The sequence below is a fragment of the Macaca fascicularis genome, chromosome X, assembly GCF_037993035.2.
Source record: "Macaca fascicularis isolate 582-1 chromosome X, T2T-MFA8v1.1".
Taxonomy (NCBI): domain Eukaryota; kingdom Metazoa; phylum Chordata; class Mammalia; order Primates; family Cercopithecidae; genus Macaca; species Macaca fascicularis.
The window spans coordinates 46,927,325-47,071,503 of NC_088395.1; the positions used below are offsets into that span (position 1 = coordinate 46,927,325).

The 144,179-nt window shown below is 40.9% G+C and overlaps 2 protein-coding genes across 5 annotated transcripts in view; both read left to right on the top strand.

Annotated features, from left to right (window-relative positions):
• Window positions 1–17,882: 17,882 nt before the first annotated feature.
• On the top strand, window positions 17,883–62,201 carry RP2 (RP2 activator of ARL3 GTPase). The gene is made up of 5 exons (XM_005593388.4): window positions 17,883–18,157; window positions 33,595–34,260; window positions 40,510–40,624; window positions 57,724–57,809; window positions 59,559–62,201. Exons 1-5 carry the CDS (start codon window positions 18,056–18,058, stop codon window positions 59,640–59,642), a joined length of 1,053 nt encoding a protein of 350 aa, XP_005593445.1. The 5' UTR covers window positions 17,883–18,055; the 3' UTR covers window positions 59,643–62,201.
• Window positions 62,202–93,062: 30,861 nt separating this feature from the next.
• JADE3 (jade family PHD finger 3) overlaps window positions 93,063–144,179 on the top strand; it is a 154,058-nt gene continuing 102,941 nt past the window's right edge. The window contains exons 1-2 of one of the 4 annotated variants that reach the window (XM_065538569.1): window positions 93,063–93,151; window positions 105,747–105,834. The gene's annotated coding sequence lies outside the window, so the exon portion shown is untranslated. Of the gene's footprint in view, window positions 93,152–93,231; window positions 93,531–105,746; window positions 105,835–144,179 lie in introns of those variants that run through there. The other 3 variants (XM_005593390.5, XM_045384239.2, XM_005593391.3) reach the window with 3 other exon arrangements.

Consider the following 144,179-nt stretch of genomic DNA (forward strand, 5'->3'; position numbering starts at 1 on the left):
GCCTGAGCCAGAGGAGAGCCCACTACCCTGAAGGGTGAGTCCCAGTCCAGACAGCATTCACCAAGAGTTGACTGAAGAGCCCTTGGGCCTTAAGGAAGCATCAGTGTAGCTTGGCAGCACTCCCTCTGGGCTTGTGATGATGGTGGCCATGAGGTGAGCCTCCTCTGCCTGTGGAAAGGGGAGAAAAGAGTGGGAAGGACTTTGTCTTGCAGTTTGAGTGCCAGCTCAGCCACAGTACGCTAAAACACCAGGTAGATTTCTAAGGTTTTTGACTCCAGTCCCTGGCTCCCAGATAGCACCTATGGACCTACCCAGGGCCTGGGGGAACTTACTGCCCAGAAGGAAAGGACACACGCCTGGCTGGCTTTGCCACCTGCTGATTGTAGAGCCTCAGGGCCTTGAGTGAACATAGATGGTAACCAGGTGGTGGTTACAGAGGGCCTTGGGCAAGACCCAGTGTTGTGCCAGCTTCAGGTCTGACCCAGAACAATCCCAGTGATGGTGGCCACAGGGGTGCTTGTGTCGCCCCACCCCCAGCTCCAAGCAGCTCAGAACAGAGAGAGAGAGAGACTCTATTTGTGAAAAGATAAAAGTCTCTGCCTGGAAATCCAGATAAATCTTCCAGATCTTATCTAAGAACATCAAGGGAATACCTCTATGAGTCTGCAAGAACCACAGCATTTTTGGGCTGGGGGCATATCTCCTAACGCAGACACGGCTTAGATCACAACACCCAAGTCCTTTCAAATACCTGGACAGCCTTCCCAAGAAGGACAGGTAGAAACAAGCCCAGACTGCAAAGACTGTAATAAACACCTAATGTTTCAATGCCCAGACACAGACAAACATCCACAAACATCAGGACCATCCAGGAAAACATGACCTCACCAAATGAATGAAATAAGGAACCAGGGACCAATTCTAAGGAAACTCAGAGACTCAAGATAACACAGAGTAGGAATTCAGAATTCTACCAGATAAGTTTAACAAAGATATTGAAATAATTTAAAAGAATCAAGTAGAAATTCTGGAGCTGAAAAATTCAATTGGCATATTGAAGAATGCATCAGAGTCTTTTAATAGCAGAATTGATCAAACAGAAGAAAGAATTAGTGAACTTGAAGACAGGCTGTATGAAAATACACAGTCAGAGGAGACAAAAGAAAAAAGAATGAAAAACAAAGATTCACACCTACAAGATCTAGAAAATAGCCTCAAAAGGGCAAATCTAAGAGCTACTAGCCTTAAAGAGGAGGTAGAGAAAGAGATAGGGGTAGAGAATTTACCCAAAGGGATAATAACAGATAACATCCCAAACCTAGAGAAAGATATCAATATCCAAGTACAAGAAGGTTATAGAACACCAAGCAGATTTAACCCAAAGAAGACTACACCAAGGCATTTAATAATCAGACTCCCAAAGGTCAAGGATAAAGGACCGTAAAGGCAACAGGAAAAAAGAAACAACATACAATGGAGCTCCAATACATCTGGAAGCAGACTTTTCAGTGGAAACCTTACAGGCCAGGAGAGAGTGACATGATATATTTAAAGTGCTGAGGGAAAAAAAAAAACTTTTACTCTAGAATAGTATATCTGGTGAAAATATTCTTCAAACATGAAGGAGAAATAAAAACTTTCCCAGACAAACAAAAGCTGAGGGATTTTTATCAATGCCAGACCTGTCCTACGAGAAAAGCTAAAGGGAGTGTTTTGATCAAGAACAAAAGGAGATTAGTGAGAAATAAGATCTCATCTTAAGGTAAAAATCACTGGTAATATTTAATAGTAAGTACACAGAAAAACACTATAACACTGTAACTGTGATATGTAAACTACTCTTATCCTAAGTAGAAAGACTAGAATGATGAACCAATCAAAAATAATAACTACAATAACTTTTCAAGACATAGACAGTATAATAGACATAAATAGAAACAACAAAAAGTTAAAAAATGAGGGGATGAAGTTGAACTGTAGAGTTTTTGTTAGTTTTCTTTTTGCTTGTTTGTTTATGCAAACAGTGTTGCTGTTATCAGGTTAAAATCATGGGTTATAAGATAGTATTTACAACCCTCATGGTAACCTCAAACCGAAAAACATGCAATGAATACGTAAAAAATAAAAAGCAGGAAACTGAATAATACCACCAAAGAAACTCACTTTCACTAAAAAGAAGAAAGAAAGGAAGGAAGGAAGGAAAGAGAAGGACACAAAACAGCTAGAAAACAAATAACAAAATGGCAGGAGTAAATCCTTACTTATCAAAAATAACATTGAATGTAAAGGACAAAACTATCCAATCAAAGGACATAGAGTGGCTGAATGTATTAAAAAACAAGACTCAATGATCTGTTGCCTACAAGAAACATGCTTCACCTATAAAGACACACATAGACTAAAAATAAAGGAATGGGAAAATATACTCCATGCCAATGGAAACAAAAAAAGAGCAGGAGTTGCTGTACTTCTATCAGACAAAATACATATCAAGACAAAACTTATAAGAAGAGAAAAAGATCACTATATAATGATAAAGGGGCCAATTCAGCAAGAGGATATAATAATTTTAAATATATATGCATCCAACAAAAAATCGTTAGAATAAGACCTCGCATTTGCTAGCACAACAGGGTGACTATAGTAAAAAAATCATTTTTTTGTCTTTTGAGATGGAGTCGCTCTTGTTGCTCAGGCTGGAGTGCAATGGCGTGATCTCAGCTCACTGCAACCTCCACCTCCTAGGTTCAAGTGATTCTCCTGCATCAGCTTCCCAAGTAGCTGGGATTACAGGCACACACCACCACACCCGGCTAACTTTTGTATTTTTAGTAGAGACAGGGTTTCACCATATTGGTCAGGCTGGTCTTGAGCTCCTGACTTCAGGTGATCCACCTGCCTCAGCCTCCCAAAGTGCTGGGATTACAGGCATGAGCCACTGCGCCCAGCCAGGAATAAACATTTTTAAAGCTCTTTCTACATATTGCCAATTTGCTTTCCTGAAAGGTGGTACCTACTTGCTCCCTGACTCTTGCCAACACTTTGTTAATTTTAGTCTTCACATTTTCATTACTAGTGCGATTACATATATTAAATATTTTAAGTATTTAATAGTTCTTTGCATTTCCATGATTGTCAATTGCTTGTTCATGTCATTTGCCTATTTATTTGCTGCTCTTTTTAATCAAATCCCACCAATATAAAAACATTAAAGGACTGTGAGTGAAGGTAGGTTTGGGGGAAGAAAATAAGGGTGCTCTGGTTCTGAAAATTGGAGGACACACTCTGATTTGCCCCAGGAAAACTTTTCCACACTCTCTCTTCCCGCAAGTTCTTGGCCTTTCTACCCACCTGGAGAGCAGGGGAAATGTATGTCAAGCACAAGGCAAGTCTAGGCCTGACAGACTCTACCAGCAAAGAAACAACAAGCACTTTTTAGATTCAGACAGTTTATTACTTACAAAGACAGTGAAAGGAAGGGTAGCCAAGGGTGCCAGCTCCCCATGGCCTTGGAGCAGGGCAACACTAAAACAAAGGGCCAAATGACTACAACACAAGTGATATGACACCCTGTCACTGAGGGGCCCATTCCAGACTGCAGTGAAGTGATTTTATGACCTGCAGCTGTGCCCTAAGCGGGTGAGGCAGAAAGCTTCTTCATCAAAATCCAGAAGGCTGTAAGAAACTATGTTGGTCAGGCACAGTGGCTCATGCCTGTAATCACAGCACTTTGGGAGGCCAAGGCAGGTGGATCACTTGAGGCCAGGAGTTCAAGACCAGCCTGGCCAACATGGCAAAACCCTGTCTCTAGTAAAAATTAAAAAATTCGCCAGGCATAGTGGCGGGTGCCTATGATCCCAGCTACTCAGGAGACTGAGGCACGAGAATCACTTGAACCCAGGAGGCAGAGGCTGCAGTGAGCCAAGATCTCACCACTGTGCTCCAGCCTGGGCGACAGAGTGAGACTCTGTCTCAAAAAACAACAAAAAAAAAAAAAAGAAAAAAGAAAAAAAAACTCAAACAAAAAAAGAAACTACCTGATGACAGCCTTCCAGGCTGATATCTTCCAGGGAAGATAGGGAGGTAAGTGGGAAATGGCTTTGTTGTAGCTCCTCACAAGCCTCCTGTCCCCTAGTGTTCCAGAAAGATCACAAGGTGTTCTGCCAAGACTTTGATTCAGCTGTGTCCTACGTGGATACATGCAAGGTTATCAGAACACCGTGGTGGAGCCACTGCTGCATACGATGCTGGTAAAGAGTCTTGGAATTCTGTTATTTTATTTTGAGACAGGGTATCACTCTGTCACTCAGGCTGGAGTGCAGTGATGTGATCACTGCTCACTGCAGCCTCGACGTCCTGTGCTCAAGCAATCCTCCCACCTCAGCTTCCTGAGTAGCTGGGACCACGGGTGCACGCCACCATGCCTGGCTAATTCAGTTTTTTATTATTTGTAGAGACAGGGGCTCCCTATGTTGCCCAGACTGATCTTAAACTCCTGGGTTCAGGTGATCCTTTGGCCTCAGCCTCCCAAAGTGCTGGGATTACAGGCGTGAACCACTGTGCCCAGCCTGGAATTCTGTTTGGACCTTTTTTCAATTTAGGGAGTTTTGAGAAAACTTCATTTCTTTCTTTCATTTTTTCTTTTTTTCTTTTTCTTGAGACAGGGTCTCTCTCTGTTGCCCATGCTGGAGTGCAGTGGCACGATCTTGGCTCACTGCAGTCTCTGCCTCCTGGGTTCAAGCCATTCTTCTGCCTCAGCCTCCAGAATAGCTGGGATTACAGGTGTACACCACCACACCAGGCTAATCTCTGTTTTGTTTGTTTGTTAGTTTTGAGATGGAGTTTCGCTCTGTCACCCAGGCTGGAGTGCAATGGCTCTATCTTGGCTCACTGCAACCTCTGCCTCCCAGGCTCAAGCAATTCTCCTACCTCAGCCTTCTGAGTAGCTGGGATTACAGGCACCCACCACCATGCCCAGCTAATGTTTGTATTTTTAGTAGAGACGGGTTTTCACCATGTTGGCCAGCCAGATTTTGAACTCCTGACCTCAAGTGATGCACCCGCCTCGGACTCCCAAAGTGCTAGGATTACAGGTGTGAGCTACCATGCCCGGCCTGTACTTTATTTTTTATTAGAGACGGGGTTTCACCATGTTGGCCAGGCTGGTCTCAAAATCCTGAGCTCAGGTGATCTGCCTGCCTCGGCTTCCCAAAGTGCTGGAATTATAGGTGTGAATCCCCGTGCCCGGCCTGATTTTTTTAATATGGTGAGAGATAAGGGTCTAGTTTCATTCTTCTGCATATGCATATCCAATTTTCCCAGCACCATTTATTGAAGAGGCTGTCTTTTCCCCAATGTATGTTTTTGACACCTTTGTCAAAGATGACTTGGCTGTAAATGCATAGATTTATCTCTGGGTTCTCTATTCTGTTCTATTGGTCTATGTGTCTGTTTTTATGCCAGTGCCATACTGTTTTGGTTTCTATAGCTTTGTAGGAAATTTGGATGTCAGGTAGTGTGATATCTCCAGCTTTGTTCTTTTTGCTTAATGTCACTTTGGTTATTTTGGATCTTTTGTGGCTTCGTACGAATTTGGGGATTTTTTTCCTATTTTTGTGAAAAATGTCTTTGGTATTTTCATAGGGATCGCACTGAATCTGTAGATTGTTTTGGGTAGTACGATCATTTCACAATATTAATTCTTTCAATCCATGAATATGGGATGTTTTTCCATGTTTTGGTGTCCTCTTCAATTTCTCTCATCAGTGTTTTGTAGTTTTCATTGTATAGATCTTTCTCTGCTTTGGTTAAATTTATTCCTAGGTATTATTTTTTTGTAGCTATGGTAAATGAGATTGCTTTCTTAGCTCTTTTTCAAATAGTTCATTATTGGTGTATAAAAATGCTACTGATTTTGTATGTTGATTTCATATCCTGCAACTTTACTGAATTTGAATTTGCTCCCTGTTTTTTTTTTTTGTTTTGTTTTTGTTTTTTGTTTGTTTGTTTTTGAGACAGGGTCTCACTCTGTCACTCAGGCTGGAATGCAATGGTGCCATCTTCTCGGCTCACTGCAACCTCTGCATCCTGGGCTCAAATGATCCTCCTTCCTTAGCCTCCCAAGTAGCTGGGACTACAGGCATGTGCCACCATGTCTGGCTAATTTTTGCATTTTTTTTGTAGAGACACGGTTTTGCCATGTTGCCCAGGCTGGTCTTGAACTCCTGGACTCAAGTGATCCAGGCGTCTCAGCCTCCCAAAGTGCTGGGATTACAAGCATCAGCCACTGCACGTGACCTTAAATTTGTTCTAAGAATCAGTTCCAAGCTTTTTTTTTGGTGGAGTCTTTAGGTTTTTCTGTATATAAGATCATGTCATCTGCAAAGAGGGACAATATGATTTTCCTTTTTCCAATTTGAATTCCCTTTATTTCTTTCTCTTGCCAAACTTTTTAAGAGTTTGACCAAATTTGTGCCTCTGGTCATCTGAATGCCTGATTGTGTAGTTGTCTCTGCTTATTACTAACAAGTCAGTACAGGTTACATTAGGAATTATGTTTTATGTACATCTGGTCCCATTAGTTAATTTTTTGATGCTGCTCCTTGTGGAGCAGGGCTACCCCATAGGCAGTGTGCCCAGAGTAGTATTAATAGCTAATTTTTTATTGGTTTTCATGAGCTTGCACCTATTGGTTTCTCTGTTCCCATTGAGGTTTTTAATAAGTTGTGGCAGATTGGCAGCACTGCTAGGAGAATATGGTCTTCTTAGTCCTTTGTCTATATAATGTGCTGTCATGTAGACATTTGAAGCCAATCGGTGTATGAAAAACAGGTAGCCTTTGTGAATTTAGATCCTGACTCTTCAAGAGATAATATTCTGTATACCTCTGGACAGGCAATTTTATAACATAGTTTTTGAAATGTAAACTTGAGAGCCCTTTGCTTGTATGGGTCCTATACATACCCCAGGAAAGGCCCTGGAAATTTTACATTAGTAATCAGTGTTATTTTTCTTCAGAGGAGCCAATCCACATTGTATAGACTTTAGAGCCTACAAATCCTGAAATTCTCCCTGGCTTAGAGTGAATTATTATTTATTAGGTGCCATTCTGAGCATTGTGATAATTAGGGAATGTATGAAAGAAGTAATAAAGGCTGGGCACGGTGGCTCATGCCTGTAATCCCAGCACTTTTGGAGGCCGAGGCGGGTGGATCACCTGAGGTCAGGAGTTCGAGACCAGCCTGACCAACATGGAGAAACCCCATCTCTACTAAAAATACAAAATTAGCCAGGCGTGGTGGCGCATGCCTGTAATCCCAGTTACTCGGGAGGCTGAGGCAGGAGAATCGCTTGAACCTGGGAGGCGGAGGTTGCGGTGAGCTGAGATCAAGCCATTGTGCTCCAGCCTGGGCAACAAGAGTGAAACTCAGTCTAAAAAGGAAAAAAAAAAAAAAAGAAAAGGAAGAAAGAAAAGAAAGAAAGAGAGAGAGAGAGAGAGAGAGAGAGAGAGAAAAGAAAGAAAGAGATAAAGAGATGTCTTCCTTCCTAATTCACTTTCTTATCCTGAATGTAAGAAATCTAAGAACATACTGTGCAGCTGGGTGTTTGTGGTGGGGGAGGTGAGGAAGTGGAAATTATACCAAGCCTAGCAGAGCATCTCTGAAGGAAGATTTTATCTAGAATTACCCCTAACTTTTCTTCACTTTGTTCAAAACCAGGGGAGAGGAAGAGTGAAAAGTAGGAAAGAGATCCTACTCTTATAAATCCAGGGACTGTTGGGACTGCTTAGGTATTGGCCATCTATATGATATTAACCATTTTCTTCTGTAAGATTTAGGAAATGTTATTCTTTTACTGACACTTTTTTCTTGTGGCATCAGTTATCTTGCCCAAATCTTTTTTCACTACTTCAAAATTATTTTTAAAATATATAAATGTTGATGAGTAGCAATTATGTGAGTTGGGATCTTCTAAATGTCAGACTGACAGTCTGGCAAACATAAGAAGAGGAAACTAGGCTGGGCGTGGTGGCTCACGCCTGTAATCCCAGCACTTTGGGAGGCCGAGGCGGATTGATCACCTGAGGTCGGAAGTTGGAGACTAGCCTGGCCAACATGGCAAAACCCCATCGCTACTAAAAAGACAAAAATTAGCCAGGCATGGTGGTGGGCGCCCACAATTCCAGCTACTCAGGAGGCTGAGGCAGGAGAATGGCTTGAACTCGGGAAGCGGAGGTTGCAGTGAGCTGAGATTGCACCACTGCACTCCAGTCTGGGTGACAGAGCCAGACTCCGTTAAAAAAGAAGAAGGAGGAGGAGGAGGAGGAGGAGGAGAAGGAGGAGGGGGAGGAGGAAACTAGCGCTAGTGCTATATCTCTTATTTAGCTTGGATGAAATGGGAAGTAGTTCTAATAAAATCCCAAGGATGAAAACAGATTTTCTAACATACTCTAATTAACTCTGTAGTTTTAATTTGCTCAGAGTTTGTCCCTTTCCTGAAAAGCATTAAAAGGAATGCTTAGAACATGGGAAAACTGGGCTGGGCACAGTGGCTCACACCTGTAATCCCAGCACTTTGGAAGGCCAAGGCAGGCGGATCACTTGAGATCAGGAGTTCGAGACCAGCGTGGCCAACGTGGTGAAACTCTGTCTCTACTAAAAATACAAAAGAAAATTAGCCAGGCGTCGTGGTGGGCGCCTGTAATCCTAGATATTCTGGAGGCTGAGGAGGAAGAATCGCTTGAACCCAGGAGGTGGAGGTTGCAGTGAGCTGAGATTGCACCACTGTACTCCAGCCTGGGCAAAAGAGTGAGACTATCTCAGAAAAAAAAAAGAAAGAAAGAGAGAGGGAGGGAGGGAGGGAGGAAGGAAGGAAGAGAGAGAGAGAGAAGGAGGAAAGAAAGGAAGGAGAGAAAGAAAGAAAGAAGGAAAGAAAGAAAGAGAGAAAGAAAGGAAGAAAAGAAAATGGGAATTCTGCTAGGACAAGAAAAAAAAAGATATTTGTAAGTCCAGAAACTATCTTTTTTTTTTTTTTTTTCTGAGATGGAGCCTCGTTCTGTCATCCGGTCTGGAGTGCTGTGATGCGATCTCAGCCCAGTGTAACCTCTGCCTCCTGGGTTCAAGCGATTCTCCTGCCTCAGCCTCCCGAGTAGTTGGAACTACAGGCACGTGCCACCATGCCCAGCTAATTTTTGTATTTTTAGTAGAGACGAGGTTTCACCATGTTGGCCAGGATGGTGTCGATCTCCTGACCTCGTGAACCGCCTGCCTCGGCCTCCCAAAGTGCTGGGATTGCAGGCGTGAGCCACCGCATCCGGCTGAAACTATCTTTTAAAAATAGTCTCCATTGGGTAGGCCAGATGCGGTGGCTCATGCCTGTTATCCCAGCACTTTGGGAGGCCGAGGGAGGTGGATCTTGCTTGAGCTCAGGAGTTCAAGACCAACCTGGGCAACACGGTGAAAAACGGTCTCTACTAAAAATAAAAAATTAGCCGGGCGTGGTGACGCACGCCTGTAATACCACCTACTTGGGAGACTGAGGCACAAGAATTGCTTGAACCCAGGAATCAGAGGCTGCAGTGAACTGAGATGATTCCACTGCACTCCAGCCTGGGTGGGACTCTGTCTTACAAAAAAAAAAAAAAAAAAAAAAAATCCAGGTGCGGTGGGTCACGTCTGTAATTCCAGCATTTTGGGACGCCGAAGCGGGCGGATCACGAGGTCAAGAGATCGAGACCATCCTGGCCAACATGGTGAAACCCCGTCTCTACTAAAAATACAGAAATTAGCTGGGCATGATGGCGGGTGCCTGTAGTCTCAGCTACCAGGGAGGCTGAGACAGGAGAATCACTTGAACCTGGGAGACAGAGATTGCAGTGAGGCGAGATCGGGCCACTGCACTCCAGCCTGGTGACAGAGCAAGGCTCTGTCTCAAAAAAAAAAAAAAAAAAAAGTCTCCATTGGAACTGCTTTGATGTAAAAAGTTACTAGAATTTATAATTTTCTGCTGCTAAGACCATTTACTTCTGAGAATCCTTTCTTGACTCTTCTATCCTCCCCACCCGTTTGAGTTAGAAGTCTGTTTCCCCTGTTTTTCCTCTTTTGTACTAACTTCCAACTCTCTGTTATATCTTTACTATAAAATTGTACTGTGATCATTTACTTTCTGGACTATATTTTCCGCTAAACTGACAGTCTGATGCTTTTTCATTTCATTACCTAGCACAGTGCCTAGCACACTGGGATATTCATGAACTTTTTAAATAAGAATGAATGATAGTGTTGTCAGACAGCCCAGTATGATATCACAGTTTATGAGTTGACATGTACACGGGAGGGTAGAGTCACTGATTAGTAATAGAAAGAAGAAGGAAAAAACACACAGAATTCAATAAATGTTACAGTCACGTACTCAGAAAGCTGACTAGGAAGTCAGATCATTGACGGACAAATATTTTTTACTTTGCCTAAATTAAGACTTTTACCAACAACAGTGAATAAGATACCTCATGGTAAGAAAAAAATATATAGTCTTTATAAATGGATTATACACAATTTTCAATGCTTTTAAAAATAATTGGAACTGGTCAATAAGATAGTGAAAGAAAATTGATAAGAATTATTTAAAAGTTAAGTATGAGAGGATCACTTGAGACCAGGAGTTTGAGACCAACCTGGGCAACACAGCGAGACCCTGTCTCTAGAAAAAAAAAAATTAAAAATAATTAGCCCCTGTTTCTAAAAAATTTAACGAATAATTAGCTGGGCATAGTGTTGCACACATGTAGTTTCAGTTACTTGGGAGGTTGAGTTGGGAAGATCGCTTGAGTCCAGGAGTTAAGAAAGTGCAGTGATCTCAAGACCCCATCTCCAAAAAAACACAAACAAACAAACAAAAAGTAAAGAAAAAAAATAAAGAGGGAGAAGAAATGTTGACTCAAAAACTTAAGAAAAGGGGGCCAAGCGTGGTGGATCACGCCTGTAATCCCAGCACTTTGAGAGGCTGAGACAGGATTGCTGAGCCCAGGAGTTTGAGACCACCCTGGGCAACATAGTGTGCCCCGTCTCCACGAAAAATTTGAAAAATTAGCCAGGTGTAGCCAGGCACTGTGGCTCATGCTGTAATCCCAGCACTTTGGGAGGCCAAGGTGGGTGGATTGCTTGAGTCCAGGAGTTCAAGACCAGCCTGGGCAATATGGCGAAACCCCATCTCTACAAAAAGTACAAAAATTAGTCTGGCGTGGTGGCACGTGCCTGTAGTCCCAACTACTTGGGAGGCTGAGGTTGGAGGATCATTTGAGTCCAGGAGACAGAGGTTGCAGCTAGCCAAGATTGTGCCACTGCACTCTAGCCTGGGCAACAAAGTGAGACCCTGTCTCAAAAAAGAAAAAAAAAATTAACCAGGTGGGGTGGCAGGCACTTATGGTTTTAGCTACTCAGGAGGCTGAGATGGGAGGATCGCTTAAGCCCAGGAGGTCGAGGCTGCAGTAAGCCATGATTGCACCACTGCACTTTAGCCTGGGTGACAGAGTGAGACCCTGTTTAAAAAAAATAAAAATAAAAAATAAAAAACTTATGAAAAGGGGGAAAAAGTGATCTGCCTATATATGTTTTTAAACCTTCCAATCCTCTTCATCAGTATATGAATTGAACAGATTTGACTCTTGCCATGGAGACTAGCCACAGAGATGACACCTCAAAGATCTGCACCTTCCAATATCCATGTCCCTTGTTTTGTCTCCTCCGTTAGTGAGTCAGGGCCAGCCCTGTGTGACCAATGGAATCCAGCGAAGTGATGTTGTATGGCTTCTGAGGCTACACCATAAGAAGCCTTACAGCTTCCGCGGTGGTCTCATGGAACACTCACTCTTGGAGCCCTGAGTACAATATATGGAGTTCAACTACCCTAAAGCCACCTTGCAGGAGAGACTGGGTGGAGAGCCTCTGAGATTTCGTGTAGAATGATTCTTGACCAGCACCCCAGCCATTTGAGTTATCCCAGCTGAGGCTCCAGATGTACTGTGGAACAGAACTGAGTTGTCCCCACCAAGCCCTGCCTAAAATGCAGGTTCATGAGTAAAAGAAACATTAAGTAATTGGTGCTTTAAGCGTTCACGTTTCACGTGGTTTGTTATGCAGCAATAGACAACTGAAACAGTCCTCCTTCATTTGATGTGAAGTATTTCCTTAGGTGAGTGCAGAGTGAGCAATGGTATGTCAGGTCAACTCAAACATAGTGAATTTTCCAGCCATCATTGCTGGGGTAATTGACTTTATTCATGCTGTAGAGATACACTGCTTCAGGACTGTCTTTTTGTTGTTGTTGTCGTTTTTGAGATGGGGTCTCACTCTGTCACCCAGGCTGGAGTGCAGTGGCGCGATCTCGGCTCATTACATCCTCTGCCTCCCGGGTTCAAGCAATTCTCCCACCTCAGCCTCCCGAGTAGCTGGGATCACAGGGGTGTGCCACCACGCCTGGCTAATTTTTGTAGTTTTAGTAGAGATGGGGTTTCACCATGTTGGCCAGGCTGGTCTCGAACTCCTGACCTCAGGTGATCCACCTGCCTTGGCCTCCCAAGGTGCTGGGATTACAGGCGTGAGCCACCGCACCCGGCTGGGATTGTCTTCTGAGAAGTAACTGTATCACTTCTGTGGTCAAGACTCAGGGGACCCAGAGCCATCTCTGGAGCTTGTGGCCAGGTGTATACCCACAACTCAACATTTTAATATAGATGAATATATACATTAAGCTGAACATGAAGGGCAGCCTTCTATAGAAAAGAAATCACAAGAATATAAATAGCAGGAGGAGTACCGGCAGAAGAAGCAACCAACTTCTGCCTGAACTCTGCAGAGTTGGTGTTCCCTTTTCAGGACCTGTTTCCCACCCATATTTGTAACATCCGTGTTTGGAATTCATCCCTGCAGCTGCAGCAATGGGACCAGGGGTGCACACCAACCTAGAGTCAATCTGTTATTGACTGGCCAGCGATGTATATGATTATCTCCCTTGAGAGTCTGAGACTGTAGAATGCCCTTGTACAGAAAGGCCATGAGGAATCAGGGTGGGATAGCTGTCGTCAGCCACGTAAATGCTGATGAGTAAGTAGAGAGCTGGTTTGCAAAAATAAGTAGTGATGAGAATTCATGGGGGCAGGTGAAAAAGAGAGGGGACAGAAAAGAAAGAAAGAATAAGAGAAAAAAAAGGATGAGATATTCAGAGTGAACAGGCAACCTACAGAATGGGAGAAAATTTTTGCAATCTACTCATCTGACAAAGGGCTAATATCCAGAACCTACAAAGAACTCAAACAAATTTACAAGAAAAAAACAAACAACCCCATCAAAAAGTGGGCAAAGGATATGAACAGACATTTCTCAAAAGAAGACATTCATACAGCCAACAGACACATGAAAAAATGCTCATCATCACTGGCCATCAGAGAAATGCAAATCAAAACCACAATGAGATACCATCTCACACCAGTTAGAATGGCGATCATTAAAAAGTCAGGAAACAACAGGTGCTGGAGAGGATGTGGAGAAATAGGAACACTTTTACACTGTTGGTGGGATTGTAAACTAGTTCAACCATTATGGAAAACAGTATGGCGATTCCTCAAGGATCTAGAACTAGATGTACCATATGACCCAGCCATCCCATTACTGGGTATATACCCAAAGGATTATAAATTATGCTGCTATAAAGACACATGCACACGTATGTTTATTGCAGCACTATTCACAATAGCAAAGACTTGGAATCAACCCAAATGTCCATCAGTGACAGATTGGATTAAGAAAATGTGGCACATATACACCATGGAATACTATGCAGCCATCAAAAAGGATGAGTTTGTGTCCTTTGTAGGGACATGGATGCAGCTGGAAACCATCATTCTTAGCAAACTATCACAAGAACAGAAAACCAAACACCGCATGTTCTCACTCATAGGTGGGAACTGAACAATGAGATCACTTGGACTCAGGAAGGGGAACATCACACACAGGGGCCTGTCATGGGGAGCGGGGGAGGGGGGAGGGATTGTATTGGGAGTTATACCTGATGTAAATGACGAGTTGATGGGTGCAGCACACCAACATGGCACAAGTATACATATGTAACAAACCTGCACGTTATGCACATGTACCCTACAACTTAAAGTATAATAATAATAAATAAATTAAAAAAAAAAAAGAAAAAAAAAAGGATGAGATAGCGCTAGTACTAGCTCTGTTCATTAGCTTTCTAGTCCCCAGTTCTTAATATTTAATTTAATTTTCTTTTTGTAATTTTGTTTTTGGTCAAGAGTGATGGTAGGATGGGAATGAACAGAAAAGGAACTTAATCTTCACTTTTAAGGGTCCCTGAAAAGATCACTGTTGGATATAGGTTTTATTGTAGGTTTGAGTTTTTCTCATTAATGAATACTTCAAAACAGTGAGAGTTTCAGAGGTTATTTCTCTAAAGTTAGTTTTGTTATATTGTTTGTTCATTAAGAGGAATAGCATCACTGTGAGACAGAGCTCCCATAGGCCTCAGAAGGCCAAGGCAGATACTTCTTTATTTCAGATGAATTAGAGAGGAACAAACTTAAGGCAGGAGGAGGCACTGGAAAACACAGGCTCTGGGTTTTTCCAATCCCTGCTCAGCCACTCTCATCGTGACCACAGATTCATCCCTTCACCTCTCTGGATCTCTGCTTCCTCTGCTACACTACGTGGTGGTCATAGTTATATATTTATATCTGGTCACAGATATTTTATAATCATAGACCTTAGATTATAAATATAATCATAGATTATAAAATATCGAATGAAGGTCTTATCCAAAAACATATTCACATAAAACTTTCATCTCACTCTGAAGGAGAAAAAGTGTGCACTGGGTAAAGACTCTATTGCCTAAGATCTGACACTTAAATTTGCAGTAATTTCTAATACTTAATCACATGTACTTTTCTTCCCGATTGTGCAAAAAAGGACGGGAAGTAAAAAGGGGAACATTCTTTATGTTTAAATTAAGTCGGACTGGCACAGTGGCTCAAGCCTGTATTCCCAACACTTTGGGAGGCAGAGGTGGGTGGATCACCTAAGGTCAGGAGATTGAGACCAGCCTGACCAACAGGGTGAAACCCCGTCTCTACTAAAAATACAAAAATTAGCCGGGTGTGGTTGCGTGTGCCTGTAGCCCCAGCTACTCGGGAGCCTGAGGCAGGAGACTTGCTTGCACCTGGGAGGTGGAGGTTGCAGTGAGCGGAGATCACGCCATTACACTCCAACCTGGGTGACAGAGCCAGACTCCATCTCAAAAAAAAAAAAAAAAAAAAAAAAGTCAAAGGCTCATTTAGGATACAAACTAGATGTGAATAAGTATGGGAAATTTAAATGATAACCAAATTTGAACCTGAAGTGATAAGCATTTGATGTCCTACTGAGATGTCAAAATACTGTTTCTCAGAGAAACTGACTTACCTTTCTTTTCTATTACATAGGCAATGCATGTGTATTGCAGTAAAATTTGATCCAAGTATAGCAAATGTTAATATTTAGTGTATATATTTTTAAATATATTCTGACAAACCCTATGCTATTTGCTTAGAACAGATCTGATTTTTCATATGCAATGCTTATGTCCTCAATGAGGCTATAAACTCCATGAGGAGAACCCCTTTACCATAAATCCACATGCCTCCCACCCCCACAGTTCGGTCACTTTCTTTGGGAAGGGATGGGGGAAAGTTTATAAATGCTTCCTTCAGTAACACCCATGCATTCATTCATTCATTCATTTGACAAACTTTGTATTGAGCACCTAGTATGGACTTGGGCCAGGTGCAGGGGATTCAAAGGTACATCCCTCCCCCCAGTTTTCCTCACCCCTGTTTTTTTTTTTTTTGTTTGTTTTGTTTTGTTTTGTTTGAGATGGAGTCTTGCTCTGTAGCCCAGGCTGGAGTGCAGTGGCATGATCTCGGCTCCCTGCAACCTCCGCCTCCTGGGTTCAAGCTATTCTCCTGCCTCAGCCTTCCGAGTAGATGGGACTACAGGCGCCCGCCACCACGCCTGGCTAATTTTTGTATTTTTAGTAGAGATGGGGTTTCACCATATTGGCCAGGTTGGTTTCGAACTCTTGACCTTGTGATCCGCCTGCCTCGGCCTCCCAAAGTGCTGGGATTACAGGCGTGAGCCACCGTGCCCGGCCCCTAACCTGATTTTTTTTTTTTTTTTTTTTTTTTTTTTTTGAGACAGAGTCTCCCTCTGTCACCCAGGCTGGAGTGCAGCGGCGCCATTTTGACTCACTGCAACCTCCACCTCTGGGTTCAAGCAATTCTCCTGCCTCAGTCTCCCGGAGTAGCTGGGACTACAGGCGCGCGCCACCATGCCCGGCTGATTTTTGTATTTTTGGTAGAGACGGGGTTTCACCAGATGGGGTTTCACCATGTTGGGCAGGATGGTCTCGGTCTCCTGACCTCGTGATCCTACCGCCTTGGCCTCCCAAAGTGCTGGGATTACAGCCGTGAGCCACCACGCCCGGCCCTACATCCCCTTTATGACACACCTTTTAGGCCAGGTGCGGTGGCTCACGCCTGTAATTCCAGCACTTTGGGAGGCCGAGGCGGGCGGATCACCTGAGATCAGAAGTTCAAGACCAGCCTGGACAACATGGTGAAACCCCGTCGCTACTAAAAATACAAAAATTAGCCAGGCGTGGTGGCGGGCGCCTGTAGTTTATCTACTCGGAAGGCTGAGGCAGGAGAATCACTTGAACCAGGGAGGTGGAGGTTGCAGTGAGCCGAGATGGCGCCACTACACTCCAGCCTGGGCGACAAGAGCAAAAACTCCGTTAAAAAAAAAAAAAAAAAAAAAAAAAGACATACCTTTTTGATCTCAGGAAAGTCACAGTTCAAATAGGGAAACAATACACAATTAACTATTTTACTATGTACTTGTGCAATTTTAGAGTCATATGTGAAAGCCTTAAGAAAACACAGAAGAAGCCTGGGTGCGGTGGCTCCTGCCTGTAATCCCAGCACTTTGAGAGGCTGAGGCAGGATGATCGCTTGGGCCCAGGAGTTCAAGACCAGCCTGGGCGACATAGCAAGACCCCATTTCTACGAAAGTAAAAAAAAGAAACAAAAAAACAGGTGGGCATGGTGGTGCTTACTTACAGTTCTAGATACTCAGGAGGGAGGCTGAGGCAGGAGGATCGCTTGAGCCCAGGAAGACAAGGTTGCAAGGTTGCAGTGAGTTATGATTGTGCCACCGCAGCCTGAGTGACATAATGAGACCCTGTGAATGAATGAAAGAAAGAAAGAAAGAAAGAAAGAAAGAAAGAAAGAAAGAAAGAAAGAAAGAGCGAGCACAGAAGAGGATTGTGAGGTTATGGGGTACAATTCTTGAGGGGGTGACCCTGGCCAGGCGATGAGAGGGCGGTAGGAAGGGTGATGAGGGGAGAAGAGGATTTAGTAATACAAATTTCAGGGTCTTCTTGTGTCAGCGGGAATTTCTGTTCCCTCACAACTTTCCTCACACGATAAACTAATGTTCAACTGGAGACCTCTCCCGCGCCTTGAATTTGCAAATTTATGAATCAGAGGCAAAAAAACCCGAATGCCGAGCTCGGCCTCCCACCAGCTAGAGAGCCCACCAAGTCCCAGGAGGGGCGGGGCCGAGGGCGGGCCGGGTCAGGCTGTGGGCGGGGTTGCCCGTGCTTGCGCCAGAGCCGGCCCGCCCCGCCGCTAGGGGCTGTCGCAGGAGCCAGGCGTGGATTGGTGTGTGAGTACGTAGGCCTCTCTTCATAGGCCGCGCAGGATTGCTCGAGAGACTTTGATTGGCTCAACAGGCGTTGAGCGTTAATTGGTTGCGCTGGGTCGTCAGGGCGACGAAAAAGGGGAAGGGGTGCTGGGCCTGGCGGGCAAACTAAGGCTGCGGACTCTTGGGCGGTTCCGCGGGGCGTAGTCCGGAGAGCTGCGGGGCCGGGGTGCCCAGGGTTCACGCCACACTCTAGGAGGTGCCTGAGCGAGTGAGCTGGCCAGCGAACTCCGCGGGCTGGGACCATGGGCTGCTTCTTCTCCAAGAGACGGAAGGCTGACAAGGAGTCGCGGCCCGAGAACGAGGAGGAGCGGCCAAAGCAGTACAGCTGGGATCAGCGCGAGAAGGTAATGAAAGTCGTGTAGCCGCTGTCTCAGCCTCCCTGAGCCGCACCGCCGGGGTCTCTTACGACCCGGGACCGCTGAGTGGGCCGACCCAACAGCTGCCGCACTGTCTTGAACGCGAATAGCTGAAGTCGGGGTGCACGACTTTTTTGGGGGAGCGGGGGCGTGAAGTACAGCGCTAGAGAGGGCGCCCAGAGGGCTGTGGAGCTCCGGAAGGAGCCTTAGGAGTTTGTTGTCCTGGTAGACAGACTCCCCCGGGAGCTTTCTCTGGCTCCGAACCCTGCCTTGCTCTGACTTCCTGTCGGAGATGATCGATTCGAGAGAGGGAAAGAACCGAGAACGCCCTGAATCTCAAATCACCTCGTTTCACCCACCGGCAGCGTCAAGCGGGGTTTTGTCCAGTCGTCGAGTTACGTGTATGGGACTGATTCTCATCTCTTCCGGGGCTTAATGTTCTGTGGCTCTTTTCTCTTTTGTCTGCCCTCCCCGGCAAATCTCTTTGGTGCCTCATGATATATTTCACTGCTGAATTTTCTCAATTACCAAGTGGACTGTTTAATGTACAGCTTTACTGTCCCTCCTCTTCCAGTTATCCGAAAGAAATAATGAATATCGCATCAGTCTTGGAATGTGTATTAAGACTGTAAGGTGAAAATAAGCGGCATAAACCGGGCAGTATTTTACTGCTGGTTTAAATGAATGAAAACTCCCTTATTTTTATTTTTGTATATAGCCAGAAACCAAAAAACTTTGAAAACCTCCATTAGTCTTACACAAAACACACTCGGTCATACATTTCATAATAGTTCCTCTTTCTACATAGTTCTCTATTTGTGCTTACTGAACTACTTTGATGGACTTATCAATTATTTCTCCCAAACAAAATGAGAGATTTTTCAAATGAGTATTATAAACAGTTAACTCCTTGCTTAAGGCAACATGTCTTTACCCAAGAATACTTTATAATAAGTGTATTAACGTTTTGGAATCACAGACCTTTCTGCGTGATTTCCAAACCCCAGCAGAACGTATTCAGGTAAGCGCTGGTCTCTAAGAGTCAGAGTTAAGAAATTAAAAGCTTTTTTGCAGCTTTTCTTAGCCCCGTCTTTCTGCCCCTACTTCTCATACACACCCTTCTTGGGTCACATGGTACATTTATTCTCTCTTAGTCATACTCGATAGTAGCATTTTATAATGTAGGGGAAGAATGTACTATGCTTTCTATTTCACAAGAAGATTGCACCTGCCATTTAAAGTTATTTGATGGGCGATTTTTAAAAGATAACATTTTCCTCAGCCTTTGGATTTCTAACAATGTTCTCTTAGCTTGAACTGTCTGCCATAGAGAAGGTTGTGTATTTCATTTTTATTTTAGTTTTTTCTTTTGAACTCAGGCTAAATCTAAACGAAATAAAATGCCTTTATGTTTTATTTATAGTAGTCTTGGCTGCCTATGACTCATTGTTTCACAATAAATTGTTTTACAGTTAGCGTTTATTAACATAATATTCAGGTTAGTTGGGATTTCTCATGTTAATCCTTCTTTTAAATAAGTGTGTGTGTCTTGTGGTTTTTTTTCTTCTTTTGCCCATTGGCTAAGTAAATGCATTGAGAAATACAATATTGGACACCAACGTCTAAGCTTTTTCCCCACAAATGAGTGTGTAGTAAACTTTCAATTATAGAAACTGTTTTGAGCTTACAGAGAACATTTTTTTTTGAGAACACTACTAAGTTCTGTAGTTGCAGAGATGTAAGAGATGTTATTGGATATATAAAATAAGCTCATGCTTCTGAGTGTATAATAAAAGTTAAAATCTTGATCAACTCAGCCAATCAAAATGAGAATTTCTAACCAAATGAGCATTATATTCTGAAAAACAAAACAAAACAAAACCCTGTTTTAAAATCTTTTGGACTGTTAAAGAGAATTACCAGCTTACATTTTGAGACAATGCAGATACCACATTTCCCAACATAGCTTTATCTTTTTGCATTTTTTTTCTTTTGAAATTACTAAGAATTCTTTCTAAGGTGCCTCATTTATGATAGCTTGTTAAATTTTATACAATTTAAAATATTTTTTTCTAGGGCCAGGCATGGTGACTCATGCCTGTAATCCCAGGACTTTGGGAGGCCGAGGCTGGTGGCTCTCTTGAGCCCAGGAGTTCCAGACCAGCCTGGGCAATATGGCGAAACCTCATTCCTACTAAAAGTACAAAAATTAGTAGGGCATAGTGGCACACACCTGTAGTCCCAGCTACTCAGGAGGCTGAGGTGGGAGGATCACCTGAGCCCGAGACTTAGGGGCTGCAGTGAGCCATGATCAGGCCACTGCCCTCCAGCCTGGGCAACAGAGTGAGACCCTGTTTCCAAAAATAAATAAATTAATTAAATATTTTTTCCTAGTTCCTTGCCTCCCATGAGGTTAATTTGGGCTAGTGTGCAAATGTTCTGTATTAGTCCAATGATACATTTACTGAGCATGGCCTTGCTTGCTCCTAGAAGATTTCAGTTGTACCTTAAAAGGAACAGAATGCAAATACAGCCCAGAGAACATAAATGAGATATGATGCATGCATATTAATAGACATGGTTTATATTAAAAGTTAAGGCTTCTGGAATGTGGTTATGGATTATAGCATATACAGTTTTAAAGTTATATCAGACAATTACCATTCAACTTGTAAGACTTTTACATGTAAAAACAAAATGGGTTGCCTGAAAATTTTCCTTGCAACTTGGCAAAGGGTATTTACATTTTTCCTTAGGTTGTGTAATCATAGTATCTTTTTTAAATTTTTTCTTTTTGAGACAGAGTCTGGCTCTGTCATCGCCCGGGTTGGAATGCAGTGGCACGATCTCAGCTCACTGTAACCTCCGCCTCCTGGGTTCAAGCGATTCTCCAGCCTCAGCCTCCCAAGTAGCTGGAATTACGGGTGCACACCACCACACCTGGCTAATTTTTGTATATTTTTAGTAGAGACAGGGTTTCACCACGTTGGCCAGGCTAGTCTTGAACTCCTGATCTCAGGTGATCCGCCTGCCTCAGCCTCCCAAAGTACTGGGATTATAGGCGTGAGCCACCGCTCCCAGCCCGGAGTATCTTTATTGAAGGGCACCCCTTGGGTTTTGGGGTTTGAGTTGTGTAATTGGGTCAGTCTTAGGGGACTGAAGCTGGGAGAAATTGTCTCAATTAGAAGGAATGTCTGGGGACTAAGCATTGTCATAGCAACTGACATACTGTAGTCAACAGTGTAAGAAGCTCATTTTCTATTGCTGCTGACTTTGAAAAAGAAAAAAAGTTTACAATTCTTACACTGATGTGATGAGAAATATTTTTGGATTGTAAGACTTGTGTTTTAATTATTTCAGAAGGGATGTTTTTATCCTTATCTGTATGCTGCCACCCATAGATAGGCAAATTATTCAGTATATATGTACTCAAACACCAAGTAAGACTCAAAATTATAAGATTTATCCCTGCCCTGCAAGAGTTTACTGGCTTTCTGGAGTTAAAACAGGAAACTTTTAAGTACACATGAGGTGAGGAAGAGTGATACGGAAAAGTAGTTTTCATCTTCCAGTTATTCATGCCCATACTCTTCCTCCTAGATAATAGAAATGAGGATTAACTCTCTAAACAATTATGGCTTAAGTATGAAAATTGCGATTTGAGTAAGGACAGCACATGTTGTGTCTGTTATGTTTCTCTCATACTCAACAGAAATAATACTAAACAAAAATCTTATATCAGAAATTCAAATATCTATTGTGTAACTTTGGGTAAAGCAGCCAACTTGTGCACTTCAGGTTCCTCAGCTATATAGTAGGACAATGCTAAAGATTTCTCTACTGTTTAGTAAGGTAAAGGCCTGTCCTGAAGAAGAGGTTTAGAGAGTAATGGTCACCTCTGAGGAAAGAACTTAAACCAGAGCTTGGGCATGACAGAACTGGTTTTAACATAAGGCAGATCATAATTCCCAGAGTTGGTCATCAGTGGAAGGGGTGGCTTTGCTGAGGACGTGATCTCCATGTTTGTCAAAACTGTTGGACAGTTAGGGTGGTAATCTGCTAGAAAGAAGTGTCTGCACTAAGTAGGAGGAGGCTAGATACTGTTTTTAGCCTTCTTTTAAGTATGAAAAGTATTCTAGTTACCCATTGCTGTGTACCAAACCACCCTAAAACTTAATAGTTTAAAATAATGGCAGATATTTTGTTCACAACTCTTTAATTTGCGTAAGGTTAAGCAGGGTTGACTCTGCTCAATGTGGCATCAACCGTGACAACTTTCAAGATGGCTTGACCACATAGCTGGCTGGCAAGTTGATGCTGGCTTTGGGCTGGGAGCTCAGCTGGGGGCTCTCCACGTATCCCTGGCTTCCTCACAGCGTGATGGCAGGGTTCCAAGGGCAAGCATCCTAAGAGAGACTGGCAGAAGCTGCATGGTTTTTTCTAACTAGCTTCTTAAGTGAATTCTTAAGTCACTTAATTTGACTTAATTTGGATGTGGCAGGAGTAATGCTGAGGCAGTCACAAATGCCCACCCAGTTCCAACAGGAGGTGACCTCTTAATGGGAGGAGCGTCAAAGAATTTGCCAGTAGGTCTTAAATCCTCTACATAAAAGTTGTTTAAAGGATATAACTAGTTCTTTATTAATTTTAAAAATAGCTTTTTAGAGATATAATTCATATGCCATACAATTCACCCATTTAAAGTATATAATTCATTCTGTCTAACTGTATATATATTGAGATGGAGTCTCGCTCTGTTGCCCAGGCTGGAATGCAGTAGTATGATCTCTGCTCACTGCAACCTCCCCCTCCTGGGTTCAAGAGGCTCCTGCCTCAGCCTCCTAAGTAGCTGGGATTACAGGCGCCCGCCACCACACGCAGCTAGTTTTTGTATTTTTTAGTAGAGATGGGCTTTCACCATGTTGGCCAGGCTGGTCTCGAACTCCTGGCTGCAGGCAATCTGCCCGCCTCGACCTCCCAAAGTGCTGGGATTACAGGCATGAGCCACCGTGCCTGTCTGTCTGTGTTTTTGTACTCATTAACCCACCACTCTTCATCTTCTCCTCCTCACTACCCACCACAGCCAACTGTTGTTGATAATAATTTATTGTATATTTCAAAATAGCTAGAAGAGAAAATGTGGAATGTTCCCAACACAAAGACATGATAACTGTTTGAGGTAATGGATATCTTAGTTACCCATATTTGATCATTACATTGTTGTATGCTTGTATGAAAATATCACATGTACCCCATAAATGCATACTACTATTATTATATATCCATAAAAGTTTAAAATAAATTTAGTTTAAAAATAAAGTATATAATTCAGTATTTTTTAGTAAGTTCACAGGCTTATCACCATGGTCTAATTTTAGAACATTTTCATCCCTGGAAAAAGAAACCCTGTACCCATTAGTAGTCGTTGCCCATTCTCGTCTCCCCCAGCCCCTGGAAACCACAAACTTATTTTCTGTCTCTATAGGTGTTCCTATTTTGGACATTTCACTTCAGTGGAGCCACAATATTTAGCCTTTTGTGACTGGCATCTTTCACTTAGCATGTTTTTGAAGTTTGTCCATATTGTAACATATCAAGACTTTATTCTATTGTATTGATATACCACATTTTATTTATCTGTTCATCAGCTGATGGACATTTGGGTTGTTTCTACTTTTTGTCTATTATGGATAATGGTGTTATGAACATTTGTATACAAGTTTTTGTCTGGACATGTTTTCATTTCTCTTGTGTACACATCTAGGTTTGGAATTGCTGGGTCATATGGTGACTCTATGTTTAACTTTTTTTTTTTTTTTTTTTTTTTTTTTGAGGTGGAGTCTCTCTCTGTTGCCCAGGCTGGAGTGCAGTGGCATGATCTCAGCGCACTGCAAGCTCCGCCTTCCCGGTTCACACCATTCTCCTGCCTCAGCCTCCCCAGCACCTGGGACTACAGGTGCACGCCGCCACGCCTGGCTAATTTTTTGTATTTTTAGTAGAGATGGGGTTTCACCATGTTAGCCAGGATGGTCTCGATCTCCTGACCTCGTGATCTGCCCGCCTCGGCCTCCCAAAGTGCTGGGATTACAGGTGTGAGCCACTGTGCCCGGCCTATGTTTAACTTTTTGAGGAACTGCTAAACTGTGTTTTAGAGTGCCTGCACCATTTATATTTCCACCAGCAATGTGTGAGTGTTCAGTTTCTTCACCCATATAAAATTTTGATAAAGGTAAAAAGCATAGAGAGCGAAAAGTATATGGGGCTGAAATTTTAATTTATATTCTGAACCTAACAACACCTCACTGGTAAAGTAATTTAGCTTTTAGCCCTCAGTTTCCTAAGATCCCTTCCAGTTCTCGAATTCTTTGAGCAGGTCATGACGGGAGGTAAGCATTGCTAGAAACATCCAGGCAAATCTGGATGAACAAAGGGAATGTGATAGGATGTAAAAATAGATTCAGATTAGATTAGATGATATGGGGAATCTTTTCAATCCTAAAATTTCATAATTCTATTTTGTTGTTATATATTTCACAACATGGTAAGCTAATATAAATGTAGTACTTCAGTTTCTCGAATCATCAATAGTATATAAACTCAAGATACTGGGTAGTTTTTGTATTTTTAATAGAGACGGGGTTTCGCCATGTTGGCCAGGCTGGTCTCGAACTCCTGGTCTCATCTGATCCTCCCACCTCCGCCTCCCAAAGTGCTGGGATTAAAAGCAAGAGCCACTGCACCCAGCCTCAGAATTTTTTAGAGAAGTAGAAGTTTTAAAAATGAAGCATCAAAAAAGAAAAGGAATCAGAAAGCTGAAATAGCAAGGTTGTGGTTAAGATCATTAGATACATAGGATATGAGTTGAATTTTTCATAGCCCCTTTTATTAAAACAATCATTTAAAAATATATTTTTGACCCTGGTACTCTACAAAGCTTAGTACATTTTTCACTTATATAAATTCCAAATAGGCTAAAAGCCTACTGACAATATTGACAGTAGCAATGATGATGTAGGTGTCACTTGGGTTAAGTCACAGGAAAACTCAAACCATAGTGTCACAGAGGCTACCCTTTAGCTTTCATGCCCAGAACACAATTTAATAGCAAAGAGAATGGATCTGTCTTCTGGGAGGTGTGTATATTGACTAAGATCATAAGTTTTATATTATTATTGAGAGAAACAATTTGTCCTGTTCATTTTCTTATTGTGTTTCAAAGTCATTGAGATTAAGAATTTCTATTTCAGCACTATTAGTTCTATAATTATGTGGCATTAATGTTTTCATTTGTGAAATAACCTCTCAGCTACATAGCTATCTAGCCCTGAAGCTGACTTAACAATGTTTAAATTTTAAGTATTTGTTTTAATTGAAGTGTAACTAACATACAGTGAAATTTACCCTTGTTAAGTGTACAGTTCTATGAGTTTTGACAATACAGTTGTGGAGCTATCGCCAATCAAGATATAAAATAGTTCCATTGCCCCCAAAAGTTCTTCCTTTGTATAGTCAGTTTGCTCCTTTGTAGTCAGCCCCACTCCCAGCTCCTGATAAGTTTCCTATCCCTGTAGTTTTGTCTTTTTGAGAATGTCATATACATGGAATCATATAATACATAATCTTTTGAGTTGGGCTTCTTTCACTTAGCAGAATGCATTTGAGATTTATCCATGTTGTTGCATGTATCAGGAGTTCCTTTTTTGAGATGGGGTCTCACTGTGTCACCCAGAATGGAATGCAGTGGCACAATCTCAGCTCACTGCAACCTCAGCCTCTGGGGCTCAAGGGATCCCCCATCTCAGCCTCCCAAGTAGTGGAGACAACAGGCGAGTGCCACCGTACTCAGCTAATTTTTTGTATCTTTTTGGTAGAGATGGGGTTTCAGCACGTTGCCCAGGCTGGTCTTGAACTCCTGAGCTCAGGTGATCCACCTGCCTTGGCCTCCCAATGTGCTGGAATTACAGGCATGAGCCATCATGCCCAGCCAGGGGTTCCTTTTTAATTGCTGAGTAGTATTCCATTGTATGGATATATCACAGTTTGTTTATCCATTCATCAGTTAAAGGACATTTGGGTTGTTTCCAATTTTGGTAATTATGAATAAAGCTATCATAAATATTTGTGTACTGGTTTCTGAGTGAACATAAGTTTTCATTTCACTTGGGTAAATACCCATGAGTGGGATTTCACTTGGGTAAATACCCATGATCATATGGAAATTGTTTATTAAACTTTACAAAAAACTGCCAGGTCAGTGGCTCACACCTCTAATTGCAGCACTTTGGGAGGTAAAGGCAGGAGGATTGCTTGAGGCCAGGAGTTCAAGACCAGCCTGGGCAACATGGTGAGACCCCATCTCTGCAAAATGGATAAACATAGCCAGGCATAGTGGCATATGCCTATAGTCCCAGCTACTTGGGAGGCTGAGACAGGAGGATTGCTTGAGCCCAGGAGTTTGAAGCTGCAGTGAGCTCAGATTGCACCACTGCACTCCATTGTGGGCCACAGAGCAAGATCCTCTCTCTATTAAAAAAAATTAATTAAAAATTTAACAAATAAACTGTCAAACTATTTTTCAAAGTGGCTATGCCATTTTGCCTACCAGCAGTATATGAGAGATACAGTTGCTCCACATCCTCACATCACTTGCTTGATATTGTCAGGTTAATTTGTTTTTAAGAGACAGGGTCTGCTCAGTCTCCCAGGTTGGAGTACAGTGGCATGATCATGGCTCATTGCAGCCTGGACCTCTTGGGCTCCAGCAATCTTCCCACTTCAGCCTCCTAAGTAGCTCGGACTACACTACATGTGTCTGCCACCACACTCAGCTAATATTTTTATTTTTTGTAGAGACAAGGTCTTGCTATGTTGCTCAAGGTGGTCTGAAACTCCTGGCTTCAAGCGATCTTCCCACCTTGCCCTCCCAAAGTGCTAGCATTATAGCTGTGAGCTACTGCACCTTTCCTAGCTTTTAAAAAAAAAAGTTTAGCCATTCTTATATGTGTGTAGTGATGTTTCATTGTAGTTTAACTTGCATTTCCCTAATGACTTGTATTTCCCTAAATGTTGAGCATTTTTCATGTACTTATTTGCCATCCATATATCTCTGGTAAAGTGTTTATTCAAATCATTTGCCCATTTTTTTTATTGGGTTATTTGTTTTCTTATTATTGAGTTTTTCAGAGCTCTTTATATATCCTGGATACAAGTCCCATGTTATATGTATGTTTTGCAAATACTTTTTTCCCAGTTAATAACTTGTCTTCTCTTAAGAGTGTCTTTTGAAGAGCAAACATTTTCAATTTGGGTAAAAGTTCAATTTCCACTCACTTTTTCTTTTGTGGATTGTGTTTTTGTTTTTACATCTAGGAATTTTTTTTCTTTTTCTGAGACAGTCGTGCTTTGTCGCCAGGCTGGAGTACAGTGGCGTGATCTCGGCTCACTGCACTATCTATATATACACATATGTATGTATATATACACACACATACATATATGTATATACATGCATACATATATATACACATATATACATATGTACACATATACACATATGTATATACGTATATATGTGTATATACACACATAGTGTGATCTATATAGAGATATATATGTAAAGAGAGATATGCCTGTTTATGAACTCTCTATGCATTGATTTGTGCATCTAGTAAGCAATTGTTTTTGTCTGAATATGGTTGAATATGAAGAAGCCGCCAAGAGAATGTATTTAGGAGCCAGAATGTCTATGCCTGAGACTAAGATCAAGCACTGACTCACAGTGTGTCCTTGGACAAATTATGTAGTCTCCGTGTGCCTCAGTTTTCTCAAGTATAAAACAGGGATAATTACAATACACAGCCCTTATAGGGGTTTTTATGGATTGAGTGAATGATTATAGAGCACTTAGTATGGTGCCTGGTACACTATAGTGCTTCTTATACTCCTGAATCTTTTTACTTCTATTGGGACTGGATTTTCATTGGAATTAACAAATCCCATTATTTTATCTCACATTATCATTATGGGAATTTAACTGTGGAGATGAATTTTAATGAAAAATTTGTATTGCTTCTTAGATAATAAGATGTTCATTTTTGTTTTCTGTTGGGAAAATAATGCTTAACTTGGTTTAATAGATGTAGGACATTAAATTGATATCAGATGAATTACAACTCTTGAAATTTTTCTTTGATTTTTTTTTTTTGAGACAGAATTTGGCTCTTGTCTTCCAGGCTGGAGTGCAGTGGTGCGATCTCAGCTCACTGCAACCTCCGCCTCCTGGGTTCAAGTGATTCTCCTGCCTCAGCCTCCCAAGTAGCTGGGATTACAGGCGCCCACCACCACGCCCAGCTAATTTTTGTATTTTTAGTAGAGACGGGGTTTCACCATGTTGGCCAGGCTGGTCTCGAACTCCTGACCTCAGGCAATCCACCCACCTCGGCCTCTCAAAGTGCTGGGATTACAGGCGTGAGCCACCATGCCTGACCACTTTCCTTGATTTTTTAAAGCATATTCGTAACCTTTTAAGGATTGTAGTAAGAAATATGGTCTAGGCCACGCATGGTGGCGCACGCCTGTAATTCCAGCACTTTGGGAGGCTGAGGTAGGCAGATCGCTTGAGTCCAGGAGTTCGAGACCAGCCTGGACAACATGGCGAAACCCCATCTCTACAGAAAATACAAAAATAAGTTATGCGTGGTGGTGTGCACTTGTAGTCCCCACTACTCAGGAGACTGAGGCAGGGAGAATTGCTTGAACGGTGGAGGTCGAGGCTGCAGTGAGCTGTGAGTGGGCCACTGCACTCCAACCTGGGCGACAGAGTGAGACCCTATGTCAGAAAAAAAAAATACAGTCTAAACTAAACTCACTTCATAAATGGCTCTTAGGAAAAAAAAATTTAAAACATGACCTTTCCGTGTTTGTGATTGTAGACACTTTATTTCAGAACTAGTAACCTGCAAAATTACGATGGATTTCAGTTTCAGTTGTTTATTATTACTTTTTTTTTTTTAAGTGTCAGGGTCTTGCTTTGTCACCCAGGCTGGAGTGCAGTGGCACGATCATGGCTCACTGCAGCTTTGAACTCCTGGGCACAAGCAGTCCTCCTGCCTCAGCCTTCTGAGTAGCTAGGACTACAGGTGCACACCACCATGCCCAGCTAAGGGTTTTTTTTTCCTCTTCCACCAACTCACTTCAAATAATCTGCTAAGTTTTAAAAAACTTTTTTAGAGCTGGGGGTTGTCACTGTGTTGCCCAGGCCAGTCTCAAACTCCTGGCCTCACTAGGCCACTGGCCCACTCTCAAGTAGCTGGGATTACAGATGTGAGCCACTGTGTCTAGCTTTGTTTTGAAAAACTTTCAGGAATTGTTGAGAAAGTACAGCAACATAAATCTTAAATTTCTCCTTGGAAGGCTGTGCTGACAATCCAAATAATTTTATACTACAGAACTATTTAGCTATAAAATCTTTAGCTATCAGATTAATTTCTCCCTATGAGCTAAGAAAACTGGAGTGTCCAGAGAAAATACTTAGGATAGTAAATTACATTTAACTCCTCAGCATTGGCAGCTGTTATGGACTGAATGTTTGTCAAATTCATATCTTGAAGCCCTGCCCCCCTACACATGGCTGTATTTGGAGATGGGACCTCTAAGGAAGTAATTAAGGTTAAGTGAGGTCATAAAGGTAGAGTGCTGATCTGATAGGATTAGTGTCCTTATAAGAAGATTCAGTTAGCTTACACTTGCTCCCTCCCTCTCCTTCACACAGAGGACAGGTCTGGTGATGACATAGCAAGAGGATGGCTTTTGCAGTCTGAGCAGACTAAAACAGGATGCCATAACAAAATACCACAGACTGGTGGCTTAAATAACAGAAGTTTATTTCTCACAGCTCTGGAGCCTGGAAAGTCCAAGATCAAGGTGCCAGCAGATTCAGTGTCTGGTGAGGGCTCTCTTCCTGGCTTACAGACAGCTGCCTTCTTGCTGTGTCCTCACATGGCCTTTCCTCTGTGATTCATCCTTCTGCCTTACCTCCTACAGCCATTGAATTATCAGTCTGCTGATTCTCTTTCCTCAGTATTTCTCAAATTCATCCCATCATCTTCTTCCCTACTAACTACAGCTCTGGTTCCAGCCCTTTCTGTATGACTACAATAGTCTCTCAGATCAATCCATGTTCCACATGTCCTTATCTCATCAGAGTAATTATCCTGACATGTAAATTTTGCTTATTTAAATCTTTCTCTGGTTCCCTCTTGTCTGTGGATAACGTCTAAGCTTTATAATCCGGTTTCTGCCTACCTCTGTAGCTTCATCTACTAGCATTCTGATAGCATGTGTAACACCAAACTACTTTCAGTTTTCCTCCCACTCCCTGAAGAATTTTACTTTGTTCCTTCTGTTACTTTTACCTGGCATGGGAAGGGAGGGTCCTTTATTCCTATCCCTTTTACCTGATGAGCTCTAGCTTATCCATTCTCACGTTTTGCAGAACTTCTACCCCACTTCTCTTCCCCGCCCCAGAGGTCCCTTCTCTGTCCCCTCCAGAATATTCTCAGCATCTCTCATTACATGGTCAAGTTGTTTTTAGTTTAGTTTAGGTGAATGTTTACTTCTTTTATGGAAAGAGCTGGTCATATTCATTTTAGTGAGTAAAACAATGTCTGGCTCATACTGGGTATTCAAATATTTGTAGAGTGACTGAACATCCAGAAAGTTAAGGTAACATTTTCAAGATCAGGTTGATTATAGGGGACAAAATTGGGACTGGAAAACGAGTACCTCTTTTATTGCCTCATACTGCAGACCAGTACTCCTCCTAGTACAGCATGTAAAACTGGCTAAGTACAATACCTATTGTGCAATTACTAAGTCAATTTAAGCTCGTTTGCTAATTATTAAGATGATTAAATTTTGCTTTGTAAATCAAATTTTTACATATTGTATATATGGGAGCCTATGGGGTGCATGAATAGTTTTGCATGAAATTTATATAGTCACAAACAGTTATAACAGTTGAAGTAGATAAGAAAGTCACATGGAATAAACAAAAATAGGCTTTTAGTGACCATATTTTGATAGGTCAGTTAAAATTAAAAAATCAATGTGACATTTTCCAGGCATACTGTTTAAAAGATTATATGGGCTGGGCTCGGTGGCTCACGCCTGTAATCCCAGCACTTTGGGAGGCTGAGGCGGGCAGATGACCCAAGGTCAGGGATTTAAGACCAGACCAGCTAACATGGTGAAACCCCATCTCTACTAAAAATACAAAATTAGCTGGTCATGGTTGCGCACGCCTGTAATCCCAGCTACTTGGGAGGCTGAGGCAGCAGAATCGCTTGAATCGCTTGAATTCAGTTAGCTTGCACTTGCTAACTGAATTAAGGAGGTGGAGGTTGCAGTGAGCCAAGATCGCGCCATTGTACTCCAGCCTGGGTGACAAGAGTGAAACTCCATCTCAAAAAAAAAAAAAGAAAGAAAGAAAAAGGCCGGGCACGGTGGCTCACGCCTGTAATCCCAGCACTTTGGGAGGCGGAGGCAGGTGGATCACGAGGTCGGGAGATCGAGACCATCCTGGCTAACATGGTGAAACCCCATCTCTACTAAAAATACAAAAACAGGGGCCAGGCGCAGTGGCTCACGCCTGTAATCCTAGCATTTTGGGAGGCTGAGGCGGGCGGATCTCGAGGTCAGGAGATTGAGAGCATCCTGGCTAACATGGTGAAACCCGGTCTCTACTAAAAAATACAAAAAATGAGCCGGGCGTGGTGGCGGGTGCCTGTAGTCCCAGCTACTCGGGAGACTGAGACAGGAGAGAGCCGAGTTCGCGCCACTGTACTCCAGCCTGGGCAACAGGGTGAGACTCCGTCTCAGACAGAAAAAAATATATATAAAAACAAAATTAGCCGGGCATGGTGGCAGGCGCCTGTGGTCCCAGCTACTCAGGAGGCTGAGGCTGGAGAATGGCGTGAACCCGGGAGGTGGAGCTTGCGGTGAGCCAAGATTGCGCCATTGCATTCCAGCCTGGGCGACAGAGCGAGACTCTGTCTCAAAAAAATAAAATAAATAAATAAAAATAAAAATGAAGGAAGGAAGGAAAGAAAGAATGAAAGAAAAGATTGAGGCCGGGCGCAGTGGCTCAAGCCTGTAATCCCAGCACTTTGGGAGGCCGAGGCGGGTGGATCACGAGGTCAGGAGATCGAGACTATCCTGGCTAACATGGTGAAACCCCGTCTCTACTAAAAATACAAAAAACTAGCCGGGCGTGGTGGCGGGCGCCTGTAGTCTCAGCTACTTGGGAGGCTGAGGCGGGAGAATGGCGTGAACCCGGGAGGCGGAGCTTGCAGTGAGCCGAGATCACGCCACTGCACTCCAGCCTGGGAGACACAGCGAGACTCCGTCTCAAAAAAAAAAAAAAAAAAAAAAAAAAAAAGAAAGAAAGAAAAGATTGAGCTATAGTTTGGAAGATCTAAGGATAGAAATGGCCAAATTTGAAAAATTGCATTGTAGCTTAATAAATGCTTGAATCAAATTTGCTTGCATTTACATATTGTGATTCTTGTGCCTTCAGGTTCTTCTGTTTTCTATAGCATATTGCAGAAATCAGTTGGGGTTTAGAAACTGAGACCCATACATTGATTTGAAAAAGGATAGAGAAATATATTTCAGTCTGGGTACATTCCCATTTTCAGAATTTTATTTTATTATTTTTTATTTTTTATTTTTTTGAGAGAGAGAAAGTCTCACTCTGTCCCCCAGGCTGGAGTGCAGTGGTGCGATCTCGGCTCACTGCAGCCTCCACCTCCAAGGCTCAAGCTATTCTTCTGCCTCAGCTTCCTGAGTAGCTGGGATTACAGACGTGTGCCACCACGCCTGGGTAATTTTTTTATTTTTAATAGAGACGGGGTTTCGCCATGTTGGCCAGGCTGGTCTCGAACTCCTGGTCTCATCTGATCCTCCCACCTCGGCCTCCCAAAGTGCTGGGATTAAAAGCAAGAGCCACTGCACCCAGCCTCAGAATTTTTTGGAGAAGTAGAAGTTTTAAAAATGAAGCATCAAAAAAGAAAAGGTATCAGAAAGCTGAAATAGCAAGGTTGTGTCACTTGGGTTAAGTCACGGGAAAACTCAAACCATAGTGTCACAGAGGCTACCCTTTAGCTTTCATGCCCAGAACACAATTTAATAGCAAAGAGAATGGATCTGTCTTCTGGGAGGTGTGTATATTGACTAAGATCATAAGTTTTATATTATTATTGAGAGAAACAATTTGTCCTGTTCATTTCCTTATTGTGTTTCAAAGTCATTGAGATTAAGAATTTCTATTTCAGCACTAAGAACTGTGCCTGGCAGCCAATAGGCATTTAGTTGATATTTGTTGAATAATGTTAATAATACTCAAGGTCTGTGTTTTGTTCCTGCAGGTTGATCCAAAAGACTACATGTTCAGTGGACTGAAGGATGAAACAGTAGGTCGCTTACCTGGGACAGTAGCAGGACAACAGTTTCTCATTCAAGACTGTGAGAACTGTAACATCTATATTTTTGATCACTCTGCTACAATTACCATTGATGACTGTACTAACTGCATAATTTTTCTGGGACCCGTGAAAGGCAGCGTGTTTTTCCGGAATTGCAGAGATTGCAAGTGCACATTAGCCTGCCAACAATTTCGTGTGCGAGATTGTAGAAAGCTGGAAGTCTTTTTGTGTTGTGCCACTCAACCCATCATTGAGTCTTCCTCAAATATCAAATTTGGCTGTTTTCAATGGTACTATCCTGAATTAGCTTTCCAGTTCAAAGATGCAGGGCTAAGTATCTTCAACAATACATGGAGTAACATTCATGACTTTACACCTGTGTCAGGAGAACTCAACTGGAGCCTTCTTCCAGAAGATGCTGTGGTTCAGGACTATGTTCCTATACCTACTACTGAAGAGCTCAAAGCTGTTCGTGTTTCCACAGAAGCCAATAGAAGCATTGTTCCAATATCCCGGGGTCAGAGACAGAAGAGCAGCGATGAATCATGCTTAGTGGTTTTATTTGCTGGTGATTATACTATTGCAAATGCCAGGAAGCTAATTGATGAGGTAAGGACAAAGAGAAGAGAAATAGTCATACACCTAGATTTAAAAATGGACCACTATGGAGTACTTCCATTCTTTTCAAATTGGCTATTGGAAATACAGGCAACCCTCAAGTTATAATCCTTTGCCACCACCCCCTCCCCCAATAGATTCGTCTGTAAGTAGATTGCTGGGGCCTCAAAATACTTTCTCAAAGAAACTTTAAAAATATATATATAATTCAATTCAGTAAGCATTAAGCATTTGTTTGTAAGTAGACTGCTTGGGCCTCAAAATACTTTCCCAAAGAAACTTTAAAAAAAAAATTCAATTCAGTAAGCATTAAGCACCTATTATGTGCTAGTTACTGTTATATTTCACTGATGATAGGATGTCTATTTGTTTTCCATGGTTTTGCTTATCTGGAATGCATCTTATAATTGATAGCAACTCAGAAATGATGAACTACAGTATATGCTGGAGATGAAGATACATAGACAAAATTCTCTGCCCTTAAAGAGTTTTCATTATACTAGATGATTTCCAGAGAAGCTCACAAAAGTAGTACTGCTTAGTAAAGCATGACATTTTATAATTATTTAGTGGGGAAATTTCTTTGGAGTTCTAATTGGTTAGGGGGTAAGAAAATGCAATGTGTGTGTGTGTGTGTGTGTGTGTGTGTGTGTGTGTGTGTGTGTGTGTGTGTGAGAGAGAGAGAGAGAGAGAGAGAGAGAGAGAGAGAGAGAGAGAGAGAGAGAGACGGGGTCTCGCTCTGTCGCCAGGCTGGAGTGCAGTGGTGCGATCTCGGCTCACTGCAACCTCTGCCTCCCGAGTTCAAGCAGTTCTCCTGCCTCAGCCTCCCAAGTAGCTGGGACTACAGGTGTGCACCACCACGCCCAGCTAATTTTTTTTGTATTGTTAGTAGAGACAGGGTTTCACCATGTTGGCCAGGATGATCTCGATTTCTTGACCTCGTGATCTGCCTGCCTCAGCCTCCCAAAGTGCTAGGATTACAGGCATGAGCCACCACGCCCAGCCAAAAATACATTTAGGAATACAACTTTTGGACCCTGTTGTGACTGTGACAGCAACCTCCACATTATGTTCCTTATTTTCCTTTATTGCCATAGAAGGGAGCTTGATGCAGAAGAGTGAGATGGAAGCTAGGTTGGCAAAACTCATAGGCTTATGAACAGTGGGTCTTGGTGAGCTCATGAGTAGAGAAGGGTTTTTGGGGTTGCAGCTTCTGCTTGAAAAATAATTGGAGATACAGAGGTTAGGGGCTCCAGAAGCAGCAGTTCCTTAGTTGATGGGTGCTCCAGTGGGAAGACAGCAGTAGGATGTATTGATTATGCATTAATCAGGTACCTTCAAGAGGAATCTGTTTGAATTTAAAAACCAAACTGACAGAAATGGAGAAGTGAATGGAAAACCCATCAAGTCTCTTTTTTTTTTTTTAAGACAGAGTCTCACTTTGTCTCCCAGACTGGAGTATAGTGGCGCCATATCAGCTCACTGCAACCTCTGCCTCCTGGGTTTAAGCGATTCTCCTGCCTCAGCCTCCCGAGTAGCTGGGATTACAGATGCCCGCCACCATGCCTGCTAATTTTTGTATTTTTAGTAGAGACAGGGTTTTGCCATGTTGGTTAGGCTGGTCTCTAATTCCTGACCTCAAGCAATCTACTCACCTCGGCCTCCCAAAGTGCTGGGATTATAGGTGAGAGCCACCATGCTTGGCTGGAAAACTCATCAAGTCTCTTTTTGAGTGGATTTTTTTTAAAGTTGGAACATATCAAAAGGAATGATTTTAGGAAAATATTAAAAATGAATACCTCTCAATAGCTATACATTCCACAATGTAGAAAATCCATGTAGAAATGTCTGAAATCTACAAAGTATATCTGAGGTATAGTTTTTAAACCAACAGAAGTCAAAGTATAATTTTAAAACTTCTAGATTTTCTTTTTTGCTTATGCCTATGTGATAAAAACATTCTATGAATCTGGTAAGATATAGAAAAATGTGCTTCTGGCTTTTGAGCTATCTGATCACATGTTAATCCAACATCTGAGAGGTAAATGCTTTCATTATGCTGTATGGTGATTTTTTTTTAAAAAACTACATACAATTTTCAAAATATGTAATTATTTAGGTTAAACTCCTTTTTCGTAGGTAATGAGGAGTGGACATAAAGAATATTTAGCATGCTTAAAGAGAAAAGCCATCTAGGCCAGGCGCGGTGGCTCAAGCCTGTAATCCCAGCACTTTGGGAGGCCGAGACAGGCGGATCACGAGGTCGGGAGATCGAGACCATCCTGGCTAACACGGTGAAACCCCGTCTCTACTAAAAAATACAAAAAACTAGCCGGGCGAGGTGGCGGGCGCCTGTAGTCCCAGCTACTCGGGAGGCTGAGGCAGGAGAATGGCGGGAACCCGGGAGGCGGAGCTTGCAGTGAGCTGAGATCCGGCCACAGCACTCCAGCCTGGGCGACAGAGCGAGACTCCGCCTCAAAAAAAAAAAAAAAAAAAAAGAGAAAAGCCATCAAAACAGTGTTTCTTCATGAGTCATCAAATGTTCTTAACCTTTTAACCTTTGGTATCTGGTATGTGAAATGGGAGTGTTGTGTGCCCTTGAAAAGAATATGACCAGGAAGAATGATGTTCTTTAGATATCCCCTGGAATACAATATAAACAATAATCCCACAGCGATAATAATAACTAACACTTACATAGTGTTTACTATATGCCAGGCACTATGGAAAGGAATTTAAATGAATTAACTCAATACTCAAAACAACTCTATGAAATAAGTGCTATTATTCCCCATTTTACAGATATGAAAAATAGACCAAAAGAGGGTAAGTACCTTGCAAAAGATCATTCAGCTGGTAAACAGCAGAGCCATGATTCCAGTCCAGGCAGTCTAGCTGTGTAGGCCACACCTTAACCCTTAAATATGATGCTGTTATGCTGCCTCAGTGGTAAAGGCAAGTTGCTGAATGCCTGGTGGAGCAGGAATGTGACTGAAAGCATGTGGACTCTAGGGCCTTCCAGTCTAGGGACTATTTGGCTATAGTTATCTTATTCTGAAAGTACAGAATTAAGGAATGAAGAGAACAAACAAAAAATAAAATACCAAGTACATGTGAAGAGGGTATCAAAACATGCTGAAAGACAAAAGACTTACATATTATATTGAGAGATTACATTTTTAAAAAATGAAATGAGTTCACAGGGAAATATGTATAGAAGCTAGTGAATCTTGAGATGAAAAAAATAAAACTTGAGTCTTTCTCATGTCATAACACAAGTGTCTTAGGACAGCTTAGACTGAAACTATGATTGCTAACTCTATATTTGTTAAACCCCAGGAGGATCACAGAATTTTGTTTCACATTGTTTTAATGCATTAAATACTTTTTTTTTTTTTTTTTTTTGCAATAGGAAGTATACAATTTGAGAGAGGGTAGGAAGTCTAAAAAGGCTGGGTAAAGCAGAAAGTACACTCCATAGGAAGCCAAGAGAAGTTACTAGACTTTGGTTTTCTCACGTAAAAATCAGATTCCAGCCAGGCGTGGTGGCTCTCGCCTGTAATCCCAGCACTTTGGGAGGCCGAGGCGGGTGGATCATGAGATCAGGAGTTCAAGACCAGCCTGGCCAAGATGGCGAAACCCCGTCTCTACTAAAAATACAAAAATTATCCAGGCGTGGTGGTGGACACTTGTAATCCCAGCTACTCGGGAGGCTGTGGCAGGGAATTGCTTGAACCCACGAGGCAGAGGTTGCAGTAAGCCAAGATCACACCACTGCACTCCAGCCTGGGCGAGAGAGCAAGACTCTGTCTCAAACACAAACAAACAATAAAAATCACATTCCTCGACTTTTCTTACCTACATCACAGATATGTACAGGATAAAGTAGAATAAAATAGTTTGAATTGTTTGGGAGTATTTCATCATCTGAAATTGAAGTTGGGTAGTTACCACTATTTTTAAGTCTTTAAAAGTAGAAGAATTTTCATGAAAAGGAGTCTCTCCAAATATCTGTGGGGAAATATTAAAGTATAGTTTATTATTTAGGTAACATTATTTTGAAGTAATCATCATAATCATATCAGTTTGTGTTTATAAAATGAGATATGATAAGCACTCTAGAAAATAAGAGAGGTAGAATTGTTTCTGATATTTTTATTTTACAGTCATCTGGCAGTGATGTCCATGTAATTCTCTACAATTTTTAAATGTATGTTTCTTTTTTTGGAGGCAGCATTGAATGAGGGTATTTCAAGATTCTGAAATAGGATTTGAGTTTGATAAAATTTGATGGAATGGTATGGAATAATGTAGCCATAGGATGAAATACTATTAGCCATTAAAACTGATTTTATGTAGAAAATGTCACAATCAAGTAAGTGAAAATCTGTAGAATATTATGTAAGTAACTGATTCTTTTAAGTAGGTAAATCTGGAAAGTTATAGATACTTAAATGTTAACAGTCGTTTTATTAAGAGGTTTTTTTTTTTTTTTTTGTAGTTCTGTGGATTTAACAATGAGCATATATTATTTCTGTAATGGGAGAAAAAGAAAACTGGGAGGGTATGCCTGTATGGCAGTAGCATCTTTTAGTTGTAGCACCCTGGTTGATATTTCTTCATTTCTATTTTTTATTTTTCAAATGTTCTGTGTTGAGAATATATGTTACTTTTAATTATTAAAAACCTAACAAGCTTTGCTAAAAATTAAGTGGTTGGAATAACTACTTTTTTTTTTTTAGAGACAAGGTTTTGCTCTGTTGTCCAGGCTGGAGTGCAGTGGTGAGATCATAGCTCAGTGTAGCCTCTAACTCCTGGGCTTAAGGGATCCTCCCACCTCAGCCTCCTGAGTAGCTAGGACTACCGGCACACACCACCACACCTGGCTAATTTTTAAAAATTTTTTATAAAGATGGGGTCTTGCTGTGTTTCCCAGGCTGGTCTCAAACTCCTAGTCTCAAGCAATCCTCCCAACTTGGCCTCTCAGAGTGCTCGGAATGCAGGTGTGAGCCATGATGCTGGGCTGACTTTGCATTTTTAAAAACTACTTTCATAATTACTTTAAAAATTAATATGTCCTCATTGTGGAGAATTATAGAAATAAGAAAGAGTAAAATAAGTTTAAAATCAATACATAATTGTGCCATACCTTGAATAATCTTTTTAGGAATAATTTTTAAATTTATTTAGTCTGTAATCGGATTAACTAGGTTTGAATCACAGCTCTGTCACTTAATTGTTAAATGTCCTTGGGCAAGTTCCTTAATCACTGTGCGCCTTAGTTTTCACATCTGTACAATGAGGGTAATGATACCTACTTCATGAGAGGGTTAAATATATATATGTAAAGTACATAAAACTGCCTGCCACATAGTAAGTGCTCCATAAGTGTGATCTACCATTATTGTGCTATACTATATAAATTTGTATCATGCCTTTTTAAATTAACATTATTGGCCAGGTGCAGTGGCTCATGCTTTATAATTCCAGCATCTTGGGTGGCTGAGGCAGGAGGATGGCTTGAGCCCAGGAGTTCAGGATCAGCCTGGCAACATGGCCAGAACCTGTCTCTACAAAAAAATTTTAAAAATTAGCCGGGCATGGTGGCACAGGCCTGTAGTCCTAGCTGCTTGGGAGGCCGAGGTGGGAGAATCGTTTGAGCCCAGGAGTTTGAGGCTGCAGTGAGCTATGATTGCACCACTACATTCCAGCCTGGGCAACAGAGTGACACCCTGTCTCAAAAAAAAAAAAAAAAGAAAAGAAAAATAAATAAAAGTAAAATTAACATTATTACATAAGCTTTTCCTCATTTTATTATAACATCTTTGTTGTATTTAATGAACTATGATAAATGTAATGAACTATGGCATTTCGTCATATGACTGTACCATAGTTTACTTAACCATTCTCTTCTTATTGGACATTCGCAGTATCACCAAACTAAAACTTCCATCTGGTCGTAGAAAAATTTTAATCATGTTTTAAACTTGAGAGATAATTCACATTTATTTGACCCTTACTCTTAACTGCAGTACTAAACCAGAACCACCCATCTGTAAGAAAGAATCTCATATATATAGTGAGAACTTATTATAGCAAACACCCTGAATTAGACTTATAATTAAAACAAAAATCAGTGTGCTGTTGTTGCATTTTATACAGAGAAATACTAGAATAGGAAATCATTGTTTTAGTCTCAGAAGTTCATTTTAAAATCTCAATTAAATTTTATTTTCACAGATGGTTGGTAAAGGCTTTTTCCTAGTTCAGACAAAGGAAGTGTCCATGAAAGCTGAGGATGCTCAAAGGGTTTTTCGGGAAAAAGCACCTGACTTCCTTCCTCTTGTGAACAAAGGTACCTTCTGGATGATTGGTATACTTTTGTGGATATTTTCTTTACATACCAATTTGATTTACTTTTGCCTTTAACATTTCTTTTACATTGCCTTCTCTTTCTCATTTGTTCTTTTTTTTCTGTTATTGTTCAGAAATGTCAAAATTTCACATCACTCAAGGAGCCCTAGATAACTAACTAGAAATTAGTTAACTAATTTTTTTCCCTTTTTTTCCCTATCCTTTTTTTTCCCCTATCCTCTGTTCTTAGTACTGAAAGTCACATTTTATTATGTATCTTATTATTTTAATTATTGTATTATCGTTGTACCTTTATAGTGTGAGTAAATATTTCATACTCCCTGCTCAGAGTTGCAAAGCACTTGATAAAGATTCTTTCTATCTTCAGTGTGCTTTAATCATACCAGAAAAGAAATAAGAAATATAAAGTGGTATACTATTTTATGTATTTAATATGATTGATTAACTTCCTGTGTATAATTAGAATTGTTTTCCCTAATGGGTAAATGCCACCAATAAATTTCAGATACTGGATATAGGTCTTCAAAGAGAGGAACTTGAGTATGTGTGCCCACCTGAAGGGTTACTGTCTGCCTACCTGTATTTGAAGGTGTATTGATTCTAGAGGACAGAGTACTCTTTACCTGTTCAGAGTGGGTACATTGTTTGCTCAAGGCTCATCAGGCTTTCCTTGACTGGCCTGAGCAAATATGTATAGTAATATGCAGTGTTGATTGGGTATACCCTAGAGAGAGGGCCCATCTGCATTTTATGTGCTCTTTATGTATAAAAACATTATAATAAACTGCAAAAATCTGTATGCAAATGTTAGAGGATTGTTAGGATAATAAGTCATGCTGGGTGTAACTCAGCTGGTAAGTATTAATGCAGTATTTGATAATACTTTTGTGGTTACTGTAGTGGTAGCAAGGACTTGCTGTGACCCCTGCATGACTCTACCCCAGAATATATGTAGGAAATTCTGACCTGGCCCCTTTAATGCAACCATTTTGATGTGGGAACATTTGGAAGCTTGAAAGTGAACCTTTAACCTCTTAGCAGCTTTTGGAAATTGAATCAGGTAATAAGTGTATTGGACATACTAAAGTGTGAGAGTTAGGAATAAAGTGAGCCTATCGGTAGGGCTAAATTAATGATTTATGTACTTGTGTGATGTTAGTGAAGTAGTATTACAGAATTGTTCCAACCCAAATATAGTATCTGCATTTAAGTAACAGAAAATTCCACATGGAAGAAGTAAAATGTTCTATTGCTGCAAAAAGTAGAACTAAAAACAGTAAGCAGATGTTGCAGGAATTTCAGCAAATAAATATCATACAAACAAGTCTTAAAAACCAGAGATGCCTATAGGAGGTATTCAAAGACTGATGAGTTCATATCAAAAGATCTTAGGAGCCAGCTTGAAGGAGTTTCCATGGGCCAAATTCGGGACAATTTAACAATTAAAAAGAATACTGGGACTAGATGTAGTGCTTAACCCCTGTAATCCCAGCATTTTGGGAGGGTGAGGTGGAAGGATTGCTTAAAGCCAGGAGTTTGAAACCCACCTGGGCAACGTAGCAAGACCCTGTCTCTACAAAAAATACAAAAATTAGCTAGGGATGATGCACACCTGTAGTCCCAGCTACTCAGGAGCTGAGGTGGGAGGTCGCTGGAGCCCAGGAGCTTGAGGCTGCAGTGAGTTATGCTCACGCCACTGCACTGCAGCCTGGGCAACAGAGCAAGACCTTGTCCCCAAAAAAGAGAAGAAGAATGAAGGTAATGATTTAGCAACATAAATCTATGCATCCATATTGTTAAACAAAAAGGGGAGGGAAGAAAAGAATGTTCATCTGCTGTTTACAGAATATTGTGAGCTAAAAGATGCAGAAGGAATGATGGACTTTGGAAATCACCATTTCCAACCCCAATGTAATAATTATTTCAGACAAAGATTATCAGTGGGTGCTAAAACTATTGGGGTAAAAGTTGCTAAGAAGTAGGATATTTGGCTGGGTGTGGTGGCTTATGCCTGTAATCCCAACACTTTGGGAGGCCAAGGCGGGTGGATCACGAGGTCAGGAGTTTGAGACCAGCCTGGTCAACATGGTGAAACCCCGTCTCTACTAAAAATATGAAAATTAGCCCGGTGTGATGGCAGGTGCCTGTAATCCCAGCTACTCGGGAGGCTGAGGCAGATAATTGCTTGAACCTGGGAGGCAGAGGTTGCAATGAGCCAAGATTGCGCCACTGCACTCCAGCCTGTGTGAAAGAGCAAGACTCTGTCTCAAAAAAAGAGGATATTTATACATCCTAATTCAAAGGGGGAAACCTTTACAGCAGAGATTTGGTGATCACCATGTTAACCCGGTGATCAAACAGCATCTTTGATGGACAGCCTGACGTGTGTTATTTGTGATGTGATGCAGTGAAAAAAATACACAACATCACATGTAGAGTGTTCTTGCCAAAGTAGCCTGAATCTAATTGAGCCAAGACTTCTAGTTTGTAGGAAGAAAATAAATATGTTAAATGACACCATAAGGAAATAAGACAAATCCAAAATAGAAGACCTTCTACAAGACAACTGGCTAGGTCTCTTCAGACAGTATAATGGAAAACAAAAAAGATGGGGGAATTATTCTGGATTAAGAAACTAAAGAGACATAACTAAATGCAATGAGTGAACCTTGATTGGATCTTAGATTGGGTTGGAGTGAGCTGTAAAAGGCATATTTGGGACAAGTGGGGAAGTTTGAAGATGAGATAGAATTATCGTTAATATCCTTTGCTATGATAATGGTGGTGTGGTTATGCAGGAGATACATGCTGAAGTGTTCTTATGTCTGCTACTTTCAAATGACTCAGCAAAACAAAGCATATATGTGCAGATAGATGGTGTTTATTTTGTAATAAAGCAAATGGGGACAAATGTTAACTTTTGGTAGGTGTAGGTGAAGGGCAAATGCATATTTATGCTATTCTTTCAACTCTTCTATAATGTATAGAAATTTTCAAAATAAAAAGTTGGGGAAAACTTTTAAGCTGCTCAGCAATGCATTGATTCCTGTGGAATAGTGAGTAGGCTGGCAGTGGTGATATTCTAGCAGGAGTTGGATGGACTGGGCCCTTATCTAAAAGCGGCCATCAGTCATCCTAAGGCAGGGTTTCTCAACTGTGGCAGTACAGACATTTTAGGCCAGGTAATTCTTTGTTATGAGAGGCTGTCCTATACCTTACAAGATGTTTGGCAGCATCTCTGGCCTGTACCCATTAGATGCCAATAAAACACCACCCCAGTTGTGGTAACCAAAAATGTTTCCAGATGTTGCCAGATGTCCCCAGGGGTGTGGGAAGGAGGCAAAATTGCTCCCAGTTGAGAACCACTGTACTGAACTAAGGGTGGTCTTAGTTATTATATATGTTTTTGAGAATTCCCATGTATCTTAAATAATTTGCACCTCAGAATCTCTCAATTTTCCTCTTTAGTTGCAATAGTCACATTTATTTTTAATATTTAATAAAGCTATTTGACTGCTTAATAAGAGAATTCATTGTTTTCCATCATGAGGATCTCCAAATCTGGATAATTCTCAGAATCATCCAGGGTGCTTTTAAAAATGTACATTTTCAGCCAGGCACGGTGGCTCAGACCTGTAATTCCAGCACTTTGGGAGGCTGAGGCAGGCAGATCGCTTGAGCCTAGGAGTTCAAGACCAGCCTGGGCAACATGGCAAAACCCTGTCTCTACAAAAATTAGCTGCGTGTGATGGTGTGCACCTGTAGTCCTAGCTACTTGGAGGCTGAGGTGGGAGGATCACCTGAGCCCAGGGAGGTTAAGGCTGCAGTGACCCATGATCGCTCCACTGCACTCCAGCTTGGGCAGCAGAGTGAGACCTTGTCTCAAATACATAATACATAAACAAATTTCCCCTCCCCTCCCCTCCCCTCCCCTCCCCTCCCCTCCCCTCCCCTCTCCTCTCCTCTCTTTTTTTTGACAGGGTCTCACTCTGTTGCCCAGGCTAGAGTGCAGTGATGCAGTCTTGGCTCACTGCAACCTCTGTCTCCAGGGCTCAAACAATCCTCCTGCCTCCGACTCCTGGGCTCAAGCAATCCATTCACCTCAGCCTCCCAGGTAGCTGGAACTACAGTCATGTGCCACCATACCCAGTTAATTTTTGCATTTTTTGTAGAGACAGCATTTTGCCATGTTGCCCAGGCTAGTCTCGAACTCCTGGGCTCATGCAATTCATCCACCTCAGCCTCCCAAAGTGCTGAGATTACAGGCATAAGCCACTGAGACCAGCCAATAAGCAAATTTTCTACTCCCTCCCCAGAAAGCCTAATTCAGAAATCTTTGAGATGTACCCTTGGAATATTCCTTTTTTGATAGTTCTCCAGATTAGTCAGACTTGGGTTATTTTGTTTTAGGGAATAATTCATTCAGTTATTCAACAAACATAGTAGATGAGGTCCGAGAAGTAGTAGAGAGAGAGTCAGATAATGTAGGGCCTTGTAGGCCACTGTAGAGACTTTGGCTTCTATAGTAGTCTGAGTGAGATGAGATGCTACTGGACATTTGTGGGCTTTTTTGAAATAAACTTTTTATATTGGAATGATTTTAGGTTTACAGAAAAATTGCAAAGATAGTACAGAAAGTTTCTGTATATCCCTTACCCAGCTTCCCTAAATGTTAACATAACCATAGTACATTTGTCAAAGCTAAGAAATTTACATTGGTAAAATGCTAACTTAAACTACAGACTTTATTCAAATTTTACCAGTTTTTCAACTTACGTCCTTTTTCAGTTCCAGAATTCAGTCCAAGATCCCACATTGCTTTTTGTTGCCATGTCTCCTTAATTTCCTGTGACAGATGTGACATTTCTTCAGTTTTTCCTTGTTTCTCATAATCTTGAAACTTTTGAATAGTAGCGGTCAATTATTTTGTAGAATGTTCCTCAATTTATGTTTATCTGACATTTTCCTCTGGTTAGACTAGGGTTATAGGTTTTTAGGAAGAGGAAGTGCCCTTCTCATCCATGACATCACAGGGCACATGATGTCAATATGAGGTGGTATCTGCCAGATTTCTCTGCTGTAAAGTTTCCATGTTTCCCTTTCCACTTGAAAATGAGTCACTAAGATCAACACACAATCAAGGAGAGGAGAATTAAGCTCTAACATTGGGAGACAGGAATATCCACATACATTATTTGGAATTCTGTAAGAAAGATTTGTCCTGACTGGGCGTGGTGGCTCACGCCTATAATCCCAGCACTTTGGGAAGCCGAGGCAGGAGGATCACGAGGTCAAGAGGTCAAGACCATCCTGGCCAACATGGTGAAATCCCATCTCTACTAAAAATAGATAAATTAGCTGGACATGGTGGCACACACCCATAGTCCCAGCTACTCGGGAGGCTGAGGCAGGAGAATCGTTTGAACCTGGGAGGTGGAGGTTGCAGCGAGCTGAGATCATGCCACTGCACTCCAGCCTGGGTGACAGAGTGAGACTCTGTCTCAAAAAAAAAAGAAAAAGAAAAAAAAAAGAAAAATTTGTCCCTTCTTCCCATTTATTCAGTCATTTATTTCTCATGGGTGTGTATTTTATTCTTTAAGTTATAATCCAATACTATCAAATTGTTCTGGTTTTAACCATCTGGAGCTCTTTTAGGTTGGCTTTTTTGTCCCTTTGACATGCCCCATCCTTTTGAATTTTGAACACTTCCTTACTTTCTGGCCCTACAAGATGCTCCAGGCTCATCCTGTATTTTTCCTTGCTCCAGAACTAGTATCAATCATTTCTCTAAGGAACCCTGGTTTCTTTTATTCTAGAATGATAGTTAGAAGCCAAGATCTGGGTGCTAGGTGTGTCCTTTGCTAATGGAATACCACTGGTTCTAGGCCTTTTCAACAGACAAAGGTAAAAAGTACATGTATGACTATTAACCTGTATATACACACACATCTATAATCCTGTATCTATCTATCTATTAAAATACCTCTGACCCTAATCCGGCACCACAGGGTTCATTCTAGCATCCCTTCCCTTGCTTTTTTGCGACTTCTTACTCTGAAAGTGAGAAACCTGGCTTTCATTATGTACATTTTATTCACTTATTTGTTTAACCCTAGTATAAATATAATATAGTTTTAGAATTACTAACCCATACCCCTGTGAGAAACTTATTTACCAACTAGAGTGCAGTTGGTATTGTATAGTCTTGTCTTTAGCCTTACAGTAGCCACTCAAAACAGTTTTCCAAAGTCCTGAGGTCAGCTCCTTTTTCCCTTATCCCCTTCATTGAAGTATTGGCACACATTTATAATACTGTTAGATTCATTTGTCACAAGCTGCATTCCATCCTTGGATACCATGACATCTTGGTTAATTTTTTAAAATTTGCATACAGTAACATTCATTTGGCATGAGTTTTGATGAGTGCATTAAGTCCACCACCCCGTTTATCACCCCAGTACCATAGAAAACAGTTCTCCCTAAAAATTTCCCTTGTGTGGCCCCTTTAGTCAGTCAACCACAACTCCTGGCAACTGATTTGTCTCCTATCCTTATGATTTTGTCTTTTCCAGAGTGTCCCATAAATGGAATCATACAATATGTAGCCTTTTGAGTCTGGCTTCATTTATTAAAATGCATTTGTGATTCAGCCTTCTTGCTAGGTGACTCGATAACTTGTTCCTTTTTTTTTTTTCTTTTTTCTGACAAAGTGTCTCGCTCTGTTGCCCAGGCTGGAGTGCAATGGTACGATCTTGGCTCACTGCAACCTCCGCCTCCTGGGTTCAAGCGAGTCTCCTGCCTCAGCTTCCCAAGTAGCTGGGATTACAGGTGCCTGCCACCACACCCAACTAATTTTTGTATTTTTAGTAGAGATGGGGTTTCACCATGCTGGCCAGGCTGGTCTCGAAGTCCTGACCTCAGGCGATCCACCCACCTCAGCCTCCCAAAGTGTTGGGATTACGGGCATGAGCCACCGCTCCCAGCTAACTTGTTCCTTTTTATTGCTGAATAGTATTCCTTGTATTGATGTACCAGTTTGTTTTTCCATTCAATTATTGGACATCCTGCTTGTTTCCAGTTTTTGCCAATTATGAATAAAGCCACTATAAACATTTGTGTGTAAGTTTTTTTTATTGAGGTAAAATATACATACATAATTTACCATCTTTGCCATTTATAAGTATACAGTTCAGTGGTAATAAATACATTTACATTCTCTTTTTTTCTCCACATTCCCTCTCACCCCACCGTCCCCTTTTCCAGCCTCTGATAACCACCAATCTACTCTCTATCTTCACGTGATCCACTTTTTTAGCCCCCACATATGAGTGAGAGCATGTGATATTTGTCTTTCTGTGCTTGGCTTATTTCACTTAACCTAATGGTCCCTAGTTCCACCCATGTTGTTGCAAATGACAGGATTTCATTCTTTTTATGACTTAATAATATTCCATTGTATAAATGTAACACATTTTCTTTATTTATCTGTTGATGGGCCAGTTTCATATTTTGACAGTTGTGAATAGTGCTGCAGTGATCATGAGTGCAAATATCTCTTTGACATATTAATTTCCTTTCTTTTGGATCTGTACCTAGTTGTGGAATTGCTGGATCATGTTGTAGTTCTATTTTTAGTTTTTTGAGGAACCTGCATTGTGTATAGGTTTTTGAGTGTATATAACTTTTAAAATCACTTGGGTAATGTGCTAGCATTTAGTATTGTCAGTTTTCTAATAGGTGTGTCATGGTATCTCATTGTGTTTTTTAAATCAACTTTTAATTTTGGAATAATTTTAGATTCACAGGAAAGTTGTCAAGATAGGCCAGGCGTGGTGGCTCATGCCTGTAATCCCAACACTTTGGGAGGCCGAGGCAGGAGGATTGCTTGAGCCCAGGAGTTCAAAACCAGCCTAGGCAACATAATGAGACTTTGTCTCTACAAAAAGGAAAAAAAAAATGAGCCGAGCATGGTGTCACGCGCCCGTTGCCCCAGCTACTCTGGAGGCTGATCTCAGGAGCGAGGCAGAGATGCCCTCCATCACTATTCTGTAAGTGTTCAGTCTCACCATTAGGAATGATGTAAGGAGGCTGGGCGCGGTGGCTCATGCCTGTAATCCCAGCACTTTGGGAGGCCGAGGTGGGTGGATCACTTGAGGCCAGGAGTTTGAGACCAGCCTGGCCAACATGGTGAAACCCCATCTCTACTAAAAATACAAAAAATTAGCTGGGCGTGGTGGCACTTGCCTGTAATCCCAGCTACTCGGGAGGCTGAGGCAGGAGAATCACTTGAGCCCAGGAGGTGGAGGTTGCAGTGAGCCAAGATCGCGCCACTGCACTCCAGCCTAGGAGACAGGGCAATACTCCATCTCAAAAAAAAAAAAAAAAAAAGAATGATGTCAGTGGCTGGGTGCAGTGGCTCATGCCTGTAGTCCCAGCACTTTGGGAGGCCGAGGCAGGTGGATCACTTGAGCCCAGGAATTTGAGACCAGCGTGGGCAACAAGGCAAAGCCTCATCTCTACAAAAAAATACAAAAATTAGCTGGGTGTATGATGGTGTGTGCCTGTGGTCCCAGCTACTTGGGAGACTGAGGTGGGAGGATCACTTGAGCCTGGGAGGCAGAGGTTGCAGTTAGCTGAGATCACACCACTGCACTCCAGCCTGGTGGGGAGTGACCTAAGGAGATCCTGTCTCAAAACAACAACAACAACAACAACAACAAAAATGATTGCAGGTCTAGGCACAGTTGCTCATGCCTGTTATCCCAGCAACTTGGGAGGCCAAGGCAGGAAGATTGCTTGAAGCCAAGAGTTCAAGACCAGCCTGTACAAAATGAGACCCCCATCTCTTAAAAAAAATTAAATTAAAATTTTAAAAGGATTTGTGTCAGTTGTAAGTTCTCTCTCTCTCTCTCTCTCTCTCTCTCCCCCCCCCCCTCCCTCCCTCCCTCCTGTAGTCCCAGCACTTTGGGAGGCTGAGGCAGTGATTCTCCTGCCTCAGCCTCCCGAGTAACTGGGATTACAGGCATGCACCACCATGCCCAGCTAATTTTGTATTTTTAGTGGAGACAGGGTTTCCTGATGTTGGTCAGGCTGTTCTCAAACTCCTGACCTCAGGTGATCCGCCCGCCTCAGCCCCCCAAAGTGCTAGAATTACAGGCGTGAGCCACTACGCCCAGCCGTCAGTTGTAGATTTTCATACATACTTTTTCTTTTTTTTTTAAGGCAGAGTTTTGCTCTTATTGCCCAGGCTGGAGTGCAATGGCATGATCTCGGCTCACCGCAACCCCGGCCTCCTGGGTTCAGGTGATTCTCCTGCCTCAGCCTCCCGAGTAGCTGAGATTACAGGCATGCACCACCTTGCCCGGCTAATTTTGTATTTTTAGTAGAGACGGGGTTTCTCCATGTTGGTCAGGCTGGTCTCGAACTCCTGACCTCAGGTGATCCGCCCGCCTCGGCCTCCCAAAGTGCTGGGATTATAGGTGTGAGCCACCGTGCCTGGCCCAGGACATAACTTTGTTTAATGTGTGTTTCTGTTTAAAGATACATTATTTAGTATATACTGTTGATTCATTAACATTGAACTCACAGCCAACAGCACTAGAACTCATGCTGGAGAAAAGCTTATCTAACACATTGTCTCCCGAGGCACAGCACAGCCTTCCTCAGTTTAGGAGCCATTAGATAGCACTTCAGCACTGCGTTTGGGGGCTGTTTTATTTTATTGGAGACAGGGTCTTGCTCTGTCACCCAGGCTAGAGTGCAGTGGTGTGACCATAGCTCACTATAACCTCAAACTCATGGGCTCAGGTGATCCTCCCACCTCAGACTCCCAAGGAGCTAGGACTACAGGTGCACTCTACCATGCCCAGCTATTTTTTTTTTTTTTTTTAACATAAAGGAGACAAGGTCTTGCTTTGTTGCCCAGACTGGTCTTGAACTCCTGGGCTCTGGTGATCCACCCAACTCAGACTCCCAAAGTGCTGGGATTACAGGCATGTGCCACCACACCCAGCCCCCAGCTATTTTTCTTTAAACAATATTGTAGAGTTGGGGTCTTGCCGTGTTACCCAGGCTGATCTCGAACTCCTGGCCTCAAGCAATCCTCCCTCCTCAACCTCCCAAAGTGCTGGGATTACAGGCATGAGCCACTGTGCCTGACCTAGGGGATATTTTAAACAGGCAAAATCACCAACAAAAAGCACAAAAATGTGAAAAATATGGCACTACCTAGACTTCACAAAGGACACTTTCTTATAGTACAATAGCTGAAACAAAAAGGCGGAGTGTCACCTTGTTCAGCCTCAGCTGGGAGCACGCACGTCAGGCAATGCAAATTTTTTGCCACTGTGCATGTCCACAAATAACCATGAAAGCACTGCAAGCATTGATTTGGGGAGTTACAAATGAATTTTAGCAAGTAGGTAAATTTGAAATGAAGGGATCTGCATATAATGAGGATTGACTATATTTGTTATTCAATGTTACAATTTTTCCTTTAAGCACTGCTTTAGGTGCATCTCACAAATTTTGATATGTTGTATTTTCATTTTTATTTAATTCAGAGTTTGGCAAAATATGGCCCACTGCGCGCTTTAATAAATGAAGTCTTATTGGAGCACAGCCACGCTCATTCTTTTTTTTTCTTTTTTTTCTTTTTTTTGAGATGGAGTTTTGCTCGTCACCCAGGCTGGAGTGCAGTGGCATACTGCAACCTCCGCCTCCCGGGTTCAAGCGATTCTCCTGCCTCAGTCTCCCGAGTAGCTGGGATTACAGGTGCCTGCCACAACGCCTGGCTAAGTTTTGTATTTTCAGTAGAGATGGGGTTTCACCACGTTGGCCAGGCTAGTCTCAAACTCCTGACATCAGGTGATCTGCCCGCTCAGCCTCCCGAAGTGCTGGGATTACAGGCATAAGCCACTGCACCTGGCCACTCATCCTTTTATCTATTATGTTATGATACACAAAGCCTGAAATATTTCCTGTCTGGCCCTTTACAGAAAAAGTATGTTGACCCCTGATTTAGTTAAAAATATTTTTTAGTGATCCACAGATTATTTAGAAGTATAATTGTTTAATTTCCAAACATTTGGGGACTGTCCAGGTATATTTCTATTATTGATTTCTAAATCCTGTTATGGTCCAAGAATGCGCATTTGTATGATTTCTGTTTATTAAAATGTGTTTTATGGCACAATATGGCTTATCTTGGTGAATAGTCTATGTGCATCTGAGAAGAATGTGTAATCTGCTGTTGCTTGGTTGAATTTTCTATAAATGTCCACTAGGTCAAGTTGGTTGATAGTGCTATTCAGGTTATTTGTATCCTTGCTGATTTTCTGCCTACTTGTTCCATAAATCAATGAGAGAGGAGTGTTGAAGTCTCCAACTGTAATTGTGGATTTGTCTGTTCTCTTTTCAGATCCTGTCAGGTTTTGTCTCATGTATTTTGAAGCTCTGTTATTATGTGCATACACATTTAGGATTGTTATATCTTCTTGGAGAATCTTTCATTATTATGTGATGTCCCTCATTTTTTTTTTAAGAGAGGGGTTCTTGCTCTGTCACCCAGTCTGGGGTACAGTGGTGCAGTCATAGCTCACTGCAGCCTCAAACTCCTAGGGCCCAAGTAATCCTCCCACCTAGGCCTCCTGAGTAGCTGGAATTACAGACACAAGTCACCATGTCCAACTCTGATGTCTTCCTTTATCTCTAATAGTTTTCCTTGTTCTGAAATCTACTTCATCTCAAATTAATATAGCTACTCTAGCTTTCATTTGGTTAGTGTTTCATTGTAAAGATTTATCTCTTTTCTTTTAGCTTATCAAGGCTGTATATTTAAAATGAGTTTTTGTAGACAGCATGTAGTTGGTTTTTGCTTTTTAATCCAGTCTGTCAGTCTCTTTTAACTGCCATATTTAGACCATTCACATTGAAAGGGATTATTGATACAGTTGGATCAAAATCTCTCATCTTGCTAGCTGATTTCTACTCCATTTGTTCTTTTTTTCTTATTACCTTTTTTTCTTTTTAGCAATTTTATAATTCCACTTAATTTCCTTTATTGACTTATATTTATACCTCTTCTTCAAAAACTTACTTAATGGTTATGTTGGGTTTTACAGCAAATATTTTTAAATAATTTGAGTCTACCTTCTAATATTACACAACTTCACCTGTCATCTAAGGACCTGATAACATTATATTCTTAATTCTTCTTTCTCATCCCTGTGTCATTATTGTAATATATTACTGTTGTATATGCTATAAACACCTAATACATTGTTAATGTTATTGCTTTGAACTGTTTTTTTGTTTGTGTGTGTGTTTGTTTGTTTTTGAGACAGGATCTCACTTTGATGCCCAGGCTGGAGTGCAGTGGCTTGATCTCGGCTCACTGCAGCCTCAACCTCCAGAGCTAACATGATTCTCCTACCTCAGTCTCCCAAGTAGCTGGGACTACAGACATGCGCTACTACACCTGGCTAATTTTTGTATTTTTTTGTAGAGATGGGGCTTTGCCATGTTGCCTAGGCTGGTCTTGAACTCCTGGGCTAAAGCGATCTGCCTGCCTCAGCCTCTCAAAGTGCTAGGAATACAGGGGTGAGCCACTGTGCCTGGCCTGAACTGTCACTTATTTTTAGAGCAATTAAAAATAAAAATATAGATCATACTTTATAGGCAGTTTTAGAGCAGAGGAATGTCATGGTCCTTTTAAAATGTAAATCCTGTCACTGGTTGCTTTAATGGGGAAGCAAAGAGACCAGCTAGGAGGCTGGTGCAGTAATCTAATTGAGACATAGTGGCTTGTTCCAAGGTCATGTTAAATAACTCAGAAGGGTTCACTAGATAAGACATCCAGAAATCCTTTTTGTCTGCTTCAGAGTCTCACAATTTTTCATGACAGCTGAAATATTTAGATCTAAAGCTACCACGAACTATCTGAATAAGATGTTCATATTAAAACACTAAAAACATGACCAGTAATCCTTGTTGACCTCATAGTTCAGTTAGAAATAATCACAGTAATTGGCATCATCATTAGATAGAGGGACAAATAGTAGTGTTTAACAAGTGCATTGTCAACATTGTAATTTTTTAAAAAATTTAGTAGTGCTTAGTAAGTGCGTTGTCAACATTGTAGTTTTTTAAGGGTTTTTGTTCGTTTAATACATATGAAAAGAATGCATAAACAAAGAATTGAGACATGAGAAAGCATTGGTTCAACACTAATGAAGCTACAATAATTAGGATTTGGAAAGGTGGAAAAGATTGCCTAAACATTTTTAAAAATTGGAAACTGCAACCAAAATAAGCTGATAAAAATCCCTATTAACACTTATGAATAGTCTTCATACTCTTCCCATGATTTTTATTAAACTAGAGAGCCTCACCTGGCTGCTCTAGGATTCTTCATATGCAAAACAGAAATAAGGGGATTCCCCTGACAGTTCCCCATGTTGTTCTTTTCCCCACCCCCACCCGACCCTGAGCTTCTTAATGAAGCAGGCCTCCATCCTCCTAACTTGAGAGGATGTGAATCATTCCACAGATGTCTGTCTTCTAGCACCACCCCTCATATTTCCTCTACATACCAGGTCTTCAGTTGTGTTCCAGGAACACCATATACTACTGAGTTGCAAATCTATGTCAAGCATATAAGACAAACATTTAGTCTTTTTAAATTTAAGATTATCCACACATTAATCAAAACGAATGCATTTGTCCACTTTTTTGTTGGAAAATTATTAGGTCATTTATTGGAATTTATCATATTCTAGTCAAAGAATATCAATCAAGTTATATACCTGAGTAATTCTACCAAGATTTTATTTCTAAATTCTAGATTACATGTTCTTTATAGAAAGACTGTAACTTTTAATAATAAATGTCTAACTGAAATACACACACACACAGTATTTCCTTGTAGTGATGAAACCATATTCTACCTTAATTCAACTTTCTACCTTGCAAAACTGGAAACCCTACATTTATTATCAACTTTTTCTTTTTAGTTCAATATTTATTAGGTTTAAAGTACTTTTTAAACTCTTTTTGCAAATTTCCGAATGTACTAAAAGTAGAGAGTACAGTGACCCCCATGTGTACCCATCACCCAGTTTCATCAACTTCTTGCCATACTTAAAAAAAACTCATTGTTTGCTAAAACATTTTAATCAAATTGATTCATCCTGTCATTTCATCCCTAAATATTTCATTATCTTAAAAATGTTTTTTTAACTACAGTGCATTATCACATCTAACAGAATTAACAGTAATTCCTTAATATCCTCTAATACTCAGTCCATATGCAAATTTACCTACTTACTAAAATAATTCTTTGTGTTTTTACAGTTGTGATCCAGATCTAAAATAGACCCACTTACTGTATTTGTTTTTTTTTTTTATCGTCTATCACTCTTAAAAACAGGTGTTCCCCCTCTACTTATTTCTTGCCTTTGTCTTGGGAAAGCAGCTTAGTCAATTATCTTATAGTATTCATGAGGTTGTTTAATTCGTTCCTCCATATTTCTTGTAGACTAGAAGTTAGATCAAAGCCTTGTTTACATTCAGGTTTAGCTATTTTTTAATTTTAATTTTTTTTTTTTTTTTGCCAGGAACACATAGATGGTACCGTTTCCTATTGCATTAATTGAGAAGGCACATAATGTTTGATTGTTGTACTTTTAGGGATACTAAGATTTAATGGTTGGGTTTACACGGTGACGACGTTATCTTTTTATTGTAGAGTTTCCTGCAGTCTTCTCTGTGGGATGCTAAAACCATTGATGATTGTTGCCTGAACCAATTATTTTAATAGGTGTTGCAAAATGACTGTTTTCTGTATTTTCTTTTCTTTTCTTTTTTTTTTGGCAAACTTACTTTCTAATCTTGTCACTACCTCTGCATTTATTAACAGATGTTAACAACTCCTTGTATATCAGAGCTGTTTGGTTAACTTGAAATATGCTTTATGTCAGAAAAGCAGAATAAATAAAGAGAAAAATAAGCATCAATTTTCAGAGTAGTGCATTGGTGCCCTAGCAACTGCCATTGGTATACAGTGAATTTTGTTTCTCTCTTCTTTTTTTATTTTCCTTAAAAACATCTGGTAGTAAGGAGGATCTCTCTAAGTATCATTATGAACTCATGACTTTTTATATATTAATACATTTTAATAAATTTGAGTCGTTATTCCTTCTGTCTCACTATGTCTCATCTTTGGCCATTGGGAGCTCCTTCAGGCTGGCTTCTGTCTCCTTTTGATATAACCCCACTGGCCTTTGATAGCTTCATTACTTTTTGGCTGAAGAAAATATTCCACATTGATCTTAATCCATTTCTTGCCCCAGACATGGAATCATCTATTTTTCTAAGATTAGTTATTTTTAGTGGGGAATGATATTTAGAAATACATGTTAGGTGCTGTGTATTACGGGGTTGTCATTTCTTTTAAGCTTTTTCAGTGGACATAGCTGGAAACTATGTATTTTTAAAAAGGAAAAGATCATGAGTTTACATTGATATTTCTAAATTAAAAATTAAGATTTTAAGCTTTTCTTTTGCAAGGTTAGATGTTTTATTACAATATGTTCTTGAACTCCTGGCCAGGGGTGAAGGCAAGAGGATTGCTTGAGGCCAGGAGTTTGAGACCAGACTGAGCAACATAGTGAGACCCCATATCTTTTTTTTTTTTTTTTTTTTTTTTTGGAGACATGGTCTCACTCTGTTGTCCAGGCTAGAGTGCAGTGGTGTGATCATGGCTTGCTGTAACCTCAAACTCCTGGGTTCAAGTGATCTTTCCATCTCAGTCTCTCGAGTAGCTGGGACTACAGGCCTGCAACCCTGCACCCAGCTAATTTTTTTATTTTTTGTAGAGATGGGGTCTTGCTTTGTTGCCTAGGCTGGTCTTGAACTCCAGGGCTTGTGATCCTCCTGCCTTGGCTTCCCAAAATGCTAGGATTACAGGCATGAACCACCATGCCCAGCCGTGAGACTCTCTCTCTAAAAAAACTTTTAATAAATTTGTAATGAAGTATACAGGAGGATGTGCATAAATTATATGCAAATACTATACCATTTTATTAATATATAAGGGATTTGAGCAACCAATGGAACCAATCCTATGCAGATACCTAGGGACCACTATATCCTGCCTTATGTGTATTTGTTGCCTGTATTATATCACAAGCCTTCAAGGAAAAAAAAAAATTACAAGCCTTCAGTTATCTTGATGCCCAATGTAGTGTAATCTTTTCTTTCTCATTCTTGTACCTTGTACTGCAGCACACAGTTACATTCAATTTAATGTTTCATATTCATTCACTCTAGTATTTCATTACTTAGTACTTTGTTCTATGTTGGTTTGTATTTGCTTAATGGGTTTATGTCTTCTTTCAATACATTTGTAATTTCCTGGAGATCAAGACTTTTCCATCACTGTAGGAGGTTTTTAATGTTTTCAAATTAATGTATGAGAAAGGAGGCACAAATATTATATTAAAAGGATTAAAAAATAAAAACTTTGTCTATGTTTCTAGAATGTAGCTTTGAAGACACACACTCAAGGAAAATACTTTCAGATAGTCATTACTTTTTGGTGCCTGACCTCAATTCTTATTTGGTTTAGCTTCATTATTGGTGGCCTAGAACTTGGCTGGTAAGTAGGAGAGTTGGAAGCAAGGCTGGCTGCCTGGCAAAACCTACTTATGTTGACTTGGATTGCTTTTGATCTTATTTGCTATTTTATCAACTATTTTTATACTCCTAAATGAGTAGAATTTCTGTGGTTTTTATAGAAGAATGAGAACCAGAAAAGCCAGACTATTTACAACACTTTAAAAATGTGACACTAGTCCTATAATAGTACTGAAGCTACTTGTTATGAGACTGTGTTAATTTGTTTTATGATTAGCGTAGGAAGAAGCAGCTGAGGTGATATGTCCCATCTGTCTGCTTTCATCTTCCTTCCCTTTCACCCTCAAAGAAGATGCTGGAGATTCTTCAGGGAAGGATAAAAAGATTAAATTTAGAATATATTTGTATTTGTGTTAAGAAAATGTTTCTTGGGTTTGCTTATAGGTCCTGTTATTGCCTTGGAGTTTAATGGAGATGGTGCTGTAGAAGGATGTCAACTTATTGTAAACGAGATATTCAATGGGACCAAGGTACAAGATTTTATTGACTGTATTTCAATCTAACCTTTCATTTCATCTCCTGTTCCTTACAGTCAAATAATACTTTAATACTTTTGTCCCTAATGTTGCTTGGAATTTTTGTTTTGTGTGTGTGTGTTTTTTTAAAAACAGATCATGATTTTTAGAACCTTTCATAAATAATTGGGAACTAAGCTGTGATTTTTTTTCTTGCCAAACTAAAACTTTAATTGTTTAAAATAATTTAAAAATAAGAATCTATTTATTAAAAACTTTCTATAGTATATAAGTTTCTAAAGTAAAAAGTCTCATCAAATGTCTTTTCAAGTCTTCGCGTTTTTAAAAATACTGATCCGTTGAAAATATTTTATTTCTAAGATTATAGTCTTTAGATGGATGATCCTGTTGCCCAGGGTTCATTTTTACTTGATTCAGTAATGCTTCACCAAAAATTGAACTTCAGGTATATATAGAAATCATCACATGTAGGCATTTTCTAAATATATTGATGAAGTTGCTGTATCTAAGAATTTCAGACATAAATAAATTTAAAACCAAACATAGATTACATTAGCAAATCCATAATTGACTACTTTTTGATAAATACCTTGGAGGACATTTTGGTTTTGTCATCTGATTTGGCTTATGATTCCTTGCATTTACAAAAATTAAAGTACTTTGTCTTTGATCTCATTTTATCATCACAGTAGTACTAAGGGAGAGGGAAAATACCAGATTGAATAGAAAAGGAAACTGAGAGATAAAATGGTTATAATTTGGACTTTTAGAGCTGAATGATTTAGAGATTATCTAATCCAGCTTTCTCATTTTACAGGTGTAGTTACTGAGCCCACAGAGGTTTATTAAATTGTCAGCATCATACGCTAGTTTATGATAAAGCTAGAATAGAACCCCCATCTGCTCTAATTCCTTGCTGACATTTGTAAAAGCTACTTTAGAAGGGTTTTATTGAGTATTGCTTCATTGATGTTTAGCAAATAGCTTATTTCAAAATAGTAGGCTGGGTGTGGTGGCTCACACCTGTAATCCCAGCACTTTGGGAGGCTGAAGCAGAAAGACTGCTTGAGCCCAGGAGTTCAAGACCAGTCTGGGCAACATAGTGAGACTCTACAAAAAGTAAAACAAACAAACAAACAAACAAACAAAAAAACAACTAACTAGGTGTGGTGGTGCACACCTGTAGTCCCAGTTACTTGGGAGGCTGAGGCAGGAGAATCACTTGAGTCCAGAAGTCTAGCTGCAGTGAGCCACTGCACTCCAGCCTGGGCAACAGAGCAAAACTCTGTCTCAAAAATAAAATTAAATTAAATTAAAATAAAATAAAAAATAGTAATATATCTTTAGCAGCTTTGAAAGGGATAATCTCAAGTTTTGCTGCTCAGACTACTGAGATTATTATTAGAAAACAGAAGAAACAAGGATTGTTTTAAGTGACTCTTATTCAGTATATTGAGTGTTGTAAAAGTCCAGATGTAATAAAATACAACTCAAGTATTATGAAAGCAGAGACCTTAATTATATAAGTGCTTCCAAAAGAGCTTAATTTACATTATAGCTATTCAAACCGTATTACATGAATTCTAAAGAAAATCTACAGATTAAATATTGTCATTATAAATGATGTACTTGAACTTCTTTTGAAGAATTAGCTTGGGACTTTGTTCCGTGGAGAACATGGGCTTTGGCATTCTGAAGTACTTGGTACTTATTTTTTTTTTTTAAATTTTCTATTTAAAATAGATGTTTGTATCAGAAAGCAAGGAGACGGCATCTGGAGATGTAGACAGCTTCTACAACTTTGCTGATATACAGATGGGAATATGAAGTGCAATGTGGAACCAGGACTTGGTATTAAGCCTTTCCCAACTTGTGAATATAGAATTTGATAATATGCTTTTGTGTATTAGCAATGGTTTTTACTAATGCTAAAACTGTTAAAGTTTATTTTTTAATAAATTGTTGACTATTACATCATTTACTTGAGGTTCAAAAATAATTCATTTTAAATTAAGTAGTTTTAATCAGCTTAAAAGCTATTTAACCCACTTTAATAAGCTTGCAGTTTTGCTTCTCCACATATGATATTCTTATTAGAAAATAGAAGTAGCTAACAGTTTATTATTTTAATCCTATTTAAATGTTCTTTCAAATCTCTAATAATGTAAACTTTCCTCAGTGCTCCATGATACTTTTTTTTTAAGACTACATTTCATTGCTTATTTTACCTTTTTCAATTTAGAGGGATTTGTTACTAGTTGATGAATTAGAATGAACCTATGCACATTTTTATGTACACATATCCAGTTATATAATTGCTTCCTAGTTGCATTATATGGCAAATGAGATTTTGTACATAGAGTTGACATGAGACTTTGTAAATTGAATTTTTTAAAGAAATAGGCATTTGATAACCAGCTTGGCAAGTAACTCTACTAACAGATGTTGGTATAGCTATTTAAAGACTACTTCGTAAGTAGTATGATTATTTGAATAAATTCCACATTGTTTAGTTTTTTAACGCAACTGCTATATGACTCTTCTGCTTCCTGGTAAGAAAAGGTATATGCAATACTAAAACTATAGAAGCCCAATCACCAGCAGTTTTTAAAAAGGTGATAACTTGTATTAGCTCTTGCGGGCTATCAAGAGAATTGTGACTTTTAGGTAAGAAATAGGCATGATGATAAGCTATGCAGATTATTAAAAAGCTTGATACATTTAGTTTTTCATTAGATATGCCATTCATATCAAGTAATGTTCAAGTATGATAAAATTATTTTGGTTGCTTTAAAGCACTGTTTCCCAAATCTACCTGATCATAATAATTTACTAGGAAGCAGAGGAGAGCTACTTGTTTAAAAATCCACATTCTTGGACCCAGTCCTCAGATGCACGGATTCAGTCTTCAGGGGAAACTCTGTTTTAAGCGGCATGTTGTAATCTAAAGTAATTGGTTCAGGAGGTGTCAATAGGTTGAACTTGTGAGAAGGCACTGAATCTGCCATCCGCATCACATATAGCAGCTATTATGAAATCAGCTTTCATAGGCCTATTTTTAAAAGGAATCTGAAATTTAATTCTATTTTGATAAAACAAAGACTGCAAATAACCACTTATAAACATTCCTATGATTGTTACTAAAATGTATTTTCATGTTTAAAATGTTTTTGGATATTTTTGGGTTAATAACTACTACATTGAATTGCATGTTAAGGTGCAAAAATAATACATTAAAAGATTTTCACTTTAAATTAATTAGTAATATTGAGCGCTCACCCTGTGCGTGGCCTTGTGCTAACCATTAGCACTGCATCATTTCAATTCTTTTATAAGGGCATTCAATACTATAAAATCAATATGATTTCATAAGGTGCAAATAAAAGTTGGTGACAGATTTAATATAATTTTGATCACAATTTACAAATGATCTTTGCAAATAGTGGTCAGAGGGCATTAGTTTTTCCCTTAGTTAAGCTAAATTAAAGGGACTCCATCCTGTTATGATTATTATTATTATTATTTTGAGATGGAGTTTCACTCTTGTTGCCCAGGCTGGAGTGCAATGGCGTGATCTCAGTTCACCACAACATCTGCCTCCTGGGTTCAAGCTATTCTCCTGCCTCAGCCTCCTGAGTAGCTGGGAATACAGGCATGTGCCACTATGCCTGGCTAATTTTTGTATTTTTAGTTGAGATGGGGTTTCTCCATGTTGGTCAGGCTGGTCTCGAACTCCTGACCTCAGGTGATCCGCCCACCTCAGCCTCACAAAGTGCTGGGATTACAGGTGTGAGCTGCTGCACCTGGCCATGATGATATTTATTAAACACCATTATTCACATTTAAAATAATAACAATACTTTTTGTTTTTCAAAAATAAAATGCAATGTTATATAAAGCTATAAACTGAGTTCTTTATGATATTTGAGCAACAACAACTCAGGAATATAACATATAAGGGAGATGTTAATTTAAAATTTTCCACTAAACTTACTATCTATTAACCAAAGCTTAAAATTTTGTATTCTTCAGTTAGATAAGACCTTTTACCCATTTAATTTGTCTTTAAGGACAGTCATTTGGCTTCTGAATGTTTGAAACGATTTTAAAAAATAAGTAGTGCTATGGTGGTTATTTCTATAATTCTAACCTTTGATAGTAATCAGAATGTATTACATTTCATTTCTGAATAGCTTTTGAATTTATGAAAAATTATTAACAATGAAAAATTGGTAATTTTATGTTTAAATATTATATTAGCTTATTTCTCTTGCATTAATAGTACTGCTGTTTTTGTTTTGCTTCTTTATATTTATGTCTAGCTTTTATATGTAATTTATCTAGTTTATAAAATGTGATTTGTAATAAATGTTAAAATGAAAATGACTGCAATGGTTTGGATATGGTCTGTTTGTCCCCACCAAAGCTCATGTTGAAATTTGATCCCCAGTGTGGCAGTGTTGGGAGATGGGGCCTAGTGGGAGGTGTTTGAATTATGCAGCCCAATCCCTCCTGAATGGCTTGGTCCTGTCTCTAGAGAGACTGGATTAGCTCCCATGAGAGTGAGTTGTTATAAAGCAGGGTTATAAAACCCTCAGGGTTTCCTTCTGTTTGCTAATGTCCACTTCCCCATTAACCTTCTCCACAATGTTGTGATGTAGCACAAAAGCCTTCACCAGAAGCCAGAGCCATGCCCTTGAACCTCTCAGCCTACAGAACCCCTTTTCTTTACAAAGAACCTCTTTTCTTTAAGAGAGCCTACAGAACCTCTTTTTTTCTTTTATTTATTTTTTTGAGACCGAGTCTCCCTCTGTCACCCAGGCTGGAGTGCAGTGGCGTGATCTCGGCTCACTGCAACCTCCGCCTCCCAGGTTCAAACGATTCTTCTTCCTCAGCCTCCACAGGCACATGCCTCCACAGGCACATGCCACCATGCCCGACTAATTTTTGAATTTTTAGTAGAGACGGGGTTTCGCCATGTTGGCCAGGCTGGTCTCGAACTCCTGACCTCCAGTGATCCACCCGCCTTGGCCTCCCAAAGTGCTGGGATTACAGGCATGAGCCACCTTGCCCGGCCCAGAACCTCTTTTCTTTATAAATTACCCAGTCTCAGACATTCTTTTATAGCAACCTGAAATGGACTGATAAAATGACTTACCACTAAGAGCACTCTATAACATGCATTTACTCATACATGTGCCAAAACTTGATGTAATTTTTTAAATATTAAATGTAAAATGCTCTAATCTACATTTTATGTTAATGAGATATGAGCTGTGAGCTCTGTGTGTGTGTGTGTGTGTGTGTGTGTGTGTGTGTGTAAGACGCTGGAGCAATGTGAAGGAAGTAGAAAACCTATTTTAATCTGAGGAATTTCCAATATAATGCTTCCTTTGTTTAAAGGAATTTTACTTTGAATTTTATTATGAATGGATAGTAAGATTAGGTATCTTTCTCTTCCATATTTAACAAAAATAGGGATACACTTTCAGGTTTATACAAATGGACCTTATTTTAAAATTACAAATTTTCCAGTCTTTTGTACCCAACTTCTCCCTCTCCTAGCCCATAAATCAGAAGGACTGAAACAACTGCAGATTGATTAGTTTTTAAAATAACATTTATCATTTTTATAAAGGTTCTGCATGTACACTTGCAGCATTTGGAGCACTAAGAAAAAACATGCATAAAACAATAACAAAAATTTTTTTTTATTGGATAACTCTTTAAGTAGTGACAGCCTGGATTATTGGATAATTTTTTTTTTTTTTCCTGAGATGGAGTTTCACTCTTGTTGCCCACGCTGGAGTGCAATGGCATGATCTTGGCTCACTGCAACCTCCGCCTCTTGGGTTCAAGTGATTCTCCTGCCTCAGCCTCCTGAGTAGCTGGGATTATAGGTGTGTGCCACCATGCCCAGCTAATTTTTGTGTTTTTAGTAGAGACAGGGTTTCACCATGTTGGCCAGGCTGGTCTCAAACCCCTGACCTGAGGTGATCTGCCCAACTCGGCCTCCCAAAGTGCTTTACAGGCATGAGCCACTGCCCCCAGCCAGATTATTGGATAATTCTTGATGTTTAAAATTTGTTTTTCTCATTTAAAAGGGACATACTTAGCTGTTTGTTGTTGTTATTGCTGTTGTTTTGGAGATGGAGTTTCACTACGGAGTGCAATGATGCAGTCTCAGCTCACTGCAACCTCTGCCTCCTCAGTTCAAGCAACTGTCCTGGCTCAGCCTCCTGAGTAGCCAGGATTACAGGTGCCCACCACCATGCCCGGCTAATCCAGCTATTTTTTGTATTTTTAGTAGAGATAGGGTTTTACCATATTGGCCAGGCTGGTCTCAAACTCCTCACCTCAACTGATCTGCCTGCCTTGGCCTCCCAAAGTGCTGGGATTACAGGAGTGAGCCACCACACCTAGCCATACTTAACCATTCTCTATAGGAAGAGAAAGTATTATAATTAGGGTATGATCACTCCTTCAAAACTCATTCTAGAAAATATTTTATCCTTCAAAACTACAACACGAAGAAAGCTAAACTTCATTTGAATTTTCATAATAGAAATCTTTTTTGTGAAAATGGAGTCATTCACTGTTGACTTCTTTTTTGTAGATGGGGTAGGGTAATAAGCCTTTAAAATACTTCACTACTTTCCTTATATATTTTGGTTCTTAGTGGCAAGCTCCAGCAAGATGTTCAGAAATGGCCATTTCTTCCTTTTCTAGTGTTTTAGTGCTTTCCTGGTGAGGGCTGTTTCTCACCTATAAAAACTGTGAGCATAAGTCATACACAGCCCCACCATTCTCACCTTGGCTTGGATCCTCCCTCTGGGGCCTGCCTTTACTCTTTCAGTTTTATCTGGTCCACTCCTAATTGGACTAATGAAAATTAAATTGCAAATTGTGTGACAAGTAATTAACTGATGTTTGTAAAGTGCCTTGAAAATGAAAGGTACTTTATAAATATTAAGCATTATTGTGCTGAGCAAAATGAGTAGAGTAGGACTCCCCGCTTATCTGCAGTTTCACTTTCTGTGGTTTCAGTTACCTGTGGTCAACCAACAGTCTCAAAATACTGTGAGTACAGTATAAGAAGATATTTTAAAAGATACCACCTTCACATAACTTTTATTACAGTATATTGTTATAATTGTTCTGTTTTATTAATCTCTTACTGTGCTTAATTTATAAATGTTATATGTATTTATGTATGTATATAAGGAAAAATCATAGTTTATATAGGGTCTGGTACTATCCATGGTTTCCGGCATCCACTAGGGGTCTTGGAATGTATTGCTGCCAATAAAGAGAGACTTCTATATGGTATTCTTTTAAAGTAGTTCAGCTGTGAAGCCATACACCCGGCCACAAATAGGCAACTGAATAGGAAAAAACAAGTGCAAGATGCTGCTAAGACTTCCTGCGGTTTGGGCCAGGCACAGAGGCTCACGCCTGTAATCCCAGCACTTTCGGAGGCCGAGGTTGGAGGATCACTTGAGGTCAGGAGTTCAAGACCGGCCTGGACAACAAGGTGAAACCTCATCTCTACTAAAAATACAAGACTTACTGTGGTTTTCCTATTGATTGATGTACTTTCATTTGTCAGATGTATGTTGGTTTATTAGGTGAACTGACAGGACCTTTTATACTTTTTATTATTTATTTATTTTTTGAGATGGAGTTTTTGCTCGTTGCCCAGGCTGGAGTACAATGGTACGATCTTGACTCACTGCAACCTCCGCCTCAGTTCAAGCAATTCTCCTGCTTCAGCCTCCCAAGTAGCTGGGATTACAGGCACTCAACACCAAACCCAGCTAATTTTTGTGCTTTTAGTAGAGATGAGGTTTCACCATGTTGGCCAGCCTGGCCTCGAATTCTTGACCTCAGGTGATCCACCCGGCTTGGCCTCCCAAAGTGCTAGGATTACAGGCATGAGCCACCGCACCCAGCTTAGAACCTTTTATACTATTTCACCCTAACTTCTAAACAGATCTTATGTTAAATATTTTAAAATTTGTCTCACAGTAATCTGGTTTTAGGATCATGTAGGGTTTGGACATTTTTAATCCCTCATTTTACTGATGAGGAAGAAAATTGAGGCTGGGCACAGTGGCTCACGCCTGTAATCCCAGCACTTTGGGAGGCCAACGCAGGTGGATCACCTGAGGTGAGGAGTTTAAGACCAGCCTGGCCAACGTGGTAAAACCCCGCTTCTACTAAAAATACAAAAATTAGCTGGGTGTGGTCACACGCCCCTCTAATCCCAGCTACTTGGGAGGCTGAGCTAGGAGAATGGCTTGACGGGAGGTGGAGGTTGCACTGAGCTGAGATTGCGCCACTGCACTCCAGCCTGGGTGATAGAGTGAGACTCCATTTCAAAAAAAAAAAAAAAAAAAAGAAAATTGAGGGCCAGAAAGTTTAGACGGTCTGTCCAACTCATACCATAGTCACTGAACTTTAATGTTGACCTCTTGACTTTCTCCCTGTGATTACCAGGAGAAGACTCAGCCCATCCATCCCCTTCTGTATGAAGCCTTTTCTAATACTCTGCGGTAGAAAGGCCCTCCATGGTGCTCACATAGTACTCTGTATAGATTTCCAAGTACCTGCAACATTTCACTCTATTTCTTTATCCATGCGTTTCTTGCTACTCAAAGAGTAGTCCGTGGGCCAGCGGCATCAGTATCACCTAGGAATTTGTTAGAATTTAAGACTCCACTCCAGATGTCTTGAATAAGCCTCGACATTTTTTTTTTTTTTTTTTTTTTTTTGAGCTGCTCTGTTACCCAGGCTGGAGTGCAGTGGTACAATCTCAGCTCACCGCAACCTCCACCTCCTGGGTTCAAGCAATTCTTGTGCCTCGGCCTCCAGAGTAGCTGGGATTACAGGTGTGTGCCACCACACCCAGCTAATTTTTTTTTTTTTTTTTTTTTTTCAGTAGAGAGTTGTTTCGCTATGTTGGCCAGGCTGGTCTCGAACTCTTGCCCTCCAGTGATCTGCCCACCTCAGCCTCCCAAAGTTCTGGGATTACAGGCGTGAGCTACCACGACCAGCCAAGCCTCTACTTTTTAACAAGATTTTCAGGGAATTCGTATGCACATTAAAGTTTAAGAAGCCTTGGCCTAGACTATTGGCTCTAGAATCAAGGCTTAGAAATCATTCTATTCCTAGAGAGTAGCTTAGAGTCCAGTAATGTGATCTATGTTTAATATTTTTTAATTAAATATTCACAATCCAGTATTTCATTCTACTCTCAGACTTTAGTCTCTTCTGTAATTCCTCCTTCCAGGTACTCTCCTTGATTGACTTTGGAGTAACAATCCTTCTACAATATCTATTTTTTCTGTTTTGTACTGAAATAGTAACTATGGTTTCTGCCCATTGAGGCTCCTAGGAAGCTTTAAGAACATCAGTAGTATTCACTGGAAACAGGTAAGAGCACAGCAGTTTCTGACTTAAATTTTCTTCTGATATGTTTTCATATTCAGGCTTATTTTATTCAGTTAGGAAACAAGTTGCATAAACCCAGAGTGGTAATTTGTTGATGCTGGGGCAGAGTTAAAATGAAAAAGCAGTCAACTTCTTGCTTTGAGCTTGCGGAGGAAAGTTAGTCACTCAGTCCCTCTCAGATCTGTCATCCTCTGTCTATCTCTTGACGTCTTCCCACTTTTTCTAGTGTTCAGGGATAAGCCTGGGCATCATCAATAAAACATATACAGGACTGTCCAGGAAAGTGTTCAGTGTTGCTGTAACTTTTGGGGGAGAATATGGTAGTTAACAGTGGCTCTTCTTTCTTTCCTGGAATTAAAGGCTTAGTTGTAAATCTAAAATTTGGAAGAAAAGTAAAATTCTAAATGCACACTCTACTTTTATTTACTTTGATTATTTTTTCTGTTTCTTTAGCATAAATACATTGATGCCTTCATATGAGTCTTAATTGTAATTTCTTATTTAGAAAGTTTTTTATTTTATTTTATTTTTGTGGCCAAGCACAGGGCTCATGCCTATAATCCCAGCACTTTGGGAGGCCAAGGCGGCAAGATAGCTTGAAGCCAGGAATTTGAGACCAGCCTGGGCGACATAGCAAGATACCATCTCTAGTGAATGTTTTTGAAAAGAAACGTTTTGGGTTGTTTTTGCATTTATTCAATGGTTGCAGTAGACCAGGATTCAGGTGGCAGATAATTATCCCCTTCTAATTACTGTTTTAAAGGTAGCATAACACACAAAAAAAGGAAAACAAGTGCATAAATGTGGTGCTTAGATTTGAAGAGTCAGACATTTCTGACGAGCCAGGGCTCAGCGGCTTGAAATAAAAACAAATGCAGACGTTCTTTACACAACTTTGATCAGGTGTATAATATTACAAATCCTTTTGTGTTAGTATTTGTCAAGGAAATAATCAAAGGTTAGAGCAATAGATAGGGCAGCATTTGAGACCTTTATGGTGCTGTTCATACTGAATCTAACAGCACTACAAAATAACACTCCAAAAATAATGTTCCAATTATTTTTATATTATTTTATGCTATATATATAATCTATATTTTATATTTTTATATTAGCACAAGTATAAGGAAAGATGTAAACCATAGGACACACAGTAAATGTTCAGAATCTCACAGTGTCCTCCCTTCACCCTTATAAAACTTGCTTAATTTTTTTTCTTTGTTTTTTAGAAACAGGATCTTGCTCTGTCACCCAGGCTGGAGTGCAATGGTGTGATCACAGCTCACTGCAACCTCGAACTCCTGGGCTCAAGTGAGCTTCCTACCTGAGTCCCCCAAGTAGCTGGGACTACAGGCACATGTCGCAATGCCCAACTAATTTTTAAATTGTTCATAGAGATGGGGTCTTGCTATGTTGCCCAGGCCGTTCTTGAACTCCTAGGCTCAAGTAATCCTCCTGCCTCAGCCTCCCAAAGTGCTGGGATTATAGATGTGAGCCACTATGCCTGGTCTTAAAACTTGTTTGTATGAGTGCTTTAAAAAAAAAAAAATTGAATAAAAGGTAACACAAGATCTACTCCCTTAACAAACAAAAAAAATTTTTGAGAGAGGGTCTTGCTCTGTCACCCAGTCTGGAGTGCAGTAGTGCAATCATGGCTCATTGCAGCTGTGACCTCCCGGGCTCAAGGGATCCTCCCACCTCAGCCCCTTAAGTAGCTGGGACTATAGGTGCATGCCACCATGCCTTGCTAATTTATTAAATTTTTTTGTAGAGATGAAGTCTATGTCATAACAAAAATTTAAGTATACAAATATAGACTATGAGTGCATTTATATGGATAAATGATACTTTCTTCCCCAGCTCAAGTATATGTAAAGAGGTTCCTCTCACTGTATCTGAAGGGACATAAATCATTTAAGTATAGTTGGGTGTGAGTTTTTAAATGCTATTAAGATATAGCAGCTACTTATATATCAGGCTCTGTGTTTCTGTATTAAGTACTTTACATATAGAATCTCATTTAATCTTCTCAGCAACCCTAAGAGAGGTACTATTACTATTCCTTTATTATTATTATTATTGAGGAAATTGAAGCTTAGAGAGCTAATTTCCCTTGGTCAAACAGGTGCTAAGCTCAGAGTCTGGATCCAAGGCCAGAGAGAGCAGTTTAACTCTGAAAGCCATGCTCTTAACCACTACACTATACTGCTTAGCAATAAAAATAATAGCAAACATTTACTGAGCACCTGCTTTAATAGCCAGGCACTGTGCTCACTATTTTGCATATATTAAGTCATTTAACCTTCACATCAAGTGTATGAAGACTGCATTTTGCCAGATGAAGAAATTGACACTTATGTCAAGTACCTCATTTGTTCAGGGTCACATGTTTGAAAATTGGGAAGAGGGGACCTATTAAAGGATGAGATCAATATGGTTAAGGATGTATTTGGCCAAAATAGAGTAGAACCCGAATAGAAGCTGAATCTTGCCCCAACTACCTGTTTCCAGGCGATCTCCGGGAAATCTATGTCCAGAGTAGAAAACAAAGCAAAGATTATTTATTATTAGTTGGGGCTTTGGCCCTAACCGCCAGTGTAGAACAGAAAGGACTCGCGCTGGCCCATAATAGTTTTCCTGTGCTAGATTGGCCTGCAGCCTGCAAAGCACACATTCTAGGCTCTGCTCTTCCTCCACTGATGGGACAAGGCCCTGCCTATGAGTGCTAGAGGAGGAGAAAATTGAAAGAAAGATGTTGTATTGATGCTTGGGAGCCTCTACCTCTAGGCCTGGCTGCTGCAAAGGGAGAGAAAGGGAAAATGAGCAACAGGGCACTTCCAGGCAGAAGATGGAGACAACCACTTACCTCTTTAGTCTTCTGAAAGTTCCTCTTTCTGTGACTGTGGTACAGCCTAGTGCCATGGAATCCAATCCAGACTAACATTCCTTCTGGGTGGGGGGGTTGGGGGAGAAAAAGAGAAGAGAAAATCTGAGCCTCCTTTACCCTAAAGACCAGCATTACCACAGCAAGTGTCTGAACTGGGATCTAAACCAGTATCTGTGCTCTTAACCACTATACCAGAGGGAGGGGCATATCAAAATTACATATAACCCTCCAGGCAGTTATAAAGCCTAAACATGGTATTGTGCAAAGCATTAAAGGTGGGAGAAAAGACTGAAGATGGGCAAAGAAACAACATTCAAATAAACATGAAGTCAAAAGCAAAAACAGGCCGGGCGCCGTGGCTCACGCCTGTAATCCCAACACTTTGGGAGACTGAGGCAGGCGGATCACTTGAGGCCAGGAGTTCGAGACCTGGCCAACATGGTGAAACCCCATCTCTACTAAAAATAGAAAAATTAGCCAAGCATGGTGGCGCACACCTGTAATCCCAGCTACTTGGGAGGCTAAGGCAGGAGAATCACTTGAACCTGGGAGGTAGAGGTTGCAGTGAACTGAGATTGTGCCACTGCCCTCCAGCCTGGGTGGCAGAGCAAGACTCTGTCTCAAAAACAAAAACAAAACAAAAACCCAAAGATCTATCTCTCTAAGTACTGATAAGGAGAAATCTTACTGTTAGATGACAAAACCAAGATCTGGAACAGTGTACTCACTATGCTACCTTTCGTGTAAGAAAGGGGAGATAATAAGTGTGTGTGTGTGTGTGTGTGTGTGTGTGTGTGTGTGTGTGTGTGCTTAATTTTACATCAAGAACCACTGAAAGGCTGGGATTCATGCCTGTAATCCCAGCACTTTCGGAGGCTGAGGCCAACTCCTGAGGTGAGGAGTTCGAGACCAGCCTGGGCAACATGGTGAAACCCCGTCTCTACTAAAAATACAAAAATTAGCCAGGTGTGGTGGCAGGTACCTGTAATCCCAGCTACTCAAGAAGCTGAGGCGGGAGAATCGCTTGAACCCGGGAGGTGGAGGTTGCAGTGAGCTGAGATCATGCCACTGCACTCCAGCCTGGGTGACAGAGTGAGACTGTCTCAAAAAAAAAAAAAAAAAAAAACCAAACAAACAAACCCAAAAAAGAACCACTGAAAGGACAAATAAGAAACTAATACAAGTTACCTATAGAAGACAAGGGGGAACAAGGGGAGTGGGGTCAAAAGTGAGAATTAGACTCTTTTTGTTGTACAGACAGGGTGTCACTATGTTGCCCATGGGCTCAAGCCATCCTCCTGCCTCGGCCTCCCAAAGTGCTGAGATTACAGGTGTGAGCCAATGTGCGCAGCCAAAGAAATAAGACTTTTAAAATATGTATCTTTTACAGTTTTGATTTTTGAACTTCATAAATATACTATCTGTTTTAAAATAAAAGTTGGGGGTAAAAAACATAAAGAATGTGGTAGAAAGTGAAGGAGAAAAGAATAAGTAGAAAAAATCACGGGAATACTTTTCCAAAGATTAGTTGGGTGGTCTTTTTTTACTTCCGGTGGAATGCAGGGAAAGCAAAAAAATTAGTGCTCAGAGATGGCTGGAAAGAGATGGCTTTTGGCTGGATATCATAGACTGGACCTGGAGCCCAGAATACAATGTTTCCTCAGCGACTAAAGTAGCTGATGAAGAACTCCAACTCAATTAAGAAATAGGAGCCAGGCAGTCACCAAGTCAGTTGGCACAACTTTTATTGTTGTTCATGTGCATTACTCCTTTTTACCTCCTAAGAATGCTATCAGGCCAGATGTGGTGGCTCACGCCTGTAAACCCAGCACTTTGGGAGGCTGAGGCAGGAAAATCGCTTGAGCCCAGAAGTTCTAGATCAGCCTGCGCAACATAGTAGGGCCTTGTCTCTACAAAAACTACGAAAAAATTAGCCAGGTATAGTGGCATGTGCCTATAATCCCAGCTACTTGGAAGGCCGACACAAGAAGATTGCTTGAGCCCATGAGTTCAAGACCAGCCTGGGCAACATGGCAAGAGCCTATCTCTACAAAAAAATTTTAAAATTAAGCTGGGCATGATGGTGTGTATCTGTAGTCCCAGTTACTTGGGATGCTGAAGTGGGAGGATTGCTTAAGCCCAGGAGGTCGAGGCTGTAGTGAGCCATGATCATGCCACTGCACTCCAGTCTGGGTGATAGAACAAGACTTTGTCTCAAAAAAAAAAAAAAAAAAAAAAAAGCTACCATGTTAATACCACTTATACTCCAGAAGGATGCTTCTAAATCTTGTCAGGATCTATAGGTGTGTTTTAAAAATCACACTTTGTTCCCTATAGCTATTTTTCTTTTTTCCTTTGAGATGGAGTCTCGCTCTGTCGCCCAGGCTGGAGTGCAGTGGCGAGATCTCGGCTCACTGCAACCTCCGACTCCTGGGTTCAAGCAATTCTCCTGCCTCGGCCTCCTAAGTAGCTGGGACTACAGGCGCCCGCCACTACACCCAGCTAATTTTTGTATTTTTAGTAGAGATGGGATTTCACCATGTTGGCCAGGCCAGGCTGGTCTCAAACTCCTGACCTCAGGTGATCCACCCGCCTCAGCCTCCCAAAGTGCTGGGATTACAAGTGTGAGCTACTGCTCCTGGCCCCTGTAGCATTTTTTACATCAGTGAAAGTCACTCCATTTTTCTTCAAAATTTCTTCCCATTTTGGTTCCTGGGATACTTAATGCAGTTGTCCCCCATCTATGAATTCCCTGAGCACTGCTTCTTGGGCCAGGAACTGTGCCAGACTCAGTGTTTTCTACTTCTCTCAGACTTAGTCTTTTTGGCTAGCTCCTCATTTCTTTTTTCCTCTACCCTCCTCCACCTCAGCTGTCATCACAGTACAAGACTCAGTCTTGAGTCCCCTGCTTTTATCCGTATGTTCTTTTTTTTTTTTTTTTTTTTGCTTCTAAATATTAATTACTTTGAAGCAACCTAACTTAGTATGAAATGTTTAACCATTTTAATTGCTAAACTGGAAAATCAGCATTATTTGTATCTGACCAATTATATAATACTCATCAATTTTTCTTTTGACAAAAATACAGGTTGAGTATCCTTTATCTGAAATGCTTGGGACCAGAAGTGTTTTGGATTTTTTTTATTTTTTCAGACTGGAATATTTGTATTATACTTCCCAGTTGGGCATCCCTAATCCAAAAATCTGAAATCCAAAATGCTCCAGTGAGCATTTCCTTTGAGCATGACCACTCAAGTTTCAGATCTTGGAACATTTTAGATTTCAGATTTTTGGACCAGGGATGTTCAACCTACCGTAGAAATCCTGAAGAGTATGGAAGAGTCTACTAATTAAAGGTCATGTTTACTAATTTAGCACCATAATTCCAGTCTTAGAACCTCCCAAGCAGCTGAAAGGAGGATGGGGAGAGGCAAAGATGTTGGAAAGTAAGGATAGTTCTTAGCTCCATTTTTGTTCTAAGGCAATGCAGGGTCTAGCAAAGAAGAAAAATCACTGAAACTGAAGACAAAGCAAAAGTTTTTGGTTCAGATGGTAAAGAAGGGCCTGAAGAGCAGTGGAATCAATGTATCCAGAAGGCAGTGCTGGCATTGACCTCATGAACTAGAGGGTGTCTTCTTGGCATCCGATTCCTTTTTAATTTCTTCAAATGTTTTAGCTAGATTTGGTATATCATAGTTCTGAGCCACATACATTCCAACCACATTGCCAAAAGCAAGTGCAAGCGGGAACTGGAACGAGATGTCAACAATGAGGGCAAGGAGGACAAAGAGGTTTCAATGGGTGGCTGCAGCCCTATATATTCCTTCCTTCAAGTACATGAACCCTTCTCACCACAGCTTCAACTGTCACTACTGAGCACAGCCATTCATCCTACTGCCATTCCTCAATCTGCCAACTCTCTACCAAATATGCTCACTTGAATAGTTAAATAATCGTTCTCCTCGTCTCACCATGTACTAAACTCAACTCATCACATTTCTCTTTCCCAGATGGTCTCCCTGTCCTGGCATCTCCATTTCCATCGATGACATGCAGTTATCTTAGTTATACCACTGACATTTTGGGGTCATTTTAGCTTGTTCTTTTTTCCACTCTGCTAAGCAGCTGTTAACTAGCCCTGTTGTTGAAATGTTTTTCATCTCCATCCTCTCCTTTTCACACCCATCATCATCAACCTAATGACCCCATGGTTACTTACATCAGCCTCCTGATTGGGGTCCTCAATTGGGATCTTTTCATCCTGTACATCCTATACACTGCAGGGTAAAAGAGCACAGTAGTTAAGAGCATAGCCCCTGGGGCTGTTATCACCAGTCTTATATCATCTTGTGACACTTTCTATTTTGGAACTCTTAAATAATTTAAAAATCTCCCTAGCTAGATTGTCAGCTTTCTGAGTAATCCAAATGATGAGTACCTTCACTTTGAGAAAGGAGAGCACTTTCTTTCTTTCTTTCTTTTTCTTTTTTTTTTTTTTTTTTTTTTTTTGAGACGGAGTTTCACTCTTGTTGCCCAGCCTGGAGTGCAATAGTGTGATCTCGGCTCACCGCAACCTCTGCCCCCTGGGTTCAAGCGATTCTCTTGCCTCAGCCTCCCGAGTAGCTGGGATTACAGGTGTCTGCCACCACACCTGGCTAATTGTTTTGTATTTTTAGTAGAGTTGGGGTTTCACCACGTTGGCCAGGCTGGTCTTAAGCTCCAGACCTCAGGTAATCCACCCACCTCGGCCTCCCAAAGTGCTGGGATTACAGGCATGAGCCACTGCGCCCAGCCAGCACTTTCTTAAAGGACAAAAAAAATGGCCAGGTACAGTGGCTCACACCAGTACTTGTAATCCCAGCACTTTGGGAGGCCAAGGTGGGAGGATCGCTTGAGCCCAGGAGTTTGAGACCAGCCTGAGCAACATGGCAAGACCCTGTCTCTACATCATGCTACTGCACTCCAGCCTGGGTGACAGAGTGAGGCTCTGTCTCAAAAACAAAACAAAAACAAACAAAAAAAGCCAGCAGCAACTACGTGCCAGGTACTTTCACAAAATTAACCTTGGCATATCTCACAGTGACTATCACAGGATATCACAGGAGATAAGTCAACAGATATTATGTGTTTAAAGAACTGAGTCCTCTGCTTTAGCCATTTCATCTCCTGACTATTGAATGGGGCATGATCAATGAAAGCTGGTCTTTGCTTATGTTCCTTTCCATACCTGCAATCCCTTTTTCTACTCCCCACCTCGAAGCTTCAAATTTCGCCCGTCCTTCAGGACTGGTCCAAGTTCTATCTCCTCCAGGAAGCCACTGACCCATGATCATTTGGGCTAGTTGTGTCAGAGTTGCAAACAACAAGTGTGGATTTGAGAACCATCAGACCTGAGTTTGACTTATATTCTACTACATACTACCTGTCTAGATCTTCATCAGCTATGTAATGTCTTTAGTTTCCTCCTCTGCAAAAAGAGAGTGATGCATGCTTTGCAGTTATTTTGGGCATTCTATAAGTAAAAGTACCAGCCCTAGTGTTAGTTCTCCTTCCCCTTAATCATATAAAACATTTAAGTATTACTTCTTATTTTTTCCAAAATGACACAAAACCCTCTGTGGACAACAACAAGATTTCTATATCTGCCCCATCTTGGCCTTAGGCAGCCAAATACCACCTGAGGCAGAAGCTGGTTGGATGAATGCAAATATGAATATGCTCGAGGAGGTTCTAGTACATTAATGCCACCTAAATCAGTAACTTACTGAAATGAGCTAAACACTGTAGGATGGGGGTAGGAGGGTGAAGAGAACTGTTAACAGGTTACCAAAAAAGGAATAACATGCTGGTTCTCATGAAACACAAAGGCTTGAGGGAGGCAACCCACAGTGGGTTAGTAGAATAGAAAGGTCCTGGGCTCTTTCTATCTTCCTTCTTGGCCATCCTAATCATGTAGTTTTTTCTATTTGCTGGTAAGATAGCTCTCATACCTCTTAAGTATTGTGACTGCATTCTAGGCAGAAAGAATAAAGAGAGTGGCAAAAGGCCAGCTAAGTCTGTCCCCTTTCATCAGGAAAACAGTAACTTTCCCAGAAGCCTCATGCAGTAGACTCCTGCTTAGATCTCATTTGCCAGGGCTGGATCACATGTCCATCCTGGCTTCAAGGTAGTCTGAGGAAGTATTTTTACTAGGCATATTGTTTTGCTGAAAAATTGAGGTTCTGACAGTAAAGGTGAAAAGGTGGCTACTGGGTAAGCAACTATCAGTATTTGCTACACGAAGCTTGCAATCTGTTTAGTTTAAAATCCACTATAGGGTCCTTTCCGCTTGGAGACCTCTCTTTCTATAGAGAGAGAGCTGTTTCTCCTTCTCCTGTCTTCTGCCTATTAAACCTCCACTCCTAAACTCCTTGTGTGTGTCCGTGTCTTAAATTTTCCTGTCGTGTGACAATGAACTCCAGGGTATATACCCCAGACAATGTAGTTGCTTCATAATGGGGACCTCATCCTAGATACCAAGGTGCAACATTCATCGAAACGATGAATACAGGAGTGGACTCCAACTCTGTCCTTTCATTTCAAGGCTCTTGGCCTCCATTTTAGAACAAAATCAAACCAAATACTGGGCCCCCTTCAGCCATTTAAAAACGATTAGTTCTTGTGATAGTTTGCTAAGAATGATGGTTTCCAGCTGCATCCATGTCCCTACAAAGGACACAAACTCATCCTTTTTGATGGCTGCATAGTATTCCATGGTGTATATGTGCCACATTTTCTTAATCCAATCTGTCACTGATGGACATTTGGGTTGATTCCAAGTCTTTGCTATTGTGAATAGTGCTGCAATAAACATACGTGTGCATGTGTCTTTATAGCAGCATAATTTATAATCCTTTGGGTATATACCCAGTAATGGGATGGCTGGGTCATATGGTACATATTACAAGAACAGAAAACCAAACACCGCATGTTCTCACTCATAGGTGGGAACTGAACAATAAGATCACTTGGACTCAGGAAGGGGAACATCACACACCGGGGCCTATCATGGGGAGGGGGGAGGGGGGAGGGATTGCATTGGGAGTTATACCTAATGTAAATGACGAGTTGATGGGTGCAGCACACCAACATGGCACAAGTATACATATGTAACAAACCTGCACGTTATGCACATGTACCCTACAACTTAAAGTATAATAATAATAAATAAATTTAAAAAAAAAAAAAACGATTAGTGTGGCTGCCAGCCTTACAAGACTTGGGGGACAGGCTTACCAGGGAGAACATGGAGAATCTCCCAGCACCCACAGGTTGCTGGGCATACTGGCCATGTTTGAACCAGCCTCCTTTCACGGAGGACTTAGCCATCAGGTAGGGCTGGAAGAAGTCCTGAGTCAACTGAGGATTTCTGACCAGGGCTAGCTCCCAGTGTTATCCAAAGGCTTCTGGACTGACCCTAGCCTCCGACTGCCTCGATGGGGTGTCTGCCTCGATGGGGTGTCAGCAACAGGATCTCCAACTTTCCTATTGTAATTTCCTCCTTTCCTGTCTGTGACCACCATATCTCTTATCCTCTCTGTATGCAATGTGTGGGAAGCTTTACAATTCAGGGAAGTAATCTTGTTTGGCAAGACCAGGGAATGTCATAGTCCATGTAAACGTCATACCTGATCAAACCAATCTGTGAGCCCTATGTAAATCAGACACCCCTCCTCAAACCTGACTATAAAATCCGGCACATCGGCTGCCGGCTGGTCCTTTCTGTTCGGAGACCCCTCTCTCTATAGAGAGAGAGCTGTTTCTCTTTCTCTTCTCTTCTGCCTATTAAGCCTCTGCTCCTAAACTAAAAACAAACAAACAAACAAATACCATAGATAGGTGGGAGGAACTCTTCACCTGGCTCAAACTCCAATGCCCCAGGCTGGGGAGCATCCCCCTCCACCACCACCACATGTGGATACCCCCTTATCCTGTTTGAGCTTTGATGCCCACACAAGGTCACTTTAGGAAGATTCTCTCTAAATACTCCTTGGTCTCTGATACCCCATAACTGGCTATCGCCACTGGACAAAATAGGTTCTTGAGTCAAGCACTAAGTAAGGAATATGAAGATTTCATAATTTGTGTGCAGTTTCAGATAACTTCTTTCCAAAGTTAGGAGAGGAAAGAATGAAATATGTAATTGGAATCAGTTGCTACCTAAAAATGTCTTTTTTTAAAACCTCATCATGGTACCTGGGGCTAGAAGCATTGCTTTGTTTACTGTTTTTAAAAAGCAACAGAATGGGAATATTGTAGTAAATCTCTGGGGGAATTCCTGTCTTCACACCAAAAATAGTTATTATTCTCTTAGTTGGTTTGGTTTTATCTCATGGACATTTTGAAGTATATATTTTTTCTTATTTTTTTCCAACTTTTGAGCCATATCAATTTTATAGACAACTATACATTCATTTTTCATCTCGCTTTCCTTTTTTCTTTTTCACTTTCTCCTTTTCTCTCCTACTCTTTTTTCCTTCCCTTCTTTACTTTCTCTTCTTTCCTACCAATTTTAATTTTTATCTTTGTGCTGTATTTAATTGCACCATTGTAGGCCACATTAAATCATTTCTGAAAGATCAGTTTTAAATAAAAAGATCAGTTTTTTAAAAACAGCAGTTAAAAAAAGGGAGGGAAAAGATTTAAGAACATTTCCAAAAGTAACCCCAAAATTTCTTCAGGGGGATAAAGAGTGGGATGATTTGGGAGGTCGAGGTGAGAAGACTAGCTGAGACCAGGAGTTTGAGACCAGCTTGGACAAGACGGCAAGATCCTGTCTCAAAAAAAAAAAAAAAAAAAGGCCGGGCGCGGTGGCTCAAACCTATAATCCCAGCACTTTGGGAGGCCGAGACGGGCGGATCACGAGGTCAGGAGATCGAGACCATCCTGGGGAACACGGTGAAACCCCGTCTCTACTAAAAAATACAAAAAAACTAGCCGGGCGAGGTGGCGGGCGCCTGTAGTCCCAGCTACTCGGGAGGCTGAGGCAGGAGGATGGCGTGAACCCGGGAGGCGGAGCTTGCAGTGAGCCGAGATCCGGCCACTGCACTCCAGCCTGGGCGACAGAGCAAGACTCCGTCTCAAAAAAAAAAAAAAAAAAAATTTAATTAGCTGGGTGTAATGGCATGTACCTATAGCCCTAGCTACTTGGGAGGCTGAGGCAGGAGGATCACTTGAGCCCAGGAGTTCAAGGTTACAGTAAGCTATGATCACACCCCTGCACTCCAGCCTGGGCGACCCTGTCTCAAAAGCAAAAACAAAACAAAACAGTGGAATGAAATCATTTGGGTAATGTCTCCCAGAGAAGTAAAATATTCCCAAAACATTTCTGAAGGATTTAAGGAAAAAAATATTTATGTTATGATTTAAAAAAAAAAAACTGGTTCTAGTATAGAATAATAGACATTGGCAACTCAGAAGGGTGGGAGGGTGGTGAGGGATAAGAAATTACTTAATGGGTAGAATGTATATTATTCAGGTGATGGTTACGCTAAAAGCCTGGACGTTACAACTATGCAATATATCCATGTAACAAAACTGCACTTTTACTCCTTAAATGTACACAAATTTTTTGAAAACTGGTTCTTGCACCTCAACAGATACATAGGATTTTGAATGGACTTGGATACAGCATAGAAGAAGGCCTGAAGCCGTTTTCATGGGCTTTTGTCTCGTATGGCCCTGGTGCTTCTATCTTCAGGAAGCTAAATACAGAGGCTTCTGAGAACTCACTTAGATGATGGTTCCCAAGAGGAACAACTCTCTCCTAAGCCACACGTGGGGCAGTTTACTTCTAATATGGAAAATTATAGGCTGCGCATGGTGGCTCATGCTTGTAATCCCAGTACTTTGGGAGGCTAAGGCGGGTGGATCACTTGAGGTCAGGAGTTCAAGACCAGCCTGGCCAACATGGCAAAACCCTGTCTCTACAAAAATTACAAAAATTAGCCAGGCGTGGTGGCGTGCACCTGTAGTCCCAGCTACCTGGGAGGCTGAGGCAGGAGAATTGCTTGAACCCAGGAGGCGGAGGTTGCAGTGAGCCGAGATCACACCACTGCACTCTAGTCTAGGCAACAGAAAGACTCTACCTAAAAAAAAAAAAGAAAAGAAAGAAAATTATGGATAGTCTCTGAAGCTGAGCATTCTCTGGAGTCAGACACTTTCTTAATTCCTTTTGAAATTTCTGATGGAGAAAAATCCAATCCAAAGAAAGAATATGAAATCTAGGAAAAATTAGTCTTTTTTTCTTAAGTGCATATAAGTTATGGATTTATATATAAAAGTAAAGATAGTGATTGTATCAGTCAGGATTCCAACAGAGAAACAGAACCATTAGGAGACACACATAGGTATAGATACAGATACAGATATAGATATAGATACAGATACAGATATATAGATATAGATGAACTGGCTTATATGATGGTGGTGGCTAGCTAGGCAAGCCTGAAATCTGAAATCCTTAGAGCAGGCCATCACAAAGGACAGGCAGGAGTTCTCGAGCACAAGCCAATGCTGCTGTCTATGGGCAGAATTTCTTCTTCAGGAAAGCCTCCATTCTGCTATTAAGACCTTCAACTGATTGAATCAGGTCCACCAGATTATCTAGGATAATCTTGTTTACATAAAGTCAACTGATTACAGACTTGATTCACATCTACAAAATACCTCTCAGCACCACCTAGATTAGATTTTAATGAAATAACTGGCTTATGTTAGCCAGTTATAAACTAGGGACTATAGCCTAGCTATGTTAACACGTAAAACTGACCATTATGGGCCAGGTGCACAGTGGCTCACACCTGTAACCCCAGCACTTTGGGAGGCTAAGGCGGGCAGATCACTTGAGGCCAGGAGTCCGAGACCAGCCTGGCCTCAAGGCTGGTGAAACCTCGTCTCTACTAATAATACAAAAATTAGCCAGACATGGTGGTGAGCGCCTGTAATCCCAGCTACTTGAGAGGCTGAGGCGGAGAATTGCTTGAATACAGCAAGTGGAGGTTGCAGTGAGCGGAGATCACACCACCATACTCCAGCCTAGGCGACAGAGTAAGACTCCATCTCAAAACAAAATAAAACAAAACAAAAAACAAAACTGACCACTACAGTGATGTTTGGTGTTTCATTTTGTTTTTAACTTCCATCAGTGAACATTTTGTTCTTTATGAAAATAAATCACAAGCTAAGACAGGCTTCTATGGAGACAGTGTCAATATTACTGAACCATGGCATCAGTTGTAACACATATTTGGTCTATGAAGGTCATCAGCCATCTGGTAAAAGGAAGCTATACTGATTATAACTCACCCATTGGGTGTATGCTGTTACCTAATTCCACTAAACTGTTTTCAGTTCATTGATTTAAAAAATTAGTTATTTAATCCAATTGAAGTTAACACTTGAGAAGGAAGGATTTCAAAGAACAGATGTGTATTTCATTTGTAGAAATCATTTTCTCATGCCACAAATGTTTAATGAATCCACTCTCCCTTGAGTTAGAAATGGTAGGTGCTTTGAAATACTTGAACCTACACAAGAGCAGAAAGCATTTTATTTTGAAGTGTACCTACTGTCCACTAATAATGTTGGACAAGTTATTTTCTCTCTGGACAAATTATTTTCTCTCTGAGCCTTAGTTTGCTTACCTGTAAAATGGGAATAATGATTATTGTCTTGAGGGCTTGGGAAGGATTAGAAAATAAAAGTTAGACACTTGAAACACAGATGTTCCACAAATATTTTTTTTTTTGCCCTCTTCTATGAATACAGCCTTCATAAGTGAAGTCCTATGAGTTAAAAGTCCTCTCCAATTTTTTTGCAGATTCTCTCTAGCAGCACTATTTTGGATATCACTGTGTAGCAAAGAATCAAGTGAGGTTTCCAGTGCTCACTAATTTATCAAATTGACTATAAAGACACACTGTAGGTGGCTTTGTATTTACTTATGTGCATAGGAAGACCATTTTTTACATGTTGTCACTTCAACAATGAGTACAGATAAAGTTGCTGGAGTTTACAGTTGCTTTTTATTTGAAAAATCAGCAATTTTCCTAATTTCATCTGAAAGTGTTCATGGAAGTCATGGTGGTAAAATTCTGAGCAAATATTAAGTGTCACCAGGTTTCAAGAGTGTGAAATAATTTTTGATTGAGAAAAAAGATAGCATATCTTAAATTCCGTTCAATATCAGACTCACATGTCTGGACAAATGCACACGTTTTTGTTTTTGTTTCATCATCATTATTATTATTATTATTTGAGATGGAGTCTCGCTCTGTCGCCAGGCTGGAGTGCAGTGACATGATCTCGGCTCACTGCAACCTCCGCCTCCCTGGTTCAAGTGTTTCTCCTGCCTCAGCCTCCCAAGTAGCTGGGACTATAGGCACACGCCACCACGCCCAGCTAATTTTCTTATTTTTACTAGAGACGGGGTTTCACCATGTTGGCCAGGATTGTCTCAATCTCCTGACCTCATAATCCACCCACCTCGGCCTCCCAAAGTGCCGGGATTACAGGCATGAGCCACTGTGCCCGGCTATTAATTGTTAATTACACAAATAATACAAGGTGTTTTTCACATAAAAAAATTGGAGATAAATCTAAAATCTTCTTCAAACCCCACTCCCATTGGGAACTACAATTATCAGTTTGGTATCCTTCCAGAGCATCTATGTATGGATTTACATAGGTATTACTGTGGACAGACAAAGTAACTCATGGAAAGTAGGTATTTTACTTGTCTAAGGAAAATTGGGCCAGTTATTGATTTTTATCATATGAAATTTGGCATGATGGGCAAGAAAGAGATTGGAGAGAGAGGAGAAAAAGGAAGGGAGGTCTTGCCAAGATTTATCTTTTACTTCTTTATATTTCTTTGGCCTTTTCTTTTTTGGTTCCTTGAGCCCATTTTAGGCGAGTTAATGCTACCAGAGTGTTTGCACAATAGCACAGCAGTTTAAAGCTCTTGTATCCAGTTTCATCAACCAGTGGCTCAACAAAGACAGATAAATAATCCCCTATACTTTCTGAAAGTATCTTTCCACCAAAGTCCAAGCATTATCAGTTTCATTTTATGAATGAAAAAAAAATTTTTAAAAAAAAGGAAAAAAAGAGGCCGGGTGCGGTGGCTCATGCCCATAATCTCAGCAATTTGGGAGGCTGAGGCAGGTGGATCACTTCAGCTCAGAAGTTTGCGAGCAGCCTTGCCAACATGGTGAAACTCCATCTCTATTAAATATACAAAAATTAGCTGGGCGTGATGACGCACACCTGTAATCCCTCCTCGGGAGGCTAAGGCACGAGAATCGCTTGAGCCTGGGAGGTGTAGGTTTCAGTGAGCCAAGATCACACCACCGCACTCCAGCCTGGGGGACAGAGCAAAACCCTGTCTCAAAAAAAAAAAGGGGGGGGCAACAAATAGTTTTGGCTTTAAAGTGAAAACTGAAGTCACTTCAGTGACTTTAAAGTGAAAACTGAAGCCTCGATAAAATTCTTTGTGTTTTCCAACTGAAACTGAAAACTTTATCTGTTAATCATTTCATTAATTTCTCTCTCTTTTTTTTTTTTTTTTTTTTTGAGACAGAGTTTTACTCTGTCACCCAGGCTGGAGTGCAGTGGCAGGCACAATCTCGGCTCACTGCAACCTCCACCTCCCAGGTTCAAGCTATTCTCCTGCCTCAGCCTCCCGAGTAGCTGGGATTACAGGCGCTTGCCACCACGCCTGGCTAATTTTTGTATTTTTAGTAGAGACGAGGTTTTGTCATGTTGGCTAAGGTGATCTCAAACTCCTGACCTCAAGTGATCCGCCTGCCTTGGTATCCCAAATTGCTGGGATTACAGGCATGAGCCACTGTGCCCGGCCTCATTAACTTATTTTAAAATGTAAGGTAACCAAGTTTCAAACAAGAAGACATAGACCCATTTCTCTTTGCTTTTCCATGCTAAGTACAATTAAAATTCCTAAAAGTAATACAAAAGTCCATCAAAAGGGGACTGGTAGGTGGAAAGAGGAAAGTGGACTGGCTAGAGACTTCAGGGCTTGAGGAATGACACTGTGATGGGCTCCCTGGCTTTTCTTTTTATCTCTTCTGTATGTTCCAGACTGGGTGCTGGAGAAGCCTGCAACCTAGAATCTCTAATCAGAGCAGACAAACAAAACAAAGCAAATACCTGTTCTTTGTGGCCAAAGGACTGGGAAAGGAGAAAAACCCAGCTCAGCATAAGTAAAACCTTTTGGACAGCACCAGCCCTACCCAAGCTGAACCCTGTGGTGTCAGCAGAGTGAGACTGAGTAGGGACTGGAAGAGCTCCGTTCCCCATTCAGTAGCCTCAGGTGGCTGGGGGAAAAGCCGCCTTCTTCCCCCACGGGAACACCAGACAGGATTGAGTGGGAGTCCCAGCGGTACCAGGGAAGCACTTTCCTCCCACGCTGGGCAACAGCCAAGAGCTAGGGGGAGCCCCAGTCACACCAGGCAGCCGGAGGAGGCATGCTCAGCCCCACTGGCAGCATCAGCGTATACCCAGCACGGAGTCCAGATGCTTGTCCCCCACCCAGCAGCAGCAGAGAGGCAAGATTAGTACTTTCAACCCCCGCAGGCCTAGCATCTCCCAACCCCTCACCAATCCCTGGGCACCAGACAGCCAAGGGAGGCACTTTCCATCACAGGCACCATGACGGGGACCAAGTGGGGAGTCTCCTGAGCCCCATCAAGTGGCAGGCAGTTGGGAAGGCACTTTCCTTTCCCGCCAGTGGTGTCAGTAGAGAACTAGTGAGGAATCTGGACATCTGCTGCCCGGCTCCCAGCAGCTATCAGCAGAGGATGCAGACAGGTGCTCCCCTCCCCACGGTTGCCATGCCAGTGGAGACTGAGTGAGGAGTCTGGACTTTCACCCTTATCTGCCAGTGGCAGCTGGTGCCCCTCACCCTTCCAATTAGAGTGAGGAAGGGATCTCAGAGAGGAAGTAGCTGCGGAAAGGCATTCTTTACATCTGCATAGGAAGTCCTGGAAAGACACCTGTCTGAGCCAAGCATGAAACTAACTAAATCACCAGCCCTGCAGGTCTGACAACTGAACTACTGTGTGGCATACCACTCAGGTTTTCAAGGTGGCTTGGGAGTAGCATACAAAGCAGACCAGAATAGTGCCGCAAGGGTTCTAAAAACTAAACTGTCATTGGAACTACACAGTCCACAAAAGTAGGCCAGGAAAACCCAAAAAATATCCACACCAAGACACATCATAACTAACTTTTGAAAACTAAAGATAGAGAAAAAAAAATCTTGAAAGCAGCTAGAGAGAAAAACACACATAACCTATAGAGGAACACTGATTTAAATGATAGTGGATTTCTCATCTGAAGTCATAAAGGCCGGAAGGAAGTGGTACATTTTTCAAGTGATGAAAGAAAAGAACTGTCAACTTGGAATTCCATGTTCAGTGAAAATATCCTTCAGGAATAAAGGGGAAATAAAGACATTCTCAGATGACAGAAAATTTATAAAATTTTCAGTAGCAGACTTACTATTAATGAATAGCTAAAGGAAGTTCTCCAAAAAAAAAAAAAAAAAAAAAAAGGAAATGATGGCAGGAGGAGGCCTGAAACTTCAGAAAGGAAGGAAAACAATGAAATGTGTAAAAAATAAGGATAAATATAAATAGACTATCCTTTTCCTAATGAATTTCTTTCAATTATGTCGAATTGTTGAAGCAAAAATTGTAACATCATCTGATGTTGGGTTCAATGTACATACAAGAAATATAAATTATATTTTTAAAGTGGGAGGGTAGGCCAGGTGCAGTGGCTCACATCTGTAATCCCAGTCCTTTGGGAGGCTGAGGCAGGCAGATAACTTGGGGCCAGGAGTTCAAGAGCAGCCTGACCAACATGGAGAAACCTCAGCTCTATTAAAAATACAAAAATTAGCCAGGTGTGGTGGTGCATGTCTGTAATCCCGGCTACTTGGGAGGCTGAGGTACGAGAATCATTTGAACCCAGGAGGCAGAGGTTGCAGTGAGCTGAGGTTGTGCCATGTACTCCAGTCTGGGCAACAGAGCAAGACTACATCCAAAAAAAAAAAAAAAAAGTGGGAGGGTAAAAGATAAAGGAACCTAAATGAAAATAAAGTTTCTACCCCTTACTAAAAGTAGTAAAATGTTGATAACGATACACTATAAGTTATATGTGTATATTTTAACACTTATAAAACAATAAGAAAACTATACACACTGATATCCTCAAGAACATTAAAATTAAGTCAAATGCAGTTCTAAAACATATTCAAGTAACCCACAGTAAGGCCAAAAACGACAAACAGAGGAATGAGAAATAGAGGGAACAGAGGAAAAGCAAATAATAAAACATTACACTTAAGCCCTAAGATACCAATAATTATCTTCTAATTAAATGGTCTAAATACATGAATTAAAAGGCAGAGAATCACAAAATGGATTTTTAAAAAATAACCCTCTATATGCTGTCTATATGAAACTACTTCAAATATAACATAGGTAGAAAGTGAAAAGAAAAAGATACACTACACAGACATTAATTTATAAAAACAGATGTGGCTATATGTTAATATCAGAAAAGTAGACTTTGGAGCAAATAAAATTACCAAGGACAAAGAGAGATATTACACAATGATAAATGAGTCAATCCACCAAAAAGGCAAAGAAATTCTAAACATGTATGCACCAATAAATAGGGCTTCAAAATACATGAAGTAAAATCTGATAGAACTGAAAGAGAAACAGGTAAATCCATGATTATAGTTGGAGACTTCGATACCCTCCTCTCAGCAATAGAAATACTAGACAGAAAATCAGCAGGATTATAGAACTCAACAATACCATAAAGCAACAGGACCTAATTTATAGGACATTCTACCCAATAGCATAACTCACATTCTTTTCAAATACTCACAAAACATTCACCAAGATAACCCGTATTCTGCGTCATACAAATTTTCAACAAATGTAAAAGAATTGAAACCATGCAGAGTATGTTCTCTTGAACTCCTGGCTTCAAGCAATCCTCCCGCCTCAGCCTCCCAAAGTGCTGGGATTACAGGCATGAACCACTTCATGTTCTCTGACCATAATGGAGTCAAACCAGAAATCAATAACAAAGTCAGCAGGAAAATCTCCAAATATTTGAAAACTAGACAACACACTTCTCACTAACACATAGGTCAAAAATGGAGTCTCAAGGGAAATTTTTTAAAAATACAATGAACTGAATGAAAATGAAAATGTAACATATTAAAATTTGTGGAATGGAGCTAAAGCAGTGCTGACGAGAATTTATAGCACTAAATCCTTACATTAGAAAAGAGGCTGCCTGTCACTTGCCACTAAAAGAAAAATTTGTAATATATATTTTTTAAATGTTTTAAAAAGAAGAGGTAAAGTCTTAAATCAATCAGGTAAGCTCCCATCTCAAGAGACTATAAAAAGAAGAGCAAAATTAAAACTTCAAAGCAAGCAGAAGGAAAGAGACAACAGCAGAAATCAATGAAATTGAAAACAGGGAAACAATAGATAAAATCAATTAAGCAAAAAGCTGTTCCTCTGAAAAGATCAGTACAGTTGATAAACCTATAGCAAGATTGACTAAGATAAAAAGAGAGAAGGCATAAGTCACTATAATCACAAATGAGACAGGGGATCTTACTACAGATCCTGCAGGCACTGAAAGGAAAATAGAGAAATTCTATCAAGAACCCTACATATATAAGTTCAACAACTTAGATGAAATGGACCAATTCCTTGAAACTACAAACTACCAAAATTCAACCAATATGAAATTTATCATCTGAATAGTCTAATAACTATTTTAAAATAGGATTTATAATGTAAAAGTTATTGAAAAAAGAAGGCTCCAGTTCCACATGGTTTCACTGGAATATTTTACCCAACATTTAAAGAACTAACACTGATTTTACACAATAGATTCTATAATAGCAAAGAGGAGGGAACACTTCTGTGCTAGGGGTCCCCAAAACCATTCCCAGGCTTGATGATTCACTATGAGGACTCAGAATGCAGTAGATAGTCACATTCATGGTGACAGCACACAGAACAAAATCTTCAAAGGCAAAAGGCATGTGGAAGTACAGAAGAAAGAGGTACAAGCTTCCAAGAGTCCTCTCCCAGTGGAGTCACGCAGGATGTACTAATTTCTCCAGCAACAAGTTGTGACAACACGTGTGAAATGTTGTCTATCAGGGAAGTTCATTAAAAACTCAGCTCCCAGGACATTTACTGGGGGTTGGTCATATAGGCACCCTCTGCCTAGCACTTACCAAAACTCCAGACTCCTAGAAGGAAAACAAGTGTTCAGCATAAACCATATTGTTTGTACAAACAGTTTAGGCCCTGTGAACAGTCTCATCAGCCCTGGGAATGGTGAGAGCCCTCTTCAAATCCAAGTTCCAAATGCCATCAAAGGACCGACCTTGCATGCAGGGCTTTCAAAGGATAGCACTGAGGCCTTTCATGTTAACTCTTTTCTGCACAGCTTGAGACTCAGGAGACTTGAGTTCTAGTCCCAGCACAAATAACATTTGTACAAGCAGCTTAGACATAGTTAGCCATTCTTATCAGTTCCGGGAACAATGAGAGCTCTCCTGAAATCCAAGTTCACAGAAGCCTGCCAAGGGCCTGTTATGTTAACTCTTTTCTGCACAACTTCCTCAACTCATTTTATGAGGCCAGTATTATCCTAATACCAAAACCAGACAAAGACTGTAGCAAAATCTCCTCCAAACTACAGACTTTTCCCTCTTATGGGCTTTAACACAAAAATCTGCAACAAAACATTAGCAATATAGAATCCAGCAAGGTGTAAAAATAATTATATTATGGCCAAATGGGGTTTATTCCAGCTATGCAAGGTTGGTTCAAAAATCAATATTCTATCAATGTAATCTACCATATCCACAGGCTAAAGAAGAAAAGTCACATGATCATATGACTTGATGCAGAAAAGGCATTTGACAAAATTCGGCATTCACTCATAATAAAAACTCTCAGTAAACTCTGAATAGAGAGGTACTTTCTCATCTCAATAAAGAGCATCTACGAAAAACCTGCAAGTAACATCATATTTAATGGCGAAAGACAGAATGTTTCCCCTTAAGATAAGGAACAAGGGGAGTATGTCCACTCTCTCCACTCTCATTCAACATTGTACTGAATGTTCTAGCTAGAACAAGACAGCAAGAAAAGGAAATAAAAGGCACACAGATTGGAAAGGAAGAAATAAAATTGTCCCTACTCACAGATAATATGATTGTCTACACAGAAAATCCCAAAGAATCTGCTGAAAAATTCCTAGAACTAGTAAGTGAGTTTAGTAAGGTCAGAGGAAACAAGTTCAACACACGAAAATTAATTACATTTCTATATGTTAATAATGACCAATGAATGTGAAGACAAATTAAAAACACAATACCACTTACAATCGTGACAAAGAAAATGAAATACTTAGGTATATGTTTAACAAAGCATGCATAGGGTCTGTATGCTGGAAATTCAAAAATGCTAATGTAAGAAGTCAAGGAAGATCTAAATAAATGGAAAGACAGACATATCGTGTTCATGGATTGGAAGATTCAATATACAGTAGTAAAGATGTCAATTCTCCTTAAACTGATCTATAGGCTTAACACAATTCCTTTCAAAATCCCAGCAAGGTTTTCGTAGATACAGAATACACTCATTACAAAATTTATATGGAAAGGCAAATGACCTTGAATGGCTAAAACAATTCTGAAAAAGAACAATAAAGTGGGAGGAAGTGCTCTACCCAAGGTTAAGGCTTATTATATAGCTATAGTAATCAAGACTGGTATTCACAGAGGTATAGGCACATAGATCGATAGAACAGAATAGCAAACCCAGAAACAGCCCCACACAAATATGCCTAACCGATTTTTACAAAGGTGCAGAAGCAATTCAGTGGAGGAAAAATAGTCATTTTATTTGAGCCATCAGACAACTACAGGCAAAAATATGAACCTCAACCTTAGGTTTAGATCCTATATAAAAAGTAAATGAATCATGCACTTAAATGTAAAATATAAAACTATAACACTTATAGAAGGAAAGCTAAGAGAAAATCTTCAGGATCTGGAGCTAGATGAAGATGTCTTAGACACAAAAACATGTCTTAGACACAAAAACACAAAAACATGATACATAAATGCAAAAACTGGTAAATTGGACATCATCAAAATTTAAAATTTGGTCTGCAAAATCTCTTAAGAGGATGAAAAGACCAGCTACAAACTGGCAAAAATATTTGCAGATCATATATCTGACAGAGGATTTGTATCTAGAATATAGTATACAGAATTCTCAAAATTTAATAGTAAGAAACAATCCGATTAGAAAATGGGCAAAAGACTTGAACGGACATTTCACCAAAGAGGTTATACAGATGGCAAATAAGCACATGAAAAGATGCTCAACATCATTAGCCATTAAGGAAATGCAATTTAAAATAACAATGAGACATCACTACACACCTATTAGAATGGCTAAAAGAAAAAGATAGTGACAATACCAAATGCTGACAAAGATGTGGAGAAACGAGATCTCTCATACATTGCTGGTGGTAATATAAAATGGTAGAGTCTGGAAAAGTTTGGCATTTTCTTACAACACTAAATATACACATACCATCTGACCCAGCAATTGCACTCCTGAGCATCTGTCACAGAGAAATGAAAACTTATGTTTACACAAAAACTTCTACATTAATGCTCATATCAGTTCTATTCTTAACAGGCAAACATTGGAAACAACTCAAATGACCTTCAATGCATGAATAAACAAACTGTCTAGTATAGACATCCATACTAGAGACTACTACTCAGTAATAAAAAGCAACAAATCATTGAGACATGCAATAAACTTGGGTGCATCTCAAGAAAATTATGCTGAGTGAAGAAAAGCTGATTTCAAAAGGTATGATTCCATTTATGTAATATTCTTGAAATGACAAATTTATAGAGATGGAGAACATGTTAGGGGTTGCCAGAAATTAGAGCAGGAGAAAGCGGTGACTGTGACTACAAAGTGTAGCAGGAGGAATCTTTGTGGTGGAGAAAAAGTTGATTGTGGTGATTACACAAATTTAAAGTGTTAAAATTGCACAGAACTATATACACAGACTCAGAAATCAGTGCATGAAAAATTGATGAAATCTGGAACAGGTCTGTAGATTGTATTAATGTTAATATCTATATTGTATTATAGTTATCTATAACCGTTGGGGGAAACTGGGCGAAGGGTACATGGGACCACTCTGTACATTTTTCTTTTTACAACTTCTGGTGAATCTATAATTATTTTTAAATAAGTATAATAAAGTGAGATAAGTCTGAAAGACTACGAATATTTTAGAACTCACACATTTCCATATTATGGAATATAACTAGATCTTTGACATGGAAAACAGACAAAATACAAAAGAGCCTACATTATTGTTCATCCTAGAAATGTAAATGAAAATAGCCCAGGACGGTAGCTCATGCCTGTAATCCTAGCACTTTGGGAGGCCCAGGCAGGCAGATAGCTTGAGCTTAGGAGTTCAAGACCAGCCTGAGCAACATGGTGAAACTCTTTCTCTACTAAATAAATAAATAAATAAATAAATAAATAAATAAATCGGGCCATGGTGGCATGTGCCTGTAGTCCCAGCTACTTGGGAGGCTGAGGTGGGAGAATCACTTGAGCCTGGGAGGTGGAGGTTGCAGGGAACCAAGAGATCTCGCCACTGCATTCTAGCCTGGGTGACAGGGAGCCAAGAGGTTGCAGTGAGTCAAGATCGAGGCACTGCATTCTGCATTCCAGCCTGGCGACAGAGCGAGACCCTGACTCAAAAAAAAAAAAAAAAAAAAAAAAAAGAAAGAAAAAGAAAAAGAAAGAAAAGGAAAAGAAAAAAGAAAGAGAATGAGTATGAGTTCATCATAGTTGCATATAGTACATTTCCAAACCCAGAGAGGTAAGCCAAAAAGGTTTGTTGCTTAAACATCTATATTAGGATTCAACCAAAGGATCAGAACCAGTAGGAAATTATATATATACACACACACACACACCCACACCCACGGCGCCCAACCCGCCAGAAGAACGCGTGGTGGGAATATATGTATATACACTCCCTGTTCATTCATTTCTTCGAAGCTATTGTCTTAGACGATTGTGGTGGTGGCTAAGTAAATCCAAAACCTGTAGGGCACGCAGTCAGGAAGGGAAGATCAGGAGAAGGCTAGAACCAATGGGCACCGGCCAAAGGTGTCATCCATAGGGGAAATTCTTTCTCTAACGTACTGAGCACCCTCAGCCCTGATTGAAAGGCTTTCCAACTGATTCCTTCAGGCCCACCTAGATTATCCAGGATTATCTCCCTAACTTTAAGTCAACTGATTAGGAGCTTTAATTACATCAGCAAAATACCTCCAGAGCAACACCTGAATTGACATTCTATCAAATAACTGTGGGCTGTAGCCTAACCAGTGGACACATCGAAAAAGCCACACAACATCACAAACCACCTGTGCTGGCAACTGACTAAATGAATTCTGTTAATAGCCACTTTGGCTTTATTATTACAGGTAATTCAAGCACAAGCGACATAAATCAATAACGGCCGCCGAGTTGATGTATGAGAGTCCCACTTTGGAACTTCGGAGTTGGAAGGGGCCATGAAAAGCTTAGTCCGTATTTCAACACAGCCTAGGCATCCGCACCTCGTCCTCTCTAGCGCTCGGCGGGGCTGGGGCGTCTCGGGCAGTGGCTCACCCAGCTGGACGGGAGGGGAGCCCACCTGGAACGCGGCGCCGCGGGTGCGGGAGCGGCGAGTGGGCGGGGCGTCGAGGCGGCGGGTGGCGACGGCGCCCAGCCCGCCAGAAGAACGCGCGGCGGGCAGACGGCTGGGAGCCGCTCCGGTAGGGCGAGCGCGGCCGGCGGTGGGTGGGAGGAGAGGTTGGGGGAGGAAGGAAAGGGAAGAGGCGGAGCGTGGGAGCGCACAGTGTCAGGAATACAATAGTGCTCCGCGCCGCCTCAGCCGCCGCCGCCGCCCAACCGCCTGCCCAGCGCTGAGGCCTGACGGGCCGGGCGGACGAGGGCCGAGGGCGGGAGCTGAGGCGCGGGGGGCGGCCCCGGCGGGGGGCGGGGGCGAGGAGGGGATTAAGGGGCAGGTGCGAGGGAGGGAAGAGAAGAAAGCGAGCGGTTAGGGGGGCGGTTACCACTCCGACCGGACTCACCCGGCACATTGCCGGGCCGCGGCGTGGAGCCGGGCAGGAGCCGCGAGCCAGCTGCGCGAAGGTAGGCACCGCGGAGGCCGGACCCGGCGCGGGCGAGGTTGGGGGCGTCGCGCCGGGTGGGCGGCGGGAGCGGCGGCCTCCGGGAGTGGAAGCGAGCGGCGCGGAGCGCACAGTCCCGGCCCGGCCTCGCCGCGCTCCGGGTCGCTCCGGTTCCACATCGTGGTCGCCTCCGGCGTCCCCGGCGCCTTGGGGCCGAGAGCGTGTGTGGGCTGAGGTAAAGTGCCTAGTGGTCCCTCTGCCGGCCCGGGCAGTGCTTGGTGGCCCGGGCGGGGGGCGGGGGCGGACGCGCGAGCTTGGCTGCAGCTCCCGGCTACACCGGGCAGGAATTGAGCGCCATAACTGTTGCGGCTCTTTCCTCCGGTGCCCCCTCCTGGCGCCCCCTCCTCCGTCCCTGCCCTTTGCCTGGCTTCGGGGCTGACGGGGCCAGACCCGTGGCGGGAGGACCTGCTCTGTCGACCGCCAGGGGTCGGATGCTCCAGGGAGCGAGGGCGCGCCCTGGCTGTTTAGATGTTGGGGGGCGGAAAGAACCGAGTGCCTGGAGAGGGAAGAACGGGTGGTGCTGGGTGCGGCGAGGCACCCCGGAGAGCTCGGGTGCCCACCCGGCGGGAGCGAGAGCGCGGGCGCCCGGCGGGTCGGCGAACTTTCCCTCCCGCTGGCGGCATTGTTCGAACTGCGGGTCCGTGGCCGCCGAGCGTCGGGCGGTCCCGGGGTGGGAAAATCGTGAGGGCTTTGCTAGTCTTTCGGAGAAATTTTCCCACCGCTGGGCACGGCAAAGTTAACTTTTCTCCAGCTTTCGAGTTCGTTTCATTCCCTCCGCCCCGAGGGCCGTAGTTTGTTTTTGTTTTGTTTTCTTTTTTGGTTTTTTGTTTGTTTAGTTTTTTTAAATAGCCTTCAATCTTTTTCTCCCGCTTTTCAGAGCAGAGCCAGTGCTTCGGTGGAGTCTAGCTTTAAATTGCACAGAGCAGCCTTCGTTTGTTATTTGTGAGGAGTGGGTGGCGGGATCTGGAGTGAGTGACCACAATGGTGGTATGTGGAGGCATGTTTCAAAGTTTTTATCGCTGTGCAGCCCTGGGACATATGTAGCTGCTAGGGATTTGGCAAGAAACTTGTTTGGCCGCTTCTCCGACTTTGAGTTGCAAGGAAATCCATGGCCTCAGATGTGCGCGAGTTGTTTTGTGTGTGTGTGTGTGCCGTGAGGTGCGTTTATCTCTGAAGCTGAGGATGAGATTCCCCCCTCCCGCCCTCTGATTGTGTAAGAAGTCAGAAACCGTGTTGAAGGTGATTCCAGTGGTGGCCTGGAGGGAAAGGCGACCTCATTCCCTGTGTTCAGTCTGATAAAGTGAACTGCTGCTCTCTAAATTTGGGAAGTAATGAAAAATAATTTAGGTAAAAACTGGTTGCACAACGTCTTTGCTTAGTTTAAGCAACCCGCAATCCACTTTCCTAGACCAGTTCTCCTCTTAAATACTTTCCCTTTGGCCACTTCTTGTCAGCCTAGGTCTGGGAGGGGGAAAGAGTAGGGCTGAGAGAAGAGTCGGTCTGAACAAAGCATTGTGTTTTTATTTAGTTTAATACTTCCAAAACATCTGTAGACAATGGGAATGTGGGTCCCGGCCTTCGTACCCTTTGAGTAGTGTGGTTCTTATGCTTTTGTAACATCATGGGATTACTCTTCGGATAAGTGAAAATAGATTTTTTTTTCTTTTTTGTTTAACCTAGAAGTATTCTACCTCCATATCATTTTCTCTTTCATTTAAAGTGAGCTCTGAGCTTAAATACTTGAACTGTAAAAGGATAATACCCTCTCTTCAAGGATTACCTGAGATCTTTGAGAAGTGTTTCAGTGCCCAGCGTGTATTCAACTCTCAATCGATGTTAGCCACCATCATTGCCACCTTTTCTCCAGTTGTGCTCTTCTTTACGCTTTTGTTTGCTAGAGAATAGCTTTTAACCCAATATTGTTGCCTTGCATTTTCTGTCCAGTCAATTCTGGAGTACTCAGGGGTGCAAGGCTGGCTCTAGAATTCACACTTTCTCTCTCCCCCCTTCTCTGAGTCATGTTGCTTGCCCTCAGCAATGCGATGTGAATCTGGTCACAGGTAGAAAAAAGTAGAGAAAGGCTTCCCACTCCTCCCTGAAGTGTTGTGACCCACCTTCAGGCCCGTAGGGGAGATTCCCAGGGGCAGGACAGGTGATGGTGTAGGGCTGGCATCATAGCTAAGAAGTATGGATTGGTGAAAGTTAAAGAGGAAAGGGTGTTGAAGACTTGTAGGTTTTGTATGGTTCTCTCCTTTAATAATGCTTGTCTTTTCCCTCTCCTGTGTTCCACCAACCATAACAACCCATTTTTTTCCCCTAACCTACACAAAGCTGTATCTTCTTTCTGCCCACTGCTTTGAGGTCAGTTTGGAACTAGGCAAGTATTTTGGAGGAGGTGGGGGAGGTAGGAGGCATCAGGTGTTGATGAAGACATGGCGTTAGAGAGCTCTTACAAGCCTTGATCAGAGTTGTAGAGAGCCAGTCCAAAAATGAAGTTGAACGTTATCATGGGACATAATGCACCTATCTCCTTGTTGAGCTTACACAAAATAGGAGCTGAGAAGACAGAGGTAATATGCTGTCTTACATTAAGAAAATCTCTCATTGAGGTATAATTTACTATGATCTTGACTTGCCCCACAATATAGGTGAGAAGTGAGTGTTAGGTGACACCTGTCTGGCACTCTCCTAACGTGGGGACACTTTAATGGCTCACAAGTTTCTGTTGTTCCAGTTACATTGGCTGGGAAAGCTGAAGCATTCTGGTTTGCATGGTGGGGAGGATCTAGGATGAATGGATAGAAGTGATAAAAGGATAAATGGTTACTAGCAAGTAAGTGATCATTACAGACCAAATAACTACCACTTTGAGTTTTGTTTTCTGGAATCTTTGTGACTCCCCCATGGTTATTTTTGCCTTGTTCCTGTAGGTTTTTTCATGGACAATAGCAGCAAAGTTCTTACCATTAGAACTGCCTCTGTGCTTTTCTTGGGAGAAAGTAAGAGAAAAAGGGTCTTGGGAAAAACTTGCCTGATTTCATAGCTAGGCTTGTGAAAAGGAAGGTGATAACTCAGAAGGCAACCAACTGAATAAAGGACCTAGTGTGGGAAAATAGTACTGGGGCTTTGACCAATAGGAGACACCTATGAGTTCATCAGTACTTTTCAAGCAGCAAATAATTTAATCTTTGCCACAACCCAGGAACCATGGCTGTGCCCTGCTACCCAAGGAGCTCCTTTTCACTTGGTATTGGCTGCTGGGCAAGGAAACCCGAGCCTAGAATGTGTTTTTTGTTTGTTTGTTTGTTTGTCTGTTTGTTTTTTTGAGACACATGACAAGAAAATATGACACCAGCATGGCCAATACACTAGACTTTGTGTGTTGAAATCTTCTGGGACACATTCTTCTTTAGATTTTAAAAACTTATTTTGATAATTACAAAATGTTACAAGAATAGTTCAAAGAACTCACTATATTCTCAATTATTAACAGTTTACTCTCATTTGCTTTATCACTTGCTCTTTTTGTTTCTCTTTCCAAACCATTTGTTAGTAATCACTGAGATTTATTATTTGTTCTTTCTTTCAAGCCATTTGTTAGTCATCACTGAGAGATTGGTACTTATCAAGGGCATCCTGTCCTGAACAGTGGCTTAGTTGCAGCCACTGGGTATAGCAGAACAGTGTTGGTGAGGCAGGGTCCCAGAGGTAGAGCAAAGTCTACCTACAGCTATGAAGCACAGTTTGTAAACTCTGTAGAATCTCTAGGGCTAGATATAGAAATCATTATCAATTGTAAAAGTGGTTAAGATAAACCCCACTTTTCTCACCATTCTTGTCAAGTTTGTTCTTAACTATGCCAAACTTTAATATTGTTAATGAAAATTCACTCCACTCCCCAACTTTGTAACAATAATATATTCTCCAAGATTTTCATTTAATTCATTCAGCAAACATGTATTGAATACCTTCTGTTTGCTAGGGGTATAAGAGGTGAAAGATAATCATCCCCTTTACAGCTCAACTTCGAGTGGAAAGGAATTAAGTCATCTTCTCACAGTCAGGGGAAAGAGTGCTCTGCTGAAGGGGTTCACAGGGAGTGATGGGAGCACCATCCTGGTTAAGGATCTGAGGAGTAGATCTCTGGAGTCATTTGGGATGGATGTAACTATGAAGATCTATCTTCTCCGAGGCCTGCTCTTAGATGACAAGGTTCGTGAGTTAGGGAAGCCTTTGGTGTCATATACCCAGCACAGGCTGTGAGGTCAGGCCAACTTGGATTCAAATCTTAGCTTTACCACTTGCTCTTGGCCAGTTACTTAACTTCTCTGTGCCTCAATTTCTTTGTCAAACCATATCTCTGATGGTGGTAGTGAGAATTAATCAATGCTTTGTAAACATTCATTTCATCTTACTCTACAAAAATGCAATATATGGGGAAATTGCCTGAAAAGTAATAGGTATTAAGGTGGGATCCAAGCTGGGGAGGGGGTGTGTTTCTATTTTTTTCAACAAATAAGTATCTAATTGCACTAAGAGCTATGATGGACATTATCATATAGGATAATAACAATAACAGCAGCAATTATTTCTTAAACATTTCCTGTGTGCCGAGTACTGTGCTAAGTGCTTAACTAACAGAGGATCTCTCTCTCTGAGGTGTGAGACTCAGAAAGGTGAAGCAAAGGTAACTTGCCCAAGGTCACGCAGCAAGTATAAGGTAGAATGTCCCTGTGAGGGAGACCAGCATGGTGCCCTGAGCCTTGAGAATGAGCAGGAATAAGCAAGGTAAAAGTTAGAGAGAAGGGATTGCCAGGCAGGGGTAGCAGCAGGTGTTGTGAGGGCACTGAGGTGGGAGAGAGATATGGAAAGGATCCACAGAGGTTTGGCTAGGAACTGGGGTAAGAGAGATGAGGTGGGCAGGGAAAGATTGACAGGGCCTTACAGGACCTCATTAAGGAGCTTGTGTTTTATTCCAAGTACAATGGGAGGTGTTTCTCACTCTCTCTCTCTCTCTTTCTCTCTCTCTCTCTCTCTCTCTCTCTCTCTCTGGAGGTCTCTCTCTCTCTAATTGGAGGTCTCTCTCTCTCTCTCTCATATCCAGAGAAGCATATAGCGAGGCCTAAACAAAAATGGTTTAAGAAAGTCATTTCCCCTTCAATGTCCCACCTTGCAATCCAATAGAGGCAATGTCCCCAGACCAAATGTGTAGGTCTTAAACAGTTTTTATTGACTGCCATTAACATGGCTAAAAAGAGTTTCTATGATGCTGGAAGAAGTTGGTCCTTCAGAATGCTTCTAGAAGGAGGTTTAATTAGGCTCATATAGCTGATGCTTTTTAGGCTGCATTAAGGGAGCTCTTTCAGCTCTCACTGATCCCTGTCACATGGGGAAAAAGTAGAATTGAGAGAAAACGTAATTCCTGGAAACCTGAGTTGTTGTTCAGTGTTAGAAATGGAACTGTCGAGTATAAGACTTTGGTTTAAATATATCATGATAAAGATACTTCAGTGACTAAATGGAAATTTTTTTTATGTTTTTTGTTTTTTGCATGTGTGTGCCATCTGTGATGGCAGACAGCACATTTGTTAGAATCTGGGAAGACTTAAGTATTTTTTCAATACTTATATATTTATTTATTCTCATCCAGGTACTGGAAGTTTTTCTGTTTGAAACTATTTCTTATCTACAGAGTAAACCTCACAGGAGGAAAACCAGTGTTCTGTTTCCCTTCCCATAAGTACTAGGCCACAAACATATTTACTTTTAAGTAGCCTGTGTCAATTAGCTTTTTGGGGGAGGGTGGTTAGCTGGTGGCTAGATGATCTGGGATAGCCTTACTCACACATCTGTTGGTTGGCAGGCTGGTTGGTCTAGGAGGCCCTAAGCTGGGATGGTTCATCTCCACTCTATGTGGTCTGCCCTCCTGCTGGCTAGTCTGGACTTACTAACCTGGTAGTCTTGAAGTCACAGAGTAGCCACTGAGAGCAAGCACCAGTACACAAGCACTTTTCAAATGTTTGCTGTGTCACATTTGCTATTGTCCCATAAGCTAAAGCATGGAAGTGCTTCTGTGGCCAAGCCCAGAGTCATTGTGGGAGGTGACCATTCAAAGGTGTGGATACAGGGAGATGTGAAAAAATTGGGGGCCATTACTTCAATAATTCATAATAATTAGCAGTGAATGTAAGCTCTTAACCTTTGATAAATCTTATTAAACACCCATTTCTGAATGTAGTGTATTCTAGAGACTAAATAATGTGATTGTGCCATTGGTAACACCTCTTCCACCGAGTGTGGAATGGAGTGATGGTTTTTCTAGGAAGAAGCCGACGGGAGACAGTGTGGTTTTGGACATAGATATTCTTGTGAGTGGCTTAACTGCTTTCTGATCTTGCATGGCTATTATTCAAAGGAGTCCCTAGATTTTCTCAACCTTCCATTCAAGCATTATCACGAAAACCCTAGTGTATTAGACTCTGCTAGGTTTTGTGGTCAAGCAAAAAGACTGTTACTTGGGAACCATGACCACTTAAGAGATGAAAGAAACATTTGCAGTCTTTCCTTGGAACCTTTATGTGATTTATAATTTGTACCTAAGAGAGGAAATCCTTATTTGAGCATTGGTAATAAGGGCAAGGGATTCTCTGTAGATGTGTTTTAATTGGGCAAGATTTAAAAATCTTCCTGTGGTTGCAGTGAAAAATCCAGCATTGCACTGTGAAGTGAGTGGCCAGGAATTACCAATTTGGGGCATCAGCCTTTGACCTTTGCTTGTGAAGATCTCAGAAGTAACACTTTCCACATAACTGAAATAGGCTTTACAACAGCTTGTAGCCTGAAATATATTACATGAAAATGCAACTGGACCCTAGGAAGTATGTGTGGGAAACTATACAAGGCTCATTTTGCGTGTCTTAAGAGATGTACATTCCTCCAGAAAATTGCCTGGTGATAGAATCTTAGCTTTTCTTCTTTCCTCCTAGGATAAAAATTAAAAATTAAAAATCTCTGACATTTTAAAAGTCAGTGACTTGAAAGAGCAGTCAGAATTTATAAACACACACATCATTAGATCCTGCAAACACTTCCAGGAATGTATTCAACAAATATTTGCATATTAATTGGAGTATTGCTTGTAGTAGCAAAAGATTGATAATATCCTAAGGGTCAATCAAGAATATTGAAGACACTGATAGTTTTGGAGCATGCATGACCAAGCAGGTAGAGGGTGAGAGGGAGACGTTTCAGTACATAAACTTTTATGTATGTGTTTTGAATTTTAAGCAATGTGAATATATTTTCTTATTTTAAAAGTTAAATACGTTTTTTTAAAGAGATGATATATAGTGATGTGAACTTCCATAGACTTCTGTCCAAGTTGACCTGATCAGAGCTATTCCTGTTCAAAAAAAATCTAGCCACTTTTTCCCCCTAGAAATGCCTCACAATAGTGTACTTCTGAATTTTAAACTATAATTCTGCCTTTTCCAGAATGTCACATGAGTGGAATCATACAATATATAGCCTTTTTTAATTCTTGCTTTTAGTGGATTCATCCATACTATGTGAATGAATAACCTGTTCCTTTTCATTACTGAATGCTATTCTATTGTATGGATATACCACAGTTTGTTCATTCCCCTGTTGAAGGACAACTTGGTTGTTACCAGTTTCTTGGTAGTTATGAATAGAGCTGTGGTAAACATTAGTGTACAGATAGATCTCTGTGTGGACATAAGTTTGCGGTTTATTGGGGTAAATACGTAGGAATGGGATTAGTGGATTTTTCTTTGACAGAAGTTACCAAACTATGTTCCAAAGTGGTTCTACCGTTTTATATTCTCTCCTGCCATGAATGTGAAGTATGTATTGAGGTTCATATTCCACATATGGATGTCTAGTTGTCCCAGCACCACTTGTTGAAAAGACTATCCTTTCTCCATTGAATTGCCTTTGCATATGTATCAAAAATCAGTTGGCTATGCTTCTTTGGATCTATTTCTGGGCTCTCTGTTGCATTGATCAATGTAGCTATCATTTCTCCATTAACACACAGTCTTGATTATTATAGCTTTATAATAAGCCTAGAAATCAGATAATATGAGTACTCTGGCTTTTTACAATTTTTCTCTCAGGGTATGCTTAAGTTAATTTTTAAAAAAATTTTTATAGAAACGGTCTCACTGTATTGGCCAGGCTGGTCTCAAACTCCTGGTCTTAAGCAGTCCTCCCACCTTGGCCTCCCAAAGTGCTGAGATTACAGGCATGAGCCACTACCTCTGGCCTTTTTTGCTTTTTAAGAGACAGGGTCTTGCTCTATTACCTAGGCTAGAGTGCAGTGGCCCCATCATAGCTCACTGCAGCCTTGAACTCCTGGGCTCAAGTGATCCTCCTGTCTCAGCCTCTTGAGTAGATGGGGCTATGGGCACATGCCACTATGCCCGGCTATTTTAAAATATTTTTTGTGCAGAGATAAGGTCTTGCTATGTTTCCCGGGCTGGTCTTGAACTCCTGCCTCAAGTGATCCTCCTGCTTTGGCCTCCCAAAATGGTGTAATTATAGGTGTGAGCCGCCACACCTGGCCTGGCTTTTTTCTTTTTCAGAATTGTGGTGGTGAGAGAGGACATCCTTAACTTGTTCCAATCTTGGAAAGCATTCCGTCTCTCACCATCAAGTATGATGTTGTAGGATTTTTTTTAAAAAATATACTGTGTTGTGCAGAAAAGAGTTAACATAGCAGGCCTGAGGCTGCTATCTTTAGAAGGCCAATGTGCACGATTGGCCCTTAGCTGGTGTTTGGGAAATTGGCTTTTCAAATGTTTAATAAGACTGTATTCTACCTTCATTTATTCCTTTTCCAATGCTCTTAATTTCTTTATGGTAATCCAGGTTTCCTACCTTGATCACAGTCTTTCTGCTTAAAGAATTCCCTTTAACCTATCTTTTGAGGGCAGATCTGCTGGCAGTAAATTCTCTGTTTTTGGTTGTTTGAGAAAGTTTTCATTTTTCTTCACTTTTGAAAGGACACTTTCGTGGGTTGACAGGTTTTTTTCCTCTTTCAACATAGTACTCCACCATTGCCTGGCTTACATAGTTTCTGAGAAGAAGGCTGCTGTAATTCTTTTTTTTTTTTTTTTTTTTTAATACCTTAAGTTCTGGGATACATGCACAGAACGTGCAAGTCTGCCACGTAGGTATACACGTGCCATGGTGGCCCGCTGCACCCATCAACCCATTACCCACTTCAGGCACCTCTCCCAATTCTATCCCTCCCCCAGTCGCACACCCCCCCGACAGATCCCAGTGTGTGATGCTCCCCTCCCTGCGTCCATATGTTCCCATTGTTCAACTCTCCCACCCAAGAGTGAGAACATGTGGTGTTTGGCTGTCTGTTCCCACGTTAGTTTGAGGCTGCTGTAATTCTTATCCTTGTTCCTCCATAGTTAATGTGTCATTTTTCCTCTGACTACTTTGAAGGTTTTCTTTTTGTCTTTGGTTTTCAGCAGCTTCAATATGATATGCCTAACTGTGGCTTTTAAAATTTTTTTCATTTTTATCCTGCTTTGTGTTCTCTGAACTTTATTATATCTATGGTTTGTTGTCTGTCACTAATTTTGGAAAGTTCTCAGCCATTATTTCTTCAAATAATTCTTCTATCCTGTTCTTTTTTTTTTCTCTCTCTCTCTCTTTCTGGGATTCCAATTACAAGTGTATTATATTGTTTGTTATTACCCTACAGTTCTTGAATGCTCTTCAATATTTTCATTAATTTGTCTCTTTTTAATTTTTATTGACTGATCAATAAGCTTGGTCTTCAAGCTCACTGATTCTTTCCTTGGCTGTGTCAAGTCCACTGTTGAGCCCATTGTTTTTCTTGCTGTTTTTTTTTTTTTTTTTAATTTCTAGCATTTCCCTTTGATTCATTCTTACAGTTTCTATCTCTTTGCTGAAATTATCTGTCTGGTCTTGCATATTGTCTTTTTTATGTTAGAGTCTTTAAGATATTAATCATAGTTCTTTTAAGTTTTGTTTCTGATAATCTCAACATCTGCATTTACTGAGTCTGGATTTAATAATTCCTTTGTCACTTGGAGTGTTTTCTTGCCTTTTGTTACGCCTCCCAAATATGCCAAAAGCTGAACATGGGCAGTGCTTAGGTTAATATTTGATATGTTTGGAGAAGAACATATTTATGGGGATTTGTGTTAATCTGGTCAGGAGTTGGCCTGTGTTTTTTTGTTTTTGTATTTTTGCTTTTGAGACAGAGTCTCGCTCTGTCACCCAGGCTGGAGTGCAGTGGCATGATCATACCTCACTGCAGCCTTGACCTCCTGGGCTCAAGCGATCCTCCCATCTCAGGCTCCTAAGTAGTTGGGACTATAGGTGTGCTCCACCATGTCCAGCTAATTTTTAAGATCTTTTGTAGAGATGGGGTTTCACCATGTTGTCCAGACTGGGTCTGGATCTCCTGGGTTCAAGTGCCTTGACCTCTCAAAGTGCTGGGATTACAAGTGTGAGCCACCGTGCCCAGCAAGAGTTGACCTGTTTGATATCGGATTGGTTTTGTTTTGCTGTGGGTACCAGAGATTTCTTTTCTTTTCTCTCTCTCTCTCTTTTTTTTCCTTTTCTCTTTTTTTTTTTTTTGTTTTTTTTGTTTTTTTTTTTTTGTTTTTTGAGACAGGGTCTTGCTCTGTCACCCAAGCTGGAGTACAGTGACGCGATCATGGCTCACTGCAGCCTCAACCTCTCAACCTTCTGGGCTCAAGCAGTCCTCCAGCCTCAGCCTCCTGAGTATCTGGGACCACAGTGCGTGCTACCATGCCCAGCTAATTTTTAAATTTTTTTTTTTTTTTTTTTTTTGTAGGGATGAAGTTTCCCTATGTTGCCCAGTGTGGTCTTGAATTTCTAGGTTCAAGCGATCCTCCTGCCTTGGCCTCCCAGAGTGCTGAGATTACAGGCATGAGCCACTGTGCTCCACCAGGCACCAGAGATTTCTGATTTCTCTAGTGATACATTCATTTTGACTCTTGCTTTGCTTTGGGTTTTTACTCTGTGCTGCTTCCCAAGAGCTATCTTTAACAGCTCTCCCAGTTGTATTCTATTGTTCTTAACCATGGAGCTGGTTTGCCAGGTTGTAATTAGTAGGGGAGGAGGGAGTTCTCTGATGATCTGATTAAACATTACTGAGACAGGTACTAGAGCCTGGGTCTTGAGTGTGTCCTTGGCAAGATTTCCTTTTCCTCCTCCTGGACTGAAGCTTCTTTTTCTTTTTCCCATGTTCCTTTATCCTAGCTGCAGTGGGTATCCACCAGTGTTCCCCAGCCATGGGTTTCATGTCCTTCCCCCTGAAGACTAAGCCTTTTTATTCTGTACTGGGGATAAAGGAATCTGGGTAGGTTTCACAGTGGGTGCTATTTTCCTCAGCCAGCACCATGGTGGGCGCTTTCTCTGAGATTTTTCCCTGATCTTCCCTGTGAGAGCCTGGTGGAATTCCTGTAGGAAAAGCTTGTAAGAGTGTAGCAACCTCTTACAAGCTTCACACTCTGATGCCAGCTCATACTCTGGTCTCCAGTAATTTGTCAGAACTTCTAGTTTGGTCTTCCTACAAGTTTATATGCTCGGATCCTGTGTCTCCCTGCGGGTATGTGTCTTTCCATATATTGAGATTGTGGGATACTGGTTTGTCCTAGGACCTCAGTTCTGTCATATGTCAAAGAAAAGTAATTGCTTTTCAGTTTGTCTAGCATTTTTCTTGTTGTGAGAATGGAGATGATAGCATCCTAGTGCTTTATATCCAAGCTGAAACCTGAAAGTTTTAATCTGTATAAATGTCTAATGCAGTGCATGGTACATAGAAACTCAGTACAGGTTAGTTTTCCTTTATTTTTATTTTTCTTACTCTCTTGAATTTTATGGTTTTATGGCTAGGGAGCCAGGAATAATTGATTCTAGTTTGGTTTCTCCCTGTTTTAGGCTTAAAAAGCCTCTATCCCACTTAAACATTATATGTTTGTCTTGCTCTCTTCCAAAATTCAATGTATGCCTGTAGTTTTTTAATATGTCATTAGCACTCAGTAATTTGCATCACTCAAAATTAGAGCATGATTTTTTCTATTTAGATTATAGATTTTGTTAGTGACCATGTTTTTGTCATTTTTGTTCTCCACATTGCCAGGTGCCGTTCGCTTCTGCAGACATTTGTTGAGTGCCCACTGTGCTATGAGTGAGGCGCTAGGTATTGAGTAGAATACAAACCTGACTTGGTAAGTGGAATAACCAAGGGGTCCCCAAGGGCAGTGGAAACCCCATGGAGGGAAGGATATTGCAACTTGTACAATATCTCCATTTCAATCTAGAAGGGTTTAATTCTTTTAAGAACTCTATTTTTATACTAATGATACATGAATGCATCCTAGCAAAAAAACTGAAAAATTGTAGAAAGAGCCACGGTTGTCCTTGACATCCTCATCCTATCACATTCTCCTTCCCAGGGTTAATTTTGATTACTATTTCTGTTTTACTATACAAATTGCTATGTGAAATATCATGCCATCTAATAACTTAGTAAAATACTTTTATTTTTAAGGGAATAAGCTCTCAAATTTATTTAACTTTTAAGGAATGCTTATTTAAAGAGATGACTATTATCATTCAGTGGGGATGTGTGGCATGATAATGGTTCTTTGTTTTACTTTATAGTATAGCTATTTTAATTTTTAAATCCTATTGTTAGTGGTCAGTGGAAATGTTGTAGTAAATGGGAAGCACAGAAATTAGTAGTAACTAAAAAGATGACCTATTGGCCGGGCGCGGTGGCTCAGGCCTGTAATTCCAGCACTTTGGGAGGCCGAGGCAGGTGGATCGCAAGGTCAGGAGATTGAGACTATCCTGGCTAACACGGTGAAACCCCATCTCTACTAAAAATACAAAAATAATTAGCCGGGTGTGGTGGCGGGTGCCTGTAGTCCCAGCTACTTGGGAGGCTGAGGCAGGAGAATGGTGTGAACACGGGAGGCAGAGCTTGCAGTGAGCCGAGATCGCTCCACTGCACTCCAGCCTGGGCGACAGAGCAAGACTCTTGTCTCCAAAAAAAAAAAAAAAAAATGACCTATTGACTTTTTTTTTTTTTTTGAGAGTCAGTGTCTTACTCCATCACCCAGGCTGGAGTGCACTGGCGGTATCATAGCTAACTGCAGCCTCAAACTTCTGGGCTCAAGTAATCTTCCCACCTCAGCTTCCTGAGTAGCTAGGACTACAGGTGTACACCACCACGCCCAGCTAATTTTATTTCTTTTTTTTTTTTTTTAAGAGATGGGACCTTACTGTGTTGCCCAGGCTGGTCTTGAACTCCTGGGCTCAAGTGATCCTCCTGCCTCAGCTTCCCAAAGTGCTGGGATTATAGGCCTGAGGCACTGCACCTGTCCTATTGACTTAAAAAAATTATACAGTAGGATGGACTTTGGGGTTATTTATGGTTCTGTGGATTTTTTTGTTTTTGTTTTTGTTTTTGAAACGGAGTCTTGCTCTGTCGCCCAGGCTGGAGTGCAGTGGCGTGATCTCGGCTCACTGCAAGCTCTGCCTCCTGGGTTCATGCCATTCTCCTACCTCAGCCTCCCAAGTAGCTGGGACTACAGGCACCTGCCACCACACCCAGCTAATTTTTTGTATTTTTTAGTAGAGACGGGGTTTCACTGTGTTAACCAGGATGGTCTCGATCTCCTGACCTCGTGATCCACCCGCCTCGGCCTCCCAAAGTGCTGGGATTACAGGCGTGAGCCACCGCGCCTGGTCAATTTTTTTTTTTTTTTTTTTTTTTTTTTGAGACAGGGTGTCGCTTTGTTGCCCAAGCTGGAGTGTCACAGTGTTGCTTACTGTAGCCTTGAACTCCTGGGCTCAAGCAGTCCTCCTACCTTAGCCTCCTGAGTAGCTAGGTCTACAGGCAGGCATCACCACACCCAGCTAATTTTCTAGTTTTTTTTTTTAGAGACGAGGTCTCACTATATTGCCCAGGCTAGTCTTGAAACTGGGCTCAAGTGATCCTCCCAAAGTGCTGGCATTACAAGCATGAGCCACCACGCCTGACCCAGTTCTGTGGACTTTTAACACATATATAGATCAGTGCAACCACCACCACAATCACGGTGCAGAACAGTTCTATTACCCCAAAAAATTCCTTTATGCTGACTCTTTAGTCATACTCTGTTTCCATCCTAAACTCTGGCAGCCACTGATCTGTGTTCTATCACTACAGTTTTGTTATTTTGAGAATATCACATAAATGGAGTCAAACTGTAATCTTTTGAATCTCATTTTCCTCTCTCAGGGTAATGCTTTTGAGATTCATCCAAGTTGTGTATATCAATGGTTTGTTCCTTTTTATTGCTGAGTCGTATTCCATTGTCCAAATATACCACAGCTTGTTTAATTATTCACCATTGAAGGGCATTTTAGTTGTTTCCAGTTTCTGGTGATTGAGTAGAGCCACTATAAAAATTCATGTACATGTGTTTGTGGGCATATAAGTTTGCATTTCTCTGGGATAAATACCTGGGAGTATGATTGCTAGAACTGTACTACCATTCATGGTAAAACTAGTTAGCTAGAGTTTGAATGCTAGAATGGATAGAGCAGCAGAGACCCAAGTTTGAATCCTACTTTTTCTTTTTACTAGCTGTGCAGCCTTGAGTCAGTTTAACCTCTTTGTGCCTCACTTTCCTCATTTGTAAAATGAAGTTAATAACCACTGGTATTGTTGTGTGGAATAAATGACATTAAGGATAAAATGCTGAGCAATGTATGATATACTGAATATATTATTATCTCATGTTTAATAGAACCTTTTTTGTGAGAAACATTCATCTTTGATGAATTAAAACGGATAAATTAAGTAATCTGTAATTGTGGTGTGTTTGGTAGGCAAGCCTTCAAAATATGCTGTCTCTGGGGAAAATTTCAGAAGTCCTCAGTGGCAAAAAAGTTTAGGAACATAGATGTATGAGAGTCTTGTATAACGTCCAAAGGTTGGACCAGATGCCCAGGTTTGGTGGTTTGACTTGCCCTCTCAACATCGAAGAATCATATTCACCAAAAATTGAATACATTGCTATATTTCATGTAAGAAGCTGAAAAAAGTAGCTCAGGATCAGTGAACACTTATTGAGTGCTTGCTATATACTAAGTCTTAAGCTAGACACTCTTCAGTTGCATAAACCTGAGTACTTCCCCACAAAATAGATAATTTGTATAACCACCAAACCTTGTTTTTATACTTTTTTAAAGAAAGCTACCTGTTGAGGACGCTGACAAGGCCTGATTTCTTGGAGCTCCCATGATGTTAGCCATCTATGATTTCTCAATTTTTATCTTAAAACACATCTTTTTACAGGAGCTCTTTTTTTTTGAGACAGGGTCTCACTTTGTTGCCCATGCTGGAGTGCAGTGGCACAATCTTGGCTCACTGGAACCTCCACCTTCTGGGCTCAAACGATCCTCCTACCTCTGCCTCCCAAGTAGACGAGACTACAGGCACACACCACCATGCCCAGCTAATTTTTGTATTTTTTTGTAGAGATGGGGTTTCACCATATTCCCCAGGCTGGTCTCAAACTCCTGAGCTCAGGAGATCCACCTGCCTTGGCCTCAGAAAGTGCTGGGATTACAGGCGGGAGCCACCACACCTGGCTTAATCTCCCCAGTTTTGAGGAACACATTGAGGTCGGAATTACAGAAATACTCAGCAGGTCTTGCCCTAGAGCACTATACCATTAGAAAATGCAGTGGAGAGCCTTTCTTGCATAACTGCCACATAGTATGGTCTGGCTCAGTCTGAGCAGGCACCAAAGGCAGAGAGGATATGTTTTCCCCTGGAGAATTTTCCCCTATCCTATGAGGTATGCACAGAATACTACCCATTCACCCACCAGGCAGTGAATGAAATTCAGCATTTGTAATAAGGAACCTAAATGTTCTTTTATTGTCTGTTCATCGTTTTGTAATATTTTCACATGGTACAGTCCATCAACTGTGACAGTTCTTTACCTGGGATTTCAGGAGAACTGGGTGAAACAAGAAGTCTTGAGCTCACAATCTTAGAGATGTCATCTCTGGACTGTTTCTGCACTGCCTTCCCTCCCCCGTACCATCAACAGTCCAACACTCATGTTTACCTGGAACCTTTCCTCACAGCTGGGACATCCTTCCCTCTTTGCCCTGCCAATCCTGCCTTGGCCAATTCTTCCAAATTCCTGTAAATTCTATCTCAGCGAGAGATTTTCCACTACCCTCAATTCTACTCTTTTGGATGCCATCCCTTACTACATATTTCCTCATTAAGTCCTGTCTTTTCTTTTTTTTTTTTTTTTTTTTTTTGAGACGGAGTCTTGCTCTGTCGCCCAGCCCAGGCTGGAGTGCAGTGGCGCGATCTCGGCTCACTGCAAGCTCCGCCTCCCGGGTTCACGCCATTCTCCTGCCTCAGCCTCCCGAGTAGCTGGGACTACAGGCGCCCACAACCGCGCCCGGCTAATTTTTTGTAATTTTTAGTAGAGACGGGGTTTCACCGTGGTCTCGATCTCCTGACCTTGTGATCCGCCCGCCTCGGCCTCCCAAAGTGCTGGGATTACAGGCATGAGCCACCGCGCCCGGCCAAGTCCTGTCTTTTCTATTCACTTTGGCAACTAATGCCATACTTTCTTACTCTGTGACCTATTTGTATACGTGTGACTTGCAGGTATACAGCTAGACAGAGTGATAGAAAACCCTCAGGTTCTCTGCATCTTATCTCCCACAAATACCTGAAGGGGACTTACTGCCTCCTATACAATTAACAAACCAAACATCAATTGTCATTCTGTGTAAAAAAAAAAAAAAAAATTACATGTAGCGTGTTCTTATTTGTGTTTTTTGTTTTTTCTTAAAGACAGGATTTCACTCTGTCACCGAGGCTGGAGTGCAGTGGTGCTATCATAGATAGCTCACTGTAACCTTGAACTCCTGGGCTCAAGCAATTGTTCTACCTTAGCCTCCTAAGTAGCTAGGACTACAGGTGCACACCACCATGCATAGCTAATTAAATGGTGGGTTTTGTTTTGTTTTGTTTTTTGTAGAGACAGGGTCTTACTATATTGTGCAGGCTGGTTTTAAATTCCTGGCCTCAAGTGATTCTCCTGCCTCAGCCTCCCAAAGTGCTGAGATTACAAGTGTGAGCCATCCTGCCCGGCTGCATGTAGCATGATCTAATGGCCATATGCTTCCTGTGGAAAACAATAGTTTGGAAAAGAAATATACATTTTGCAGATTGTCAAAACTGCTGCTTTGCCATGCTACCATTGTGAAAAGTGTGGCTATACAGTCTGCCTGGGTAAAGTATGGCTTCAGAGTATAGACTGCAGACAGCTTTTCGCTGGCTTCATTTTGGTTTCTAGCCTTCCTCATGATTCCTTGCCCCTACTTACAATATTAAAACCAGGAATGTTGTCTTTTCAAATATAGACAAAACTTTGACTATAAACAGCTGTATCCTACTTGTCTCACATGAAACTTATGCAGGAGAGGTGTTTGTGTATCTGTGTGTGATGAGCCTAAATTTAGCTCTCTCTAGAATAACTAACATAAATCCAGAAGAAACTTTTTTTTCTTTCTTTAGTTGGTAGTATGGATTAGAAAAGTTAAGATGCAAGAAGAAGCTTTTTTAGACTTCTAAATAAACTTACCTGAAAGAGCTCCAATTATGCCCCTTAGCCTCTTAAGGATAATCCATATAGACACTTGCCTTTAGGGTAACTGTCTCTAGACTTCCTTCTTCCCATAATCTCTGTGCCACCATATTCCAAGTCTGACTCAACTTCCTTCTGTACTGCTGTCCATAAAGATGCAGACTCAAAAGGCGGCTTCACTATACCCTTGTTTCCCACCCACACCACTAGGCTCCCACTGACCTCTGGCTGTGCGCTGCACGGTAAGTAGTGTGTGTACTCCCTAGAACCTGATATTCAGGGTCCCCCATACCCAATCATAATCTTTCCCATTACCCTTGACTCCTCTCAAATACTTTTCTGTAGCCACTCTATCCAAGCATATATTCACTGGAGTCTAAACATACCATGAGTCATTCTGACCGTCTGCCTCTGCCTGGAGTGTTCTCCACGTTGCTCTGGGTTTGTTCCATCCTGTGTGTTCTTCCGGACCCAGTGAAAAGCTCATCTTTTCACTACAGTGGTTTCTTCCACCTCTGAAGCCCCACAGGACTAAATGTGTTCAACACTCATTTACCCAGATGGGATAGTGTGGTAGAATACTTAATGGCTACAATGTCCTTTCGTCTCTGTGTGTACACGTAGAGTGTGAGTTTGCAGATCCTCCCAACAAGGGGTGGAGTCTGTTTCTCTACTCCTTGAATCTGGGCTATCCTTGTGACTTGCTTTGGTCAGTAAAACATGACACAGGTAACTCCAAATGACTTATGAGCCTAGGTCTCAAGAAGTCTTGTAGCTTCCTTCTTACTCTCCATTCTGAGGCAGTCATGTGAGGAAGCCCCAGCTAACCTGCTGGAGGAAGGGAGATGGTGTGGAGAGGGAGAGAGAGATCCAGTCGTCAACCAGCCGTCAGATATGTGAGTGAAGCCATCTTAGAACATTCAGCCCCAGTTACATTGGCAGATGACTGTCACCATATGAGGGACCACAGAAAAGACCAGCAGAACAACCACCTAGCTGATTCTAGCCCAAATTGCTAATCCACAGAATTGTGAGCTAATAAAATGGTTATTATTTTAAGCTACTAAGTTTTGGGGTGAATTACATAGCAATAAATAACTGAAAGGGCAGGGTTTGTACTGCTATATCCCCAGGGCTTAGAGGGCATGACCCAAGGCAGGTTTTCAGTAAAAGACTGTTGTGGATTACTGTCATTGTGGTGTCACTCCTCTCTTTGCTTAATAGACAACCAAACTTCCCAGTCCTCTTGGCTCTCACAAAAATTCAAAGCTTGACTTCAACGCATTCTTCCAGAATAGGACCTTGTAGTTCTTCTTTGCTCCACTGCGCCAGCATCCATCCTTTTGCCCCCATCACAGCCCTATGACAGACAGTTCATTACACCCCACCTCAGCTCTATGTTGCATCCCTCCTACTTACCCTCATTCTCTAACCCTGTGAAGTCAATCCACTGACCACCTCAGTGCCATAAAGCTCTTCTCAACTTCCCAGCCCTCCATCCATACCCTGAACCCTCACTACCTGAATCACATGTGCTTATAGTTAGGAGGAACCTTAGAAATTGAGACAGCCCCTTCTAGTTATGAATGAGGAAAGGAAGGCACAGGTAAGAAATAATAATAAATGGCTTATTCAAAGTCACATGATGGCAATGTCAAGACTAGAGCCCGCATCTCACACAGATGATTACCTAGTGGATTGCCTGTGTTTTCTTGCATCTCGTGCTTGGTTCATGTGTAAAACCGTGCCTTTAATGATTAAACTGGGGGAATTCTTTGGAGGCAGGCATAATACCTTTTTCTTATGCCTTTTCTCATTCCCTGGCATATCTCCACTTAAAGACTAACCAGTGACTACTAGACACATCAGTAGTCAGTAAATACCTGTTGATTAATTGACATTTTAAAAACAATTATGCATGGAACTTTTTAATATATTGTTTGTGATAGTAATTACAATAGTATACTTTTGTCAGAACTTTAACTGAACATTAAAAAGGATAAATTACAGTGTATGTAAATTTTTTTCTTTCTTTCTTTCTTTTTTTTTTTTTTTTTGGAGACAGAGTCTCACTCTTGTTGCCCAGGCTAGAATGCAATGGTGCGATCTCAGCTCACTGCAACCTCCGCCTCCTGGGTTCAAGCGATTCTCCTGCCTCAGCCTCCTGAGTAGCTGGGATTACAGGTGTCTGCCACCCATGCCCAGCTAATTTTTTGTATTTTTAGTAGAGACGGGGTTTCACTATGTTGGCCAGGCTGGTCTTGAACTCCTGACCTCAGGTGATCCACCTGCCTCGGCCTCCCAAAATGCTGGGATTACAGGCATGAACCACCACGCCCAGCCTATATAAATTTTTTAAATTAAAGATTTTGTCATCAAAGCAATTATGCTGAAGAAATCCATTTATTTAATAAATGTGGCTCAATATATAGGTAACATGTTACTATGTGAAAAGAAGTTTGGCCCTTTGAAAATAAACTTGCATATAATAGGCACTCAATGTTAGTTTCTTTCTTCCTTGTATACCAGTGCTTCATGATCACCTGTCAAGACTGCTAAATAAAGCATTCTTGTACTAGAAGATAGCTGGATCTAATCTGACTTCTAAGATTCTATGATTTGTTTAAAAGGTAAATAAATGACTGTCTTGAAATGCCTGTGTAAAGTAAAAATACATAAGCACTACAACACTGTTCTAAAAGGTGGCCCCCTAGTACCTTAATTTTACTTGCAAAGGCTTAGTTACAAAATAAACCATTAGCCCTCTGTTAATAGAAATTACTTAAGACTTAAAGCAAAAGAATGTCTGAATATCCTTTCAGTGTCATACTGGAGCATTGGCTGACGGGCCTACCCAATAATTATTTAGTTCTCTAGGGGATTGCGTCTTAGTTTGGCTCACTGTTCACTAATGATTAGAGTTGAGACCTTTTCAAGCAGCATGTTAACTTATAGATTTTTTCCTGGGAGAGATGTAAAATTTTCTGTTTGGTAGAAGAAATTATCGTAAAGACTACAGATGAACTTTCCTATAGGGCATAACCACTTTTCTGTCTAATTTAGCAATTTTATTCGAGCATTCTTTCAAGGCCTATATATACCAAGTCTCTCAAATATTCTTTGAATAAGCTTTAAATCCTGTTAGTTCCCTAATAAGTTAAATGTCTTTGACATGTGTTCAGTCTACATTTGTATGAGTCATGTTTTTAATTTTGAAAATTATATTTCAACACCCAAACATTCTACAACATTGCCTGTGGGTCATGACCCATCCTGTACAGAGTCCCTGAAACCCATTACTGACTGTTGGTTTTGATGCTGTACCAGCACCTTGAAATACCTTTGTGATCATGCTAGTACCTGAAGAGGTCTTCACAGGAATAATTTTGGATACCTCTGCAGGTACTCAAGAACACTGCAGAAAGACTTTCTGGGACTTCTCTCACAAAATGGGAAACTAATGTTCCTTCCTATCATGTTACTGTTCTAAGCTGAGAGGATGACATTAAGAGCCTTTGTTTTAGGAGATCCATGGCAAGCAGACTCACACACAGGGTCTTTCTTGTTAAACACTATTTCTATAATCTGCCTTTCCTAGTAATTGCCATAAAATAACTATATCGTAGCAATAAAAATTGATAAACTATCAGCTGACTCAAAAATCTAATAGTTTTGGCAAGATACACTATAGCTCATGTATATCCTTTTTTTCTCTAACAGATTTTAATACTTTTCATACTACTGAACAGCATAATCAAATCAACAAATTCAGCTAATGGCCATTTTGTTATGGACACTGTGCTTGGCCCTGCACATCCCCATGTTCCCGCTCCCCTTTGTCAAAAAGTAGCTCCACTGGTTCTTAATGTCAATCACTGATTTGCAGTTGTCCAGAATAAAAATGGAGAGCAGAGCCCAAACGGAGGGTTGCAGTCTGCCTTGTCATTACCCAAAGAACTAAAAATGGAGTCATGCAAAAGAGTGGAACTCCTTCACATTAACAAAAGCTTAGTTATGTACAGTACAAGACCACTGAATATTAAATACACACAAATTTGAAATGTGCGGAGAACCAAGAAGAACAGGTTAAAACATGGTTCACTAATTCTGGTATTTATAAGTATTCTGAGTCAGCTTGACAACTTTATTGAAAGAAGCATGAAACATCTTACAATAAAAATTCAAACTGAGAAGTAATCCAGGTATAATTCCCATTCATACAAAAGGATCAAAGTGCCAACTTCGTGTGCAGTATAGGGAATCCTCTGCAGAGGAAGTCTGAACCAAATTTTAAAATACCAGGGAGGGTGAAGTGGAGTGGATTGAGAACAGGAGTGGAAGAAAAAATTTCAACCCATTTTTCCTGGTGATTATTTAAAAACAAAAAATCCACTATTTAATGTTTCACAATAAAGTGTTTCAGAAAAAATAATTAGCTTGGCCAGCTTCTGCCCCAGGATGTAGAAAGCTGGAAGCAGCGTTGTTCCCATCCTTAAAAAAAAAAAGTGCTGGGCTAATTTCAAATTCATGACTTTTGTCAAACCCATCAGAGAGAAGTATTTTGCCCAAGTATTTGTTCAGAGAAGTATTTGTTCAAATATTTTGCTTATTTAAGTTGGGTTGTTTCTTACTGTTGTTTTTGAGGTTTTTTCCCTAATAGTCTGGGTAAAAATCCTTTGGTTATTTGATTTATCAGCAAATATTTTCTGTATGTAGCTTGGCTTTTCATTGTCCTTTTTTTTGTTGTTTTTTTGAGATGGAGTCTGGCTCTGTCGCCCAGGCTGAAGTGCAGTGGCCGGATCTCAGCTCACTGCAAGCTCCGCCTCCCAGGTTTACGCCATTCTCCTGCCTCAGCCTCCCGAGTAGCTGGGACTACAGGCGCCCGCCACCTCGCCTGGCTAGTTTTTTTGTATTTTTTAGTAGAGACGGGGTTTCACCGTGTTCGCCAGGATGGTCTCGATCTCCTGACCTCGTGATCTGCCCGTCTCAGCCTCCCAAAGTGCTGGGATTACAGGCTTGAGCCACCGCGCCCGGCCATGGCTTTTCATTGTCTTAATGGTGTCATTCACTAAGCAAGATTTTCATTTTGTTTTTTTTAAGATGGAGTCTCGGCTCTGTCACCCAAGCTGGAGTGCAGTGGCTCAATCTTGGCTCACTGCAACCTCTGCCTCCCAGATTCAAGCGATTCTCATGCCTCAGCCTCCCGAGTAGCTGGGACTACAGGCGCACACCACTATGCCTGGATTAATTTTTTTTTATTTTGTATTTTTAGTAGATGTGGGGTTTTACCATGTTGGCCAGGCTGGTCTCAAACTCCTGATCTCAAGCGATCCACCTGCCTCAGCCTCCCAAAGTGCTGAGATTACAGGCCTGAGCCACCATGCCTGGCCTTCTTCTATGTTTATAAGAAAAACTTGCTTATAAAAGTTTTATAATTTTACATTTATGTCTATTTTGAGTTGATCTTTGTAAGTGGAGTGAGGTTTAGGTGAAGGTCTATTTTTGTGTATATGGATGTCTTTAATTTACTTTTGCATCTTTGTTGAAAATCAGTTGCCTATATTTATGTGGGTCAGTTTCTGGTCTCTCTTTTTGTTCTGTTGGTCTATTCTCAGAGTCTCACTCTGGCTCCCAGGTGGGAGTGCACAGTGGTGTGATCTCAGCACACTGCAACCTCCACCTCCCGGGTTCAAGCCATTCTCATGCCTCAGCCCTCCCGAGTAGCTGGGATTACAGGTGCCCATCACCATGCCGGCTAATTTTTGTATTTTTAGTAGATACAGGATTTCGCCATTTTGGCCAGGCTGGTCTCAAACTCCTGACCTCAAGTGATTCACCTGCTTCGACCTCCCAAAGTGCTGGGATTACAGGCATGAGCCACCGTGCCCAGCTTGTTGGTCTGTTTTTAATCACTTTGCCAATACCACTGTCTTGATTACTACAGCTTTATAGTAAGTTTTAAATTCAATTATTATGATTCCTCCAATTTTATTCTTCTTTTTAAAAAGTGTTTTTAGCTATTCTAGTTCTTTTGCTGTTCTTTATAATTTTAGAAGCCGCTTGTCTCTATCTACAAAAAAAATGGGCTGTGGACTCTTACCAGTCTGTGGCCTGTTAGGAACCAGGCTGCACAGTAGGAGGTGAACAGTGGGCAAGCAAACATTACTGCCTGAGCTCCACCTCCTATCAGATCAGTAGTTGCATTAGATTCTCATAGGAGCACAAACCCTATTGTGAACCGCTAATGTGAGGGATCTAGGTTGCACACTCCTTATGAGAATCTAATACCTGATGATCTGAGATGGAACAGACAGTTTCATCTGGAAAATCATCCTCCCTTCCCCCGTCTGTGGAAAATTGAAACCTGTCCCTGGTGCCAAAAAGGTTGGGGACTGCTTCCTTATTGTACAGGCTGATACTTCCAGTATGATGTTGATTAGAAGTCGTGAGAAAGGGCATCTTTTTCTTGTTTCAACTTTAAGTCTCACTTTTTTTTTTTTTTTTTTGAGACAAGGTTTCTCTCTGTCACCCAGGCTGGAGTGCAGTGGTGTGAACACAGCTCACTGCAGTCTTGATCTCCTGGGCTAAAGCCTTGACCTCCTGAGATTACAGGCATGAGCCACCACACCTGGCTGATTTTTCTTTTTTTAGACTTAACGTGGTTGAGTGTGTGTGTGTGTGTGTGTGGGTATATGTATTTTTTTTTTTTTTTTTTTTTTGAGATGGAGTCTCACTCTGTCACCCAGGCTGGAGTGCAGTGGCACGATCTTGGCTCACTGCAACCTCTGCTTCCTGGGTTCAAGCAATTCTCCTCCCTCAGCCTCCTGAGTAACTGGGACAGACGCATGCTACCATACCCAGCTAATTTTTGTATTTTTAGTAGAGGCGGGGTTTCGCCATGTTGGCCAAGCTGGTCTTGAACTCCTGATCTCAGGTGATCCGCCCACCTCAGCCTCCCAAGAATACATTGACTTTTGAACACTGAACCCAACCTGCCTTATATTCCTAGGATAAACCCCACTTGGTTGAGGGGTATTATTATTTTTACATATTGCTGTTAGATTTGCTAATATTTTGTTGGAGGTGTTTGTTTCTATGTTCATGAGGCATATTGGTCTGTAGTTTTCTCTTTTTGTACATATTGTCTATGTTTGGTATCAAGGCTTCATAAAATTAGTTGGGAAAGCTTCCCTCCTTTCCCGTATTCTGGAAGAGATCTTGTAGATTTTTTTTTTTTTTTAATGTTTGTCGGAATTTGCCAGTAAAACCATCTGGGTCTGGGCATTTCTTTTTTAAAAGGTTTTAAACTTTGAATTCAGTTTCCTTAGTAGTTATGGGAGTATTCCGGTTATTTATTTCATTTTCAATGAGTTTTAGTAGTTTGTTATTTACAGGGGATTGTTCCATTTCATTTAAGTTGTCTGTGTGTAGACTTGTTCATAGTGTCCATTTATTATCCTTTTAATATCTGCAGGACCTGTAGTGATATCCCCTCTTTCATTCTTGATATTAGTAATTTGAGTGTTCTTTTTTGCTTTTCAGTTGTGCTAGAGGTTTATCAAATTTGTTGATCTTTCCAAAGAGCCAACTTTTGGCTTCATTGATTTTTCTCTGTTTTTTTTTTTTTTTTTTAATCTGTTTAGTCCTTTATCTTGACTATTTCCTAATCATCTTGCTTTGGATTTATTTTGCTCTTCTTTTTATAGTTCCCTAAGGTAGAAGTGTAGATTGTTTTTTTGAGACCTTTTTTCCTCCTAAAAGAGAATTTAATCCTATAAATTTCTCTCTAAGCACTGTTTCAACTGTAGTCCACAAAATGGGTTGTACTTTTGTTTTTTGTTTTTTTTTTTTTTTTTTGAGTTCAAAATATTTTCTAATTTATCTTGAAAGTTTCTCTTTGATTCATGGATTATTTAAATATATGCTGTCTAATATCCAAGTGTTTGGAGATTTCCTCTTGTTGTCGATTCTTATTTTAATTCCTTTATGGTCAGGGAACATGCTCTTTATGATTTCCATATTTTATATTTTGGAAGGTTTGTTTTATGATCTAGGATATGGTCTATCTTGTTGAAAGAACACGTATTCTGCTATTTTGGGGTGAAGTGTTCTGTACATGTCAGGTAACGACGGTTGATGATGGTGTTCAGTTCTTGTATATTTTTGCTGATTTTCTGTCTACTAGTTCTGTATATTAATTAGAGTGTTTAAACCTCCATGTGATTGGATTTTTCTATTATTTTAGATCTTAGAATTTTTGCTTCACATATTTTGAAACACTATTGTAAGTGTTTACACATTCAGGATTGTTAAGTCTTTTGGGTATGTTAACCCTTTTAACATTATGTCATGTCCCTCTGCATCCCTCTTATATCTTGGTAATTTTCTTTGCTCTAAATTACTCCTTTTGGCCAGGCGTGGTGGCTCACGCTTGTAATCCCAGCACTTTGGGAGGCCGAGGCGGGCGGATCACCTGAGGTCAGGAGTTTGAGAGCAGCCTGACCAACATGGTGAAACCCCATCTCTGTTAAAAATACAAAAAGTATCCGGGCATGGTGGTGGGCACCATAATTCCAGCTATTTGGGAGCTGAGGCAGGAGAATCATTTGAACCCGGGAGGTGGAGGTTGCAGTGAGCTGAGATCACGCCACTGCACTCCCTCCTGGGCGATGAGCAAAACTGCGTGTCAAATAAATAAACAAACAAACACATAAACAAATTGTTCCTTTTGATCAGTGTTTGCATCACATAACTTTTTCCATCCTTTTGCTTTTCAGTTACTTATATCATTGTATTTGAAGTTATTTTCTTATAGATGGTGTGTAGTTGGGTCATGTTTTAAAAATCCATTCTGACTATCTATCTTTAAATTGTAATGTTTAGACCATTACATTTAATGTAATTATTGATATGGTTGTTTTACATCTTTTTATTTTTTATTTTTGATACCTCTTTTTATTTCCTCTTTTTTCCCATTTTCCTGTCTTCTTTTGGTTATGTGAACATTTTTAGTGCTACTACATTTTTATTTACCTACTGTGATTTTTTAATTATCTCTTTGTTTTTTGTGGTTGTTCTAGGGATTATAATATACATAGTTTTATACAGTCTACTTAGAGTCAGTACTTTACCACTTCAAGAGGAATGCAGAAACCTTACCACCCTATAGGTCCCTTTACCCTCCTTTCTTTATGTCATAGTTGTCTTATATATTACACCTATGCCTATTGAAAATTCCTTCACACATTGTCATTTTTGCTGTCAGCCACCAAACATATTTTAAAGAACTCAAGAGAAGGATAGTATATTGTATTTATCCAAATATTCACCATTTATGTTGCTCTTCTTTTCATTCCTAGTGTTCTAAGTTTCCTTCTGGTATCATTTACCAATTGTCTGAAGAACATCCTCTAGCAGTTCGTTTAGAGCAAGTCTGCTGGCTATAAATTCTCATTTCTGAAGGACATTTTTGCTGAGTATAGAATTCTGTGTTGACATTTTTTTCCCCAGCCCTTCAAACATGTTGTGCCACTTCCTTCTGACCTCCATGGTTTCTTTTTTGAGACAGAGTCTCGCTCTCTTGCCCAGGCCGGTGTGCAGTAGCATGATCTCAGCTCACTGCATCTTCTGCCTCCCTGGTTCAAGTGATTCTTCTGTCTCAGCCTCCTGAGTAACTGGGACTACAGGCACATGCCACCATGACCAACTAATTTTTTTGTATTTTTAGTAGAGATGGGGTTTCACTATGTTTGCCAGGCTGGTTTCAAACTCCTGACCTCAAATAATCCACCCACCTTGGCCTCCCAAAGTACTGGGGTTACAGTCATGAGCCACCACACCCAGCCTGGCCTCCATGGTTTCTGATTAAAAATTCACTGTCATTCTAAATGTTATACCCCCATAAGGTAATGTAATAGTTGCTATTTTCAAGATTTTTTTCTTTGTATTACTTTCAGCAGTTTGATTTAGGTATACCTGGATGTGAGTTAATTTGGGTTTTTTTGTTTTTTTGTTTGTTTGTTTTGTTTTTCTGTTGGGATTTTTTCACTGCTCAGGCTATTGAAAGAATAAGTCAGCTCTAGCTTTTATAATAGACTGGAATAATAGTGATAAAAGACTTCTTTTGAAAGTGGCTTTGCATCATAGGGAATTGCACAGTGAAATGTATAAGTATTTGCTATACATCCCAGACAGAATTTAACATTAGTAAATTCTAGTTGTAACTCCTGCTCCCTTTCAGTGATGTGGAAGATTGTTAGAAATGGACTAGAATGGAAAGAATTGAGCCCCAGAAAAAATAAGTGAGTTTTGTAACTTTACATACCTAGTAAGTTGCAGGTCTTATTTTCAGGTACTGTTTCCACAGTAATGTATTGCTGTGTACTTATAGAATTTTCCCCTCCCTCAAGCTGAAACTTTCACATAGGTTTATGTGAGACACTGGTTTGAAATACCTACTTTTTATCAGGAAAAGTCTGAAATTTTCAGTTTCTTCAGTGAGGTATCAAGTCTTAGTTAAGAGCACGATTGGCACCCTGTGGCCTGCCAGCCAAATCTAGTCCACTACCTGTTTTTGTACAGTCCATAAGCTAAGAATGGGCTTTTCATTTTTAAATGGTTGGGGAAAAACTCAGAATATTTCATGACATGTACAAAGTATATGAAATTCAAATTTCAGTGTCCATAAGTGAAATTTTATTGGAACCCAACCACATCCGTTTGTTTACATATTGCCCATGGTTTCTTTTACACTACAATGGCAGAATTGATTAGGACACAGACCAAATAGCCTGCAAAGCAAAAAATATTTACTGTTTAGCCCTTTACAGAAAAAGTTCGCTAACTCCTGGTTTACAATAATGTTGAGTGAATTGGGTTAGTGTGTCAGTGATCTGAACTGTGTGGAAAGGGTAGCTAGGATTCAAACTTTACTCTTTGAATAAGTATCTTAGATGTGAGAAAATTAGAAGATGAGAGTTAACTGATTATAATCCTAGTCTATTAACATATGTTAAACATTTTCAGTCCTATAGCAATATTCCACATTATCTATACTTTTTAAATTAGCCCATCAGATCAGGAGAGGTTGATAGGAGGAAAAGTCGGAGTTGTTTCTACCTAGGTGTTTGAAGATTGTTGGAGGCATTGAGACCCATGTGTAAGGGACTTAGGAAGCCTTCATTGGCTGGAGGAAATAAAGGCTCTTATTTAAAATTCTGCGTTTAACTGGTTATATTTCTGTGTTTTCCTAGAGTTGGGCTTTTTATAGATCTAGTTAGTTACCTAGTTGCCTTTCTGTAGGCTTCTTTTGTGAGGGTGTTTCTGTATGGCTAGTGGGAGGAGATGGCTGGTCGTTTTTAAATGAGGAGGAAAGCCCAACTCTTACCAGGACCCCAGCCTGACATTGTCCTTTACCCCTATAGAGGCCTTTCTTCTGAGCCTATAGACCCACCTCGCTAGCTGACATCAGAAGCCTATTGAGATGTCCATAGCCTGCTGTTCCCAACCTCTTCCCATTTTCTCCCCTTCATCTCAAAGACCAAGTGAGCTACATCTGTACTACATATACATTTAAGGATTTTTTTTTTAAGGCACAAATCATCTTGTTACCCACTGAAATTTAAGCTTAGGTGGGTCACCTAAGAAACAACCTAGAAACTACCAATTTTATTTTTTCATTTACAAATATAATTTCAGCTTTTATTTTAGATTGAGAAGGTACATGTGCAGGTCTGTCACGTGGGTATGTTGCATGACATCGAGGTTTAGGGTACAAATGGTCCTGTCACCCAGGCAGTGAGCATAGTACCTGATAGGTAGTGTTTCAGCCCTTCCCCTTCCCTCTCTCCCCATCTAGTAGTCCCCATCTTTATGTCTGTGTGTACCCAGTGTTTAGCTCCTGCTTATAGACGACGACATGCGGTATTTGGTTTTCTATATTAATCCACTTAGGATAATAGCCTCCAGCTGCGTCCATGTTGCTGCAAAGAACATGATTTCATTCTTTTTTTATGGCTACATAGTATTCCGTGGTATATATGTACCATATTTTCTTTATCCAGTCCTCCTAGGTTGATACCATGTCTTTGCTATTGTGAATAGTGCTGTGATGAACATATGAGTGCATATGTCTTTATGGTAGAATAATTTATTTTCCTTTGGGTCATATACCCAGTAGTGGAATTGCTGGGTCGAATAGTAGTTTGATTTCACGTTCTTTGAGAACTCTCCAAACCACTTTCCACAGTGGCTGAACTAATTTACATTCCCATCAACAGTGTATAAGTTCCTTTTTCTCTGCAGTCTCGCCAGCATCTGTTACTTTTTGGCTTTTTAGTAATAGCCATTCTGACTGGAGTGAGATGGTATCTCATTGTGGTTTTGATTTGCATTTCTCTGACGATTAGTTTTGTTAAGCATTTTTTCATATGTCTGTTGGCCACTTGTATATGACTTCTTTTAAGAAGTGTCCATGTCCTTTGCCCACTTTATTATTATTATTGCTATTATTATTATTATTTTTTATACAGGGACTCACTCTGTTGCCCAGGCTGGAGTGCAGTTGTACAGTCAGTCTCAGCTCACTGCAGCCTCGAGCTCCCAGGCTCAAGTGATCTTCCTGCCTCAGCCCCTCGAGTAGCTGGGACTACAGGCAGGTGCCACCATGCCTGACTAATTTTTTTTGTTTTGTTTGGTAGAGACAGGGTTTCATCATGTTGCCCAGGCTAGTCTTGAACTCCTGGTCTCAAGCAATCTGCCCACTTCAACCTCCCAAAAGTGCTGGGATTACAGACGTGAGCCATTGTGCCTGGCCTTTTATCCGCCTTTTAATGGGGTTGTTTTTTCACTTATTGAATTGTTTAAGTTCCTTATATATTAGACCTTTGTTGGATGCACAGTTTGTGAATATTTTTCTCCCATTTTTTAGGGTGTCTGTTTACTCTGTTGATGGTTTCTTTTGCTGTGCGGAAGCTCTTATTAGGTCCCACTTGTCAATTTTTGGTTTTGTTGTAGTTGCTTTTGAGGACTTAGCCATACATTCTTTGCCAAGGCTGATGTCCAGAAGGTATTTCCTAGATTTTCTTCTAGTATATTTATAGTTTGAGGTCTTACATTTAAATCTTTAATCCAGCTTGAGTTAATTTTTGTATATGGTGAAAGGTAAGGTCCAATTTCTTTGGCATATGGCTAGCTAATTATCCCAGCACCATTTATTGAATAGGGAGTCCTTTCCCCATTGCTTATTTTTAACTTTGTCAAAGATCAGATGGTTGTAGGTATGTGGTTTTATTTCTGGGTTCTCTCTTTTGTTCCATTGGTCTATTTGTCTTTTCGTACCAGTACCATCCTGTTTTGGTTATTGTAGCCTTATGGTTTGAAGTTGGGTAATGTGATATCTCCAGCTTTGTTCTTTTTGACTAGGATTGCTTTGGCTATTTGGGCTCTTTTTTGTTGTTGTTCCATATGAATTTTAGAATATTTTTTCTAATTCTGTGAAAAATGATATTGCTAATTTGATAGGAACAGTGTTGAATCTGTAAATTGCTTTGGGCAGTATGGCCATTTTAACGATATTGATTCTTCCAATCCATGAGCATGGCATGTTTTGCCATTTGTTTATGTCATTGTGATTTCTTTCAGCAGTGTTTTGTAGTTCTCCTTGTAAAGATCTTTAACCTCCTTGGTTAGATGTGTTCTAGGTATTTTATTTTTGTGTGTCTGGCTGTTGTAAATGGCTTGCATTCTTGATTTGTTTCTCAGTTTGAATGTTATTGGTGTATAGAAATGCTACTGATTTTCATACATTGATTATCCTAAAACTTTACCAAATTCATTTATAGAATCTAAGAGTCTTTTGGAGAATTCTTTAGGGTGTTCTAGACATAAGATCATATAATCAGAAAACAGATAATTTGGCTTCCTCTTTTCTAATTTGGATGCCTTTTATTTTTTTTCTCTTGCCTGATTGCTCTGGCTAAGACTGCTAGTACTGTGTTGAATAAGAGTAGTGAGACTGGGCATCCTTGTCTTATTCCTGTTCTTTTTTTTTTTTTTTTTGAGACGGAGTCTGGCTCTGTCGCCCAGGCTGGAGTGCAGTGGCCGGATCTCAGCTCACTGCAAGCTCCGCCTCCCGGGTTTATGCCATTCTCCTGCCTCAGCCTCCCGAGTAGCTGGGACTACGGGCGCCCACCACCTCGCCCGGCTAGTTTTTTGTATTTTTTAGTAGAGATGGAGTTTCAACGTGTTAGCCAGGATGGTCTCGATCTCCTGACCTCGTGATCCGCCCGTCTCGGCCTCCCAAAGTGCTGGGATTACAGGCTTGAGCCACCGCGCCTGGCCCTTATTCCTGTTCTTAAGGGGAATGCTTCCAGCTTTTGCCCATTGATTACGATGTTGGCTTTGGGTTTGTCATAGGTGGCTCTTACTATTTTGAGAGGTTTTTTTTTTTTTATGCCTAGTTTATTGAGGGTTTTTATCATGAAGAGATGTTGGATTTTATCAAAAGCTTTTGCTGCATCTATTTGGCATAAATGCATCTATTTAGATGATAATATGGTTTTTGTTTTTAATTGTTTATGTGGTGAATCACATTTATTGAATTGCATATGTTGAACTAACCTAGTATCCCAGGAATAAAGCCTACTTGATCGTGGTGAATTAACTTTTTGATGTGTTGCTGGATTTGATTTGCTAGTATTTTGTTGAGAATTTTTGTCTACCTTCATCAGGGATTTTGGCCTATAGTTTTCTTTTGTTTTGCCTTTGCCTGATTTGGTTATCAGGATGATGCTGGCTTCATAGAACGCTTTAGGGAGGAGCCCCTCCTCCTCGATTTTTTTTGGAATAATTTCAGTAGGATTGGTACTAGTTCTTCTTTGTACATCTGGTGGAATTTGGCTGTGAATCCATCTGTTCCAGAGCGTTTTTTGGTTGGTAGATTTTTTTTTATTATTGATTCAGTTTTGGAACTTGATATTGATCTGCTTAGGGTTTAAATTTCTTCATGATTCAATCCTGGGAGGTTGTATTTTTCCAGGAATTCATCCGTTTCCTCTGGATTTTCTAGTTTGTGTGCATAGAGGTGTTTATAATAGTGTCTGAGGATCTCTTGTATTTCTGTGGGGCAGTGTAATGTTACCGTTGTCATTTCTGATTGTGCTTATTTGGATTGTCTCTCCTTTTTGTTAGTCTAGTAAGCAGTCTATCAATCTTATATGTCCTTTCAAATAAACAACTTTTTGTTAATCCTGTGTATGAATTTCTGGGTCTCAATTTCCTTTGGTTCTGCTCTGATTTTAGTTATTTTCTTCCGCTAGCTTTGGGGTTCTTGTTTTTCTAGTTCTTCCAGGTGGGCTGTTAGATCATTGAATTGAGATCTTTCTCACTTCTTTTTTTTTTTTTTTTGAAACTGAGTATTGCTGTTGTCACCCAGGCTGGAGTGCAGTGGCGTGATCTTGGCTCACTGCAACCTCCGCCTCCCGGGTTCAAGCGATTCTCCTGCTTCAGCCTCCTGAGTAGCTGGGGTTACAGGTGCCCACTGCCACGCCCAACTAATTTTTTTGTATTTTTAGTAGAGACAGGGTTTCACCATGTTGGCCAGGCTGGTCTCGAACTCCTGACCTCAGATGATCCACCCGCCTCGGCCTCCCAAAGTTCTGGGATTACAGACGTGAGCCACCACACCTGGCCCTTTCTCACATCTTGATATAGGCATTAGTACTGTAAACTTTCCTGTTAACACTGCCTTTGTTACATCCCAGAGATTTTGGTATATTGTACCTCTGGAAACCAATTTTAAATGTTCTATACACATTAATTTTTAGGCTAATAAAAATTTTACTCTCTTGATTTGTAAACTCACCTTTTAGGTGACAGAAAAACAAATTTTGTACTATTCATGCATATGTATTTTCAATACATATGTGTGTTCTTTTTGTTTAAGACCGGGTCTCACTCTGTCAGCCAGGCTGGAGTGCAGTGGCAAAATTATGGCTTAGTGCAGCCTCGACCTCCTGGGCTCAAGCCATCCTCCCACTTCAGCTCCCAACTAGCTGAGACTACAGGTACACGCCACCACACCTGGCTAAAAAAAATTTTTTTTTTTTTGGTAATTTTTGTAGAGATGAGATTTCACCATGTTACCCAGGCTAGTCTCAAACTTCTAGGCTCAATCAGTCCTCCCATCTTAGCCTCCCAAAGTGCTGAGAGGTGCCCAGCCCATATGTGTATTTTATAGCTGTTCACTCTTGGATCTGTTACTACCATGAAATACAGCTGTCCTGAATGCCCTGGGCCACATCATCCAGGAGGGTAAAACCAGAGTCTGGATGATAGTCACTCATAGACTTTAGCTGTTATAGTTCTTCAGCTTCCAGAGCAGTCTTTGGCTATACCCATTTTGCCCTGGAGGTATCTGCTGTGTTTTCCGGACTAGGTAATATAGCATCTAATGTCCCTTCTCTCCTCTTTCCTCTTAGCACTTTTGGTGACCTCTTGGGCAGGGTCTTTCCTAGACTACTATTGATTTCAACCTCTGGAAGCTTCTCTTCTATTAATATGTTTGCACAGCCCCCAGTGCTGCTGCTACCACTGACTTGCCTGACTTCCCATTTGGCTGACCCACTCATGCAGTACTCAACTAAGGGTACTAGTGTCTGTGCTAAGGCTCTTGGCTCTCTCATCTTTCTGCTGTAGCTGGAACTCCTGGAGCTGTGGGAGCTGCATGTCAGCTTGTTTAGGTTTCTGTGAAGAGCCTCTCTCTTACTAGGATTCTGAACTGAGTCCTTGCAAGCTAGCTGAGCTAAAGAATGAACCTGAGTAACACACTTCACACAGTTTTATGAATTACTACTCCCTCACACCTTGGAATATTGCCACTGGATTCAGTTGGTGAGCTACCATTTTCTCTTGGGGCCCCTTCTTTAACAGGAGATTCCTGTTCCCTCAAGAATACAAATTTCTGGTAGGATAGGCTGCTCCTAGGCACTCCCTAACAGATGAGAATCACCCTGGTGTGTTCATCTCTTTATGCTTAAGTGGGGCATATGTGAGGCTTTGTGTATGTATTGATAGTATATTCCTTATAGTTCATATATTCCTGTTGGAAAGCAAGACTTCAGAGTAGCAGGTAAAGAATTATGATTACTAACCTTGCAAGAGAGAAGATCAAGAGGGTGCCCTTTCAATACTTGGACCATTTTAAATGAAAATAGGTAGTAGCCAGTTATAATTATGGGTGCTGAGAATAATGTAAAGACTTTCTTGTTATGATGGGTTTAAGAAAAGAAGGAAGTATTTCTGACAGCTGTTGAAATGGGTCCCAAAGGAATATAGTAGAATTTCCTGGCTAGGCCTGAGAAAAAAATTTCCATATTCTCCCTTTCAGAAGTTAAGGTAAATGTAGAGGACTTAAGAGGCAGTGGGCAGGATGGGGGTGGGGGTGTGTTCTTACGTCATCACCCAGCCTTCCCATGGAGGTAGCATAATATAGTAGAAAGGTGTGTCTTTGGGAATCAGTCCATGAGTTCAGATCTCAGCTCCCTGAAGCTGTTCTGTATAAATAGATACTATCATGTGGCATGTATGATTAAATGAATTAAAATAGTGCCTCCATGAGTATATCGTCCTGTACTTGGGGATGGACTTGAGGTCACCTAGCTCTTGAGATCTGATCTGTATAAGCTAAGATGGCAGTTTATTGATGTATAGTAAAGATTCAACTGTGATTGCATTTTCATATGATGGAGCCACCTCACACCAGATTGCAGGAGTTGATTTGCATGCATGGCTTTCAAACTCCATGATGAGTGACATCATCTTATTAGCTCGAAATTGACCATCATGGGAGTATCTATATCACAGGAATCAGTAAACTACAAATCAGAGCTTTTCTCCCTCTTGAAGAGCCTGATGGTAAACATCAGCATATCACTGATACTATCTCTCTGTCTTTGGGTGAGTTATGTGGTAGGCCAAGCCATCTTCACAAGATTACATCCCAAGTGTGGACTTGGAGCAGGGATTTTAGTGATGTGATTCTCATGTTTGATGCCATCAGCATGAGAGTTGCCTTTTTGTGTGTGTGTGTGTGTGTGTGTTTGTGAGATGGAGTCTCACTCAGTCACCCAGGCTGGAGTGCAGTGGCACAATCTCAGCTCACCGCAACCTCCCCCTCCTAGGCTCAAGTGATTCTCATGTCTCAGCCTCCTGAGTAGCTGGGATTATAGGTGTGCGCCACCATGCCCAGCTAATTTTTGTGTTTTTTGTAGAGACGGGGTTTCACCATGTTGGCCAGGCTGGTCTCAAACTCCTGGCCTCAAGTCATCACCCACCTCAGCTTCCTGAGGTGCTGGGATTACAAACATGAGCGACCGTGCCTGGCTTTTTGGTCTTTTTCTGAAACTGCATTGTTCTTGTCCCTGAGCCCAGATGGGTAGGTACTTGGACATGGACTGTATCTCCTCTGGACCATGCTTACATAGGAACTTCTAGCTGTGTAACTTTCGTTTTTGTACTCCTTCAGACTGATCCCCCTTTTATTTTTAGTCTTTTTCCATCCTAAGTAGAATATAAACTACAGCTGTTTGTTTTTAGTAAACTGTACTCATGTTCTAATCCTGCCTCCCTGAAATGAAGTCAGATGTAACTTTTTTTGTATCTATGCCATTCCCAAATTAATTTGGAGTTTTGGATATTGATGAGCTTTTTTGGCTCCTGTATAGGCAATATCAGGGTTTGTCCCCTTAGCTGTCCAATTACATCTGAATGCAGATTTTACCAGTTTATCTTTCATAATAAAAACCTGAATTTTGCTCATCCCCAGCATGAGAGGTACCGTGTCGTTTGGTACGTCCTGATAATGTGTCACTTCCAACTTGGAGCCTCCATGCCCTCTCTGGACAGATTTAGTCAATATTCTATCATGCTCCCAGGAAATTTGGAGCCTTCCTTTCTTCCTCTGTTATACAACCTGTACTCTGGGTTCTGGTAAGTTGTTTTCCTTTCCTCCTTATCCCTCCACCAGAGCCCAGGTTCCTGGAGATTACAGACCTGCAGTTATCTGTCCCTGATACCACAACCGTGGTATCAGGCCTCTAGATGAATTTGGCGTGTGGATAGATTAATAAATAAAATTATGTGAAATTAAAGGGTCGGTGAAAGTTGTTAGCCTGTGGGAGTTTTTAAGATTAAGATCACTGTCTAAATTCAAGTTGTGTACTGTCAGTTAAGAATCAATTCCTGGGCAGCCTTTTTGCCTCCTTTATACTATTTCTCAGCTTTGATAATTGCTAAAGTATGTGAAAGTGCCTTTAGATAGATTCCCTATATAGGAAGGAGCACGCAAAGGAATGTCACTCCTGACCTACACCTTTGTCCTGGAATTATGTGGATAAGTAAACTAATCCTTCTGTTTAAAGTATGGTTTCCCTTCTATGGATAGACAGGCCAGATTCTTTGATGCTAACTCATGAAATTCTGCCTGCATAAAGAATGCCTGTATTCTCCCTGCATTCATTTTGTGGGCTCACTTTATTTGCATCAGTTTTGACTTAAGCATTCCTAATAGTTGGCAATGAAGATACAGGTTAAATACAATGTATTATTGATAGTTCAGCAGACAAGAATGTAGAGAGAGAATGCAAAGAAGGATAAAAATAGTGTCAAAAAGGGAAAGCCTTAAATATATGTACATATAGCATAAAGGAAGGTATTTAGCATATAAGTAGAAGTATAATATACCTGAAGAAAAAGTGAACAAGTCATAAGGGTACAACGCTATTAATCATCTCAAAGTGAACTTACCCATTCAACCAGTGCCCCAGTCAAGAAGAAGAACATTATAAGCACCTCAGAGGCCTTCTTCCTGAATACCCCTTTCTTCTACCCCAGAGGTTACCAGGTTACTGCTATCCTGAATTCTGTCACTATAGACTAATCTCATTTTCACATTTTGTGTGGATGGAGAATACACATACACAAACATATCACAATTTAAAAAAAAAAAAACAAAAAACTTTTTTTTTTTTTTGAGACAGAGTCCTTGTCACCCAGACTGGAATGCAGTGGCACAGTCATGACCCACTGCAGCCTTGGCTTACTGGGCTTAAGTGATCCTCCCACCTCAGCTTCCAGAGTAGTTGGGACTACAGGTACATGCCACCATGCCAGGCTAATTTTTGTGGGGTTTTTTTGTTTTGTTTTGTTTTGTTTTGTTTTGTAGAGATGGAATTTCACCATGTTGCCCAGGCTGGTCTCAAACTCCTGGGCTTAAGCGATCTGCCAGCCTTGGCCTCCCAAAGAGCTGGGATTACGGGCATGAGCCACCACGCCCAGCCAAATCTGCTCTACTACTGATGAACGTTTCTGGGTTGTTTCTAGTTTGGGGCTATTACATATAGTGCTTATCTGAGCATTCTCATACATGTCTTGAGGAACATCTGTGTACATTTCTGTTGTATATATAATTAGGAGTAAAGTAACTGGGTCATAGGGTGTGCACATGTTAAGCTTCAGTAGATATTGTAAAACAACTTTCCGAAGCTTTTATCCTAATTTATATTCTCACCAGGCACTTTGCCAACAACACTTGTATTGTTGATGTTTTGAATTTTAGCCATTTTGATGAGTAGTAGTGGTGACTTCCTTATTTCTCTTTTATTGAGGCATAATTTACATATAGTAAATTGTAGAGATTTTAAGAGTACAGTTTGAGTTTTGACAAATGTATATACCCATGTGGCCCACACCCTAATCAAGATATAAAACATTTCTATGCCCCTGAAAGTATCATCGTGTCTCTTTTCAGTCAGTCCCCTCTAAGCATAGGTAGCTACTACTATTCTGATTTTTGTCACCATATAGTTTTGTCTATGACTGAACTTCATGTAAATGAAATAATATAGTATATATATTCTTGTGTCTGGCTTATTTTTGGTTTATTTTCCTCAATATAATGTTTCTGAGATTCATCCATGATGTACAGGAATATTCATATCAGCTATATTTCTAATAATCAAAAACTGGAAACAACCCAAATGCCCTCCAGTAAGTAAATGGTTAAACTGTGGTGCATTCATAAAATGTAATAAGAGAAACAAACTATTGATAAGTGGAACAACTTGGATGGCTCTCAAAAGCATTATGCTGGATGAAAAGTAGCCTATCTCAAAAGTTTATATACTGTATAATTTCACTTATGTAAAATTATTAAAATGACAACTTTATTGAAGTATAATTTATATACCACAGAATTCACCTGCATAAGTATATAATTCAATGCCTTTTAATAAATTTACTAAGTTGTGCAACCATCTCCATAACTCAGTTTTAGAATATTTCCGTCACTCTAATAAAATCCCTTGTACTCCTTTGCAGTCACTCCACTCTTCTCCCCTCAGCCCTAAGCAACTACTAATCTACTTTCTGCCATTGTAGATGTGTCTTTTGTGGACATCTGATATAAATAGAAGTATATAATATATGGTCTTGTGTGTCCAAATTCTTTCACATAGCATAATGTTTTTGGGGTTTATCTATGGTGGTACAACATATCAATAATTCATTCCTTTTTGTTGCTGAATAATATTCCATCATATGGATGTTCCACATTGTGGTTATTCCTTTGCCAGCGGATGGGTATTTGGGATAGTTCCAGCTTTTGGTTCTCTTGAAAAATGCTGCAGTGAGCATTCATGTACATATCCTTGTGTAGACATAAGTTTTCATTTATCTTGGGTAGATTTTTGGGAGTAAAATTGCCGGGCTGTATGTTAAATTTATAGTTAATTTTTTAAAGAAACTGCCAGTTTTCTAAGGTGGCTGAACCCTTTTATAGTCCCACCAATAATTCCTGGGAAATATAGCTTGTGTACTTGAAAAGCATGTATATTTTGCTTTTCTTAGAGTGGTTTGTAGATACTAGTTACGTCAGTTTTTAAAATAGTTATTGTTTAGGTTTTGTATATTCTTTTTTTCTAGTTCTATTTATTACCAAGAGTGGAATGTTAAACTCTGTTAGTGTCCAATTGTCTATTTCTTCAGTTCTTTGTCTTTAGTTTTCAGCAGTTTGATCATGATGTGCCTAGGTATAGATTTCTTTGTATTTATTCTGTTTGGTGTTCTTAGTGCCTTGGCAGTTTTAAACTATATTTTTATTTTTATTTTATTTTTTATTTTTATTTATATTTTTGAGACAGAGTCTCACTCTGTTGCCCAGGCTGGAGTGCAGTGGCACAGTCTCGGCTCACTGCAACCTCCGCCTCCCGGGTTCAAGCGATTTCCGGCTAACTTTTGTGTTTTTAGTAGAGACGGAGTTTCACCATGTTGGCCAGGCTAGTCTCGAACTCCTGACCTCAAGTGATCTGCTGGTCTCAGCCTTCCAAAGTGCTGGGATTACAGGCATGAGCCACCACACCCAGCCTGTAATCCCAGCACTTTGGGAGACCGAGGCAGGCGGATCACTTGAGGTCAGGAGTTCGAGACCAGCCTGGCCAACAAGGTGAAACCCCGTCTCTACTAAAAATACAAAAATTAGCCAGGCACGGTGGCATGCGTCTGTAGTCCCAGCTACTTGGGAGGCTGAGGCAGGAGAATCGCTTGAACCCGAGAAGTGGAGGTTGCAGTGAGCCGAGATTGCACCACTGCACTCCAGCCTGGCAACAGAGTGAGACTCCATCTCAAAAAATAAAAAAAATAAAAAATTATCACACTCTTTTTCGTCTCTGTATTAGATTCTAGTTATACAAATATTAGATGTTAGATCCTTTATTGTTATCCCACAGGTCCCTGAGGCTTTGTTATTTTTTTTTTTCCAATCTTTTTTCTGTTTTAGATTGGCCAGTTTATCTGTCTTCAGGTTGCCTGCCTCCTCCATTCTGCTGTTGTGTTCTTCCAGTTAATTTTTATTTAGGTTGTTTTTCAGTTCTAGAGTTGCCATTTGGTTATCATTGTATCTTCTCTTTACTGATATTTTCTATTTTAACATTCTTTCAAGAGTATTCAGGTTTGAGTGTGTGGTGGTGGTTGTTGTTTTGGAAGCAAGATCTTGTTATATTGCCCAGGCTGGACTCAAACTCCTGGGCTCAAGTGATCTGCCCACCTCAGCCTCCTGGGTAGCTGAAACTATAGGTGTAGGCCACCATGCATGGCAATCTGATCATTTTTAGAATAGCTGCTTTAAAGTTCTTGTTAGATAATTTCAACATTTGTGTCATCTCATTGTTGGTATCTGTTGTCTTTTCTCATGTGAGCTGGCATTTTCATGGTTCTTTGTGTATTGCATAATTTTGGATTTTATCCTGGATGTTTTGAATATTATGTTATGAGATTCTGGATCTTGTTTCAACCCAATGGAGAATGTCAATGTATTTGTTTTAGCAGCAGCTGGCCTGGTTAGGTCCAGACTGCAAGTTCCATCTCACTTCCTATGGGGTGTAGTTCAAATATCAGTTCAGTATTCAATGGCTTTGCAGTGCTGTTCACCTCTGTCGTGTGTGTGCCACCCACCTGTCAGTCAGGGACCTAAGTGTGTGTTAACTCACTTCTGAAAGTCTTTGATATGCTAATTAGAATCAAACCCACCTGTGAGGAAGTGGCGGCGATCCCAGGAGTTTGTAAGCAACTTTTTGTGAGTTTGTTTTCCTGAACTCTTCCTTCGTTGTTATTTCTCTGGTACTTTCTAGTTTTCCAGGGCTTTCCTTTTTAGTTCTCCACTGAGAAACTACACACTTTCACAACACACTGCCTCTAGGGCACAAGGGACAGGCAAACAGAGAGAAAGAAGGTAAGAAAAATCAATGGGAGGCCAGGTGCGGTGGCTCATGCCTGTAATCCCAGCATTTTGGGAGACCGAGGCGAACGGATCACTTGAGGTCAGGAGTTTGAGACCAGCCTGGCCAACATAGTGAAACCCCGTCTCTACTGAAAATATAAAATTTAGCCAGGCATGGTTGCGGGCACCTGTAATCTCAGCTACTCGGGAGGTTGAGGCAGGAGAATCTCTTGAGCCCAGGAGGCAAAGGTGGCAGTGAGCCAAGATCGCTGCACTCCAGCCTGGGTGACAGAGCAAGACTCTGTCTCCAAAAAAAAAAAAAAAAAAAAGCAATGGGATTTGGCTTTGCCCTTTTGGAGCCATAGTTCCACCAAATGGACGAAAGTTTTCTTTCTCTCTTTCAGAGTTTTAGCTCCTACAGTCTCCCTATGCCAGTTACTTTTTGTTGCTGCTGTGACAGCCTCTACCATGGGATTTTCTAGACATTAGAAAGGGGAGAAAAAGGAGAGAAAAACCCAGGGGATTCCCCCCCAACCCACCCACCCCACCACCTCACCACTCCAGTTTCTCTGAGCATTAGTAGTTCCCTTTTCCAAAAAAAGCACCTTGAACCAGAACATGTGCTCTAACCACAGTGCTCACTTTCAGATTTCATTGTGTTGAGTTCAGGCCAGTGAATACTGGAAGAAAAAAAGTGGTTAAGTCACTGCCAGTTCAGTTGTACTCCACATTCTGGCATTCTTTCCTGATCGCCTGCTGTTATATACTTTTAAGAGTTCTCTAATAGTTGCCCATATTTTCTTTACAGATTTTATAGTTGCATTTGGTGAACAGAAAGGTTACGTGTGTGTTTATACCATCTTACTTGGAACCAGAAGTCTTCACTGATATTTTAATGGATGTTTTGGGTTGCTTTCCCTCCCCCTTAAAGTATTTGTATCTCTGAAATAATAGTTTCAGATATGTAGTGTTTGGTACAGTTAGGTGGACAAAAGTTGCTAAGAGTAAGCAGAGGAGCTGCACTATTGGCTGAATACATAATGACCCCCTGAAAAACAGAACCACTTCTCTAAAGGCATATGTGGTAATCTCATCGGGAAGCACAGTTTTTTGTCTTTGTGTAGCATATCATTGACCTCGTTGTTTTCCTTGGCCATGCCTCTCTGTCATAGTCTCTTGCTTCTGTCCTGCTGTTTTCCAGTAACCTTTGCCCCGCAGAACTTCATTCCTCAGCCCCTTTCTCCTCCTCCCTCTCCTGTTTGTCTCTGGCTTTCCCCACACTCTGTCCTTCCTAACATTACAGTCTTGCATTTTATCACCAAATTCTATCTCCCAAGGATAAATGCACTGCTTTGTGACATTTTAGGATGTGAAGTGCTTGCATTTGAAGGATGGAGAAACCTGGAGGGGGGTGGGAATCAGGTTTTGCTCATAGATTAGGGCCAGAACTGTGTCTCTGCAAGGCATTGTGGTGGTCTAGGCAGCTGCTTTTCCAGCATATCGGGGCTTTCTGCCTCACATGGTATTTCTGGTGGGTAACAGAGACCAGGACACATGAAACTCCAACACAGTCAGGAATGTGAGCCTAGAAAGAAGGTATATTTAAGCCATGCTAACCTCATTAACTTGGGAATATTTAAGAGCTTTGTGGGCTGTTTTTTGGTTTGGTTTGGTTTGGTTTTAGTTTTGAAAGTTAATAGAAGAAACTACTAAATAACAGTCACTTTTATGAAAGTATTTCCTATTGTTAGTTATGTGGTACAGAATCACTGAAGGAAGGAAATCCTAAATGGGCAAAAACACATGGGCAGAACACATGTTTTTATGTTGCAGCATGCTTTCAGTATTTTTGTGGTAGAAATATGCATTCTTTATTATTTATTTATTTATTTATTTATTTATTTATTTATTTATTTTGAGATTGAGTCTCACTTTGTTGCCCAGGCTGGAGTGCAGTGGTGCGATCTTGGCTCACTGCAGCCTCTGCCTCCTGGCTTCAAGCTATTCTCCTGCCTCAGCCTCCTGAGTAGCTGGGATTACAGGCGTGCACCACCACGCCTGTATTTTTAGTAGAGACAAAGTTTCACCATCTTGGCCAGGCTGGTCTCAAACTCCTGACGTCAAGTGATCTGCCCGCCTTGGCCTCCTAAAGTGCTAGGATTATAGGTGTGAGCCACCGCACCCAGCCAGAAATATGCATTCTTTAAAAGCCACAGTGGGCTTCCCAGGTGTCTATTGAGATCTGTCAGGTTCCAGGCATGCAAAGACTGCTCAACTTATAACCTTCTAGGCATATATTAACTGTGTACAGCAAAAAACCTTACTGGTTTAAAAGGTATGGTACCTTTTTGGAAGAAAATCATCAGGTATCGCATGTTGTCTCATTTACTCCTATTGAAATCCATTATCTTCTTGGCTGGGAGCAGGGTAGCAGCAGAGAGCTGCTTGAGTTCTTACCTCACTATCTTTATGCGAGACTGGCCCTCCTCATAGAAGTGGTACTTGTTTTCCCTTGCTAAGACTTTTATTTTTTCTTTTGACAGCAGCCAAAGCAACTAGTTTAAAAGAAAACACATCCATTATTCTTACTCTTCCATTTTATAAAGGAATGTTTATTTCAGTGGGATGTTTCTGTGGAGATCTCTCTAGCTGTGGGAGCAATTTGACTTTGGTACTGGGAGAACAAATAACAAGTTACAGAAACAGTAATTAAACAGGCAATAGTTCTCCAAATAATACTGATTTAATTACGTGCATAAGGTTGATCGGGGTGTGAGAATTAAAGCTAGCTTTATTCAAGGCCAGTATAATTCTTGTGACTCCCTTGCCTATAATAACTTTTAGTCCCAATTAAGTGATTTATTCCTTATTGATTGTGAAATATTCCCAGGTAACAATTCAGATCCGTATTGTGTTCAGATTGTTGCATTATCTTTTAAAGTTTTCCTTGGGATAACTGTGGTGCATTTCCCAGAGCCTGTGAACTAAAATTTAGAAACTGAGAGGTTCCAGTCCAAGGTTGATGGAACCTGAGAATTGTAGGGACCATGGAGATTACCAAATCCAAATTCCTTCCCAGTGCAGGAATCCTTGCCACAGTATCTGTCAGACAGGTGGTTGGTTATCTGACTCTTGACCACATTTTTTTTTTAACCCAAAGAATACATATTTTTCCTCCATACAGTTTTGAGGCTACTAAAAAAAATGAGACCAAAAACCTTAATAGATTGGTGGTTCTTTATTCCCAAGCCAATATCTGCCTTTCAGGAACTCTCACCATCATTCCTGGCTCTCCTCTCCATAGTCACACAGAGCAAATCGCCTTTGTCCAAAATATTTAAAGCTATCTATTTTCCTATTTCCTATTCCCCTTTCTCCCACCCGTGGCCTTTTCTTGTGTGTTTTGTTTTTTTTTGTTTGTTTGTTTGAGACAGAGTGTTGCTCTGTTGCCCAGGCTGGAGTGTAGTGGTGCAATCTCAGCTCACTGAAACCTCCATCTCCCGGGTTCAAGCGATTCTCCTGCCTCGGCCTCCCGAGTAGCTGGGATTAGAGGCACACACCACCACACCTGGCTAACTTTTGTATTTTTAGTAGAAAAGGGGTTTCACCATGTTGGCCAGGCTGGCCTTGAACTCCTGACCTCACGTGATCCACCTGCCTCGGCCTCCCAAAGTGCTGGGATTACAGGCTGAGCCACCGTGCTTTGCCCCGTGGCCTTTTAAACTAAAACATTTCTGATTCATGTAACAACTTATTTCAAGGATTTTAATATAATGGAAAAATTCAAAGAATAATATAATAAATACTGATATTCTCCACCAGCCAGAATTATCAACAATTAAGATTTTGTAATATCTTTTTTTTTTCTTTTTTTCTTGTTTGTTTATTTTAGAGACAGAGTTTCACTCTGTCACCCAGGCTGGAATGCAGTGGGTGACACAATCATGGCTCAGTGCAGCCTCGAACTCCTGGGCTCAAGCGATCCTCCCACCTCACACTCTCAAGTAGCTGGTACTGCAGGTGTGCATCACTATGCCCAGCTACTTTCTTGCTTGCTTGCTTTCCTTTCTTTTCCTTTCTTTTCTTTCCTCCTCTCCTCTCCTTCCTTTTTTCTTTCTTTTCTTTTCTTTCCTTTCCTTTTCCTTTTCCCCTTTTCTCCCCTTCCCCTCCCCTCCCCTTTTCTTTTCTTTTTTCTTTTCTTTCCCAGGGTCTCTGTTGCCCAGGCTGGAGTGCAGTGGCATGATCTCGTCTCACTGAAACCTCCTCCTCCCAGGCTCCAGTGAGCCTCCCACCTCAGCCTCCTGAGTAGCTGGGACCACAGGTGTGCTCCACCGTGTCCAGCTAATTTTTTTAAAATTTTTGGTAGAAATGAGGTTCTTCCATGTTACCAAGGCTGATCTCAAACTCCTGAGCTCAAGTAAAACATCTGCCTCAGCCTCTCAAAGTGCTGGGATTATAGGAATGAGCCACCATGCCCAGCCTTAATTTCTTTTTTTGTAGAGACAGGGTGTTACTCTGTGCCCAGGCTGGTCTTGAACTCCTGGGCTCAACTGATCCTCCAACCTTGGCATCCCAAAATGTTGGGATTACACGCATGAGCCCAGCCTTTTGTTTTTTTCTTTCTTTCTTAAATAAAGGGACTAAAACATTATAGAAATGCTTATTTCTCCTTTGGTCGCCTCTTCTAATGTCATCCTCCTCCCTCCTCAGTTTTAGATAGATAGATAGATAGATAGATAGATAGATAGATAGATAGATAGATAGATAGATAGTTTTAGATAGATAGATAGATAGATAGATCGATCTATATATAGATAGATATAGATAGATATGTGTAAACAATATATAGATTTGTTTGGATCTATGTTTTAATTTACATAAATGGTGGTATTATGAATGTGTCTGTTTTTTCTACACAGCAAAATGTCTTAGATCTTTTCATATGTTTTCTATTAATTTTTCCATAGTGTATATTATATTATTATATGTCACATAATGTTTTTGGCTGTCTGCCATTTGGGCTATCCCTTTTGAGGTTAGGCATGGCCCTGTGACTTGCTTCGGTCATTGAAATGTCAGTAAGAGTAATGAGTGCACTTGCAAATGGAAATTTTAAGATCTAATATGAGATTTGCCATATTCCATTCCCCTGGCCGATAGAGATGGAGCTTCTGACAGCTTGGGTCTAGAATAACTACAATAAGCTCTCCTACCAACTTACTTTAAACATGTAGCATATGGAATAAACAGACTTTGGTTGTGTTAAACCACTCAGGTTTTAGGTTCCTTTTGTTACCTTGGCAAACTTAGTCTATCCTGATTGATTATAGACCCATTTCATGGTTTTTAACTGCTGCAAAGTATTCCAGAGTATGAATGAACCTTATTCTGTCTAGCCATTCTCCTATTGACGGAAGCCTAGCTACTTTCTGAATTTTGCTTTTTTTTTTTTTTTTTTTGAGACGGAGTCTCGCTCTGTCGCCCAGCCCAGGCTGGAGTGCAGTGGCGCGATCTCGGCTCGCTGCAAGCTCCGCCTCCCGGGTTCACGCCATTCTCCTGCCTCAGCCTCCCGAGTAGCTGGGACTACAGGCGCCCACAACCGCGCCCGGCTAATTTTTTGTAATTTTTAGTAGAGACGGGGTTTCACCGTGGTCTCGATCTCCTGACCTTGTGATCCGCCCGCCTCGGCCTCCCAAAGTGCTGGGATTACAGGCGTGAGCCACCGCGCCCGGCCGAATTTTGCTTTTATAAACAGTTCTATGTTGATCATTGTGCAAATTTATGAGTGTCTCCAGATATGTGTTTAGAAATAGGATTGCTGGGTCATAGGGTGTGGATATTTTCAGTTTTATAGGATTCTGTCTTTGTTTTCCCAGGCAGCTATACCATCTCTCACCCTTTCAGTGGTCATTTATATGATATGATCCCCAAACTTTGTCTAGTCTTGGTTCCCCTCTCTGGATGCACTTTCATTGGTCAATGTTTATGGTATTCAGATTGGAACATGGTTGTCCAGTTGTTGTCCAACTGAGGTAGACATTATGTTTCTGAATTCAGCCCAAGTTTAATAGCTGCATTACTAAACTGTGGTATTTACTGACATCAAAAACTGAACTGCTATCATCCTGCATTTGGGAAGCAATTTAATTGCAGTGACTTTACATATGTTCTAGTTAAATTTCATCCTGTTTTTGCTTATAATATTAGCTTTTGAATTCTCCTCTTTCCTTTGATGAATGTTACCCCTCTTAGGGTCAATAACCCTAAATTCATCTATGTTACCGATCAAAGTTTTGATCAAGATAGGGCCAGGGGCATAGCTCTGTGTCCCACCAGAAGACACCTACCTTCAGGATTACCTGCCCGCAGCCTGCATTTTTTATCTTATCAGCAGGAAAATCCAGTCAGCTGCCTGCATGTATTACTGTACCTATAAATAATTTTCTCAATAAATGAGTGACTGGAACAGAAAGGAGCCTAGAGTAAGATGGGTGTGTCATGTTCTTAGAGAGCCTATGCTGGCTGCTAGTGACTGTTTTCTTACTCAAGTGCTTATCCAGCCAATGCTTTATTAACGTGGTTTAGAATTTAGTTTGAAGTGATATTCAAGCTTTAATTTAAGGAACTGTGAGGACTCCCTAGGCCAGTAGCTTGGGACATCACAAGTTAGGCTTGCTGGTAGTCTTTCTCTCGTTCTTTAGGACCAACCACATGCCTAATTCCAGTGACTATTTTTCTATAAGGATTCTTAGTTATACATCTCAGAGTCCTGACTTAAATTAGCCTAAGTAACAGAAAGAGGGTTTACTGGTAAATGAAGTCCGCAGGCTGCTGCCTTTAGGAATGGCAACATCCAGGCTGTTATTGCAGCCCCAGATCTCCTTTTCTCACCTGTGCATTCCTGTGATTTAGTTTCACTCTCAGGCATACTGTATCTGTAGCAATGCAGTGCCTCTTTCCCAATACTTCTGTCAAAACATTTGACTGACATGTTGACCTAGCCTAGGCCATGTGCCTTAGATACAGGAGGTGTGTAGTGTTGGGATGGTGAGTGAGCCCTCATTCATTCTTCATTCATATGTTTGATGAGTGCCCAGTATGTACCAGGCACCATGTTAGTTTCTGAGGTAATCACAGTGAACAACACAGGCATGGTCTCTGCCCTCTTGAAGTGTCAATGTGTAAGGAAATGGGCTTTAATGTTCCCACAGTGATAAAGGAGAAGTTACTTGGTGCTGGGAAGCAAATGACATGGGTCCCTACCTACTCTGGGGTAGGGAAGAGAAGGCTATCCTGAGGAAATGTTGTTTGGATTGAAATCTGACATGACTAGGAGCTAGCCATGTGAAGTAGGATAGGGTGATGATGAGCAGCCCAGAGTAGGGGGAAGGATAGTATTGGAGGTAGAAAGGAACATACTCCAGGCACTGAAAAGAATACAGGATGTTGGGACCACAGAGACTGAAGGGGCAGAGTATCACAGGTAGGACTGGAAAAGTAGGTTGGCACCACCTCTGACAGAGCTGCATGGTTTGCAGGAGAGATTTAGAAGCCATACAAAGTTTAAAGCAGGGAATCAAAGTGATTAATAGCCCTGGTCCATATGGGTAACTCACTTTCTGAGATACAATTTAGTCTCATTAATTTACCAAGCTCACCCACCTGGTTGGCATTTAAATCTATGGACACCACAATATCTATCGTGTTCAAACTGGGCTCAGGCATGACCTCTCCCAGGAAGCAGTCCTTATTGCCCCTTCCTTCTTGCCACTGGAAAAGGATGGGTGTTCCTCTATTCCTGTTCCCTTAGTCCCCTGCTCAGAGTACTGTCACAGTTTTGTTTACCCCATCTAGGTCTGGGCAGAATATGTAGGTGCCCAGCCAAGCTAATGATTGGCATCTGTGCAAAAAAAAAAAAAAAAAAAAAGTTATCATAGCAGACCTGACTTTGAAAAGGCCTGCTTACAAGGTTGACTCTGGACTGGCGAATGAGAACTTTATTTTGGGGAGGGTTCTTGACCTTCCCAGAACGGATAAGGTTGGCTTATTGTGCCAGAATTGTTTATACAAGTAATATGGTTTATGCTGAATACTTGCTTTCTTGAAGTCTGAAATTTTGGTCTGTACCAGTCAGAGGGTGCCTATGTGACCAGTCCCCAATAAAAACCCTGGGCACTGAGTCTCTAGTGGGCTTCCCTAGTAGACAACATTTCACGTGCATCATCACAACTTGTTGCTAGGGAAATTGTGTTCTGTGTATACACTAGGAGAGGACTCTTAGAAGCTTGTGCCTTGTCTCCCCTGCACTACATCCCATGAGCCTTTTCCCTTTGCTGATTTTGCTTTGTATCCTTTCAGTGTAATAATAAATCATAGCCATAAGTATGATTATATGCTGAATCCTGTGAGTCTTCCTTGTGAATCACTGAACCTAGGGGTGATCTTGGGAACCCCTTACACAGCACCCTTGCAAAAACCATTATTTTTTCAATGCATATTTAAAGGAGAGAGTGAGCCTGGTAAGGAACCAGGGCAGAGAGAGAGGTTCTCTGATGGTGGCAGTGACTCTCCTGTTGAGCAGTCAGATTTCACCCTAAACTTGCACTCCCCTCTAGTAAACCACAGTTCTGCAGGGGCCTAAAAGGGAGTCTGAGCACTGGGAAGCAACAGAAGGGTTTTACACCAAGTATCATGATCAGGTTTGCATTTTGGAAAGAATAAACGCCCCAGAAGCAAGATTTGTGAGGGGAGTTTGCTTTATCAAATTAAAACTTACTACAAAGTCATTATAATAAAAATAATATGATAATGGACTAGAAATTTGGTGTATTATCCAGATTTTCCAAATTCCAGCCTAAGTTCCTTCATCAAATCTTTATTGAGTTCTTTAATGGGCCCTGTGAGAGTGAACATGTGAGACTCAGTTCCTCCTTGGCTGTACTTCTGAGACAGGTCATGCAAAAACAAGCATCATTTATACTGTCTACAACGGAACGCTCTGAACTTGTTTTTAGGTGGTTGTGATGCTATCAGTTGTCAAAGTAGTAATGTGGGGTTCTGAATTCAGAACTTGATAAAAACAGTAAATGAACAAAGAACTCTTTACCAGTCTCCTGTGAATTGCTGA

Coding starts and splice junctions, on each gene's coding strand:
- RP2 (XM_005593388.4), top strand. CDS start 18,056: ATGGGCTGCTTCTTCTCCAAGAGACGGAAGGCTGACAAGGAGTCGCGG. Junction 34,261..40,509: donor CCAGGAAGCTAATTGATGAG/GTAAGGACAAAG, acceptor TTATTTTCACAG/ATGGTTGGTAAAGGCTTTTT. Junction 57,810..59,558: donor AGATATTCAATGGGACCAAG/GTACAAGATTTT, acceptor TATTTAAAATAG/ATGTTTGTATCAGAAAGCAA.